Source organism: Nelusetta ayraudi, unplaced genomic scaffold (assembly GCF_046127955.1).
Source record: "Nelusetta ayraudi isolate G7.1 ecotype Tasmania unplaced genomic scaffold, CSIRO-AGI_Nayr_v1 ptg000120l, whole genome shotgun sequence".
Lineage (NCBI taxonomy): Eukaryota > Metazoa > Chordata > Actinopteri > Tetraodontiformes > Monacanthidae > Nelusetta > Nelusetta ayraudi.
The window spans coordinates 354,241-493,539 of NW_027466170.1; the positions used below are offsets into that span (position 1 = coordinate 354,241).

Here is a 139,299-nt window from a genome sequence, read left to right on the forward strand (position 1 = left end):
TACAAATTGGACCTTTATCTGAAAGCAAACAAATGTAACCTTTTTTTCCCCCAACACGCTGAATCCTCAATGTGACACTTCTGGCAGTTAAGAACAAGATAAGTGATATGTAAACGCAATGCAGTTCTCATTCAGATCAGCTGATAAGACATATCACAAGAAGACCACGTGACTATTCAGAGGAATAAGATTCTAACTTCTTCTAATTTGTTAGTAAGACACAGGTTTTGCTTGCTGCTGCTAAAAAAAAAAAAAAAAAAAAAAAAAAGGCGTCTTTTGCCATTAAAAAATAATTAAAGTCAGTGTGTAAGTTGAATATTTGAGCGCCGGTTCAACTTTAAGGCCGTGTCAAAGGTCAACACTTGCTGCATTCTGTATCTGTGACAAACACAAGCACAGTCTCACTTTCATTGCATGTGGCTTTTTTTTCTGTGGGTGTACGAGGGAGGGGTGGGGTGGGGGGGAGTGGGGGGTGCAGCAATGCGCTGATACATCTGCAGACCGCACGGCGAAAGGGTCGCTGTTTGCCAAGGCTTTGGTGCCCAGCGTGATGTTGCTTCCTGCAGGAAGAGGGAGAGCGGAGGAAAAAGCAAAACAGGACATCTTCAGAAGTGTCAGGGGAGCAGCCCCGATCCTCCTCCCTGCCCTCGGCAGAGGAAGCGGCCCGTCTCCCTCTGCTTTTATCCCCCCTGCGTCCGCCGCGCTGCCTTGAAGATGTTCTCCCTCCTCATACTCCTCGCTGTCCGAATCGCAGGGGGATCGATGTCACCTCGCTCCGTCTCCTTTGCCGACTGCCACCTGTGCCGAGCACAGAAAGAAGTTGTGCACACGCTGGTTGGCCTGTGCGCCTCTGGAGTCATTCTCTCAGAGTTTGAATTGATAAACAGTACGAATGCAAAAGTGTTTGCCTGAGACAATATGCAGCATCCTAACACAAATACTCTTACTTTTGAATTTATGTGTCAGACAAATACAAAAAAAAATCTCTATTTGCAGCATTTACAATGTATGATTTTTTTATATATATATATATTTTAATTAAAATATAACTACAATGATAATAACTTATAAAAGCTTTACTTAAAATAATTTAGTTGCGACCGACTGATTTTTTTTTTACATTCTTTATACTTTAAATTATTTGATTTAATCCTCACACATTGCACTCCATCATATTCTTTGCCGCTAGCCTTGGACCGTGAGGGAGAAAAACAATACCTGAAGTATATCAACCTCTATGTGAGTGTTTCCAGTGCACACATTTTTAATAAAACCCTGCTTTCCAAAATAAAAGGCAGCAGAGGAGTGCATGAGCACAGCCTTCCCTTCCCAGCGGAGTCAATACGGTGGAGTTCAGCGCTTGGATGAGTGAATAACTCTGTTCTGCATATCTGCAATTTCCAGCAGTAATTAGTTGTTTAGAATGGATCCAAGTGCAGCCAGAGGGGGATTCTGCTCTGTTCCAGTTGGAAGCAGCAACTGTAAATTCTCATCTCATCCCTTCACTCCTGGTCATCCCTCCCTGAAACCACAGTCAAGGTCACAACTGCCACCCAAATGTGCATGTGTGTGTGTGTGTGTGTGTGTGTGCGGCTGGCTTTCCTGTCTCTCGCTGCGGTCATGACTCGGCCAACACAGAGCCGGTCTGGTGGCTGAGGCCTTTTTTTGTGTGTGGCGCTCTGCAGAGTGAAGCGGATCCAGCCCAGAGCCGGCGACATGGTGCTGGACGAGCACGCCGTGTTGCCGCGGCGCATGTGGTCACAAGATGACATCCTCCAGTTAGGTTCGCTCTGGAGTTTGGTTTTGACGTCTGTAATCCCCCTGGCCATATACAACACACATATATGCTACACACACACACACACACACACACACACACACACACACACACACACACACACTCACCCTCAAAAGCCACTTCTCCGGTCTCCACTTCCTGCTGATTTTCCTTCAAACAGAAATCAAGCATTCAAAAATCAGCCCATATAGATTTAATGCATGGGAGAGCATCGGCTGCAGCAGCCAGTGCATGTGTGTGCGTGTGCGTGAGCGAGCGTGTGTGTGTGTGCGCTGGTGAATAATAAAGAGATGGGGAGATATAGCAACAGCAGGAGAACAATGCAGAGTCGGGGGAAACGAGGCCGTAGCGGACAGCTGGCGTTCGGCGGAGGTCCGGCCGCTTCCCGTCCCCTCTCTTTCCACGCCGCCGCCATCAGATAACATCTCTTACCTTATTCACAGCAGCCCACATGCACTCCGCCATTGTACATGAGTAGGCCTGCCATGTCAGGGGAAGGAGAGAACGACCTCGTCCGGTTGCCCTAACGATGCTTCATCAAGAAAGGAGGCTGCAGGAGGGGGAGGGGGCCCTAACCCTAACCCTAACCCTTTTTAAAGAACAACTTGGGTATGTTTTTTTTTTTATATATGTATAGATTTTTTTTTTAAATCCAGTGGATCTCTCCGAAAGCGGCGTATTTGGCCGCGTGTTTGAAACCTCTCACCAAAACTAGCTCACTTTTAGCATCCAGCTAAAAGTGATGCTTCCTCTTCCTCTTCCTCTTCCTATTCCTGTTGGAAGGGAACAAAAGCCAAAACTAACTATGTGGTTGTTGTGACTACCCCGGGGAAGTGAGGTATCACTGTGCTATTGTGCCCTTTGTGACATCACAAAAGGCTGACTTTGTTTTTGCTTTAGTCCTTAGTTTTTGCACAGTTGAACATGCAAAAGGAATAAAGGATTTTCTCATTTCTGTGACGTTCTGAGTCCAGTCCAGGGGCCCTTGCATGCTCTCCCTGTGTCTGTGTGGGATGCCTCCAGGTTCTCTGGCTTCTTCCTGCGGTCCTAAAACATGCATGCGCGGCCAACTGGGAACTCTAAATTGTCCATCGGAGTGTGTCTGTGAGTGTGAAAGGCTGGATGGGCTCCTGCAGGCCCACGCAACCCTGAGTACAGAAGATGGATGAATGATTTTGCATAACATGGTGCTTTAAAAAAAAGCTCAAAAAAGGTGATATACACTTTTAGTGAGACGGAGAGGGAGCGTTTTAATAGACATGACACATGACGTGCACGTTCGCCATCGTCCCACCTGGAGGACCACCGGCGCCGGAGCGCCACTGCACCTCTGCTGTTCTGCACCATTAACGCGCAGCATTCTCACACGCAGACTCGACTGTCAAGGTCACCTAACCGGCACCTCTGATTCCTCTCCATCTTTCAACTGCACTCGTAGCACTCGACCGAGGGGGGGGAAACCGGCGAGGAACACGACGCGCGCGCTCACGCCAGCGTGTAAACAAGCGGGCCACAGTGGGACAAACCAAAGGAGGGGCGTCTCCGACAGGCCGCTGGTTTGCGTGTTCCCCTGTCAGTCGCAGGCTTTGATCTGTCCGCCGGGTGTCAACTGGCAGCCTTGTTTGTTTGCCCGGCGAGGTAGCCTACCTGTGTAATTACCTCTAACGAAGTGACTTGTTTTGATTGGGCCTGAAATCCGATCCCCTGCCGGGATCAAGATGTGGAAATGGGTTTCAGGTCTCCTACGGATTTTTCTTTTGAGGCGCGAGTCCAGCAAGTATAGTGGCTGCAAGTCTGGCGTGAAAAGGGGGGAATTCACCAGTGAGCTCACACAGTCAGGAGGAGGATAGGGACAACCTTTTCTATTGGATTGAACTCTCTCTTTCTCTGACATCCACCCATTCTCCACTTTCCTATTCTGCTAGCAAATACACAACACGCACACAAACAGCTATCATATACATACCCTATGAATTTAATGTCAAACGTAAAATAACTCAAACACGTATTTAAATTCTTCAGAATAGCCACCTTTCATAAAAAGCATATGCAGAGTTATTGAACGTGTTGTTCTTTGCTGCCAAATTACATATATCTTGCTCATATATTTGATGCCTTCAGTATCTATCTGCAGTGTAGAAAGTTGTAATGGTAAAAAAAAAAGCAATTGCATGAGGTGTGTCCAAACTTTTGACGAGTAGTATATGTATATACGTGTGTATATATGTGTACATATATATGTATTTATTTATATATACATATATACAGTATGTGCATATATATGTATATATATGTATATATATGCACAAAATATCTCCTTGTCCTCCATCAGCTTGAGCTAATGTAGACACACACACACACACACACACACACACACACACACACACACACACACACACTCCTGCTTCTGTGAAACATTTAGGCCCTGGCAGCGGTTCAAGAAAACCTCAAAGAGAGTCTTGTTGGCAGGAGGCTGCAGCACTTCACCTCTTCCGTAAAGGTTAGCGAGAACACAATGTGTCTCTCGGCTGCTGCGTCCTCTCTGCTCACCTCTGTCCTTCATCTGACTTATCTCCGCGCTGGTCTTCCGCTCCTTGGCTCGCACTTATTGCTCGCCGCCGTGCTTTTTTTTCTGTTCTTCAACCTTTGGTAACGTGAAGAATCAGCCACTCCACGCATGATTTCCGGCCAGTGGAGGTACAGGAGTTATTTTGGAGGTCCGCACGAGTCTCCTCCATATGATAACAAATGTAAACAAAGCCACTCGACAAAACAACTGAAAACAATAAATTGTCACTCCCCGGGGCAGCATCCTACGAGTGTCGATGGTACACATGATGAGGAAGTGTCCCTCCGTCTAATACTGCTTTTGCTTCCACACATGTATGAGGCAAAAGACCTAATAAATGAGACCACGTGTGTTCCCCCATTTGTGTTGACACACTTCGCATCCCCCCTCCAGCCTTTAATCCATGTGGGCAAGGATGTGAAGGAGATGCTCGGAATCCGGCGGCCAGTGTTTATTTGCTCTGCCTCTCTCTTCTTTCTGAGAGGAACAAGAGCCGTGTAGGAGACACTGCATGAGGGCCGAGGGTACATCCTTGGTCTTTTCCTCCTCCTTCCCTTTATACCAACCCCCACTGCTCACCCACCACCACCACGTAAATCCTCATTCTTCCGTCCCTTTCCTGCACCCGGCACCTTTCAGAAGAGTTAAAGATTAGCTGATGTCGTATCACACAACCAAGGCAGATTCATCAGCACAAGGAGCAAACCAGGCAAATTAAAACCCAATCAACCAGTTGGAAACATATCCTTCAATTTCCACTGTGCGTGGAACCATCACAACAAAAATTGATTAGTGGAGATATTGTCATTTTTTAAATTTTTTTTATTAATTTTGAGGGGGAAGCAGGTCAATAATGCTGTCTAATAAAAAAACTGCAGGCTTCATTATTACAAACATCTTCAAGCATTACTGATGTATTATGTTTAGCAGGGCTTTCAATGGAATTGATACATATTTCTGTAAAGTAAAAACAGTGGGTGGATTAGCAAATTAGCAAAATAATGGCATCCAAAATGAGATTTTATTTAGTTGCTGTTGCTTAACTTGAAAAAATTATGATTGATGGCCTAAACATTCTCATAGGTTTTTTAGACAAAAACTAAAGGTAGATAAAATCAAAATTAAGGGGAAAGAAAGTAATTTGGTTCGGTTTTTTTTGCTAGTTATTGTAATAAAAATGCTGCTTTATTCATGATAAAATAATAAAATATAAAAAAAATATTATCTAAAATGATAGTAACCCTGATTATTATTATTATTATTATTATTATTATTATTATTATTATTATTATTACATGCACAGTATCACTACAATTTAATTAATTACATTGCAATTAATTACAATTAATAAAAATATCAAGCTTATAATAATAATAATAATAATAATAATAATAATAATAATAATAATAATAATAATAATAACTGAACCTTTTTGACCAGTCTGTGTCTACTTTTCGTTGGGCTGACTGCAGCCTCGGAACCGAGCTGACCCAGCAGCGGATCCGTCCGCTGCATTCCACCCGCACGCGCTATCATAAACATCCTAAAGCCCGACCTGCGAGGGCAGGAAGCGCGCGAGGACAGGAATTCCACTCTTTCAAATGACATTAGGGCCTGTTACAATGACGGCCCTGCGCATTATTGACTGCGCCCGTTGACGACGCAGAGTGTGCGCCACCGTGCAGGCAGTGTTCCTGCTGGAACACAGCGGGCCCTGATCGCCAGAGGTTCCTGCTCCACTACGAACTCATTTCACTCTTAAAACATAAACAAACACAGAATACGGCGGAGCTCTATTTCCGCGCATAGTTTGTTTTTCAGTGGAGATCTGTTGATCTCTCGGTCCTTTTAATCATGATGCTGCTACTGCCACCGTGTCTACAGGCCTGCAGGCGAACTGGATTCTCTTTGTGAACCGTTTGGGAGCATGAAGCCTGAAATTTAAGCGCATACGACAAGAATTAAAAATATAAATACAAAGGTTCTCTTTCTCTCTCAGCGTGGTCAGTTCCTTCGGTGTAACTTTAAATACGACAAATTCATAAAGAGAATGTGCTAGATTACAGCGAGTTATTAAAACATTTTTGATTTTTTTTTTTTTTTTTTTTTTTTGTGTTGGGTATTTCGTTTTAAAGTTTACGAAATTGTTGCGTTTGACTATTGTTTTGTCCTTCCAACGTCCCATTATGACTAAGTTGTCAATAACAATTAAATTGTGGTGGATATAAATGCGACGCTGCCAACATTTTTGAGGAATATTCTGTCAGAAACAATTTGTATGAAGAGCACATTTCTATCCGACGACGATCCTCGTGTTAAATGACAGCTGGAGAGCCATAATCTGCTTTGCTATTGCTGTTGTTTTACTTGTTTGTTTATCACTAAAGTCCCCGCCCACAAAAAGCAGAGTAAATTAACATTCCAGGGTTCCTTCACGGACCTATGTAGCCAGTTCAAGTTTCCTGATCCTGATTTGTTATGCGGATTGTTGACGGGCTGTAGTTCTGGTGAGACGCGACTCCTCACACCATGCTGGTTACAGGTGCAGAGCTAAATGGGAGATTCGAATTTTAGTTAAATATAATATATAGATATATTTGAATAGCCAGTGAGTTTAACCTGGGCAACTTCACCACAGAAATTCTGAAATCAGTTTTGAATGTCCTGAATTTACATTACATCTCAGCATTGCGAGACCAACAGCAGATTCTCTTTTTTATGCGTGTGCTTTTAGAGGAACTAATTGCAAAAGACATAACTGAGGTTCCATTTTAAAATGCCGCAGCACAGACATCAAAGTGGTGGTGTGCATTCACAAAAATAAACAAACTCACCAAGATGTCTTCATGATGTTTTTTTTTGTTTTTGTTTTTTGCTTTTAAGTTTTCATTTTTACTTTTATATTTTTTGCCTCAAACTTCAACATAAAAAGTGGGATATCACAAATGGTTTATTGAACACCAATAAAAACATACATTTTTTTTATTGTTGTTATCTGATGCTTGCTTCAGCGGCTACGATGAATGATCCAATATTTTTAATTCAGCCACATTACATGCTATTAAAGCAGGGGTTGTTGAGATAGCAGGGGAGGCTCTCCGACATAAACACGCGGTGGTGGAGGAGGTGGCGAGGGGAGGAAAACAAGGCGGAACATGGCGCTGCGACGCTGCAACTGCAAGTCTGCGGTAATTGCACGTTGAGAGATGGTTGGCTCTCACCGCGTCTCAGCTGCTGCCGCTGCTGCTGCCGCTGCTGCTGCTGCTGCTGCTGCTGCGTCCAAGGCTGCAGACAGGCTGCAGGGTGATGACACACATGCCAATGCTGTTCCACCTGCGCACGGAAATATACACAGAGGAAGAGAGAGAGACAGAGAGAGAGAGAGACAGAGAGAGAGAGAGAGAGAGAGAGAGAGAGAGCCGAGGGGACCCTCATGGGTGGCCAGAGAAATGAATATCTCTTGGCGAGCTAATTAAGCAGTATACCGTGTCCATGTTTTCTTCATGTGCTCTCAGGTGGACGTGTGTCTCTATTTTCACATGTTGACCAGAGGACATGACTGGACACTGTTTGGAATTAATTTTGCCAAAACGCACGTTCATACATCAAAGGTGTTAAATCTAATATAAATATATTATCGTTACATCATGGATCTTGACATGAGAAAAACTCTGTGTTCTTTAAACATCCCCCCAAGATGATTTGAATCACACGCATCCCGTGCTGTTTTTATTTATTTCTAATTATGAAACACCATGTGACTTGTTTGTCTTGACTTGATCAAAAATCAATTAGAACCTACTTGGGTGGAAGGGGGGGGGGGGGGGGGCTTCGCACTATACCATTCAACTGCCAGAGGCGGATCTCAAACCCACGCCACTAATCAGGACGCACGAAGAGCGCGCACAGAGCAGAGGCAGCCTGTCAGAGGGCCTGAAAAAAAAAGAGAGGAAAGGGCCGGGCTTATGCCGAGTCGGACACCACAACTTGGGTTGCGCCTTCACGAGAAAGCAGTGCAGAAAACTCCCAGCCGAAGGCAGAGAGAGGAAGGTAGGAAGGTGCGGCGCCTTTTTTCCATGCTCGGCCGAGCAACTTTTAAAGTTTTATCCGTGCAACGATTCCAGGCAAGCTCGCAGCTCGCCGTGCATCAACCAGCACTCTGCAGCGCGGCAGCGAGGGAGCAGAGCGCCACCTAAAAACTCTCGGCGCATTGGATTCGGACTTGTTTTTGGAGTGCGCAATGATGGCCACTTACCAAAACGCGGAGGATGATGCAATGGGTTTGATGATCCACGACACCAACGCGGCCAAGGAGAAAGAACGACCGAAAGAGGAGCCGGCGCAGGACAAGGTCCCGGAGAAGCCGGATCCGTCCCAGAAGCCGCCCTACTCGTACGTGGCTCTCATCGCCATGGCCATCCGGGAGAGCTCGGAGAAGCGCCTCACCCTGTCCGGCATCTACCAGTACATCATCAGCAAGTTCCCCTTCTACGAGAAGAACAAGAAGGGCTGGCAGAACAGCATCAGGCACAACCTGAGCCTCAACGAGTGCTTCATCAAGGTTCCGCGGGAGGGCGGCGGGGAGAGGAAGGGGAACTACTGGACGCTCGACCCGGCCTGCGAGGACATGTTCGAGAAAGGCAACTACCGGAGGCGCCGGCGGATGAAGCGGCCGTTCAGACCCCCGCCGACGCACTTCCAGCCGGGCAAGTCGCTGTTCGGCGGGGACGGCTACGGCTACCTGTCGCCGCCCAAGTACCTCCAGTCCAGCTTCATGAACAACTCGTGGTCACTGGGCCAGCCGCCGGCCCCCATGTCCTACACGTCTTGTCAGATGGCCAGCGGCAACGTCAGTCCGGTCAACGTCAAGGGGCTGACGGCCCCTTCGTCCTACAACCCTTACTCCCGGGTGCAGAGCATGGCCCTGCCCAGCATGGTGAACTCTTACAACGGCATGAGTCACCACCACCACCACCCGGCGCATCCGCACCATCCCCAGCAGCTGAGCCCGGCCACCGCGGCGCCGCCGCCGGTCTCGTCCAGCAACGGAGCCGGCCTGCAGTTCGCCTGCTCCCGCCAGCCCGCGGAGCTCTCGATGATGCACTGCTCGTACTGGGAACATGAGACCAAACACTCGGCGTTACACACGAGGATTGATATTTAAAGTTTTACCACCCCCACAACAACCCCAAAAAAGAAAAAAAAACGAGACTCTTAAGTGAGAAAAATATATATTTTTGTGATTTCAAGGCAGAACCGAGAGTATTCCTGAAGAGGCTTGCACCCTGACGCGCTGTTTTTTAGGGGACTTGAGGGGGGGGTCCAGCTGCAAAATTTTACAAAATGGAATCGCGAGGTGAAAAGAAAATCTGACACATCAGGTATCACAACCTCTGGGAGCCATTTCGTGTGCCTTTTGTGATCCCCCCCCCCCTTTTTTTTTTTTTTTGACTGGTGGCCATAACGTGGTGTGTGTAGTCGTCGTTGTGCCTAATTTTTGTGGCGATGTACATGTTGGTAGTGCTTCAGCTGTGTGTTACTGGCGTGCGTAATGATTCCCCCAGCTATACGCACGGCTCATCATCGCTGTGGCCAAATTCAACATAAACAGAAGGTGCCCTGACTAAGTTTAAGCGTGTCATGTAAAAGCAGGGGACAGTTTGAGCTCCAGTGAAGCCTGAATTTTCAAATTCCACCATCGTGCCATCACACGTAGACCTATTTGGGGGAAAAAGATGAAATTGTTGTGTCAAGACTGCCGAAAAATTCAGGGTTTTACTGTTTCCTCATCCCTTATGCCTGTATATTAATTTCAATATAACACCAGCGAGCCAGGGTTTGTTAATCTTTGTGTTTTTTATTGCATAATTAGCTTTATTTTTTTTTCCTTCATGTTGGGGCCATGTTCACATTATAATTAGCACTTTTCCCTCTTTTCTAGGTTTTGTGAAATTCTTAATAAACATGTTTTTTTCTGTAAGTAACACAGCAGTCGTTCAGTAATGTGTTGGGTGCGTAAAGCTTTTCTTGGAGTGAAACACAAGGTTGAGATCGCACATTTATGGGCACATTCTTTTATCTAATGTCCGAGGATATTTTGTTGTTTCCAAGTCTAAACGTATGTCGAGCAAAAAAGTTTTTCCTCTGCCATTTAAATAATAATAATAATAATAATAATAATAATAATAATAATAATAATAATAATAATAATAATAATAATAAGACCAAATATATTGTCACTTGCTTTGGAGATAAATGAATCTTTTTTTTTCTTCTTTTTTTTTTTTTTACAATTGTGAATGATTTAGAATTAATTTATTAAAATAGTTTGGGTAGATATTTGATGAAAATTTAGAATTAATCTCAAGTCTATTAAAAGGTCATGCTATATTTAAAAAAAAAAATGTTGTGGCCATTCCGTACAGAAAAACAAAAACATTAAAAATACAGAAATAAAATAAAATGCAAAGTTTTCTATTGTAGCTGTCGTGACAAACACTTAACGTTTGATGTGTTGTCATTAAAAACGATGTTTTTTTTTAATTGTCTTAATTGTTGAAGTTGAAGAAAGCAGGAGGCTGAACAATGTCTGTGCAGATTACAAATTGAAATCTGAGCCGTTAGCACGCACTTGGCTAACTTTGTTTGCCCGGCTCTGTGGATGTTTGGGGCGACTGACAAAAACCCAATACATACAGAAAATACATATGTAATAATTATATAAAAATATTTTACATATCAGGAGAAGTTTTGAGAAAATGCTTTTTCATTTATTCTTCCTTAGTGTGACGAGCCCATCGTAAACAGCAAAACGGTGATTAAAGTTTGATAAATACATATTATGTGTAAAATTGTAATTGTCATTTAACTATTTTCCTGTGTTGTTAAATTGCGTAAACAATTTCCCATCAGCCTCAGCGGAACGTCCCGTCACTTCGACACCGGCCAACCTATATCCACATCATTTTTAGGCCTCGCAGCGCGCCGGCAAATTATCAAGGCCGTCTGGTTCTGACCATTACATTAAAGGGATGTTACATCAAAGTAAGTTCACTGTTTTGACAGCGCGTCACAGCTATCTCGCACATTAAAAACATTGGGTTTTTTTTAAAGGTGACCAAGTGCAGGATTTTTTGCGCTTTGACTTCCAGATCGTGAGGTCAGCCATCAAAGAGCATGACGTGTTTTGGCGCCAGCGCTTCAGGCTCGGGTCCAGAAGCAGGCAGAGACGGGGAGCATGACTTCAGAGGTGAATTCACACATTCATCGTGATTCACCCAGCGTGCTCTGCGACCGTTAAACATCACATCAGCTCCAAAGGAATATGCGTGTCAGTGACCTGATTAATTAACCAACAGCGCAGAGCATTTGCTGCAAGGAAGTATTTAAGGTGGATATTGCTGTCTTGTGTGGTTTAAAAGGAAAATATACAGCGGTAAAATGTTCTGTATGCAGTTATGGAACTTTTTAGAAAACCATATTCCCCAAATAGGACTCGGAGCCTGTTTATTCTCAGCTTTATATGGAAAACATTTATTTTACCAATGGGAATTATTTTTTTTAAAGGCAAGTTAATTCCACAATAACATTTATGCCAGTCTTTGCATTATTACAAAAAAAAAAAAAAGAATTAACTACATTCTTCAAACAAATGAATTTCGAGCACCAGTGCAGGGCAAGATGACTCGATTCTCCGTCCACCATAACGCACAGCCAAACAGCTGCATGTGACTGTGTGAGATGGCTAAATCTATTTTCAGCATCTCCCCCCAGTTTAGGTGGCAGAAGGCACTGCGGGCTCTCTCTCTCTCTCTCTCTCTCTCTCTCTCTCTCTATACACCCGTCGCCCGATGAGCCCGAGTGCGTGAAACTGCAGCAGTAAACGAGCCAAACGCAACCACAGCGTCACCAAACTCTGCTTTTCTTCCCCGTTTTGTCACTTCCAGAGAGCGCGCGCTGGGACTCGCGGAGGCGAGTCTGAAATGTAGCCTCGGAGCTACTTCCTCTGCTTCCTCACATTAATGTTTTGTAAACAGCAAAGCGATAAGGGTGCTTTTGAAAGCACGTGTATTCCAAACATTCTCCCCCCAAAATAATAAATACCAGTGTTTTACATGAAATGATGTTTTCGGCGCGTGTAACGAACCTTTACATAAATACTCTGCGGCGGAGTTCAGGCTCCTCTCAGCAGAAATCGCACTGAGTCATCTTTTAATGGGCTTTCTTTGAAGATATATTTTTTCTCCAATGGTCAAAGATCAAAACAAGCCACGATAAGTTTATTGACGTTGTGTGAGGAATACGCTTGTTATTATTAGCACAGGCCCCGCTTATTTAAGCAGAGGCGTTGGCAACACAATAGTTGGTGCATACAGGTTTTTTGGGGTTTTTGTTTTTTTTTAAGATTGTTTTGCTTTTGCGGTCCTCGTTGTCGGGCTCAAATTAAAACAGAAAGAAGGGCGAGCCCATAATGTTTAAACACGACGCTCACACCAAATCCACATCCAAAATGTGAACAAATAGTGCACACACAGACGGACACACTTTTTGACATCATCAAGTGAATATGACTTTGTCTCTGTGCGCCCGGGCGCGGCAGGTGCGTATTTGCGTAGTGAGGTTGACAGTTCAGTGGCAATGAACAATGGGCCTACATACAGGATGTCTCGTAGATAAGGCCAGCCCACGTTCATGACTTGAGTACAGTTTTTTTTTTTTTTTTTTTGTTAAAGAGAAAATGTTGTCAGCCACGGCCGCGTCAGTATTTATGCGCCTGCGTCGCCATATTCGCTATGTCTGAAGCGCAAACGTTTGTTATAATAACCAGAATTTCTCTCCACAACATCGAAACGGCTGACTAACGTCATACATAAAGAGTGGGACATTATGTGTTATGGGAGTGATGTTTAAACATGCATTCACCTCGCAAGTCGTCCGTATATTACTGCGTTAATAATAATGAACTGTTACTATTGTGAAATAGTATGCATGCAAAAGTCACATTTGTCTCAGAAGCACGAAGCAAAATATCTGCGACTACACGCCTCTTGGTAATTTTCTGCCGGGAGGTGAGAAAGGTTGAGCCCAAAACTAACTTTTTGCTCTCTCTTTTTGCTTTCATGCGTCCTTCCCGCCTGGCGCGCTCTGAATAACCATGATTGTGTCCTTTGTTGTGCTCTCACAGATGACAGATTATGATCAACAAGACAAATGAGGTCGGCCGGTAGAGGCAACGCATTTGACCTCCAAGCACGCACGCACGCACGCACGCACTCGCAGTCACAGGAGCGTGTATACCTGGACGCGTTCCGGCTGTGACGGCCTGCATGCTCGACGGGGCACCGGCGATGCGACCCGGCCGGTCAAGTCACACGCAGGTTGCAGGCTTCCCAAATGCCGGCACACAATTGAATTCTTGGCATTCTCTGGTGTTTGAGAGTGAAGAGCAACAGTTTCCACTCAGAAGCGGCGCACATCACCCCAAACCCATTGAAAGTCAGAGTTGGGGGTCACCACTGTTTGGTATACATCTGCTCCAAACAGGAAAATATGCAAAGATTTGATTCGCAGAAAATCCGGCCATTGTTCAAATCAGCGTGAGTGTTGTTGGTTCTCTCTCTCTCTCTCTCTCTCTCTCTCTCTCTCTCTCTCTCTCTCTCTCTCTCTCTCTCTCTCTCTCTCCCTCACTGCAAGAAAACACTCGAAGTTTCATTCTGCTCGCCTCTCGCCGGCGCTATTTCTATGACTCGGCGCTCAGTGTGGAGCTGTTTATTTTGGGAACGCGTCCTCTGGGTGAATCTCCAATGTAATCAACGTGTCACGGTGATCTACGTGATGTTTTCAGTGACTCCTGATTTCTATCTTAATGGCCAACCCCGCGAGACAATAGATTACATGTAGTAATTCCTTAATAAGCCAAAATAATCACAATGGAGTGTGTTGATTATAGGCCATGATTTATAAATCGGACCGACGCACACTGACCTGTGGTCATCCGGGGTCCATCGAAATGTCCTGCAATATTGTGACTAAAAATAGAGAGCAGTGCCATCTACTCAAAACAATTTACTGTCTATTCACAAAGAGTGGGGGGCGGGGAGATCATAACTCATTGAACTTTGTGTGCCCTGCAACCAGAGGGGCCACTCAAAAGTCACTTGAGCGCCAAACATCCTTGCAGAAATGAGAGGACAGGGAGGAGCCAGGGGCTCCTGGGAGGTTTATATTCTGATACTTAAAATGACTGAGACTATTTGAAGAAAAGAAGATCGTAAATTGTTTTTTTTTTTTCACCACAGGCTTTAGGCGGGAAATGGTTTCACGGACCACTTAAAAGCCAAGGGCCTGGAAACCATCACAAAGCAAAATGAGACACAATTAGTGACGTACAGCGGCCAGCATCATGCGTCATCGTCGGGGCCCCGATGCTCATTTGTGCCTCGGCGATGTGGCGGAAGTGTCCGTGCTTATACTGTAAAGGGAAATGCGATAAAATGTTTCCGCTCTCTTGATTATGAGCTGCAAATTGCTTTGTCGGGGTTTTAAATGGCAGCTCTTTTCCCATCGTGGCGCTGACGGGCTCTATTTTTAAACACCCTCCCCTCCACACTCTTCCTTTCGCCCCCCCCACCACCACCACTCGCCACCCCCCAGAAAACTTCCGCATGCTTGGCAGCAGCGAGGAGCTATTAGGCTGTTAGCATTCCAATTAATCAAAGATGGAACTGAATTCCCACAGGGATCATTAAGGGGCCCACACCTGTTCTCCTGATAACGTCTAATAAAGCGGTACAAGTCATTGGCTGGGCTCTGGGGACACTGGCAGGGGATAATAAATCACTGCACACAGTATCTGTAAGGGAACCTCACTCGGATGTGCTTGCCAAACACTGAGCTGACGGCCCCACCAAAACATTTCCATCATGCCCTCTCATGATGTGAGGGTTTCCCTGTATTTCAAAATAGGGTGTCCCTAATTGGGGACACATAACATTGGGTGATATTTTATCCATGGCCCATTCTGGAAGCGATAAGGCCAATTGTGGAATATTTCTGGGAATTAAAAATGTGCATAGAATGGAATAGACGTGTTCCGTATATATGTTCTACTGTTCTACTGTTTAATGAAAATGGTTGTGTTGTGTTCTGCTACTGCAAGTCTGCTAACATGAAAAACGAGTCTGCTTGTAAGCAGATTGACATACCTGACGTTCGGCATAGATGTACTCAGGACTTTCTCATTTGACCTTATGGATGATGTAAGAAAGATGTGGGACATCAGCGTTGACCTTTGCTAGTTGGAATTTGCTGATGACAGAAAAAATGTCTTCACAGTGACGCTGAGGTTTTTTCAATGGGGCAGGTCATCCGGTCTACCAGTCTGATTATTGTTTGAGCTTAAGCTAAACTGACAAGATAATGGTTTACATGACAATGTGGGTATTTGTTTGTGGAATTATTTGATTTTACAAGCTGTTTTATCTTATGCATCAGGCCTTCGAGTTGTTAGAAGCTTTAGAAAATAATACCCATCCTGCAAAACAGGAAGTTGGCTTCAGGCCTTCGTGGTTGTCCCGCCCCCAACACACTGTCCCAGGGTCAGATCACCAAACCCTGCCATGCTCCTTCCGAGCAATTACATCCCTCTTTCGACTGCTTCGCCAATACACAAATGGCGATATTTTGATATCCGTAATTATACGCACTCTCATGAGGTGCCCTTTCATGTCCGGTATGCTTTTTATTACACGCCTATCGGCTGTGATGAGATTATGCACAGTGAGGGTTTGGACTGAGTTAGAGTACATTTAATTGAATAACGGGGTGCGGTAATAAGAGCATGCTGGACTAGCCTGCTCCTTCCCAGTCCAGCAAGTATCAGACAAGGAGTGTGTTAAGAGGGGAAGTATGAGGCTGTAATCTCTGGATGAGGACATGATTTATGGCACAATTTATGGGGCACTAATGAGGTGAACTGATGTTTGCTTAATTGGATCCCTTTAAATAACAAAAATAAAATAAGTTTGAGTTCGAAAGGAGTAGTTACAGTTGTTGGTATGTTTTGGAACGTGGAGTGATCATGTGACCACGGGAGACACACACACACACACACACACACACACACACACACACACACACACACACACACACACACACACACACACAATATCCTCATTCACCTTCTGACAGTGAGATCCTCCTAACCCTCAAGTCAGAAAAAAAGTTACATTCTGTGTACCTTTGCTGCCCCCTTGTGACAGTAAAGTGATTTACTGTCACTATAACATTTATATTTGTGTGATATTACTTCAATTACTGTTTGAATAATTGCTTAAAGCAGTTAAGAAGTTTTAAAGTATTTTAAAGCATAAATAGAGAAAAGCTTTTGTATGACAGTTTAAAAAATAGCGATTTCTACACACGAAGAAATAATATGAATAGGTAATCCAATTATACAGCACCATTATTACTTGTTCTTGACTAATTAATTGATCGGGACTAAGAATGTGTAAAGGAAAAAAATAGATGACAAAGGTCTCACCCATCTTCTTAACGTGTTCTTGCCAGTAATTAAGGACAGCAGTTATCCAACGGGACCAGCAGAGGGAAGCAAAGTCGTATTCGTGTTTTCTGTTGCTAACGTGTTGGCACCCACACACAGGACCTGAGTACAACAATGACAGCTTTTATAACATGTGGATTTACAGCCGAAATTGCTGACTTGGTAATCCGTGTGATTTCTGGGTGGTAGGACACGCTAACTACTGCCCCTGCTCTAGCCAGCGAACTGCAACAATCACTTTTCCATCTTACGTTAGTGCGAAACCCGAAACCGGAATAGACATTCTGTCCTTCGAAATAAAAGCTACAGCGTCACTTTTCAAAGCACATAAAAAAACAAGAGGGTTTTCTTTTATACAAACAACTCATGTTATGTTGAATAGTACGAAATTACACTGAATCTAGTGCAGCTTTGCTGTATTTTAGGGCAAGACAAAATATAATTTTATTTTGGGGATGCTCGAAAATAAGTGCTGTTGTGTTCATGGTACAGTTATTCTTGACAAACCTTCAATAAAATCCCAGCTGTTGTTCTAAATATAGCCTACATGGTTGTAAACGCAATAATTAAAAGCGGAATTTAGTATCAAAGTTTTACTTAGTTGACATAAGTTTTAATGGAATTAAAGCTTGTCAAATGGTTTCGCTAAATGATCGTAACAACCCAAAAAAAAAAAAAAAAATCAAATGTAAAATTCTAACAATTTTCCAGGTACTACAAAATATATTTCACGTCCAGCGGCCTGTGTGGGTTCGTTCTCGAAAACTCGTGACATCCGGGTGGGCGTGAAGGGATTTTTATTTTTTTTGAGCGGAGGTACTATTTTCCCTCTACTCCTTCGCACTTTACAGACGGAGGAGGCGGGAGAAGGGGGTGGAAGAAGAAGAAGAAGAAGAAGAAGAAGAAGAAGAAAAAAAAAAAACTCGCTGCGGTGGTGGTTCAACCTCCCGAAACAAACAGGAAGCGACGCGGCTCTCCGGTCCACCTGCGGCGGCTGACTGTCACGTAGCGAGCGAAGACAAGCGAGGCAGCCGGAGTGTCGTGTCGCCCTCCTCCTCGACCACCACACAGACACTTTTTCTCCATGACAACGGGCTACTTAACGGAGCTAGCGGCGGCGGCGGCGGCGGCGGCACCGTCAACTTTGAGCCGTGTGTTCGCCCTGTCCCTCCTCTAACAGCCCGACACCGGAGAGTGAGTCAAGGTAAGCCAGCGCCCGCTTCGCTCCGCTTTCCCCCTCCCGGGGTGGCTGAACGCCAGACCCCGTTGGCAAATCTGACCGTTTTGTCGTGGGGTCGCTTTTCGTAACCTCTCCGCGGTGAGGTTCGACCGGTGGGTCAGAAAGCCCTGCCAAAGAGACCGTGTGCGACATTTCGGGCCAGCTGTCCAAGTTATCAGTTATGTCCAAGTCTGTCTAAGTTCATTTTTATTTTTTCATCATTATTATTATTATTACACTCTTCTGTCAATTCTTATCAGTAGTTGTTTTTTTGTTTTTTGTTTTTTACCAGCGTCCACCTCGAGGGGCAGGCAAGTTGGCATGTTTTGTTTGTTTGTGTGGGGGTTTTGTGTCTGTTTTTTTTTTTTCTTTCTTTCTTTCTTACACACATGTAAAGCGTTTCAAGAGTACACTGGTGCTGTGTTAATGATTAAAATCATTCTCACAGCTTGTTGGGTTTTTTTTTTTTTAGGTGCCTGCCGAGCGAGCGTGAAACTAATTAGGTTTTTGACGAACGCAGGTTCGTGCAGTGCCCCCTTAACCACGCGAGGACAGCGCGGTGCCATTCCAGGTTGATTAAACCAGGTGCTTCTGCTGGCTGTTTGTCTCGACCAATTAACAACAAAAGAGATAGGAGACTAAAAGTGAGAGCTACTGTAGTCACCTTTATTCTTCTGCCCGATATTGAAATTCGTGTTGTTTAATGTCCACCAGCCAAGTTTATTTTTATGCAGGAGTTCCAGACAGGTGTGTTTACTCTTTCTCTACTGTAAACAGCATCTCATTTCTCTTTCATTCCCGTTATTTTTGACACTCAACCGCGTCATCCATGACATTTGTATCAGTTTTTCTTAAAGAGGATGCGAAACCCTGGGGAGTTGTTATTACTGTCAGCTTTTCTGTCATCCGCATCTCATCCCGCCCCTCCTCCACCATCAACACCCCTTTTGTTTGTTTCCTGCAGGGACAGAAGTCAGCAAAATGTTCATAACTTCAAAGTTTCAACTTCAGGCCTTATGATCTCTTTGATGTTGGGATGTTTCACTAAAAACCCAGATGAATGAGCCGTTGCACAATCATTGTGTTTAATTCGGTGGCTTGCCATCGGTCTCCAAAAGCTTAGGTTGCGCATTCCAGGTGTAGTGCCACTTCTTCCTCGGAAAAACATCCCCATCTCCTTTCTTCGACTCAGCTGCTTATATAATACACTGCAACAGTAATGGATGTGAAATGGTTGTGGCTTCCCTCTGAGAAAGGAGGCTGTCAGCAGGTGTGTTTTCTTTGCGTGCACATCCTCCTGCCGCCTCTGTACATTACGGCTTGTGAATGCAGCCTGAGGGTCGATGCGTTGCATCCTCCTTTTGTTATGTTCCTGACGCCCAGCTCGTCAACCAGAGCGGCAGCTGCAGCCGCTGCGGGATTTCACAGAGTAACTCAAGTCTCCTGTGATTTAATAATTTCACAGTCTGTGCGAAATGCGCAAATCTCTTGGGATTATTTGACAATTGAAACCACTGGCACGATCTTCCAGTAATGGAAGCACCCACTTTGCCTTCACTCCCACACAATTGATTCCTAAAAGTTGGATGAATGATTTCCCAGAGAAAATTCTTCTCAAAGCTGCAAGCTGTGTTGAAATAAGGGCAGATGTTTCCCAACAAGGTTTGTCAACGATTGCTGCTAATTCACTTTTTCGACGTCACCCTCTGAAGGATTCTCACCCGGATGGTGATTTTTAGGGAAATGATTCTGGCTGCCCTTTCATCTCCCCCCTCCCTTCCTCTCCCCCATCCCCATCTCTCACTGAGGTAAACTTGTACACCACTGATAAGGACTAACTGACGTCACTCCAGAGACATCGGCCAACAATGCAGCTATTTACTCCAACCCAGATTGTGTCCTCTCCTGAGGCCTCTACTGAAACTGGGCACAAATGGAGGCAGAATCCTTAACGAGTCTGTTGCAAAAAGTTTTGTAACTGCAGTGATGTCTCTGCTCTACATAACTGGACTTTTTTATTATTCGACTTGGTGCCTAATACTGTGTCTGAAACATGGAGCTTTAAAGGTCCAGTATAACGATATCTTTTCACACAAACCTCTGTGGGCCTCTAGAAAACAGTATATTTAACCCTGTGTTTCCTGTCTGAAACCAACGATTTGTTAGACCTTCCATACTGTATGTTTAGAAGAAGACAAAAATAACGAGCAGTTTCGACAGCGATGTCATCAAGGCTTCATTGTCCAGCACCTGGCTGTGGGTGTGTCACTAAACTGAGAGAGGCAACACTGCTCTTTATGATATCACAAAGGTCTGATGTTGAGAACCTTGTGCTTTAGCACGTTTTGTGAAAAGCGAAGTATGCAAAATAAATAATTAGTGGAATTTTCCGATTCCTGAGCCGCTCATGGACGCATGTATAGCGCTGTTCTATTGATCGACAGATTGGCAAAGTAAATGTTGCAAAGTATGGGACCTTTTTAATGATCGAAATGTTTTCAGGGAATTGTAAAGAGATGCTTTTATCATGTTGAGCAAAGGCTGCGGCTTTGACAGCTCGAGATCCTGAGCCGTGTTCTTAGTGTCCCACTGAAACACCAGTGTTTGAATTAGCCTGTTAACCAAAGAGTCTCATTCACCATCGGCACAGACACCAGAGACGGGGAATGTACAGGCCGTACCTCACAGCTTGTTAAAAAAAAAAAAGTTTAGGGTACAAAAGGAAATTGCCGCAGTGAGAAAAATAAATGACAGCAAGATGAGAGTGCCTGCTGGAATTCTTCACTTTGCTGCACAGCAGGCTGGGACCTGCCAAGGAATGTGGGGAAGACAGTGGGAGAGGGATGCATGAACACGTAACGAGCAGAGAGAGAGAGAGAGAAATTGTCTAAAGGTTTTGCAGAGGAAAGGAATCGTGGGTTTTTTCACTTTTATGATTTATAATGTTCCAGTTCACAAATTAAATGGTTTAATAACAGTACCGCAACAAAATTATTTTGCGCTAGAGCGGTGCATTACGTTATCAAACAAGCAAACAGTCTTTTTGAGTCTCTCTCATTGCAGATTCTGCTGTAGCCGCCTGGACTTGGAAATGTATAATGATAATTTGAGCTGCACCCTGAAAGATATTCAGATTCCAAAAAGGATTTCAGCATTAATGTGCACTGTATGGCTCTCAGCCCGCAATTATCAGCCATTTAACTCTCCGTGCACATCACTGGCTGGAAAAATGAGAAGTCATAAAGTGAATCGCCGTTGACAAAAAGTGAAATTGCTCAAGCAAGTGTGCCACTTGCGGCAGACCGTTAAAATTAATAGAATATGAAATAATAAAGGCCACGTTCAGTTTTCAACGGACGCGTGTGTAGGAAGCAGAGGAGACGGGTCACATGATTGCATGTAGTGTGGTTGATGATAAACGGAGGCAACAGTTGACGCTCACGAAACAGGCTGCGCCTTCATTATGATATGATATACTTTATTGTTGTAGGAAAACATGCCTTGCATTCAATTCCTACACTGTACGTCTCCCCAGCAGGCTGCAGGCGACGAGATGGCAGCAGTTAAAACACAAATCACAAGAAAAACGCAGAACATTAAAAAAAACAACAACAACCACACATCATTTCAGTCTTGATGGCAGTACATGCAGGCCAACTTTGCACATTGCTGCAGCCGAGGGCTTCACTAGTTCAGGGAATTATCAAGTCAGTCTGCGGTGAACTGTGAATTTTCTGCCAGAGGGCGAGACACTCTGTCCGACATGTGATGGGAGGGCCACTGTCCTTTGTGCCGACCTCAGGACAAAGTGGTCATAAGTGGCGTGGAGAGGTTGTTGTTCATTCCTCCACATCACCTTCATCTGCCGCGAGCGAGCCTCGGGTCTGTTTGTGTTCCCTGAGCTTGTGGTGTTCAGACACTCCAGATCTTGTCAAACTCTCAAGCGCAGCATGGGCAAAAGAAATCATCAGCTTCTGGTCTACCAAATAACTTGGTGTTTCCCAAGATTTCTCTTTCTGAAACATACACGTAGATATCTTATTTTTCTACAAATCTAATGGTAGATGTATTAACATCATGTACTCCGATGTCATTGTTCACATTTCTGGTTCTGTGTTTTGGAATGGCATTAATATGTCTTTTTCAAAAAAGGCCTTTCTCCTACCTTTTTAAAGATGAGCAGATTAATTTTGTCGCACACCTCGAAGTAGAAGTCACTTGAAGTCACGACAGCGGACGGGAGAAGAGACCTTCAGGCCTCGAGCCGTTACTCTTTGTTTGACTGTTTTCCACGCACCAGCTCACCTGCCTCGCCTCTGAGTCAAACGCCGTCAGCCCAGCGGTTGCTCATCTGAAAATGTCAGAGTCAGCTGAGGTCAAAGTTAAAACAGGTCCAGCTCTGTGTGATCGCTAGGTGGCAATTTCAAGCAGTGCATGACTGCGTGGTTTTTGCAGCAGTGCTCGTTCAGTCAGTCCCCCCCACACTGACGAGCCTGTTTGCGATCGACGGTGGATCCATCACCAATCACACTTCTTTTGTAGCTTATCCTGGAATTATTATCTCTTCAGAGCCATTGATTTTCCTCGTCGTTGTCATGTTGATGCAGTCAGTAGCTCTGAAATGAACTCAGTCCCCATCCCACCTCCCAGGGTGGACTTTTAGAAGGACCATTGAATTGCTTATTCTTTCTAATGGGCAAATCAGCCTCGTGTGGCCGCTCTTGTCTCCTGACAGCTACATTAGCTGGATGCGGTTACCTCAGTTGTCCTCGGGTTGTGATGCCGGGCCGAGGGGAGCTGAGCTGCGGAAACGTAACCACTTGGAGGGCCGGCATCAGCGATCGTGACGCAGTCGGCCGAGACTTGAGCGGAGGGCTCGGCAGTGACGCACCGCTCTCTTCCTGTTTCTGTCTGGCCGTGCTCAGAGAAGCTTTTGAGGAAGAGGCGATCACGTGTCGTTTTGCAACTTCACGCCGGTCCGATAGCTGATCTACAAATCTGGACAGTACTGGGACGTGGTGATTGTCTCAGCCTCCTCCTTTTGTCTCCCCCTCTGATCTGCCTGACGGTCCAACTGCACAATCACTTCCCCTGTCTGCTGTGGTTAAAAACAGCATGATCCCCCCCGTCCCCCCCGTCTCCCCATCCTGCTCCACCCGCCCCTCTGTCCCAGAGTAGTGTTGTGCTTGTCTTTTGACCAGTCAGCAGTGCCATCCCACGAGCCCGGGCGGACCTTTGCACCGCCGGGCGGCCGGAAGGTAACTGATTTACAGCGCCTGCCTGCAGGGCAACTTTTACAGAATAGACGCCTGCACTCCTCCTCAGGGCGACCTCACAATAGTGGTTATAAATAGGGAAAGAAGCAAGTTGCTAAATAAAGGGACTGAGAGGAAAGGGGTGCGTAGAAGGCAGCGGTGAGATTCTCCGATTGATGGATTCATGAAAATCCCGCTTCAACTGGCTGTTGCAAATCACTCCCCAACTTCACCTTTCATTGGCATTTTTTTTTAATGACTTGTGTGTGCACAATTCATACCACAACCATTGTCACAGGGTCAAAGAGCAGGATTCGTGCACTTATTTTGTATTCTGTACTCTGTATTGTATAGTCACGAAATCTCTTCCTCCAACATCCATGGATGGATGATGGATGGATGATCACCCAATCCAAACACAATGTACAAACTTTGTCAAGAGGACAAAACAAAAGGCAACATTTTTTAGACGTATCTGATATTATTGGTTATTTTAAAAAAAAATCCAAATATATGTTGGAAAATAATTGCTCTCTGAAAACAATAAATTGGTGATGACTTGGAGCGCCGGCGGATGTTTTTGGTCATATCTTTGAAACAGATGTTGCAAACATGATCAAACCATTCGTTGCTAAACAGTTGCTTTTAAGCAAGCCTTCAGCCCTGATTTGGAACTGGTTCACTGCCTGAGAACTGTTTTCTTTAACAGACAAACCACAATAAACACTTCCCACTGGTCGTAGGGTTTTACGTCTCCGCTGGGGCCCACTAAATTCTAATTGTCAAACGCTTTGTTTTGTTTTTTTCTCTCATTCTTTTACCTTTTTCAAGTGAGCACCAGCATCTCTTTCCTGGCCACGTTTGACAGCGTCCTTTTTTAATTCTTTTTTTTTTTTTTTTTTTAATTTGAGTGACGGTAAAACCAGCGCATTTGTTTGCGCACGTGAACGCGCCATAAACATCGCACTGTGCAAATGAGCGGGTGTGTATTGTTTTTTTGTTTTTTAAGAAGTGCCTGGACAGTGGCCCCTTTTTGTTTACTGCGGAGCAGCGATGACGCATGCGAGCGTCGCAGCCCTTCAAAAGGCAATTTCTCGGTGAGGGTGTGCGTGAAATGTGCGGACCGGCGCATTCCTCCAGCATTCCTTAGCCGTGTTTTGCTCTCATTAGATGAAAAAAAAGTATTTACTCGGTCATTAAGAGGGACTCACCATGGCAGTAAACATCTTAGTCACTCTCACAGAAGCACTTATCCAGGGCGGGGGTTGGTTTATTATTTTTTTTGCGACCCTCTCAGGCCAGAAGCACTTGCACACAATAGGAACGTGACCTTTTCAGGGCGGAAGGCTGAAAGAAAGTAAAAGTGTGCTTTCCCGGCGAGTGACTCTCACATAACGCGGTGAGAAATGCGGAGGAATATCGACTTAGGAACAACAAGGTGAGGGACTTTTTGCCTGCTGATAAAAACCCCAAATTATTGTGCATTTGCATCATTGCATTCCTCGCATTCCTGTACAAGAGGAGGTCGGGGTGGGGGGGGATGGGTTAGGATGGGGCAGGGGGGCATTGTGAGAAATCATTAGCAACCTTTTGTCTTGAAGCAAGGATTTCACTGTGGGGTTGTTGGGGTTTTTTTGCACAATTTGACCAACTTTGAGACTTTCTCTCTGAAAAGACTTGTTTTGTTTTGAGTGTCCTGCAGTAAAAGAACAGCACAGAGCAGTGTTGACTGCCCCCCAGGGGCCTTTCGTACCAATAAAAGTCAAATATGCCCGGGAAATGTTCTGGTGATCCTGAAATAGTTCTTCATGAAAACTCGATCATCAAGAGTACGACCAAAAAGAAAAAAAACAGGCTTAAACAGAAGTTCCCTTGCAAATCCAGTGATGCATCTGTTTTCTGTCGCCGCTGCTCCTGCACTCGAGGTCCTGGAGGCTCTGGAGTCAAGATTGTAGAGTCCGGCCCACCTGCCTTGGGGCGAGTTTGCCTTTTTTTTATTTTTTTATTCCCATTTCCTACAGGAAATTTGAGATGTTCTGAATTTCTGAGCCTGACCAGCAGTCACTAGCTGTTTCCATTACCCCTAGAATTGCGTTAAACCTAAATATCGCAATGGAAAAACGGTAATGGAAACGCCTATACTTCAGATAACCTCTCAAATATAAGGTTTTGACGATCTCATGAGGTGGTTTTTCCAGATGTATCTATCGAGGTACATCGCAGAAGTGTCATGGAAACACGCATTCACACGTCACTGGACATGTGAATGCGAGGAGACAGAATATTTTTTTTTACAAGTAATCAAATGAAAAGTACAACAACCATTCTTGGCAGCCAACAACATCGAAATGCTGATTTATCGCAAAATGTTTTGTACCTCCATCCTCTTCAAAGTGGGTTCTCACGGGACGGGACTTTACGACCTTTGCACCATTCAATGGAACCACCTGCAAATCGCAATTTTTTTGAAATATCGCTTTTATTTTGCAAAAACCTCTAATGGAAACGCAGCTACTGTGAGACCCCCCCGCTGCCCCCCCATTCCTCCACCCATCTCCAATTATAACCAAACTCTGTTCTGCCACTGAAATAGCATCAGTGTATTTTTTTACATAACCAGCCTGCATAACCTTTACCGGAGGAGGAGGAGGAGGAGGAGGAGGAGCAAAAGATCAGCAATTTTATTACTTTATTTCTTTATCTCTTTATTTGGGTGGATTAGCCGCACGAGGAAACCTGACGTGGGCACACGTTTCCTCTTGCGTCAGGAGCGGCCGCCCGGTGCTCATCACGCCACTGTCTGACGTCACCGCCCCTCTACCGTGTCCACTCTGCTGTAAATTGTTTTTTAACGGCTCAGTTGAAGCGATGGATCTTGGTTTCACTACAACGTGTGCAGCAGTCACCCGTGACTGGCCAGATGTTAAGCTCAACTTTGACGCTAATAACGGTGCTAACAGACGCGGCCTCGCTGGAAATATCAATGGAAAAAAAACAATTGCGAGATTTGACTTGCTATTCGTCTCGCCTGGTCGGTTGTGCTTGTTCCGAAGTAAGTGATAAAGAATAATTGTTGTTGCTGTGCTGAGTGTCTTACATGGAGATGAATGAATGTTAAGCCTTGGCTCGCTTGCAAAGAGACAACTAAAAACAGTACAAAAATATTCAATACCATGGTTTTTCTTCTTTTAATGTGTATATAGAGAAAGGGGAAAAAAAGACAGACAATCATTTACTGAGAGAAGTGCCACGGCAGCAGGCTGCAGCATCCCAGCTGATCTCTGTAGCGTGAGCCAGGCTTGCAATGCTTTTCTCTTATTTCTTCATCACCTTCTGGGGCTTTTTTCAGGACAGCTTGCAGCAAGAGTTAGTTGGTTTTTTTGTCTGTCACAACTAAAAGGAAACTGATTTCTTATGAAATCCAGTGAAATTCTAAGGCCAATGAAACGCGCTTTCATTGGAGGTTGACGAGGGTGGTTAATGGACATAATTGGGTGAGCAGATCTCAGCGATCCCATCTGGCTGCGCAAAGTTTTGGCTTCAGCTTTCCGTTAGAATCTTCTGTGACATTTCAGATGCTAAATGTCACGAGCCATGAAATGAAAAACAAACTGACAGTCGGTGCTAACTTTGTGTTTGCCCTGCAGCACAACCTTTATCACTCAACTCTTCTGTGCTGTCTCTCTCTCTTGCTCTCTCTCTCTCTCTCTCTCTCTCTCTCTCTCTCTCTCTCTCTCTCTCTCTCTCTCTCTCTGTTTTAACACCGCTGCGGCGTGCTGGCGAATGCTCTCGGAAGATGTCGCGTGATGATCTCAGCCACCACCAGTCAAAGAGCTAAGCGCAACTCTCAGTCCTCTGCCTGAGATCTTATCGACATTTCCAATGGCTAACTCCCTGGAGCCGCTGGACTCACATGTGCGTGTGTTTTTCTTTCTAACCGTGGCGGCGCAATATCCCGGAGAGTTTCTGGAGAAACCCGGCGGCTGACCTTTCTATGAATTCTTCCCCATTCTTGTTGTAAGCTTGAAACTACTGCTGGTAGAGAAACGCCCACCCTTGCTCTCAAACACGCGCACAAGCCGCTGTGTGTGTGTGTGTGTGTGTGTGTGTGTGTGTGTGTGTGTGTGTGTGTGTGTGTGTGTGTGTGTGTGTGTGTGTGTGTGTGTGTGTGTGTGTGTGTGTGTGTGTGTGTGTGTGTGTGTGTGTGTGTGTGTGTGAGATACACGGGTAAACAAGATAGGAAATCTGCACCACTGGGGGGGAAAACAGGAAGTTTACTGACCTCAATCAGAAAGTTTGCATCATGGGTCACCAGTGTGTGTGTGTGTGTGCGCGCGCGCGCATCTGTGTGTGAATGTGGCCCAGCCACAATGTGTTGAGCGTATCGCATGTTTTGCAACTTGTCTTGTTTGCGCATCTTTTGAAGTGGAGGTGGGACGGACTGATGCTAAGGCCTATCAACAAGTTGAGCTGTGGAGTCTCTGTTCACTCGACGGGCGAGTTTTCCATCTCAATGCCTGGAGGCAGAACGCTGCACATTCCCCAGCTGACGGCGGCACATTTTCATGTGCCAAGAATCATTCAAACGGGTATTTTTACGTTACATTTATACAATACAACAGCGCTTCACTGACTACATGAAATGAAAATAATTTCTGTGCTTTGAAATGCAATTCTGGGAGGAATGTTGTATATCCTGATCTTCCGATATTTTTTTTTTCCATCAAATTGGTAATTGATGCGTAAAATACGGAAAAATATTCCCTTCCGTTGGTCATAGTGACTCATTCAGAAGTTGCTCTGACGCCATCGGTTTGCTGTTTTGGTTTGTTTTTTTGTTTTCAGTAATTTGCCTGATCAGAAATGTCCTCCAGGTATTGTTGCAGAAGGACAAATATTTCCGTCGTTACCGGAACAGCCTTCAGAGTAGCTGTGGGTAAAGGGAAGCGGATTGGGTGTCATAGCGAAGGGAAGGCCGTATGTAAGAAGAGAGGCCTCCTGAAGAAGTTCCCGCAGAGGCGCTTGGCTTTGATTTCCCGCTCGTCCCCGTCCCCGCTGATCTGATCGCTGGCTCAGTTTATCCCAGGTCGAGTCAGGTGGTGCGGCCTCACTCCGCTGCTCGCACTGCGTTCCAACACCCGAGGAACCAACTTCTGTTTGCCAGCTCCTTCTAACAGTCAGTATGGATGTGGACGCTTTTTTTGTGGTTTTCTTCCTCCTCTAAGAGCAACGTTGTTCTCTCTCCGTCAGATGCCGTCTCCCTGCCGCCATCCAGAAACCGCCAGCGAGCAACAGAGGCCACGGAAATAAGACACTTGGGGGACGCAGGTAAAGTGTGTGTGTGTGTGTGTCTCTACTGTATAGAGGGTGTGTGTGTGGGAATGAAGCACTGTCATGGCTGGAATCTGGGAGGGTAGGTCTCGTCCTGACAGGCGCAGAATGTGTGCACGTCAGCCAGCACGCTTTAACTGCGTGTCAGGCATCAGCGCTCCATAAAACTTCTCCCTGCTCTCTGATATATCAGAATTGCTGAGGTGTGTCAAAATGAGCAATGATAATATTCTGCTTTTGTTGTAGCTTTAAACAAAAATTGGAGGAAAACTGGGAGTTTGTAGGGTTTTTTGGGGGGGCGGGGGGGGCTTTATGGTTCAAGCGAAACTCTAGACGGGAGAGTTGCTCCATCCCCAACTGTTTTCCCTTTATGGTCTTGGCTGTTATTTCAGCAGCCCCTTCTTAGTTCCAGCAGTTTCTCCTGTGGACTTCTCTTTAAATTCCAATAGTTTCTTTTAATGTGGCGCATCGTTGCACCCAGACTTGGAACCTCTTATTCAACGGCGTCATCACGAAAAAAAAAAAGTGCGCTGATACAGAGCACAGGTGCAGAACTGATTGTTCATGACTTTTTTCCCCCCATTACTGTTGTTTGCGCAGATGAGCCTCGAGTTTGTTAAGAAATCTGGCGACCCGTGTTTTACGGCTGCTTCAGCCGCAGCCCCACTGACCCAGTTTGTGTCTCGGACCTCGTGGCCATTGGAACTGTGTCACTTTGCTGCAAGTGTAGAGCCTTCAGTTTGTTTCTTCAGCCGCCAGTTGTCACATGAATTGTCTGCCTGTTGGGCTTAACTTAGTGCATGCACATGAGTGTGTTTCGTGTCATTGGGTGCATCCTTTTTCCTCTCTTTTTTTATCTTTCACTTGAATACTATAATCGTGTATTGTGTCACAAAGTGAAAATAGACACAACGAAAGCGATTTGCAAAGCTGCTGTTTTACTTTTTGTTTATTTTCTTCTGGGTCGGCGCAGCAGAAGTTCAACTCTGTCGTTTATCCACTCCGTCCTCTCACCAGCGATCTTTCTTTCTGCTATCTGCGGCGCTCATGTTGTTAGCGAGGCGAGCTCCTGCTTCATTAAACACGGCGTGCTTCAGGTGATCTTCTTCCACATCCAGGGAGTAAACTTGCGGCGCCACACCAGGCCTGGCATAGGTACTACATCGTTTTCAGTCATTTCCAGCGTCTCTGTGTAAACGTAAATACGACTTTAGTGTAAACACGTTTTTTTTTTGTTTTTTTTTTTGGAGTGTCCGTCTCCATGTAAACAGCCCCTAAAAGAGGAGGAGGAAGAGAGCGGTGGTAATAAAAAGATATGGCGTGGCGATGCAAGTGGGGCCTTGCAGCTTTATAACCCTCTGCAATTAAGGCGAGCTATAGAAGAGCATGTTTGTTTTCAAAGTGTCGCTCTGTTTGCCTGCTCATTTTCTGCATCCTCTCTGGCCAGATAACCCATCAGGTTGGTTTCATGGAAGGGAAATGATTGCAGCACGTTGTGGTCACATGATTTCTCAGTCACCGTGCAGAGCAGGTGCAGAGGACACTGCTGTTACATAGAAGCTGAAGTGTTGCTCCCCATCAACGGCCACTCCCCGCTACCTGCATATAAGCACACTTGTCTCTTCGTTTTATTATTTAAATTGTGTATTTTTTTTCAACAGTGATCCGTTTAGTCTTTTAAAATCATGTACATCGGATAAAAATCTTTTCACTTCCTGCTTGTGCCGCGATGCTTTATAAAGGTTGGTTGCACAGATGTAGCTTTGGCAGCATCAAACCTCCATTTCCTGCTGTCTGCCGCTCGCGCTGCTAGCCAATAAACGGCAATAATCAGCACAGATGCCTCCCACCTGTGCACCCCTGCCCCTACCCCTCCTTTCCCATCACTCCTACACACATGTGGAAAAATAGCTTGATCCCATTTCACCAGCATCACGCCGTCTCCGGTGTGTTCTTTCCCCCGGCACCTCCGCATTATCGCCGCGGAGCAGACGGAGTTTGAAATGGCACCTCCGTCTCGTCGGGCAGCTCCGCAGAAGACAAATGAAGAATAGTTGTGCCCACTTGCTTCTAAAAATAGCCCCGTGGTGGTTTTTTCTCCCGGTTTACTGTTGGCATTGCACCGTGGTGAAACCCGTTGACTCACAATCTGAGGAAACTCTGCCCTTGAGCTCAGTCTCAGGGGTGTGTCTGGGTCCCTTTACTTGTTTTATTTTTATTTTTTTGGGAATGTGAAGGCTGAGTGACACAGATAATGAATAAGTCAAATAACTTGCTTCTAGGCAAACAACTACTGAATTGAAATTATTTACTGCTACAACAGATTGCATTTCTTAACGCCGGCTTTCAGATGTTGTCATATTTAACGTTGCACTGCAATCCATAACCTTTCAATTATGACAAAATTTGAAAGTAATTGTTCCCAGCTGCCCTTGAAAGACCTAGAAGAGCATAACGCAAAAAATGAAGGAAGTCGCCGCATACGCAGCTAGTGCTGAAGGGATTCGCACCAATGGCACCACAAGAAGGGAGAAAAACACCGGACGTGCCCTTTTTTTGTGCACCACGTGGTTTTGGTTTCACTATTCACCAGTTTTGGGAAGAATTTATCTTTACTCCTCAGTACACTGCGGCTCACTGTGGCAGGACTGGCCGGGTTGACATGGGAAAATGAATTTTAATACTCGTAATGTTTGCCGAGTCTTGCAGACCAGACAGATGGCTATCAGCTACCGGACTGTCACTTACGACCGTTCCAGGCAACCCGGCCATCTCCGCAGCGAGCTGAAGAAATGTCTCCGTTTCCAGGCCTGTGTGCGTGTGTGTTCGTTCCTGTGTGTGTGTGTGTGTGTGTGAGTGTGCCATCCAGTGCCAATGTGTGGCCCTTTGTTCAGCGGGGAGATAAATGGCGGCTTGGCAAGATGCTGGAGGACAGCAGCTGAGAAATCAGCAGTGTGTGGGAGCCGTCTCTGGCTGCTACGTCCACAGCGGCGCTCTGTTGCTCCGGCCCGCTGCTGCTCTCCAGCCTTTTTCCGCTTCGCGCTCGGCAGCTGCGGCTCGAGGAGGCCGTTTGTGAGTGACGAGCTGGGATTTTCGTTAGTCGTCTATTTTCAAATCGCTCGCTGCCGTGACCTCAGACAACCTCTCAATCGGCTCCTCTGTTCTTTTGCCGAACTTGTTTTTCACCAGCCGCTGGAGACGCCCCGTCTCCGTTCTAGCTGGCCGCTCGGCGCTGACAGACGCTGCATTCTGGATAATGTGAGCTGTAACGATTGGACCCAGTGGCTTTCAGACTGTGCCAGCGCTGTATAAATAACAGGAAGTCGGTGATTCTTTATCGTCCCATTTATCACCACGGCCCAAGAACTCACAAGGGTTCGCCCACTGGCGGCTAACGTTTCCATTTTTGCGTCTGCCTAAAAATATATTTCCAAAAAAAATCATTGATGGTAAATTGAATTGAATATTTGATCATATCGATCAAGATACTGATCAATAAAAGTTAAGGAAGGTTTTTATCTTTGACTCTTTCTTGTAATTACTGCACAGTTTGTTGTTTGTATTGTTTTCAGTAGTTTCCCAATTTGGGATCAGTGAATTTCATAAATCTATCCATCCATCCTTCTGCAATGGAAATTTGGCCCATTTCTTAATCACTATAATGTTGTAGGACTTCTTTTGTTGACATTTCCCAGTCCACCACCATCCCATAAAAATAATCGAGGCCCAGAATAGCCGTTCATTCAGTCATTTTTAAAACTCTGATAATCTGAATTAACTTAATATACTTGCCAGAGCTAATGAACCCCACAGCTCCTCAACAGGAGGCTGCAGTGAACGATTTGGCCTAAAACATGGTGTTGATGAGTCAGATGGGACTAACTGGTCTCCCAGATCCTTGGACGACACCGTGAGCAGCAGGGGACACAGACATGTCACACTTTTCCGCAGTGCACAGCTGCCACATGGCTTCCACTGAACAGGCATTGCGTATAAATAATTTTCCCTCCGTCAAACGGTCATGTGGATTCGATGTTGGTGCCACCGTGAACGCAGTGGCCAGCTGTGAACGGGTGGAATTCCAACCTGGGGTGAACGAACCCATTAACCTTGATGGCGAAAGTCCATGAAACGCGAACGCACGGCGGTATGTGATGGTCGAGTGCGTTTGTGTGGTTTATAAGTTAATAAGCTACCTTTCACACTGTACCTTCTTTTGTTTGGAGCCTACGCTATTTTCCATTTTCTTTTCTTTTCTTTTATTTCATGTCTCACTTCTAATTCTACCTTTTGTTCCATGTTCAGTAAACCACCATCACAGCACCTTTTTAAAGAATAAGAATAAAAATGAAGAAATGGATACTTGATGCATCACCAATAGCAAATGACAATCAGAGAGACAAGGATCGCCATACCTTTCTTTCCTTACATGTCCACACTAGAAGTCGCCCACCCAGACAAAAAGAAGCAGCTTGTTTTCCGTGTGCTGGGGATTCTTCCCTCCGTGGACGGGCGTGCACGTTCACACTGTACAAAAGCCAAGGTAGCTGCATGAGATTGCACATCCCCCAAAAAAACACAAAATACTGTATATCACATGAGTTTGGTTGTTTATTGTTCTGCTTGGGGGGGTGGGGGGGGGGGGGGGGGCACTGCGTGACCGGCAGCCATGTGACCCCGTTGCCCCCTCCGGACACAGTGTTTTTACTGCAGCTCAGTGTGTGTATTGTCTGTGAGGCCGAGCCAGTGGGGGGGGGGGGGGGGGGGGTGTGTGTGTGTGTGTGTGTGTGTGTGTGTGTGTGTGTGTGTGTGTGTGTGTGTGTGTGTGTGTGTGTGTGTTGTTTTGAGTGGTGGATGGGGGCAAGGCACTAACAAGGCCAGTGTTTGTGCAGTGCACGGACCCGTGCATGCACACACGCAAACATACGCGCACACGTGCACACGCGCTTGGCACAAACAGAGCTTGATTGTGGACACACAGCCGCCCCATCCTCCACAGCCTCACATTGTATCGGCTCAACCCGGTCACTTATCTTTCCTTCTCTTTATCCATCACAGATGACTCACTTTCTCTTTCCCTCTTTGCGCTACGATTCACTTTTTGTTGTCGCCCACCCCATCCCATCCCCCCACCCACGTCACGAGTGTTCAAGTGCTCCGAGTTCACCTGCCGTTCAGCTCAGTGCAGCTGGGTCGTGCGCCTTTTCTCGCTGACGTTCAAAGGCCAACTTCCTGTTTCGCTCCCTCGATTCGGCATCCTCAAGTCCTTCAGGTCCTCTTCCTGAATTTGTCCTCTTCTCTTTTGTTCGTCTCGGAGGGAGATGGGGGGGGCCTCGGATAGAAGTTGCCGCTAGTGACGCTGCTGCCTTGTCCAGTCTGTGGTAGGACATGGAGCTTCAGTGCAGAAGTTCTCCCCCGCCCACTCCTCCCCCACTTCACACAATCGGTGAGAGAGGGAGAAGTGTTTCTGGCTTTCATCAGAACACGTGAAGTTTTTGTTGTCCCAGTCATTTTCATGCGCTGGCGGGCAGTTTAATCATAAAATATATTGGTGATATGCATATGAATTATGACCGTGGTGAGAAAAATGGCTCATCATTTATTCATGGACTCGCAGACACATTATTGCACATTCAGCTCACATGCATGCGCAACTCATTTGGTAAACACTGCCGGCACCACAGGCCGGTGTTCTCCTGGTGGTCGGTCTTGATTTTGCGCTGGAAATTTACATAACGAAAGCGACGCAAAGAATGCACGACTCGGATGAAATGAGAGAGGGTTTTTTTTGGGAAAGAAGAAAATATGGGCACACTGAATATGGAGACTGCTTCTTTATTCTTTTTTGCAACAATAAATATCTCTGACCCGGATTTCTGCCAGCGTTTACATGGCTGGAGATCCTCTATGTCAGTGGCTCTCAACATTTTTTATTGTTTTCCTTATCGTGAAGTCGCAAGCCAAAATCTATTTCGTCATAATCATTGTATGAATGAATTGAATTGTGTTTCTTGCAAAATAAATGTCCAACATTTTCTCTGTAAATCTCAAATATCCATATGTTAAAGTCCCATTTTTTGATATATCTTGGGGCGGGGGTGCCGGGGGGGGGGGCGTCTGCCCACAAAGCCGACGGCTCCGCAGCCAACATTTTTTGGGTTGCGACCCACCAGAACACTGCTCTGCTGTATGTGCTAGATATTAGACATTATTTGGGGCATCAGTCACAGTGGTTTATTTAAAGTAAACCGCTGTGACTGAAGGGACACATGGCAATTTTCCTGCGACAGATGTCCTGAAGGTATACAAATGGTCACTAACGTGACAGTCACTCACACGCTGATATTTGCATTTATGCCTTGACATCGTAATCGTACGCTTCCCTCGCCTCAGCGTTTGTTTTCCGCTGCCGCCCGCCCACCTGCCTGCCTGCCTGCCTGCCTGCCTGCCTGCCTGCCTGCCTGCCTGCCTGCGCAGCCATGTAGCTTTTATTGCCTGTTGAAACTTGGCACGCGACATGTTTACATTATTGTGTGCGCATCTCATGCGGAGCACAACAGCAGAGCACAGCGCACCCGGTGCCAAGACTCTGCACAGCACAAGTTCATGACGTTTAATGTTCACCATTTGAGCATTTGCTTACCTGAGAGTGGTGTGCGTGCCCTTTGTGAGCTCTCAAAGGCCTGAACTTGTGAACTGTGCACTTTTTTTTTTAACGTTAACTTTCTGAAAGATAAACAAACGATGGTTGTTTCTCATTCCTGGGGAGTCTACAGATGCATTATTGCAGGAAAAACGGATTCAAATGGATTTTGCACACCACTGTTTGCACAGTTTGAATGCTTTTTTTTTTTTTTTTTTTTTTGCACCTGAGGAGTTTGTTGGGTTCTGCCAGGAAACAAAAGGAGAAAATCCAGTAAAGGAATCGCAGGTCAGGCTGACAACATCTGTCGCATCAACTTCTACGCTGGCAAACAGCAAGACAGGCTAAATATGCTCTCGGCCACGGTGCCCACAGACCTGAGGGGAATTAGTCTCCGATATACATCGTAAACGTTACCACGCACAGCTGCTGAGGGTATGTACCTAGGGAGTGTGCGTGTGATCGCCGCCGTTGTTTCAGTCTGACGGAAAGTAATCGCAACCTTCGGACTCTTAAACGGCGTAAATAATTTCAACTCGGAGGCCAAAAAAAAAAAAAAAAAAAAATCCCACCTTTTCTCTAACGACCCGGCCAGTGTGAGAGTGACTCGCCCACTGTTGCCACACATTTGCACCCATGGGTGACGGGACTGAGCGCCAACATGTTTCAACGGTTTGCCGCTGCTGTTTGAGGTGAACGTGTGAGATCTTGTTTTCCTCCAGGCAGGTTGCTCCACCTGACAGGACGGTGCTGCTGCTGCTGCACAATAACCAGGGCTTCACATTTTCTTTCTCAATGACTGCAGTTCTCTCTCTCACTCTCTCTCTCTCTCTCTCTCTCTCCTTCTCTCTCTCTCTCTCATACTGAGTGACGTAGAAGCAGCGGATGGCTGCGTCTGTTGTCTTTCACCCACTGCTGTTGCGTAAGCGGGTCGCGCAGGTGTTTTCTCTCTGGTTAGAAGGGGCACTGACTACGACTACTAGTACCACACAGTGCTGGAGACGATCTCAAGCCGCAGCGGTTTGCTTCGAGCATGTGGAACCGACAGTGATTCGTCAAGTTTATGCAAAATTCCCTTGTTGTTGTTTTTTTTTGTGTCAGTCTTTAGCTCGTCAGCGGCTCCTCCTGATGAGAGAAAAGTCCTTCCTTTGCTTCTTTTGCTCGTGTGTTTGTGTGTGTGTTTGAAACACACTCGCACCAATGCCAAAATTTGTGGAATGTACTGTATACACGACATAATTATAAGTGTGATGCAAGTTGGATTCACCGGTATAAGCCTCATCGATGAAGACTCCTGGAATTAAAGCGGTTTCATGTCTAGGGCAAAATTGTCAGCTTAAGTGACGAAGCATAATGGTTTTTGTCAATTTTAATAAACATTGGCGAGTTTTATCGTTCTCATGTTACTCATTTCTGATGCGAAGATGGAGGATTTGTAGGGGGTTGGAAATCAATCCTTGGCTTCCAGTTCAAACCTCTGTCTAGTCTAACAACATCTGTTCAATGTCCAATGTGTCCCCATTCTCAGAAGTGCGTTTCGTTGTCAAGTCTATAGAGAGTCGTGGATTCATTTGGAAGGAATCCGTGTTGTGCCATAAAGAAACCCAGCTGACCCGGTGCACCTGATGCAGCTGCAGTGACACTATTTATAGCCCGGAGCGCCTGTTAGGACTCTTAATGCCCTTTAAACTGGATTTAGTCATGGTGCAGATTTCTACTGTCACTGTCTATATTCCTGAGTGATTCATCATGCTGTCACTGATGAAAATGCAGTCTTGTTGTCTCAAGAGATTAATGATGATGCGTGTCGCTCCTCTTTGACTCGCTCAGCACATAAAAAGGAATCGTTTGTTATTATTATTATTATTATCATCATTATTATTATTATGTTGTTGAAGCTATTTGCAGTCCTCCTGTTTGCAGATATCACTCTGCGTGCAGTCGGGACACATTTGTTGATTAGTAAAGTAGGAAACAAATGCTTTCAGCTGCGGTTGTTTTATATTTTCTACAACATCCTGCTTCCAGTAAGAGCCGACTGAAAAACTGAACTGAAAGCTGATTTGTCAATCAAACTCTGAAAATATCCAGCAGCTAAAGTATTTTGCTTAAAAAAATTATAGGCTTTTTTTGTTTTAAAGGAAAGTCCATTCCAACTTTTCTGCGCTCCTTCTGCATTCAAACTTTGTTTTAATTCATTTTGATCTTTCTTTGGTGTGAATACTGTAAACAAAATTTTAAAAAATAGCTCCTCAGGAGGTGCAAGACGAGCAGCTTACGCTATGACTGAGCATTCCTCATCTTCTTTTTTCTTTTTTCTGAATGACCGACAGGGACTTTTTGCACGGCTCGTTGTTTGCCACTCATTTCCCATCAGCGCGTCACTCCTTCCTGTCTGCGAAGCGGCGACCATGTGCCACTGTGTCACTGGAAGTGGCTAACACTACAGCGCGCAGTTCACACTCCCACAATCACACACGTACTCGCACTTCCACGCCGCCGTTTCATTCATGTTTTCCTCCGAGATGCGTCATTTGTTCCCCATTAGATCTGAGGATTGGGCTTTGTGCTACTTCCCTGTTTCTTTCACCTTTAGGGAAACGACAGCACAGTGATGATGTTGTTGTTGTTGTTGTGGATCGGTCGACTCTGATCCGCATTGAGAAGCATAAGGTGCTTCTGGGATGTGCTGAAGTCCTACATTTGAGTTAGTCTGCTCAAGTTGGCTGCAGACCACTGTGAGTTTCACTGCTATTCACACACTCACATCCAGCTGACCGCTGGTCCACACGTCAACCACACAAACATGTACTGTGGAACTTAAACTGCTATTTCTGTTTAACTGCACACACACACACACACTCAGACATTAATATTCAGCCTGATTTGGACATAGTGGGCGTATTGTACAGAAGCAAAAAGAAAAAGCCTACGAGCTCTGTTCCTCCTTCTGCGCAGCTGTCCGGTTTCCCTGCGGCAGTCGGAGCGTTCATTCAATGTCCACTCTATCTTTGTGTGTTCACAATGTGAGAGTAAAATTAAACCCATGCCCTTTTTAAAGGATACTTTATCTACAGCATTGGGGCTATTCATCATTTTATTGGAATTCCATCCTCCCATTTAGCCATTGGATTGAAAACTAGAAGCTGTCCATCTTTTGTTGTATTTTCACTTTTCTGACTCATTTGTGCACTCAGTTTATGAGCTGCTCTCTAAAATCCAAACACGGGAAGATAGAAGTGCTCTTAGTCTTCTAATAACCTCAATTATTTCTTAACTTTTTACTGCAAGTAAACAGTGAAGCGCTATCATATTTTATGGGATAATTTTTCAAGCCAGCGGAACATATCGGACCAAAGAGTCGGATAACTTTTATCCATTCACAGAGAACTTCTTCTACTTCTCGTTTTCTTGATTTATTGTCTTTATTTGATCGGATTGGACCGAAACATTTGGACAGCGCTACACGGCAACTTGACACAGGAGTCGTTTCTTTTACACCTCTTCATTCACACAAGCCCACTTCCACTGTCCAGTCCCCACCCAACTCCTCCACAAAACACACACACACTCACGCACACTCACACACTTACTCACCCGCTCATCCCCAAAGCGGAAACGCTGACTCAAGTCGGCCTCAGTATTTCTCTCCAGCTCCACAGTCAATAACATAAGTGCAGTGTTTGTAATGTTGAGCTCTTAGATCCTCTTTGTGAACTTTAATTTTAGCCCGGTGGAAGAAAATGTGTCACAGGACCTTTAATCAGCAGACATTGACACGCACTCCCGGCACGTACACGCACACATACACACACACACACAGTTTCATTATGTCTGTATTACAGTAGAGTGGAAACCCTTCAGGATTCTTAGAAGGGATGTACAAACATGAAAATCTCGCAGCACAAGTAATTAGGTCACAACATGATATTTATATAAGGCGGTGGCTTATTAAGAGATTGATGCAAACTGTAGCATGCTGAGTGTCTTTGGTGTTTAGCAGTGTGTAGTCGCTCCTTTGACAAGAGGAAACTGTTCTTCTTGAACGTGGAAAATGCTTCCGTGCATCAGATTTACAACTCAGTGGATCAGTGTTTCACACTTCATCCCACAGTTCTCCTTTTTGCGAAATGGCAGTTAAATATACTGTATAATATCGTTGTATGCTTAAAGTCTTGTGCGAGACTGTCAGCAGTTTTCTACCGTGAAGGTAAAAGCTTCACTCTTCCTCCTTCTCGGTCTCTAAGTCTTAGTCTCCCCTGTCCTTTGCCGCTGCTGGACGGACAGAAGTTATTCGAGGAGCTTTCGCAGTCAGGGCGCAGAGTTGGCCTTAATGTTTGCTCAACAGAAAACCTGAAGTTGCAGAGATGGGCCCGGGAGCTGCGGACCTGCGGCGTTGCGGCTGTTTATTTACTCCTCCAGATGATGGATGGCCGAACAGCAGGCTGCTCTGTCCTCCCGGGGAGCTCTCGCTTTCTCGCTCATCTTGCACCGCTGCTTGTTCTCCTCTTATCGCGGCGCTGAAACCCGACCTGGCAGCAGACCTCTGGCTGTCTGCCACCATACCCTCAGTAACCCCGCTCACCTGTATGCATGCTGCCCCTGTTTGTGTGTGTATGTTTGTGTCTAAGAGTGAAGGGCGCTAAATGGGACTCGCGACACTTTTCAAGGCCTCTGTTCCACAAACACCAGCCTACAGTTAATGAGTCATTGTTTCTCTATGGACGAGCCGTTGCCCTTGTTCATTCTCCTTTGAGCCTCAGATGTGCAGAAGATCGTATTGCCTCTCCACTGTGTAACTGTGCACCTTTTGTAACTGCACAGACACGTCATTGTCGAGCACCTGACTGAAAATCTAAAAAGGGGGGGGTTTCCCTGTGCCACACCTGAAGCTTTGTCTCGTGAGAGTGGAAAAAGACTAATTTGTCTGACTCTAGTCCGTCGAGCCTCTCCAGAGGCAGCGGCGGCGACGCTAAAGCCCCTTCAAGATGCTCTCAGAAGGATCTGCAGCCCGCAGAGCGCGCGCACAAAGAGCCCCGCTAGATTGTTCCCACCCACTTGTCCGATAATGTTAAGTGGTCGAAACGGTGGCTCCAAATGCACAGCAGATAGCGGGCCGTCCCCCGGCCGCGCGGCCATCAGCTGGGAGCCCGAGCACTTAACTTGGGCGGCAGGAGAGCGGGGAGGGGCCATTAGCGGCAATCAGCGCCGTCGGTTTTAATGGCCGATGGATGGAGATGGAACAGCGGCCGGCCGGCCGGCAGGGCGGAAGAGTTATTGTCCCAGGCCGCTTGATGGCGAGGTAATGGGAGGGAGACAGGTGCGTGTGGTGGGGAGGTACCAGCACCACTGGGGGAAAACTATGCTGTTTTCACACCCAGCAGCTGAGGAAAAAGCACTTTGATGAGCAGATCTCACTTGTCTGCATCTAATCTGTGACCGCCACAAGCTGCGTTTCCATGACCCCTAGAATTGTGCAAAATCTAAATATCGCAGTAAAAAAAACAGGTAATGGAAACACCTAAACTTCGGGGTGGGGGGGAAATAAAACATAACAACCCCCCCTTCAAGCAAAGCGATTCTGTTTCTCTCTCATGTGGCGCTGCAGTCATAAATATATAAGTGTGCGGCTCCAGATTGTGAGATGGGGGGCGGGGCGGGGGGGTGGGGGGGCAAGCTGACCTTTTGTTCTGTTTGCTTAGTGGGCATTCCTCTGAGCACTGGCCCTCACCCAAGTTGGAGCCAGCAGCTACTCACTGGACATGGCTGCAGGCTCTGCTGCTGCTGCTGCCGCCATCAAGCCACAACCACATCAATCCTCAGTCTGTCCACCTATTGTCAACAAAAGAGCACGCTTGTCAAATTCGACCGGTTGTGAGTTGCAGGCTGAGGCCGGAGCCATGTAATTGCAAAACTTTAAAAAAAAAAACATCCAGAAAGGACATCGAGAATTTTTTTAGAAAGTTTTAACCAGCTGTGGAAGAAAAATAAGTTATTGACATTATCAAACTGCAGGTTTGCTCTCAGGGTCGCGGTGATGCTGGAAGAGAAGAAATTCAAGGCCTAAATTAGAACGTATTAATGAGGAAAAGTAGATATTGAATAGATATTAAATCAACCACACAGAAAAGCCCCAGACCCAGAAATCGGACGTGACCTTGCTACGCCGCTAACCACTGCAACACCGGGTCGGCCCTTCGCAGCTAATGTGGTCAAAGTATAGTTTTCCAGACGGACGTAAATGTTTTTTCGAGGCTGTTTTTTTTATTATCTCTGAGGTCATTTTATTGACGTTTGTGTCCCAGTTCTTCCAGTGTTGCGCACGAAGCCCTCAGCCGCCGTCATGGGGAATACCCCAAGCTCAGTCTGAATGCCTCCCCTTTGTTCTGTCGCTTGCCCTCAGGTCCCTATGGTTGAGGTAGCGTGCAGTGTCCCCAGCCATGCCTCCTGCCATGACCGACCACCTGGATATGTGGGCGGCCCACTCGCCCCTGGCTGGCCACGCTCTGGACCAGGTCACCGTGGATTTCCTGCTGCCCACCGGCATCTACATCCAGATGGACGTCCCGCGCGAGGCGACCATCCAGCACATCAAGCTAGTGAGTTCCGGAGGGTTGAGTGTTGTCGTGCCGTCGTGTTGTCGGTTGGGAAAAAAAGCCCAGACTGCATCATCCACACACAATCACGCAGCCTGTCAGACGTTATCTAATGCCTGTTTTGACAGGGGGTGGCTGCTGTGGCCGGGTGGGAGTATTTTGTTTGGGTCCACCTCCCGCTTTGGGCTCACAAATCGCTGGTGACGTCATCTGTGGCTGCAGCGAATGTGGTCCCGAAAACACGTATTTAATGCGGCGGCTTAAGGAAATATCCAGCGGCTTGAATTTCGCAATAAATCCGCCATGTAGTCCCACACTACCGCAGACGCTCATTGACTGCACTTAATTTTATGTATTAAACAAACAAAAACACTCTCACTGCTTGCAGAGGTTCCATCAGCAAAGACTGGATGACGCCAGTGAATTAATGACATACTTGCACAACTATGTAGGAGGATGAAAAGGCTCGTATTTCCAAAACATGACGCCCATATACATCAAAAGCTGTTTCATAAAACGTGTGAAAACAAATCCGTGCTTTACAGTATGTGTTAATGTGAGTTGTGTTGATCAAAGCTCCATTTGTTTCCCAAACAGTTGAATGAATCAGACAAAAATAATAACGAAACGCCGCGCTGAGCTGTGTATGCTCAGTCAAACAGGTTGTCATCCACTTTTTTTTTTTTTTTTTTTCTTTTCCTTTGTTTGGTTGGATGTTTACGGTCAGTGCAAGTGGGACAAAAACATTATGCCACTTCTATTTTTAGTGCCGTTGTAATGTCAGGTGCCTCAGTGAATGTACTGTTGGCTTGTCCCCTCTTCTCTTGCTCTACAACTTGCCATGACTCATGAAAGTATATTGTTGTTTTTAAACTAGGGATGTTAACAATTAATCGATAATTGTTAACATAAATTTAGAATTGAATCGATTAAATTATATTTGTCACAATTAGTTGAAGATTTTTTTTACATGGGTGGTTAATTTCATTATAATAGTGTTGTGGTAGGAAAGGGCAATTCAATACTGTGATGGTCATGATATACCCAGAACAAGTTACTTTTAATCAATGAATAAAATAAACAAACAATAAAAAAAAGTCGAAATGTGACCCATTAGAAGTCAACTTAAAGTCAGGATAAATGTTTTTAGGTCAATCAACTCACGATTAATTAGTTAATCGATAGTTTGCATCCCTATGTTAAACTGAAACTTGAATGGTCAGCATATGGCACCTGGGCAGGAAGTGAATACAAAGCATTGGAAGATTCAGAATAAGGAAGTGAAGTGGTTCTGTTGTGAGCGTCTGTTTAATACAATAACCATTGTCTTCGCACCACCAGTAATTGCAAAAGGCAACGATTGAAAGAAATGAATGAACTCCCGAACCCTAGAAGAGATATCGGCGCCTTTTTATTTCAGAACTGCAAATGTAAGGACCCACTTTCTGAAAAGTGCAGCAGGTAAAAAAAAAAGAAGTAAAGAATGTGCTTTTATTTATAAGGAGTGTTTTGATGGAGAAAGTTATTTTTAATGCCGAAGGAATTTTATTTGTTTTGGAATGTCTTGTCATATTTGGAACTAGGCTGCTGTCTTGTGAAACAGATCACGTCTAATTTCTCTCCAGGAGTGTCCTCCTGCAATGGTGGACTCAATACATGTAGACCACAGGTGTCAGCAGAGAAGTTAAGAGAAGATTGATTTTGTTTGTTATTAATTTAGTTCAAATTGTGTAGTGCATTCCAGTCCAGTGGGTTAGAGCTCAGCTGCACGACCTCAGAATAACACACAGATGGACTGACACGAAACTGCAGTGACGCTGTTTGGTCAGCAGGGACGTGATTCACGTCAGGGACACATGATTCACATCCTGAACGGCTCAACCAGGAGTTGTCACTGTGTTGTGAGTCGTTCTTGATCCAGATCTTTAAGATATACATTTCTTTTAATACAAGACCTCATCGTACGCATGTCTTCAGTGTATAATTTATAGGCTCTTGTTTGTTCTGGACGCCCATCTGACCAATGGAAATCTGTTTGACTGAGTCTAATGCAGCCAGTGATTCTCCCCGTGTATTTTTTGTTTGTTTTGTGCGTTTGCGCTGCGCAAAAGGCACCAGTTGTGTGAAACTTCGCTCTCCCCCTGCAGCTCTTATGGAAGCAGGCTCAGTCGTTCCCGTTGTTCCCCGCCCTGGGCGAGATGGAGAGCCACATGTTCCAGTGCATCAACCAGGCGGCCGTGCACGAGGAGCTGGAGGACGAGACTCGCCGGCTGTGCGACGTGCGGCCCTTCCTGCCGATGCTCAAGCTGGTGACGCGCAACTGCGGCCGGGCCGACCGCCTCCTGGACTCCAAAATCGGCGTGCTCATCGGCAAGGGTGAGGCTTCTTTTATAGCCAATTATTATGCAAGCGCTTGCACGCCCTTCGCAAACTGATTTCTTCTCTGTCCCAATTTGGCGTGGCCAACAAAGAGAAGCACTTTGAGTCAGTAAGTGGCACAGTTAAACTTTTCTCATGCGTAGAGAGAATGATCCCACCCCACTAAGTGATCTTCTTTGGCCTTTTTTGGGGGGGGGAGGGTTGGAACACTGGACATCCATCAACGGTCGGCTCCTAAGAGCAGCCCTGCCAGCTGATAGAGTCGCTGTACACGTTCCTCACATGTCTTCCATCAGCCGTCACCTTGTATCATCCCCCCCCGGTGAAGATAAGCCCTTTGAGGGGAGCAGACGAGATCAATCCCGACTGTCAAAAAAGCACAATGTGAATCAATGTCTGGAGCAGAGCAGACTTGATCTGTTTAGAGCTGCATGTACAAATTGATTTGTCCGTCGTTGCAGCCTGGATGGGAAAGCATTTCCGCCAGTGCGCCATCCTTCAAGAAAGTTCACCGTCAAACAGGCAGAACTGTTTCTGGATCCGTCGTTATTTTTAAAGATTTGGTTCTCTTCTCCACATTAAACAACAGCGGAGTAAATGGCTCTGCTTGTGGTTATTGTTTGAAGCGGAGCAAACGTCCCCTCAGGCTGTGGGGAATCACACTTTGATCTTTATTAGAGAAGACAAAATGGAAAATTGGCCGGTAAAGTAAATAACTTGCAGAACAATCGTCAATGAAAAGCTTTAGTTGCAGCCATGGTGGCGGCGGCGGCGCGTGGACGTCGCAGTAGGATTGTATTGAAAGGATGTCATGTAGGGAGACGGGAACTCGCAGAGAGATACAAAAAGACTGAATATTTCTCTGAATGCGAGGTCACAGATGAAAGCAGATCCTCCGCCCTCGTTCTGACCAAGAGTATCGGAGGTCTTGGGGTCGCAGCGGAGGAGCGCAGAGAAAAGACTCTGGGTCTAATTAAAGGAGACCTGGGCGATGTTGATATTTCCCCTCCTCCTGCCTCCACTTTGGTCTGACAAAAGCCTTTTAAAGATCATGTCAGGCTAAAGTGGTCTCTTCAAACGGAAGAGACCACTTGCATACTCACAAACCCCTTACACAAACTGTTTATTCTTTTTGTTTTGTTGTCTGTCCTCACACGGACCTGCTCAGAACCAGAGCCTCTTTCAGAACGCAAAGAGTCATGTGACACTAATTTCTGAGGTTTGTATGGCTTTATAAAGCCCATAATAACATAGCATCCCCACTTGAGATAAGATGGTATCACAAGTCAGTAGTCCAGACTTTTTGCAATTTGTACGAGGTACTCCTCTCACAGGAGATGGTGTCTGTTACCAGTTTGTATAAATGCAACACTGCTGCCACTGCCTGTTTGTCTGGCTGGAAGTGTTGCACAGGTGTTTGTGCATTTTAATGAGGATTGACGAGGGTTAGCCAAGTATATGCAGATCCCTACTCCATTTTTATTATCTTTATTGCCCACCGCCACCAATAGGTCTGCATGAACTCGACGGCATTAACGACCAGGAGGTGAAAGACTTCCGGAGCAAGATGATCCGCATCACCGAGGACAGGATGCAAAAATTCCAGACGATGACGTGCACGGAGTGGCTGCAGGCGTGCTTCTCGCCGCAGCTGGAGCCTTCAGCCGGGCCGGCCGTCAACGGCGGGCCCAACGACCGGCCGGCTGACCTGAAAGTCATCATCCACTTCGACCAGTCCCAGGTGAGCCTGCAGCCCCGGTGCTGCCGATACCAAACAGCCGTCGTCTTTACCGCGAGCGTGCGGTCGTCCTCAGACGAGCTTCCACCGGAGTCTCCAATCCTTCCGGTTCTCCATGCACCCGGCCAGCTCGGAAGAGCTTTCAGCTCCCGCGTCCTTCTTCAGGACGTCCACATACGTTAGCGCGCAACGTCCTCACGATCGATGCCCGCGCGTTGGTTCCCACAGGACCGGCCTGCTGGCCGGGAGCTCCCGATGTCTGTGGCAGTGGCCGGCCAGCTTCATCCTCCCAGCTGCTACCTTCTTGCCGAGCCTCGGCAGTTGCCCGTACAGGTCCCGGTTGGTAATGTGGATGTTCTGGTCCACTTTCAGAACAGTTCGTAGCATTCTGGTGTAGCACCCATCCAGGGAGTGTCATGTGCATGGGCTGTTGATGAGACTAAATTACATGTGAACCTTTTTGTGATGGAAAAAGACAGAAATTCACATTGTAACCTTATTAGTTCATCATATGATGCAGATGAGAATTTAACGAATGTCTTTCATTTGTGAACATTTGCAACAATCATTCGCAATAACTTTTATTCTGTTCACTGGGGCGTGAAGACAAACGCTCCAGAGCAGTGTACTTTAAGATAGAATGCCCCACTGCGCATTGTAATGGTGAATTCCCACTCAGCAGACTGCATTACGGGAAGAGATACTTGAAAGCATACACAAAGAGAAATGTATAATTTACCTTGCTAGTTCACGCAGGCTCGATTGAATAGAGAAGCAAACACATTGTTAAGCCCATCAGCAAAACACAAAGTGTGCACAACACGGCACACACAAAGCGCTCGGAATAGCGGTGTGACTCACTGCGGCACACAAAACCGCCCTGTTTGTGTAGGAAAAGTAGCCATGTGACACCAGCGGCAGGCGCCTGCATCAGAGCTCGGGAGCGGCGCTGGGCTCACGCGACCGGGGCCCAACCGGCTCGTCATGTGACGCAAACTAAGTGGGTCGCAAAAAAATGATGCCATCCTCATGGACACGTGTGCACATACGCAGCTCAGGGGAGCGGCACCCTGATTAAACTGGTCCTCGATGCCCTTCTCCCTCTCCAAACTCTCCTCCTCCTGCCTCTTCCTTCCTCTCCACCACCCCCACTCCAGTCTTCCTAATTGCCCGTGCGTTAAAAATAATTTGTTGTGATATCAAAGCAGATGGCTGGTCTCCTCCAGACCTGCAAGTTTTCAGCTCTGATCAACATCAGAGTCGCTTGTACGCAGCAAAAAAAAAAAAAAAATGACTGACCATCTGTGCCAAGCTGCTCAGGTGGATGCTTGCAGGAAGTCTAATTTGGGAGGCCAGACACAATAAGCCATATAGTAGCCAGGAAGTGTGAGGGGGTGTGGTTTAATTTTCTGAAAGGGAACGAGGCCGACGTGGCCACGGCATCCAAATCTCATCCTGCTTTAACCTCCAAACCCTCTCAAGCACACGGCGACCTTTTTCGCTTTCCAATTCCACGCTGGCTGTCGTTGGTAATTAATTGGTGATATTTTTATCAAAACTTCCAGGAAATGACGGTAATCCCACCTTGGGCATCAGGTCAGCGGCGGCTATAAATAGTAGGACTCGGTGGGGTAAAAGCCAGAGCTGTTGTTTCAATTGTGTGGAGGATTTTCACATTTTAGTGGTTAATCTGCACTTCATCCACGTCCAGTCGAGTCTGAGATGGCTTTTGTTTGAACTGTTGTGTGTGTGTGTGTGAACACGTGTATGTCTGTGTGAGACTCCAGTGCTCAAACATGTGAGAATTCAACCGTAGGCCTGTTTGAGCTGCACGAGAGGCCGGTGGGTGCGTGGGTTTTTCCCCTCTCTCTCTCTCTCTTTCATTTATTTTTCTTCTGATGCATGTGTAAACGTTCTCGTTCCGTGCAGCGTGCATCGAGACGGTCCGAGGTCACGGCTCGCTATCTCATCTTTGCTTCCTCAGTATCTCGCAGCCGCTATCTGCCGAGCCGTGGGTTGAACGCACAAATCAATCACCTCACAGCCTCCGCTCGCTCTGTCTCTGATCTCGTCCTTACCGCCAGGACTCGGCCAGTCTGAAGGTGTCCTTGTCCTGCACCCCCACCGACCTGATGGAGCTGGCCGTCAGGAAGTGGCTGACCACCCACGGGCCCGAGGAGGAGACCCTGCAGGGTCAGTATGTGCTGAGGGTCAGCCACTGTCTGGAGTTCCTCCATGGAGACCACCCGCTGAGTCAGTACAAGGTCAGTGTCTCGACATCGAGCTGCAGCAAGAATCCTGACTGAAGTTTGGGTCCATATTGTGTTTTTTGGTGGGGGGGGATGAGGCCTTCAAATTATACATTGTCACTGGGAATAAGCAAAAAAAAAACAGATGCCTGAACAGCAAATGACTCTGATTCCATACAAACAGTAGCTACAATCTCATTCCTGACGGTGTGGGTCCGCCCCGCTCTTCTTGCCTGCAGTACATCCGCACGTGCATGCAGGCCAAGGAGCCGCCGCACCTCACGCTGGTCCACCACAGCGCCATCCAGACCTTGTTTGAGCGGGAAATCTCCGCCATCGGAGCGGTGGTGAGCCGCAAGTCGTCCAACCCTCCCTTACCGCTACCCCCGAAGAGACGGGCGCCCACGGTTAGTCTGCCCACTCCTGTGGCTGTGAATGAATGCACTTCCTGTTTCTGCGGCGTGTTTCTTTTTTAAAATAAAACGGCACAATCCACTCTTCCTCTTACACCAACTTTAAAATGTTTGTTTCGTTTCAGTATCGCATAGGCAACGCGAACCTCTTCTTTCCTAGAGAACGACCTCCTCATTTTATCTTAACATCCGCCCCGTGCATCCTGGGCCGTGCGCTCGCCTCCACACCTCAGTAATCTGAGTGAGTCACCTGCACTGAATGGAGCAGGTGTGGAGGTTTACCGAGTAAACACGGCGGTCGCCGCCACCTGTCGTTTACGAGGCGAAGATCCAACTGTGTCAGAACGGGTCTGCAGCGCCCCGCTAGCATTCGCCACGCTGTCACACCGCTGGCGTTGTCGCTGCTCCTCTGCTGCTGCCAGGTGCAGAGTGACATCATCACGCGGCTGTGCGCGCAGATTAAATGTCAGGTGGTTGGTTGAATCGACCTTCACGATTTTTTTTTTTTTACCCCTTGAGGGGTTTATTGCAGTGACATTGCAAGTGTACTTGTCTTGGCCGTACGCACCTTGGATGCGCCGCAAGTGAGTCACGGTGCCAAAGTGCACGGCGAGGTTCTTATTCCAGTTAATCATAAGAGCACCAGAACCGTTCTTACGCAAGTTTCCCTACCCCAAGTTGTTCCCACGTTATGGTTGAACAGTCGCGTTACTAGTTGCTTCACTTCCACATTTCCCTATGAGTATGTGGGAAATATGAGTAGCCTTATTGTACGGCAAGGCACAATAATTTAGACAGAATTCTGGCACGTTTTGCAAAACTGCAAAGTAGACGTCCGACGGCTAATGACACCATGAACACTTTGATATATGGAAATATTGTTAAATGGATGTTGCAAGGTGTCAAGACTTGGAATAAGGCTCCAGTTTAAGACTTTGGTTTGAGTGAGGAATGAGGAAGAATCGCATAAAGTTTCATTTATCGAAATGAGTAATTTCCTGCTCGGTGAGTACAAAGCCGGGAACGGGCAACCTTTCACTCCTGCATGTTAATCTGTTGTGTATTTACCAGTCCTCTGATTTTGGCAAGCGGGGTGTAAGTGTTGGAGGCTATATACTGGTAAACTGCACAAACAGCAGTAGGTGGTGCTTGGAGAGGAAATCAGAGGACCAAAACAGGACCGAGACTAAGACGCTTTCCTTAGATCAAGTTGTTTTTACCGTAACAGCACAGCTGTCTGTCAGGAAGTGAGATGTAATTTCTTATTGGTTGTTTTGGTCATACTTTGTAGCCTTATCGGCTTTCTATGTCGTGTCTAATAGATATATCCAAAACAGAGAAATCCAAAATGAAGTTAGTTTATTGGAAGGTTTTCATGATGGCACTTATTGCTGTTGCTGTTGTTTTTGTGTTAACAGCAGTCTTATTCATTCTATAACCAATTTGCTTGTGTTTTTAAATCCAAGATGTGGGCCCGTTACACAGTTACACAGGAGGTGACATGCGCACTGCAACAATACAACCGCCCAGAGACACAGGAAGCAAACAACAGGAGGACTATTAGTCACGTTCATAAACTCCCGGTGTCTTGTGATGTTGTTTTTCCTGCTGACCCTTGCAAATCCACTCGGCTTGACATCTGAGTGACCCAGCTGACCTCCCACATTGTTCTGTGTGTGTGTGTGTGTGTGTGTGTGTGTGTGTGTGTGTGTGCAGCGAGCGAGCAGGCGGGTGTGAAGACGTGGTGCGTGGGAGGGTGTATTTTTACAGTATATTACTCTAACGCTCTGCTCTGCTCTCACTTTTCTCCCTCTGCAGCAAGTACAGACGTGTGTGTGGGAAGTGTCGAGCCCCTTTAAGATAGTCCTGTTGAAAGGCAGCAAGGTGAACGCGGAGGAGACTGCCAAGGTAAACACTTGATTAGCACACAGCCAGAGAACATTAATTTAGCTTCCTGTTAATGAGTCACTGTGTGCACGCTAAAAAAAAATAATCCTGCGTGCACCTTCAAGGTTCGTCTCCCACACAGTGTCGCATGTCTGCTCTGGCAAAATAAATGCTTTCAGTCTGACAATAGGAAGAAAAAAAAACAACAACAACTCATTAAAATCCAACTGCCAAGTTCCAAAAAACCACAGACCATATTTTGGAATGAAACTTCTGTGGCTGTTTTCTTTTTTGTATTTTTGGTTTTCGTGTAACTTACTGAAACATCAATGAGTCTCGTTGTCAAACAGGCTCGCTACCTTACTTGCCGCGAATGCACTAGTTAATTTTAATTGGGTCTCACCAATGCTGCTCTACTGCCATAAGTACTTGCCAGACGTTCAGAGGAGGCAATACTTGCCCTGATTCTTTTTCTTGGTTATTATTGGGGTTTTTTAACGCAACAGTACATCTGTGACCTGTTTTCACCCAGCTGTGTGTATGTGATGCACTCGTACCATAAGCTGAAATCACTAACAGGAATATAAATGGACAATGCTGCAACTTCACTTCCTTTTTTTTGGACAAAACCGAAGTCAATGCAGATGTGCGAGCTGATAATTCAATCTCTCTTTAAAGCATTGAATTAAATAAGCACACTAGCAGTCAAAAGTTCTGACACACCCTGTGAATTTAATGTCATTTCTTTGAATCTCACGACTATTTGTTTTTATTTATATATTTTATTTTATTTTTTGTTTTGAACGTGTCCATACAGAAATCACATAGAAACTAACCCCTCCATCCGCCTGCAGATCCAGGTGAGGGCGGGGCTCTTCCACGGCACCGAGCTGCTCTGCAAGACGGCGGTGAGCAGCGAGAGCAGCGGCCGCTCCGAACACGCCTGGAGGGACACCACGCTGGAGTTCGACATATCGGTCTGCGACCTGCCGCGCATGACCCGCCTCTGCTTTGCCATTTACGCCGTCATGGATAAGGTCAAGAAGCAGAAGTCCACCAAAAACCCCTACATCAACAAGTACCAGACCATCCGCAAAGCGGGGAAAGTGGTGAGAAGCTGCTGGCCTTTTTTCTTTTAGGCAGAAAAAACAGACAATCGCCTCCATGCGTCCTCCTAATACAATATTGTGTTCCTCTGTGTGATCCAGCACTACCCCATCGCGTGGGTCAACACCATGGTGTTTGACTACAAAGGCCAGCTGAAGACCGGAGACATCACCCTGCACTGCTGGTCGTCCTTTCCTGGTAGAACACAAACACATTTATGCTGCTTACATTAGCCGCTAATGCAATCAGAGCGCCGGCGGTAGCGGGGAGCGGGGCCGGCCTGTAACGAGCTCCTCCAAGTACACAGCCACGTTTGCCTCACGTGTGTGTCCACGCGTGTCCTTCCCACCAGACGAACTTGAAGAGATGCTGAACCCCATCGGAACCATTCAGACCAACCCGTACTCGGAGAACGCCACAGAACTGCACATCAGCTTCCCCGAGTACTTGTCGCACCCCATCGTCTTCCCTGCCTTCGATAAGGTTAGATGGCCACGCACGCACGCACACACGCACGCACACACACACACACACACCTTTGCATTATATAAAAACATAAACAGTTTGAACCAGGGGTGTCAAACTCAAATACACAGTGGGGCCAAAATGTGAAACTTGAGACAAGGTCCCAGGCTGACATTGATATTTGTTGAAAAATCAGATATCAGTGAACCTTTTCACATGGACCCAAACAAGTTTGTCTTCAACCCGATTCTGGAACAAGCAAGTCTTAATACTATACAATAAATTACTTCATATTGAACACTTGCAAAATCAAATTACAAACAAAAAAAGTCAAAAGAAATAAAAATGTAGATAGAAATCGTATGCCTCTTCTTTTTTTTCAGCCTTTTGATTTAAATTTCAACAGTAACCTTTTTCCACAGGCTGATAATACATTTAATTTGATCTTAAAAATAACAACAATACACTAATTAAGAAATAATAATATCCTTTAATGAACATCCTGTCCTGATTAATGCGCCCAAAATACCAGTAAAGCAGTCTGGGACTTTTAGCGGTGCATGTGCTGTATAATAGCGGCAGGCCAACTCTAGCAGTGATTTTGTATCGCATCACGGGCCAAATATAATGACACTGCAGGCAGAATTTGGTCCGCGGGCCAGAGTTTGACACCTATGCTCCAAACTGACCTCAAAGAGCGCCACCAGACTCTGCAGCCGTTGGCACAAGAGGACGTGCCTTGTCGCCTCGTGCCGTCTCGTGCGCCGTATCGGAATGTCTGCATCCACTCATGCATGCATGCTTCCTTCTTTTTTTCTTTTCTTTTCTTTTCTTTCAGATCCTGGAAAAAGCTGCAGAGATCGCCGGAGCCAGTGACTGCATGGCCATGGTGAGTGCGTGCACGGTGAATTGATTTGCACACCAGTTGCCATTAATTCAGAAATACTCTTTGGCAAGGAACCATGATATACATGAACTAAAGCTTTTTCTCCTGAGTTCGGTCCTCCATCCACCCACAGTTGGGGTCACTGAAGACTTTTGACGATAGTATTTCCAGTCTGGAGATTTTTTTAGAATATTCTGCTTTGTATGCAACTTCAGCTAATTGAGCATCAGCTAATAAATAAGTAGGTACATTATATTTAAGTGTAAGAGTCCACACAGACGACTCCTCCCACCGCTGCTTCACTGCTGCTGAAGCCATTTCTGGTCACATGCCGTTTCTGTTCTTCTGCAGGACTCTGATTGACCCCAGGGTGTTGTTACTCCAAGAGGTCATATCCTCACCTCTTGCACCTAATAGCCTGCGTTACGCAGTTTTCTGCAGTCCATTCTACAATTTTTAAAATTTCTTGTGTGTTGAACTTGCAAGTTGTGGCTTGGAGACCCCACTGTCCAGTGCGGCTGGGCGTAGCAGTGAAAACATTTCAATCCCCTTTAAAGCGAGAGGTTTTAATCAGATTACTTGTACGTTTTCCTGTCTCACCGCCCCTCACTCTTGGGCGTGTTGCAGCCAGTTATGTAACCGTGTTATGTCGCGGCCGGGCCTGAAAGCACCCCTTTAATGTCAGGTATGCACAGATCAGGCCGAACTAAACAGAACCGCTTTTGATACGCTGCATTTCAGACAATCGGGTTATTGACCCCCCCCCTGCTGCTTCTGTGACATTTTTCCTTTATGAGCAAAACTGAGGTTGAGCATTTTCTCCCCTTTGTGTTTGTTCTTTGTGGCTGCAGAAGAAAGTCTTCCCTCTCTATGATCAGACAATCAACTGTAGGCAAACATGTTTCAAGCAGATCTCTTGTTTTACTCAATATGTTCAAAAAGTGATTTCAAGGAAGTTATTCAGAATCCATCGCGCAGCTTTGATACACTAGTGCCATCTTGTGGTCCTTCTTTGTAACTACTGCTGGTCGTCGTCTTCTTTTTTTCCTTTCTTTCCACTTAATTACCTATTAAAATTCCTGCTCCTCTCCTTGTTGAAATGCTTGTCTCTCCTAGTCCTCTCCCAGTTTAACCGACCGTTCTCTCCTTCTCTCAATCAGGGTCGCGGGGGCAAGAAATTCCACATCGAGCTGAAGGAGATCATGGAGCGGGACGGCCTCTCTCAGCTGTGCGAAAACGAGAAGGACCTGATCTGGAAACTGCGCCACGACTGTTACGAGATCTTCCCGCAGTCGCTGCCCAAGCTGCTGCTCTCCGTCAAGTGGAGCAAACACGAGGACATGGCCCAGGTCTGTTGAGCCGGGAATCACGGTTGCTAGGCTTTCACAGTGAATTTGGCCGTGCCGTCTGATTCACCGTGTTACGCAAGTGGGTGTGTTTTTTTTTTGGTGACTTTATAGCAGTAGTTCTCAATCTTTCTCTGTCACGCCCCACCTTGGAGGAAGAAAATCTTTCATGAATTAGGGTTAGGGTTACTGCGGGAATTAGGGTTAGGGTTTCGGGGTTCCTCATGGGCTAGAAGCCCCAAATTTGACGTGGCTGTGTCTTGAGGGATCCCGATGAACCTGCAAGTGGCCCCATGTCTCGAGGACAAAGTTGACTTTTGACCCCATAGACTTGCACGGCATTATAGTGAATAATCTTGCTGCGTGTGTCATTTAGCTGCAGGCACTGCTTCAGATTTGGCCTAAACTGTGTCCAAGAGACGCCCTGGAGCTCCTGGACTTCAACTACCCCGACCAGTATGTCCGAGAGTACGCTGTGCACTGCCTGAGGGAAATGAGGTAAAAAAGAAGAACCTTTCTACCTCCCACACCTCCGCTGCTTCTCTCTTTTCCGCTAATGTCTGCCAAGTGTATTAATCAGATCATCGAGGGTTCAGCCGCAAGTTTAGAAATGATGGATGCGTCTCCGCTCTTCCCTCTCGTCTTCCCCCCCTCCCCCACCACCACCACCAGCACGGAGGAGCTGTTGCAGTACTTGCTACAGTTGGTGCAGGTGTTGCGCTATGAGCCGTACTACGACTGCGCCCTCACCCACTTCCTGCTGGAGCGTGCCCAGGCCAACCGCAAGATAGGACACTTCCTCTTCTGGCATCTGCGGTGAGAAAACAACACACACACACACACACACACACACACACACACACACGCACGCAGCCATCGACTGCGTGGAGCGGAAAAACGGTGGAAGCCTTGAGATGTTCTGTCTTGTGGCTTGTGTCTGCAGGTCAGAGATCCACATGCCGGCTGTTTCGGTCCAGTTTGCCCTCATTCTGGAAGCCTACTGCCGAGGCAGCATCCCTCATATTGAGGTTTTAAAAAAACAGGTAGCTGCTCACACACATGCACGAGCATTTGTCATTTGCAGTTGACCCTCTGTCACTTTGCCTCTCATTTTCACTCTTTTGCTGTCACTCTGTCTGGCGGCTGTTCAGCCTGGCAGGACTAGATTTGTTATTTTTAGCCCGTCAGCAGGGTTAGCTTCCTGCCCTTTGACCTTTGCCCTCTGCACTGTTGATTGTGGCCACTCCTTTAGAAACTTCCCCCCACTTCCTCATCCGCACAATCATTCATCTGGATGCTTTTCCTGTCTGGAGGGGCAGCATGTGCACTGGTCAGAGCTGCATGGCAGTCGGTAGAACGGGGATATGATGATAACAGGGGGTGATTGCTGTGTGATGCCAACTTTTTTTTGTCTTCTCTCTCTCTCTCTCTCTCTCCCTCTCTCTCTCTCTCCTCCGTCGTCCCAGGTGGACGCCCTGAGTAAGCTAAAATCCGTAAACGAGCTCATCAAGCTCGGAACCATCAAGAACGCCCGGAGCAAAACCAAGGAGGCCATGTTGACCAAGGAGGCCATGATGACCTGTCTGAGGCAGAGCGGCTACTCAGACACGCTGTCCGACCTGCACTCGCCCCTCAACCCCAACGTCCAGCTGTCTGGCATCAAGTGAGAAAGAGACGCTTGGCTCCATTTTTCTCAGATGACTTCAAACTTCTTTGTGCGCCTTCTTATCTCGTCCCTTTGCCCCGCCCCCCGCCCCCCACCCCCCACCAGCGTGGACAAGTGTCGCTACATGGACTCCAAGATGAAGCCTCTTTGGCTTGTTTACAACAACAAGCTGCTGCTCGGAGACACCTTAGGAATCATCTTCAAGAATGGAGACGGTGAGAGGGATTTAGAAGCAGCCTGGTTGGGATCAAAAGAAAGAAAAACGGATGGTGGCTAAAGCTAATGTGTCATTCAATTAATCTATTTATTTTTTCCAATGTGTTTCTCAGACCTACGACAAGACATGTTGACACTGCAGATTCTGAGGTTAATGGATCGGCTATGGAAGGAGGCCAATCTGGACCTCAGGTGAGGGTTTTTGTGCTCACACATCCACACTCGCACTAGGGTTGTTAAGAGGCTTCAATGCAGGACATCTTCATAATTTTATCAACAATTAGTCTGTGTACATATATTTGTATTTTGGTAGGTATGTTTTTTTTTCCTTTTAAAATGTCATCTATTTTGTACGAAAGAGGATTGGGGCCACAAGAAGAGAAAAAATATTACAGGAAGGAGATTTAAATTTTCATTTCGAGTTTTAAGTTGACATTTCGCGAATGAAGTCAATATTTCGTGAAAAAGACTACATTTCGTGAATAAAGTCTACGTAATAAAATAAAATAAAATAAAAGTTGACAATAAAAAAGGCTAAATTTCATGGATAAAGTTGACGCAAATGAAGTGGATGTTGTCGAGTAGACTGGATGGTGGATTAACCCAGAAGAACTCCACTGGACTTGCACGCAGAGCCTTTCGACGCTGCTCTCGACAGTCTAGTTGACGGCCTGTTTGTTCCTGCTCTCGGCAGGGAAGGGGAAGCTCTGGCGAGGTGCAGCAGAAGAGGGGACGCAGTAAATTACCCCATGCTAGTTTTGACCTCGGAGACTCTTTCACCTCGGACAACAAGCCTCACACACATACAAAGACGCACGCGCACACACACACACTCCACATTACATGATAATTAAATCCACACTTTTTGCACTTTTATGAATTCCTTCTCTCCCTCCGTCATTCTCCGACACATCTGGAGCTGAGCAGCGGTGGAGGTTGTTTTGACAGTTGAGCTCGAGGACGGTGCTTCACATTACAGGCACAGAGGTTCCAGAGTTCGCTGACAGTCATGGAACATTGTGAATGAAACGCTGCAGCATGCAAAGAGACCTTGTTATGTTTTAGGTGCCTTCATATTTTTTTTTTTTTATTTTTTTATTCCTTCAGTGACTCAACAACCAGACATGTTGTGCCGGAGCTGGATAATTTCCATCATCCTGTGAATAATTTAGGAAATGTCATCAGGTTGCAGTTGTCCAATGTGCATGACTTAAGGACTTTGAGAGGGAAACTGCGGGGATGCCAAGCCAGTAATCCTGCTTCCTTATCAAAAGAAACCTGCCGCCCCCTTGTGGTTAAATGAAAAGTGGACGAGACATGGTGCAATCAACACATGTTCCAAGTCATGTTCCAGTCAGCATGGTGTGAACAGTATGGTGCAATGCACTGCCTGACAGATTGGCTCATATCGGGGTGGGGCAGAGATGAATGAAGTTGCCGATTTTCCCACTGCTTCATATTTCAGTCTGGTTTAAAGTCAATGAGGGAAGTGGACTAACTGCAGCCCGGCCACTGGAGCAAAACCAGACCTCTGGTGTGTCTCAATTTAGTGGACATATTACATCTTAAGAACTGAGGTAGATTTAAGGGAAATAAACACGAAAAAGCCACGGTTGAGACAGGATGAATAGATGTATGTGTATATTTAACTGTTCAGTTGAATTTATTGTTGTTGGCTTGCTGTCACTGGAGTTGATCATCTCTGAATTTCCTTGGGATTAATGTTTGAGTGGCAAAATAAGAACTTTTCAAAGTTCTGTAAACAATTACACCTTTTTTTTCTTTTTTCTTTTTTTACAAACTTGTAGATAGTCAGCACCTTCCCCATAACAGGAACGTTCTTCGTGCCTCATGTCCTGCTCTTCCCCTTCGTGTTGTGCAGGATCGTTCCCTACGGTTGCCTGGCGACGGGCGACCGGGCCGGGCTGATCGAGGTGGTGTCGTCGGCCGACACCATCGCCAACATTCAGCTGACCAGCAGCAACATGGCAGCCGCGGCTGCCTTCAACAAGGACGCTTTGCTCAACTGGCTAAAGGAGAGAAACTCTGGGTAAGCCGCCGACATTAGTTATTGCATTAGTTACATTAGTCACATTAGTTATTGTTATTAAAAGTATAAACATAATGGCTGACTGACAATTCTGTTATCCTTTTTTTAAGTACATTTCAGAACCTGTACTTTCTTACTTTTACTCAAGTAAAGGAGTTGAATCAGTACTTTAACTTTTACCAGAGTATTCTTTTACCGAAGTGTCCGTACTTTTACTTGAGTACAGAATGTGAATACCTTTGACACGTCCCTACTCAAGGGCTTGTAGCCGGCAATATAGATGAGCTTGTGAAATTTTGCACCGATAGCGACGCTCTGGACCGAGCCATCGAGGAGTTCACGCTGTCGTGCGCAGGCTACTGCGTGGCCACCTACGTCCTGGGCATCGGAGACCGCCACAGCGACAACATCATGGTCCGCAGCACGGGACAGGTAGGCCCGGCCCGTCGGCCGACTCGGCCCACCGTCAGTATCCATCCGTACCATCACGTCCGCTCGTTAACTCGACTTCCCGTCCCCGTCAGCTCTTTCACATCGACTTTGGCCACATCCTGGGCAACTTCAAATCCAAGTTTGGCATTAAGAGGGAACGCGTCCCGTTCATCCTCACGCACGACTTCATCCACGTCATACAGCAGGGCAAGACGGGATACCCTGAGAAGTTTGACAGGTTTGTCACAAACACTCTTTTCACCATGCAACAAATTCAAGGTTGAAGAATGATCAGCGTGGGATTTTAGGAAATAATTCCAAGTTTTGCTGAGACAGAGTTTGATCAGACTTTTAAGTTGAGTTCAGTTTATTTCATTTCAAAGTTCCAAAAAAGGTTGTTTGTCTTACCCTGCCAACGCAATGCTGCTGTCACCATCCTTAACAACAGTAAAATCATGCTTAGCTCCTCATTACAATACTCCATTTCACAAGATCACACCACAAATCGAAATGCCCGTACTTAGTGCGGACCTTATTTGAGTCATTTTTGTCCATGCACTATCCTCTCTTACCAGTAGATGGCAGCAGAGGCTGGAGAATCTGTAAGCGTCTCATTCGCTTGAGAAGAAATGTCTGCGGCGTCTTCCTCACAGATTCTCTCCATAAATTGTAAACAGCGGATTCCTCAGTGGGCGCTACATTCAGTCAGAGTTAGTCACGCCTGCAAATGAAGTCGCTCCGTCTAGTTTCTTTGCAAGAGTGGGGGAGGAGTGGGTTGGATGGAAACGTCACTTTTGATCCCGAAGTTCCTGAATTAGAGCTTCCTGGTTTGGGAAGCACACGTCTCCTCACAATGTTTGGCCAATTATTAACATGGGTAATGCAGCTATAGTCACGTTTGTGTCTTTTGTTTGGTCATTTATTTATTTATTTATTTATTTATTTATTTCGCGCTGTCATCGTCGAAAACCCCTTCTGCCCACCATGTTTCCAGTACTGAGCGAGCTGCACGAGGCCGCAGTGCCAAGGCGTGCGTTGTGTGCCCGGCAGGTACCGGCGGCGATAAAAACAAGTAGGCGAGTGATTGTGAGAAGGCCAGGGTGATGTCGTGACCTACTTCCGTTCCACAGAAACATGTGGAAACAAGTTTTGTTCGCCACGACCTGTTGTCACAGTCAATGCTAACAGTGCATGTCGGAAAGAATCCAACAGCAGACTGGGTTTTTTTTGTTGTTTTTTTTACCCTAAAGGAGACTTTACGTGGCACTCAACATTTCCTGCCACTGCCAATGTTGTTGCTTTTTTTTGTCTGTTTTTTTTTTTTAAAGCAGTCATGTACATCTCAGAGAAGCTCAGTGTGCCCATGTTGGTTTTTAAACGAACCCAGCCTTGCACCATGACTGCGATGGTACATCTCACGTACTGTATATCCTGTTTACATGTAGAAGTGGTGTCATGGGGAATGGTTGCATCAGCAAAAGTGTTAGTTTGGGGTTTTAGAAAGCAGATTGTGTGTCATATCGGGACAAGTATGTGTGCAAGTAACTCCCACACCCAAAGACAAAACCTCAGAGGTGACGCTGGGTATTGGGAACATACTTCCTCTCTGTGGCGGCTTTGCCCTACATAGAATTTGCCACCATTTGCATTGGTGAATGTAGGTCTTTTTCAGGTTCGTTGTTGTTGTTAAAACAGCCAATCGTGACTTTGTAATTTAACAGGAGAAATGAAGTCACCAAAGTAACGAAAATGTTAATTACCAAACAGCAAACACTCACAGCTTGTTTTGCGCAAAATGTCAGGAACATGAACGTTAATTTATTAAGAATTTATTTGTGAATTACCAACCAATATGGATTTGGAGGATGTTTCTGTCCATTAAGTCTACGAATGGAAGAGGTGGCAGTGTGCCCCCAAAGTGACATGAACTCCAGTCATGTTGCATCGCTGTGTTTATACTTAGCCAAACACTGGCCGGCCGAGTTTAAAGTCTGAGCGAAGGAAAGGACGTGGTGGGCTCCCCTTCACTTCCCTTCCTCCACCAGCTGCTCTACCCTTCAAAATTAGGGGTCTTACAATCGATCCCAAAATTGCTCTGGCCTGCCTCTTGTTTTTGTTTTTTTAACATGTCACGAAGACATTTTAACATGTGCTTTGGTGTGTCTGTTGCGTCACTAGTTTCCGGCAGTACTGTGAGAAGGCCTATCTGATCCTGAGGAAGAATGGGAACCTCTTCATAACTCTGTTTGCCCTCATGCTGACTGCAGGACTGCCTGAGCTCACGTCAGTCAAAGACATCCAGTACTTAAAGGTATCTCTCTCTCTCTCTCTCCCCTTCCCTCTCTCTCTCTTCCTCTCTCTTATGCACACACACACACACACACACACACTGTGGACAGCTAGTTACTGTTTTGTGGCTTCTCTCTTTGCCAGGTAAGCCTATAAAAGCATCAAAAATGTACATAGTTTGTGGAGTGTTCAAAATTTGAATAGTTGTAGGTACATTTTTTTTTCTTTTCTTTTTGCATTAGTCATCTGTGTCTGCAGCCTGTCAGAGCGCTCGTCAGGAATTAGAAAAAACTGTTTGCTAAATCAAGAGAAATCTGACAATCAGGTTTTTTTGTGACGTCACAAAAGGCACTCACGTTAGTGGCAACACTGCCAACATGCAGTTATCTGGAACATGTGGAATTAAAGCAAAAGCATCATTTGGAGCGAGGAGCTGCTCCACTATAAAACAAACTTAATAAAACCTGGATGGGACTTGAAGTCGAGGAGAAATCTCACTCTGATCAATCTTATGACAGTCAGGAGTTACGTAAGTCATTCTTAATTTGCACCGTCGCCACTTTTTCCCCTTTTTGCCGCTGCAACTCATCTTCCTCCTCCTCCTCCTCCTCCTCTCGGCCGCAGGACTCTCTGGCTCTGGGCAAAACGGACGATGAGGCTCTCAAGCAGTTTCGCCAGAAGTTCGACGAGGCCCTGCGGGAAAGCTGGACGACCAAAGTGAACTGGATGGCCCACAACGTGGCCAAAGACAATCGCTCCTAGCGTCGCCGCCACGAGGGGCCGGACGTTATCGGTTGGGGGCCCGACAGGACGCTGGGAGGGAGGGAGGGAGGGGTCGGAGTGCACGGGAAGGGAAACAGTTGCCAGGGAGACGGAGCGACGCCCACCCCGGTTTGCAGAAGGGAATCTCCTTCGGACGACGCATACTGAACATTGCGACCGACCTGGGCAACCTGCGACCTCACTTCCTGTTCGGCTCCTCGCCCTGCACCTCCATAACACCTCTAATTTTGAGGGGTTGGGACGTTCCCGTGGACTCGTGGTGGGTTAAATCATCAAGTTTTGCACAGGCACAGCAGCTGGTGGAGGAAGGGAAGTGAAGGGGAGCCCACCACGTCCTTTCCTTCGCTCAGACTTTAAACTCGGCCGGCACAGACTCTGAAGGGGTGTCGGGTGTGGTTCAACCACAGGCCTGCACCCAGCGGAGATAGCGGGCGGGTGTGGAAAGGGCCGACTGGACAGCACAGGACTTGAACTGACCCTCTCCTGCTGCTTCAAAGTGTGCCTCACAACTGTGGGAAGATTGTATTTTTTAATAGTTTTACCGTTTCTGCATCGGAATTTATCTTGAGGAGACCTCCGTGTTAATTAGGGAAACAATGACCAGAGTGAGAGAGAGAGTGGAGGGCCGAGCTGCTCGCCCCGCCGTTTGAACCTGAAGACGTCGGACTGCTGACCTCTGGAACGACGGCGCCGCCAGAGGAGTCCTCTTAATGATCGAAACACTTTATTTTTTAGTTTCTTTTTACTTGGGAATGATAGCGTGCATTGTTCCTTTTTTGTGGGGGAGAGGCAGAAAAAGAATATGTTCAAATCAAGGGCATAACTGGACAAAGTGTTATCACATGTAAATTATCACGAGACGACTGTTTCGCGAGGTCGTCGGCGTCCCAGCGCGCTGCAGCGGCCGCGGCGCATCAACTGCTCTTTATCATGTCGGGACCAAAACCAACGTCAGCGGTTCATAATTTCATTGTGGATATTTTAATTTTTTTTTTAAACTTGTTTCTGGATTGAATGTGAAATGAAAACGTGACGCTTTCTTTTTAAGTGTTTTTTCCTTTATAAAAGCAGGTTTTGTGGCTTTCAGGATCTTTATGTGCATTATGTGCAGAGGTTCGTCAGTAGAGACAAGACACTGCGATTGCAAAGCTATTTCTTTTTTCTTTTTCTTTTTTTGTTTGGACGAGGTGCTCAAAAGCATCCGCCTCTGTGTTTGATTTTTGTGCAATATCCAAGTATATGAACCATATCTTGTTGTATAAAACCGGAGGCACTGCCTGAAGCCTTTAATCGTCCTTCTCTGTGGGGTTTTTACGTGTTTTGCAGCTTTATTTTTTTTTTTTTGCACCACTGGCCTTTAAGAGTCTCAGACACTGGATTATTGTTAAATGCTTTTAATGTTTTGCTGGCTCTTGTTTTCAGGAGTTTTATTAAAGTTATTTTGCACCGTGGCCCTTTTTTCGGTTTCCTCTTTCTCTGGGTGGACTGTGTGAGTACACCCACTCATAGCAGCATCAAGGAAGTATTTGAATCTATTTAAAAACTGAAAAATGTCTTGCTGCCAAACATGTCCTAAAATGTAATTTACATAAATACGAAAGCTACACTATACTCCTTTCATTCTACATTCATTTTAAACTTTGTATTTCTTACTGATTTCTTTCACCTCATCTGCTCATTTGTAGTCATGGCCAATGACAAATTCAAGAAATATTAGACCTTATTTAGAGCGGTCTGTACAAAGTCATTAATTTCAGCCAAAGACAAGGAGCCACCTGTAGCCATGAAAAGACTCGGCATGCAAGTTTAAAGAAGGTGATCTGTCTCACCGCTCAGATATTACTTGGATTTTAAATGCTGTCCCCCACAGAGTGAAAACTCTGCTGCTGCTCCTGCTGCAGTAGTAGGTCAGTAAAACCAAATTCACCCACACTTATTGTGAAAAGAAACTGCCTTTGAAGAGGTATGGGTTTGTATTGATTTGCCTTTTGTCCTGTTTTCATTTCAAGGTTGCGTTTCTTCTGTCTATTTTACAGGTGGGAACTGTTTCCGCATTGCCTCAAATGGCCTCCAATCTGGAATTAAAGGATATGAAGCTGATCTTTGCAAATGCTACCGACCACATCACCACCTCATCCTTTGTGTCCAAGCTGTTCTTCCAACAATGTCACATTATTGTTTTCTATTTTTTCTTCTTCTTCTTCTTCTTCTTCTACCGCTTCATCCGTGGGTCGGGTCGCGGGGGCAGCAGCCTTAGCAGAGATGCCCAGACCTCCCTGGCCCCAGTCACCTCCTCCAGCTCGTCCGGTGGGACCCCAAGGCGTTCCCAGGCCAGCCGGGAGACATAGTCCCTCCAGCGTGTCCTGGGTCTTCCCCGAGGCCTCCTCCCGGTGGGACATGCCCGGAACACCTGCCCAGGGAGGCGTCCAGGAGGCATCCGGAACAGATGCCCGAGCCACCTCAGCTGGCCCCTCTCAATGCGGAGGAGCAGCGGCTCTACTCCGAGCTCCTCCCGGGTGGCCGAGCTTCTCACCCTATCCCTCAGGGTACGCCCGGCCACCCTGCGGAGGAAACTCATTTCGGCCGCTTGTATTCGCGATCTTGTTCTTTCGGTCACTACCCAAAGCTCGTGACCATAGGTGAGGGTGGGAACGTAGATCGACCGGTAAATCGAGAGCTTCGCCTTTCGGCTTAGCTCCTTCTTCACTACGACGGACCGGTACAGCGACCGCATCACTGCAGCCGCTGCACCGATCCGCCTGTCGATCTCACGCTCCATCCTCCCCTCACTCGTGAACAAGACCCCGAGATACTTGAACTCCTCCACCTGAGGCAGGATCCCCCCACCGACCCGGAGAGGACAAACCACCTTTTTCCGGTCGAGAACCATGGCCTCGGACTTGGAGGTGCTGATTCTCATCCCAGCCGCTTCGCACTCGGCTGCAAACCGCCCCAGCGCACATTGGAGGTCCTGGCTCGATGAAGCCAACATGACCACATCATCTGCAAACAGCAGAGACGCGATCATGTGGTTCCCGAACCAGACTCCCTCCGGCCCCTGGCTGCGCCTAGAAATTCTGTCCATAAAAACAATGAACAGAACCGGTGACAAAGGGCAGCCCTGCCGGAGCCCAACACGCACTGGGAACAAGTCTGACTTACTGCCGGCAATGCGAACCAGACTCCTGCTCCGATCATACAGGGACCGCACGGCCCTTAACAGAGGGCCCCGGACCCCATACTCCTGGAGCACCCCCCACAGGATGCGTCGAGGGACACAGTCGAACGCCTTCTCCAGATCCACAAAGCACATGTAGACCGGTTGGGCGAACTCCCATGAACCCTCGAGCACCCGGCGGAGAGTATGGAGCTGATCCAGTGTTCCACGACCCGGACGGAACCCGCACTGTTCCTCCTGGATCCGAGGTTCGACTATCGGCCGTATCCTCCTCTCCAGCACCCTGGAATAGACTTTACCGGGGAGGCTGAGGAGTGTGATCCCTCTGTAATTAGAGCACACCCTCCGGTCCCCCTTTTTAAAAAGAGGAACCACCACCCCGGTCTGCCAGTCCACAGGCACTGTCCCCGACCACCACGCGATGTTACAGAGACGTGTCAGCCACGACAGTCCCTGCACATCCAGAGCCTTGAGGTACTCGGGGCGGATCTCATCCACCCCCGGAGCTTTGCCACCAAGGAGTTTCCTGACTGCCTCGGTGACTTCGGCTCGGGTAATGGACAAGTCCTCCCCCGGGTCCCCCGCCTCTGCTTCCTCCGCGGAAGACGTGATGGCAGGATTAAGGAGATCCTCGAAGTATTCCTTCCACCGCCGGACAACATCCCCAGTCGAAGTCAACAGCTCCCCGCCTGCACCATAAACAGTGTCGGTGGCGAACTGCTTCCCCCTCCTGAGGCGCCGAACGGTTTGCCAGAACTTCTTCGAGGCCGACCGAAAGTCCTCCTCCATGGCCTCCCCGAACTCCTCCCAAGCCCGAGTTTTTGCCTCCACTACCGCCCGAGCTGCAGCACGCTTGGCCTGCCGGTACGTGTCAGCTGCTTCCGGGGTCCCACGAGCCAACATGGCTCGATAGGACTCCTTCTTCAGCTTGACGGCATCCCTTACTTCCGGTGTCCACCACCGGGTTCGGGGGTTACCGCCACGACAGGCACCGGAGACCTTACGACCACAACTACGAGCAGCCGCGTTAACAATAGAGGTGGAGAACATGGTCCATTCGGACTCAATGTCTCCGACCTCCCCCGGGATCTGGGAGAAGCTCTCCCGGAGGTGGGAGTTGAAGACCGTCCTGACAGAGGGCTCAACCAGACGTTCCCAGCAGACCCTCACAATACGTTTGGGCCTGCCAGGTCTTTCCGGTCTCCTCCCCCGCCAGCGGATCCTGCTCACCACCAGGTAGTGATCAGTTGACAGCTCAGCCCCTCTCTTCACCCGAGTGTCCAAAACACAGGGACGGAGGTCAGACGACACGACCACAAAGTCGATCATCGACCTCCGCCCCAGGGCATCCTGATGCCAAGTGCACCGGTGGACACCCCTGTGTTCGAACATGGTGTTCGTCACGGACAAACTGTGACTAGCACAGAAGTCCAGCAACAAAACACCGTTCGGGTTCAGATCGGGGAGGCCGTTCCTCCCAATCACGCCTCTCCAGGTCACACTGTCGCTGCCCACATGTGCGTTGAAGTCCCCCAGCAGAACAACGGAGTCCCCAGTCGGAGCACCATCCAGCACCCCTCCCAAGGACTCCAAGAAGGCCGGGTACTCAACACTGCCATTCGGGCCATAGGCCGAAATGACAGTGAGAGACCTGTCCCCAACCCGAAGGCGCAGGGACGCGACCCTCTCGTTCACCGGGGTAAACTCCAACACGTGACGGCTAAGCTGTGGGGCAATAAGCACGCCCACCCCAGCCCGCCGCCGCTCACCGCGGGCAACGCCAGAAAAATGGAGAGTCCAGCCCCTCTCGAGGAGCTGGGTTCCAGAGCCCATGCTGTGCGTGGAGGTGAGCCCGACTATATCTAGCCGGTACCTCTCGACCTCCTGCACCAGCTCGAGCTCCTTCCCCCCCAGCGAGGTGACATTCCATGTCCCTACAGCCAGGGGCTGTTTCCGAGGCCCGGGCTGTCGAGGCCCTCCGCCTCGACCGCCGCCCGAACCACACTGCACCCGACCCCTACGGTTTCCTCTGTTGGTGGTGAGCCCACAGGAGGTGGGACCCGCGTCGCTCCTTCGGGCTGGGCCCGGCCGGGCCCCGCGGGCGAAGGCCCGGCCGCCAGGCGCTCGCATACGAGCCCCAACCCCGGGCCTGGCTCCAGGGTGGGGCCCCGGTTGCGCCATACCGGGCGACGTCACGGTCCTCTTTTTGATTTGCTTCATAGGGGTTTCTGAGCTGCTCTTAGTCTGTCCCGTCACCCAGGACCTGTTTGCCTTGGGAGACCCTACCAGGGGCATAAAGCCCCAGGCAACATAGCTCCTGGGATCATTCGGGCACTCAAACTCCCCCACCACGATAAGGTGGCAGCCCAGGGGGGAGTTCTATTTTTTCTTCAACTCAAAATGCACTCTTTTCACCCCCTTTTTTTTGTCCATTGGTCAACTGCAATCAAAAAAATTAAGTCATTTTCTATTTCTGCACGCACTTCTGTTGTGGAGAGTGTATCTCTGAGGCTGTTTGTGTGTTATTGCGCTCTGCAGTTATGTAACTCTGTGACCTGCAGAAGCCACAGGAGGCAGGCAGGCAGGCATGGAGGGAGATGTATACAACTGGTGTAAAGGTGAACCGTAGCAAAGAAAAGGAAATGAGCTGTACTTTCAAGCCTTTGATGTCTATGTTGAAGAAAAGCCCTGATCATGACTAAATCTGAACCTATTTTTCTCAGGTCAACCGGATGCATCCTTCACACTCGCTTATGCCCACTGCCATCCCTGACATCGCTGCAAGGAAGCTGCTGGCGGATGGTTCCTGATTACATTTATACATATAAATGAAGGCTGCACACGGGTGTTCAGTAGCAGCCAATTAGCTGTGCACTGACAGGGCTCCATTTTTCACATCCTGAAACTCTATTCAATCATGGTTTCTGCCAGAAGGCTTTAAACTTTAAAGACTCTTAGTAATTATGGAGAAGAACTGCAGTACTTTGCTTGTTGCGTCAAGTGAAATGACCAGGTTTATAATTTGCAATGGATGTAATCGCAGGTAATTGTTCTGCTAATGTGTTCCACACACTGCAAGTTAAGTTACAGGGATAAGGGGACTGGTGTGTTAAAGAGCATGCATGGGCTGCAGTGATAGAGTTCAGCTCAAATAGAATCAGAATCAGCTTCATTGGCCATGTTTGTGCATGCCAAACAGGGAATCTGACTCCGGCTTTTCTCTATCTCACTACTTGGGTTAAAAAACAAAACAACAGGATAAGTAAAACGTAAAGGGTAAACACTGTGCAACTGAAGTCTACAATAAACAATGTGCAGCTCGGTGGAGGAGTAAAATAAGAATATATATACAAGTATACATAATATATATGAATTATATATAGATATATAGATATATAGAGAGAGATATACAAGTACTCATTAAATGTACCTGAATAAAAAAATACATACAAGTCTACATATGTATACACTGTGACAGTAAACAGAAAGAAACGGGTGCAGCAGTCGAGGTAGAAATGTTCAGAGTAGTGCAAATATACATCCAACCAGTGACAAACACTGACTTCCTCTTAGAGCACCAGCAAAACAATGTCACTGTTTTATTCTACTGCTGCTCATCTTTTAATTTAGATCCTGCCCAAACTCTTTTGGATGAAATTTGTCATTTGTTTGCATAAGCTGTCAGAAGAAAGTGTAGTTTGCCAATTTGGAATCAATACTGTCCACCTATTCTATCTATTGTATTATCTATGGATTGTTTACGGTCTTTGTGCTCCCTTTAACACCCACTTAGAGGATATCTGGTTAGGTAACCATCATCGCAAATGCTGCTCAAAGTGCCATGGGGGTTTAAGACCACCCACACTCATGAGTCACTGTCGTCCAGGTACCGCTCACTCGAACGAGGTGAATGAAATGTGTGTGTGTCCATGGAAGGGTTTTAATAAGAGTGTGTGTGTGTGTGGGGGGGGGGGGGGGGGTACCCATTTGTGTTACTGTCAGTGCTTCAGACTGAAGACCTAAAAAAAAAAAAAAACCTAAGGAGGAGGGGTTCCTAAAGGGATTCCCAATTCACTAATCAGACAAAGCCAGCCTCAGAGACCCATAAAAGAAAGAGGGCTGGACGTGACAGACGTGGTTGCCACTTCAGCGCAATGGGAACTGGACGTGCTGGAGATGGAGCAGGCTGGCAGACGGACGAAGTGTTGCTAATTAGAGTGCCACCTCAGTGTGGGGGACGTGTAGCTGACACTTGGGGTAAAAATAAATAAATAAATAAAACTGGCACCGAAGTTGCCCGTCGGAGTCCAGATTTCTGCTCTAAACGCCTCGGAGGAGGCTGATGGCGTGTAAACAGAAACATGGTGTTGTGGCTACCGGCCCATCTGTGTGTGTGCGCGCGAGCGCGCGTGCCTCCAGAACTCATGACGAAATGCGATGATGAGCAAACTTGGCACGGAGCGCAGCTTCATTCATTCCAGGCACGATGGGCTGTTACAAAAATGTTTCGAGTGTGACTCATGAGGGGCTCGCCTTGCGAGCCTTTGTCGCGTATTTAAGCCCATGATGCAACCTAAATGCCCTTTTTTTTTTCTTTTTTAACATGTGCGAATAAGCACTCTACCGTTGTATGACTTTAAAAGAGCCATGACTCATTCTTAACAACTGTTGTAACTCAGATTTTGCCTGCGAGGTGACATAATAGAGCCGTGCCAAGTCAGCACACAGTCCTCCCCCCCCCCCCCCCCGCGTATAGAAGCAGTTTCACTGCAGCGCTGGTCGGCGTTAGCTATACGCTACATCGAAAGCAGTGCAGTGCAATGCAGTGCAATGCGGTGACCCGACAACGTCAGGAGACCGACGTTTTAGCCACAGGTGCCGAACTATCCGGCCGTCACATGACTCGCTAACTTCGATATTGGGTCTTTAGGCAGCAACGTTGTATGTCCCAGGCTACATCGGCTAACGATTGAACGCGCTCTTTGTAAAGAGCTACATGTGTGAACCATCGCTTCCGGTGATATTTCCGTCTCCATCTTTTTTCCATTTATGTAATTTCAACACTCGACACCTTGTTTTGGCCCGAGACGTGGAGTCGGCGTCGCTCTGGCAGCCCGGTCTCACGCCGCTTTCTACACACAACATGGGATTCCACGTGCGGCGGAAGGCTTGTTTATGTAAAACGACGGACAGGTCCCTGGGCCAATGAGCGCCCGTTATATAAATTTCGTCATATTCGCCATGGAAACCCGTACTTTTCAGCGAATCGAAAAGGGCCGGAGGCGGAGTCTGAATTGAGGTCGCGAGCCGAAATCGCTGATAGGCCGGCTGGCCAGAGCCGGAGAGAGCCGGGGTGGAACCTACTGACTACTGTGTCAGGCAGTCCGAGGCACAGCTCCATTGAGGAATACCGGACCATTTAACTGAATGTTTTACTCGATTTTCGACTTCACTTTTGCTCGACACGCAGGACTGTCGGACAGACTATTTTTCTTGCTCGACGTAAAGGTAGGTTTTTTCCTTTTATTCGCACTCGTAGTTGTAACTAAAAGGAAAACCCGGTCGAAAAAAATAAATTGCATAACGAATCCGATGTGCGCATGCGCGGATCTTCTGCTTGCTCTACTTTTTGTACTTTCATAACATAAAACGGCCGTTTCGGGGGTTTCTAATCACTCACATCGAAAGAAACGTGTTGTCTTTAATGATGTGGCCCCTCGGCACTGAAGTAGCTGCCGTCGTTTGGTAGTTTTTTGAGCGATATACCGACTTTTACATAACTGTGTCAGTGTACCGTGCAGTGGATTGCAGGTCAACGTGTGTGTGGATTCTCAATAGCAGGTCAATGGGAGCCGGATGGGGGAAGGGGAATTTGTTCCCGTTTCTTAAACATTTACAGCGAAAATCTTCAAACCAATTTTGAATTTCACTCACTGTAGCTCACGTGTGTGTCGAACAAGGCGTCATTTAAAACTCAATTCACGATTATTAAAACGAGATGTTTGCCAGTTTTCCATGACAATTGTTCCTCCTTAGCGTTTGGTAACATTTCGTTTTATGTTCAGATTATGTTCAAAATGGTAGGTTTATTACAATCTGTCTTCTATATATCTGCCGAAATTTAACTAATTAGACATGACTGTAAAATAAATTAGATTTTGTGAAATATATTTTCAGGTTTTTACACACATGTACATGGTGTACTGTACATCTACCAACCACAATGTACTGTAAATGTAAGGGCCATTGGTTAATCTGTCAAATGTAACGTTAACTATACATGGATACTACAGCCTTAATTTGAATCTTTCTCTGCTGATCTGCCCCTCCCCTCTCTCCCCCCCTCCCTTTTGATTATTATTGGAAATGTCTCTTGGTAAATGTGGCTTACATTTCTATTTGAGGACCCCTACCCAGGTCACAAAGTAGCAGAGGTGTTTCTCTGGTACAATAGACTGATTAACTCCTGCTCACACGTTTCAGCAGCACAGCTGACATCACTTTACGTAACAACACTTGTATGATACAAATTCCACTTTCCTGGTGTCAGCTTATTTCAAGTTTGGCGACCGGACCTGTTGTTGTTTGGCGAGACTTTCAGAAAATCATGTTGTCCTCAAAAATGTTAAGTGGAATGCATTGACGTAACCATTTCCCTCCATTTTACTGAGTACTGTTTAGCCTCAGAATAAAACACTCCCTTGTTGTCTTCTATTCAAGCGAGGCTCTCATGTTTTGCCCTATGATGGCTTAAATTAGGCAGGTGATCACTCAAACTGATTCCTCGCCTGTCTGCAAACGCTCGCTCACACTATGCGTTTTGTATAAATGTGTGCCATTAGTGCCTTTGATTTCCATTTAATATTTCCCTGTGGTAGAATTACAAGTCCAGGCATGTGGTTTCATAAGACAAGGCGATGGCCGCTTGCTCTCTGCTGCGCTGCAGCCACATCCATGTGACTGGAGCAGCATTGTATAATGCATGGGATCTGTGCTAGTGTGCTGGGTGTATCTGGGCTCTTGCTCAAACGAGACTCAGCTGGCGGCACTGAGAGTGTTCATTTCCATGACGAGTCTCTTCAGCTCCGTTCACAGGCATGCTTCTGCCCTTCACTTGTAGCCCCTGCAGTTTGGAAGACAGACGGAGGGAGTTGTATGGGTTTTGTTTTTGTTTTTTGTTCGCCGAGGGTTCCTAAAGTGTTGCTCCTGTAGACGGTGACCTCTGGTAAGATTGTATTGTATCTCAAGTACATGGCATGAGGAGTCTGCTCGCACAATGGCGCTTTAAAGGGATTTCTTCAAATGCTTGAAAGCTGTTATTTTGCTGTTTGTATTAACCTCATATTGTTATTCAACACTGTTGTGAGAATTGTGCTGATGGACTTTTAATTTTGCTGTAGTACATGGGATTTAACTGGGGGAGGGCGGGAGAAACATTGTTTTAATGAGACAAATTTTGATATTTTCTGTTTAGCAATGATTTAATTGTGGTTACCTGGCTTTAAAATCATCATGCAGCAGGTTCTTTATGAGATTTTGTTCATGAATATGCTTACTTGTGATGAAATGCTGGTTATGATAAGAACAGTTGTGTATATATAATGTTCACTGAGCAGTAAGGTGCTTCTCCTCAGTATTTATTTTCTATTTGTGAAAGCCAGCAAGTCCCAGTGACATGGTTATGAATCTTACCCTCTCCCGATTGGCTGGAGTCACTCTAACCTCTTGTCACTGCCGCTCCTTCCTGATTGGCCGTCCAGGGCAGCCAATAGTGTGGCCTTTGTGTCTCGGCCAGCGCTCCGCTGCACTTTGGGAGTGGGTCATATCCGAAGGTAGCCCTGGTTGGGTGGGTGGCTGGAAAGTCTGCGCAGATTCTTTTTTTTTCTTCTTTTTTAGGAGACATTCATAAAGTATGAGAACTATTCGCTCATTCAGGAGTTATGTACAAACAAAACGGCTTATGTAAAGAGTGAGGAATGGACAAGCTGCTGATTTTGCAGTCTTACATAAATAGCAGCCACTTGATCGTGAGAAGAAGAAAAGTGGCGCTTAAATATTTTGCATTTTGCCTCCGAAACCAAAGGCAGAAGTTCCCATTATGGCCATAATCGATTTAAATGGCCCTAAATACTGAGTGGCGCTCTGTCTCGCGTGGAGGGTGAATGAGGAAGTGGGGCCAACATAAAGTCTGTTATTTTTTCGAATGTATTGCAAAATAGAACACAGACTGTTTTAGTCTTCATATTCATTTGGGAAGTCTGTAATTGTGGTTTACCACACACGGGCACAGTGCAACCCGTGTTTACATTTTGAATACTCATGACTGTACTGAGCAGATGTTGTCAAGGCACTTCCTGTATGACAATATGACAAAACAATATTTTGATGCAAGGTAAATGCTGTTGGGTTTTTTTCGGGGTCCACATTTTTGTTTTGTTATGTTTGCTGATTGAGGGGCACAATGCACTTATGTAAGGATGGTCTTCATTTGATTTAGATTGAATTGAATATACAGCCCATGAATTGACACAACTGTTTAACCTCACTAACAAACTAAAAATCCCACCTGGGCCGTAGGCTTTTTTTTCAGATCGGTCCTGATGATTTGTGAAGGGTGATGGTGCCTGTGATGTGCCTGCAGAGCAGTGCTTTCATCTACACACACACACACACACACACGCGCACGCACGGGCGCGCACGCCTTTCACGTGTAAGAAGCTCTTTTGAAATCGAACTGGATCGCGCCGACCAAGGGCTTAAGTCCATCCCAGAAAGGGCGCAAAGCGGCCTATTTACTTCACAGGCCATTTGAGTTGTGGACCTTCTCTGCGCTGGCCCGAACAAGATCATTTCTCTCTGCCACGATGCCCTTTGCTTTCATCATTGACTTTTGCGAGATCCAAGGCTCCACCGGAGTGAGCCGATCAAAATGCAGCACCGTGCTTAAAATGGATGGTTGCACTTCATTCCTATTGATTGCTTCTTATTTTAGGACCGTCTCTCTTTACCATTGATGTCCTGTCCATTGAAGTGAACTGTACTGTAAAGGTTTTGGATTTATTTTTTATCTTATTTTTTGTTTGTTTTTTTTTCTTTTAGATCGCATCCCTCATTCCCAAGGCATCCGTTGAATTTGAACTCCAGCGCTTTGTGCCTCGCTGCTTTGCCATGTGGAAAGTGGCCTAAAATTCTGCCTCTCGCGTTTCCAACCATCCCATGACTGAGGACAGCGACCCAAAGCGCTACCTGTTCCCGGCCCTGGACAGACGCAAGCGGAACCGAGAGAGAGTCGGCTTCCGGGTAGAGGAGGAGCAGCACTCCCACTGCAGCACCATCAGACAACTACGCCGCATGGCCAGCAGCTACAGCCAAGACTGCCGAGGGCAGGACGGGGCGGAGCTGGAGACGGAGTTGGGGCTGGCCTCCGAGGGCAGCGACATCAGCCAGGAGCATCCCGTCTCCCCGCACCAAGACATGCAGCGGCCGCGCTCGCCCCTGCACGAGGACGTAGAGATGGGCGGCAGCGGGACCGAGTCGCCCGGCAATGAGTCGCACGGCAACGACTCGCACGGCAACGAGTCTGTGGGCAGCTCCAACGGCAACGAGAAGGACTCTGCTCTGATGGAGTCGTCGGGCAGCAACAAAAGGTGAGGGGACGCACGCCTCAACGCCACTGGGCCGCGGCTAAAGCAATAAAGTTTGTCGCCTCGCCGCGGGCGGGGGAGGGGGAGGGGTCTGGGAATGAATGGGGACCATCTAGGTCACGGAAGTCGGCTCCATTAAACGTAAAGGATGGGACATTTTCTGCCATATGAGTCATTGTCGGCGGTCTGACTCACCCTTCAAGAGTCCCCTCAATAATCTTATTCCCAATTATTCAACTCACCGTGAAAGGCCAGCAACTGGCAGCCACTTGAAAGTGTCAATTTTGAAAAAGTTTCTCCATTAAGCAGTTCAGGTTGGGAATAATTTGTCTTGTCTTCAGAAGTAGTAATTGCCAAATTTTCAACAACAATACAAATCATGTATGGATTTATATTGTTATTGATATATGATCGTCCGTTACCGTTCTAACGTAACAGAGCTGCAACTGTGATGCCTTTGCCACTAAGGTAACCGTGTTACAGTACGCCGGCTAGTTGGCAAACAACAGATGCAGGTAGTTATCGGACTCTTCCAAGGATTTGATTTGAGAAAAATAAAAGTCGGAAAATAATCTTGAAAGTCAGCGGTGACCATTGAAGGACATCGGCTGTTCAGATAATCGACGCCTGTTTCCACGGGGCGACGCAAAACAGTCTGTACACCGAGTCTTTTGTCGCTTGTGCCACGTGCCACATAGCCGAGACAAATTTAGCCATCGGTTCCCGTAGCTGCGGGAATGAACGGCGTATCGGCACACCACTTGTCTCATGACATAACGGTCAAGAGAAAAGGCCCGAGGACAAATCCTGGAGGAGCTCCCTGATGCAGGAGCGTGCTCTCACAGCGGTAGCCGCTCTTTATAGCCATCTGTAGTGTAGGAGCTGAATCTAATAACCCAATAGGTCCTCTGGGGCTGAAGAGGACCCACAACACGGGGCTTTTTTTGCTGCCAACTCAATTCCTGATGGTGCTGCTTGCAGGAATGTTCCGACAGAATGAGCTTGGCAGCTTAGCGCACACACTTGAGGCACGCGAAACGCGCGCTTGGACAGTCTGCAAAGGAAGGCACCGGGCGCAGACTCCAGTTTACAAGCACCGAGATTGTGGCCCACTTGAGAGGATCTTCAAACATTTTCGTGACCGTTTCATCTCGTTCCCAGTGTTGGATAAAAGATTGCCAGGCTGTTCTTGGAAAACAAAAACAAGAAGATAGAAAAGGGCATCTGACTGATAAGGATAAGCAGCCAATAAAATGGGGGCATCTCTAATCAGAGGTTGAGGCTGAGCTCCTAGTCTTAATCAACAATGACGGGACGCATTTCTCATTGCAGTTGGGTTGCATTTTATGTTTAAATAAAATGCAACCCAAGGGAAAAAAAAAAACTCAATTGTTATCCAGCAACACAAAAATCATATTACACTGATATTGGAACCGTTATTGTAGTTAAATTGTTTTGTTTTTTTATATTTATATATATCTTTTGTTTGTAGTTTGAGCCAGAAGAAAAGATAAAGTTGAAGGGTGACTGCTGGCTTGTCTTATTGCCTGCAGACCTTGTGTTTGTGTCCTTGACTCACTTAGCTGTGTTGTGTCTGAACATTTGTAGTGGAGCTCTAACTGTTCTGTCAAAAGCACGCACTTAAGGGTCTCCCTGACCGTCGTCATTGACCTGGCATGTTGTGTTTTTTTTTATCTCTCCTTCTCTCTCACAGCTCCAACTCTCACAGCTCCTCGCCGCCGAGCAGCTCCAACGCTTTCAGCCTGGTGAGCTCCGAGCAGGACAACCCGTCCACCAGCGGCTGCAGGTTAGTGTGTGACCAACACCCTCCAGTCCAGCCCTCGGTCTTCTGCACAGATGGAGTTTCACAACAAACTGGCTTAAAAAGGCCCTCTGATCAAAATGTTTTGGGCGTTTTGTCGGTTATATAATGTAAAAATAGGTCACAATGGACCCTCAGCATTATTTAAGGGTTAAGTCATGTCTTACACATTTTTTGTGTAAGACATGGGTTCTCAGTAAAAATCGCTGCTCATCAATTAATCGTCACGCCGTGAAGTCGTCCTCCAAGTCTTACTTCCCATTTGTGAACGCTCTCTGTGGGCCCACGTGCATGTGTGAGAACGCTTCAGTTTCAGCACTGCTGGACCCTGGCGCACTAGCTTGGCCGTCTCCTCGCATGCAAAGCACCAAATCCTGCCGTAAACCGTCAGCATTTGGACTCTTGCGTGCCGTTAGCGACGCCACCTGCTGCTCTGCGTACTTGGAGAGCAGCGCTTCCCAGAATGTCACAGCAACGCTGGTGAGACCGAGTCACCCCCTCTCATGCACGTGTATCCGTCTCATGTACGCCCTGCAGCAGCGAGCAGTCCGCCAAGGCGAAGACACGGAAGGAGCTTTTCAAGACCCTGAAGGAGCTCAAGATGAACCTGCCGCCGGAGAAGAGGAGCAAGGGCAAGTCCAGCACCATCAACACGCTCAAGTATGCACTGCGGTGCGTCAAGCAGGTGAAAGGTAAGCGCCGACCGGCCAAACTTCCTCTGGCGTTGGCCTTTAACAAGGGCGAAGGCCAGAGCGGGAAAACTTGACGCCGTCTTCAACTCGCTATTGATGACCAGTGACGCAACTTGTCTTTTGCCCGCCAGCCAACGAGGAATACTACCAGATGCTGATGGTCAACGACAGCCAGCCGCCAGGCTTCGACGTGTCCTCCTACACCATCGAAGAAATCAACAGCATCACCTCCGAGTACACGCTGAAGAATACTGTAAGTACCGCTCGTCTAACTGGAGATGCATTTTCATCACCGACTGCTCCTGAAAAAATTGCAAGATGTTGCACCCCAGTGTTTATTCTTATGCTAATTTTCTTTATTATATGGACAATAATGACAATAAGGAATGTACACGAAAGAGGATTAGGGCCACAAAAAGAGAAAAAAAATATATTACAGGAAGGAGATTTTTATGTAAGTTTTCATTTCGAGTTTTAAGTTGAGATGGTGGATTAACCCCGTTACCCACAGTTAAAAGTAAACATGCCGAAAACGGGTCTTTCCCACAAGGTTCACCCACAGTAATCAGGAAACTGGCCAAAACGGAAGTACTCTACTAGACTTGCGCGCAGAGCCTTGCGACTCATCTTTTTTACGTCAACTTTGTTCTCGAAAATTCGACTTTAATCTGGAAACTTGGGAGAAAAAAAAACGTTTTATCACATCCACTTTGTTATGTAGTTTTTGTCCAAGTTTGTTTAGAATCCTCAGCACCGGATACTTTATCTTTTTTCAAACCTGTTTTCTTTTTTTTTTTCTTCCTTTTTCCTTTTTGGACCAGCAGGACATATTTGCGGTGGCCGTCTCCCTCATCACCGGCAAGATTGTTTACATCTCGGACCAGGCCGCGTCCATCCTGAACTGCAAGCGCGAGGTCTTCACCAACAGCAAGTTTGTGGAGTTCCTGACACCCCAGGACGTCAGCGTGTTCTACAGCTTCACCACGCCCTACCGCCTGCCGTCATGGAGCATGTGCACGGGAGCAGGTACCTGCCAATTCACTTCTCCAACCCGCAATTAGAATTGCATTCGTCGCACCAGCGTTCGCTCACTCGGCGGCCGGGACAGGAAACGTGAGGCTGGGCACCTGCGCATCCACCCCTCACACGTTCGCCCGCGCAAACGCATGCCGATGCACACATGGCACATTTTCTCATTAGCGCGCTCGGCGTCACGCAATATGGTTCGCGAGACGCTCGCCTGCCAAACGTATGTTTGAACACGTTTGTCGCACCTCTCAGGCCGAGGGCCTCCTGTTGTCCCTTCCGATCTCTTTAAATCATCATTTCCAACGTTGGCGCCGAATTTTTTATTTTTTTTTTCCCCGTGACGATTCGATGTCTGGATAACTGTCTGTCTTCGACTGCATGTATTTAAGGCCTCCCAGAAGCACCTTGTGGTCGTTTTCTTTTCATAACAACGGTAGTTTGGACAGCGTTATACAATATTTATATAACCGTTGCGGTGTGACACGTGGAGAAGAAGCAGTCTTCCATATTTTCACGCAAATGCACCAGGCCGCACCCTGAGCACCTCCCAGATTCCTTGGAAGCCGCCGGGGATTAGAGCGAGTGGCGCCACGGGCAGAGTGGATCTCTTAGAAAATGGAACGAACAGTAACGGCAGCAACACTTGGGCTTTCAAAGGGCCAGTTAGTGAGCATGAAGCCATGACAATGCTGCTTCTAACGCTAATGTTCTCCCATTCATCTCCCCTGCTGCATCTTTTCTTCCCCTCAATCGCTTCTCCCTCTTAGCTCTCCTATGATGCCGATTTTTGCATCATCTGCTAAATCACTTTAAGGCCCTCAAACATTAGGCGAGTGGTAATTGATCAAATTGAACATCCTGTTGCAGGAATTCTCTCCGACTATCGCGCCCTCAATTTCCCTCTGTTGACTTGTTGTCTGCTGGAGGGCCACCGATCTTCATATCCATATTAGTCATAGTTTTATGTAAACTTCCTGTGGGCTATTGTGAGTTCAGCTGCTTTTAGGCAATGCTACTCTCACAGGGATTAGATCTTTATTTCATAATCAATGAGTCACCACTTGCAGTCTGGTTTTTTTTTTTGTTTGTTTTTTCAAACGGCATCTTCTTCGTGCTGTGGCTGCAAAATGGAAATCCTCAAACATCAGTTGCATAAATTTACTCAACTATAATTACACCTCCCTCGCTCCTCCTGTGCATGAGAGGAAGACTCGTCCGTGAATATCGGTGACTAACAGTCGGTTTGGAGGTAATCAGCCGTCTGTGCTTGGTCTTAAACTCATTCCGCCCTCTTCCCGTCTCCCCCACAGAGTCGTCTCCCACGGAGTGCATCCAGGAGAAATCCTTCTTCTGCCGCATCAGGTGAGCCACGGGCCTGGCCAGCCCCTTAGCCGCTTAGGTTGGCGGGAGAGCTCTGAACTCTACTTACACCTAGTGGCCAGATGGGGTGCTGCACCTCCGGCCTGTTGCTTATGTAAAATAATGTGATCACGTTGCAGCATTTGCAGTCAATTACTTGCATTCCTTTTTATCGTGGTGTTTTGTTTTTTACCTGCAGCCATGTTTATATTGAGATTTCAAATTAAAAGCTCATTTTAGATCTGCTATGACAATTTTGAGCTTTTTTTTAAAAAAAATATATAATTTTGTAATGAAGCTATTAAACCCAGTTGGAGAGGTTGTTGATTGTAGATCTTTAAAACTCAATCATTTTCACCAATGAAAATTAGAACCTTTGCTTCCTCTTGTGTGTGTTCCAGTGGCGGGAAGGAGCGGGAGGGAGATATCCAGTACTATCCTTTCCGCATGACGCCCTACCTGATGAAAGTCCAGGACGCTGAGCTGTCTGAGGAGCAGTTCTGCTGCCTCCTGCTGGCCGAGAGGGTGCACTCTGGATATGAAGGTGAGGCTGGAGACCTCACTGACTGTGTGCGTGTCAGAATCTAAATTCCTGAAAGTTCTGTTGTGTAGCATAAAACAGTATGTACACCTATTGTAATGCGTTCACTTGTAAAGGTTCAGCACTTCATTACGACACTGTTAGTAAGTTATAGTTCAAGGATTACTGTGAGAACCTGAGGATTTCAGATTGGGGTGATAAATTGATGATTTGTCAAAGCATGATGATTTTTATTGTGTGTATTTTTTTTTTCATATATATATATTTTTTTTTTCTTTTCTGTGTTTCACAGCACCAAGAATCCCTTCTGACAAGCGCATCTTCACCACCACACACACTCCCAACTGTGTGTTCCAGGACGTAGATGAGAGGTGAGGAAACGGGGACTCCAGTGTGTTTTCAGCTCATTAGGCTTCCTTGAATGTCGCGAATGATCCCTGGTTAGATTGAGTAGGAAACCCGAGTTGTATTGTCGTGCCTTTAACATTACCTTAAACCACCTCTAGGGCCGTTCCTCTGCTGGGCTACCTCCCCCAAGACCTGATCGGCACCCCCGTGCTACTTAACCTGCACCCGAGTGACCGACCCCTGATGCTGGCTGTGCATCGGAAGAGTAAGAACTCCTTCTCTTTTACCTCCATCACCCTGGTGCCTTGTGTTCAACGCCCTGTTTGACTGACACGCGCCGCTCCGCCAACAGTTCTGCAGTACGCCGGCCAGCCGTTCGACCACTCCTCCATTCGATTCTGCGCCAGGAACGGCGAGTACGTCATGGTGGACAGCAGCTGGTCCAGCTTTGTCAACCCCTGGAGCCGCAAGGTCTCCTTCGTCATCGGCAGGCACAAAGTCAGGATGTGAGTGCGCCAATCGCATCAGTTTTGCAAGCAGATGTCAGGATGTCAGGCAGGCTCGGTGACACGTCTGCCTGTTGTCTCAGGGGTCCCGTGAACGAAGATGTCTTTGCCGCGGCACCGTACCACGGCGGGAAGATCGTGGACTCGGACATACAGGAAATCAGCGAGCAGATTCACAGGCTGCTGCTTCAGGTATGGACACACACTTGACTGTGGCAAAAAAAGGTGTGAATCCTTGCACCGTTTGTGTATTGATCGTCTGCTACTTTTTTTTTTCCCCCCCCCGCAGCCGATCCACAACATGGGCTCCAGCGGTTACGGCAGCAACGGTTCCCACGAGCAGCAGGTCAGCATCAGCTCGTCCAGCGAGAGCAACGGCAACCCGGGGAAGACGGCCGAGGAGACGGCCAAGGCCAAACCCCCCAGGACCTTCCAAGAGATCTGTAAAGGCGTCCACATGTTGAAGAACCAAGACTCCCTGCGCTCGCCGCCTCCTTCGCCCTCGCCGTCACCGTCCAAGCCGGAGGTGAAGAAGAGCTCTGACGGTGAGTCCAGTTTGGCTGTTTGAACCCTACAGAAGCTGCAGACTAGAAAGTGAGAAAGAAAGTGAGACAAAATGATTATTTTTAAAAAAAAAATAAAAGGTAAAGTATTTGTAAAGTTTTTTTGTTGTTTTTGTTTTGTTTTATTCATGTCTTTTCCTCCTCTTAACTCCACCAGCCGGTCAAGCTCAGAAGAGCCCGGCGGTGCGCCTGAAGGACTCAGCAGCCTCTCTGCAGGCCAGAGACGGAAATGCAGCCAGCAATGACGACTTCCCCTGCAAAGACCACACGGTTCCCTCCTATCAGCAGATCAGCTGCCTCGACAGCGTCATCAGGTAACACCTGGGGTCCGAGTTTACCGCCTGGGAAAGATTCAGTCGTGTCGGGTGCCAAGTGATGCTCAGTTGTCGGGGTTTTTTTTTTTTAATCTTCAGGTATCTAGAAAGTTGCAACATCCCCATCACGGTGAAGAGGAAGTACCAGGTCTCCTCCAACACCACCTCCTCCAACTCTGATGATGATAAGAAGGGCTCCGACGACGGCATGCAAGTCACTCAAGTCACTAACACAGGTGAAGCATCTTTATTTTTTACCTTTTATCCTAAGGATATATCACAAATACTGCCGCGTGCAGAGGTCTTCATTGTACTGTTTGGCTGATCTGTATCAAGGTTGGCGCCACCCGCTGGTTTGCAGCAGCTAACGGTCAGGTTTTCTCTTTTCCTCTCCTGCTCAGGCGCTCTGATGCTCGATGCCCAGCCGGGTCTTTCAAACACAAAAGGCCCAAAGAAGACGCCACCCAGAACGGCTGCCGTGGCCGGGGGACCCCTGGCGCCCCTCACCCTGCCCAGCAAGGCCGAGAGTGTGGTGTCCATCACCTCGCAGTGCAGCTACAGCAGCACCATCGTGCACGTCGGAGACAAGAAGCCTCAGCCGGATTCTGGTGAGGGAAAGGTCTCCTTTAGTCTAACCTTTCTTTACAACCGTGGCCTTTCTAACCTCTGGCTTTTCCTCAACAGAAATAATCGAGGATGTGGCGGAGAGCCCCGCCCCTCCCGCCCAGCCCGTCAGCGTGGTGTCGCCGCCCAGCCAGGAGAAGGAGGCCTACAAGCGCCTTGGGCTGACCAAGCAGGTGCTGGCGGCGCACACCCAGAAGGAGGAGCAGGCCTTCCTGACACGCTGCCGGGAGCTGCTCAGCACCAGGACCCTGCAGAAGGACAGCTCCACACAGGGCCACAAGCAGAAGGGCTCGGCCGCCGCTGAAGGTAACCCATGTCCTGAAGCATGTGTATATAGACGCTACCATTTAACGATGCAAGTTTGAGTTTAAGTTCTTTCTAGTTTGTTTCTTTGCGTGACCTGGTTTTCTCGGCCCCTCCCAGAATCCGCCGGGCAGCTGCGTGGCGCCGCCAAGCTGGGCACCCCCAGGCCCGAGACGACCGCCAAGAAGGGCCTGCGCAGCAGGAAGTCCAAGAAGCCGCGCATGAAGCACCCGGACTCGTCAGACAGCACCGTGTCCAACCGCAAGCCCCGCCCCCCCCTGCAGGGCCTCAACCAGACCTCGTGGTCGCCGTCGGAGGCGTCGCAGTCGGCGTTCAACGTCTCCTACCCGGCCATGGTGCCCGCCTACCCGCTCTACCCGTCGCCCGCGGCCGCCCCGGCCCATGCGCCCTTGTCGGACCCCTCCCTGGCTGCCACGGGATACGTGGACGGCCAGAGCGTCCAGGCCCCGCCTCCCGCCGCTGCCGCCGCTCCCTTCCCGGCGCCCATCGTGACACCCGTGTGGGCGCTGGTGCTGCCCAACTACGTCTTACCGCCGGTGGGACAGGTGGGCCACCTGGGCCAGCTGCCGGCCGCCCCCAGACTGCCGGCCTTCTTCGGCGAGCAAGCGCAGGTGCAGCCGGCGTTTGCCGCCCAGCAGCCCTTCCTGCCGGCGCAGACGGCGTTCACCATGCAGACGCAGCCGGCCTTCGCCAGCACACCGCCCTTCAACGTGCAGACGCCGTTCCAGGCCGCCCAGACGCCGTTTGTGCCGCAGCAGCCGTTCCAGGCCGCCCAGACGCCATTCCAGGCCGCCCAGACGCCGTTTGTGCCGCAGCAGCCATTCCAGGCCGCCCAGACGCCGTTTGTGCCGCAGCAGCCATTCCAGGCCGCCCAGCCGGCCTTCACCGCCCAGCCGTCCTTCCCGGTGCAGACTCAGTTCGTGGCCCAGGCGCCCTACCCGGCGCAGCCCTTCCCCTACAGCCTCGCCGCCTCGCCGGACAAATCTGGAGCCGTGGAGGGCGCCGCCTCGCGCTCCTCCACGCCGGCCTCCGCCGCCAGGGAGCCCACCACGTCGCCGCCCCTCTTCGAGTCGCGCTGCAGCTCGCCACTGCAGCTCAACCTGCTGAGCATGGAGGAAGGCCACCGCTCGGTGGAGCGGCAGGACAGCGCGGTGCTCTCCGCTGGAGGCCAGGGCAACGGCGGCATGCCGGCTGGGCCAGCGGGAGCAGCCGGGGAGAAGAGCCGAGGATCAGCAGAGAACCACCAACAGGTCAGAGAGACTATCACTGTCTAATGTTTCTAGATTTTGATCATTTAAGCTTTATTTAGCCAGGAGGAGATTTGACTTTAAGAGCCTCGACAGACCTTGGCAGCAGCAAAATATAAAACACAAGTTACAATTTACACAGATAAAATGCAAACAAATAAAGTAGAAAATATATTTATTTATTTTTTTTTTTATAAAAAGTAAGCAAGCAGGTTACAAAAACAAGCTCATGTAGTGGAGTCAGCCTCAAGTAGTTTCATTTTAGACTTTTAGTCCACATAGAAATTAAGTTTCCAGTCATTATTCAGCATTGAGTTCACAGCAGCACTCTGACTGAGCATTACTGAGCAGTGGGTTTCTGTCTTGCGCCGCAGGTGGAGTCTCCAGGAGAGGGCACTCACAGCGACAGTAACTCCTCGTCCTGCGACCTGCTGGACCTGCTGCGGGAGCAGGAGGACTCTCACTCATGCACCGGCTCCGCCACCTTTTGCTCCATGGGCTCTGGCTCCGGCTCCGGCTCCGGCTCCGGCTCGGGTTCGGGCTCCGGCTCCGGCAGCGGGATGTCGGCCAGTCGAGCCTCTGGCAGCAGAGCAGGTCGGCACCACGCCAGGGAATTAACACATTTACAATCGGTTTATAATGAAAATGTACTTATTTCCCTTTTGTGCAATTTTGGAATGCGTGCAGGGAGCAGCAACACCAGCAAATACTTTGGCAGCGTGGACTCCCTGGAGCACGACCTCAAGGCAGAGGCCAAAATCAAGACGAGAGGCGAGGGAAGCTCCAGCGGCAGCCAGTCCTCGCAGAGGGAGGGCGACCACTTCATCAAGTACGCCCTCCAGGAGCCCCTCTGGCTGCTGATGGCCAACACCGACGACAAAGTCATGATGACCTATGAGATGCCACCCAGGTGAGACGGCGACAAGAGTTTAGGATTTCATCTCAGACTAATAGGAAATGACCGACTCGGCCTAATGCAGCTCCACTTCCTGTTTCCTGCCCCTTCAGGGACATTCAGAAGGTTCTGAGGGAGGACAAGGAGCGACTGAGACAGATGCAGAAGAGCCAGCCTCACTTCACCTCGGACCAGCGGCGAGAGCTGGTGGAGCAACACCCGTGGATGAGGAGGGGGGGTCTCCCCGCCGCCATCAACGTCAAGGTCAGAGACGCAGACGCAGCTGAAGCATCAGTTTATCCCCCCCCCCCAAAAAAAAAACCTGTTAAACTCCTGCACCGTTGTAGTTTCACAGATGCCATGTTGTGCAAAAGTCACTTCGATGTTTCATAAGAAATAATGTCTCCTGCTTCTTCCTGCAATACAAGCGTCATTCAGCAGAAAGATAGAGAATTCGGAAGCAAAGATCTAAAGAAAGATTATATTATAATGTTGTAGGACTTTTAATCATTTGTCATCTGCACCCAAACTGGCCTCATCTGTGGATGTTTGACATTGCCTTTGTGTGTCCGTCCAGGAGTGTTTGTACTGCCAAGATGCAGTGGCGGCTCCCCCGGAGGAGGACATGCCGGACATGGACATGGGTGACATGGGGGAGGAGCTCAGTCAAGAAAGCCAAAACACCCAGAGCCAATCAGCGGAGCCTCAACTGGACAGCAGCTCCTGAAACAAACCAAGCACACGCACACGCACGCACACACACACTCACTACCACAACCCACCAGCAGGGGGGGACACTCACCCAGCTACAGACCCCTTGACAAGTCGCACAACATGAACTCAAAGCAGGACGATCTGTCGCCATGTTGCTGTTGTGTTACAAAGGACGTGTGCTGCTTGTGTGCGTGTGTGTGTGTGTGTGTGTTCGACTCGTTGGCAGTGGCCAGTACCACCACCTGAAGGTCTTGTTGTGGCGCGTCCCTCTCCTCCCAGCGTGTGGACCACTCCCTGTCTTGCTTCAGACATACACCCAACACTTGTGGACATACACACACTTTGCCTCGTTAATGTTTTGAATTCAATGTGCGGATGGTGAACTCCTAGATCTATTTTTACTTTTTTTTATTTCAGAGCTTTATAGCGAAATGCACAGAGAAAATTTTAAAAGGAAAAAAATATATACCTGCCGAAATACAACTATATACATACACAGTCTGATTGTTGATGAAACAATTGGAATATTTTATTTATGAAGATGTCCTGCATTCTTGTTCATACTAGTTTCTCCTTTTTTTGTTTTTCAGTATGGGTCCCGTTGAATCCTCTTAACATCCCATAATTGTGCTTTGGTTTCTTGTTTGTTGTTGTTTTGTTTTTGTTTTTTCTCATTTGAAACAATGTAGAAACGTTGTGGTGCTCCTCAGATGATGAATTCCAGGCTTAAGACAAAACAAAAACAACTGCGGCGTCCACCTCTTCTATCGCAGGCGATCTGATTCTATCTTATGCGTTTCTGCCCGAGTTCTCTCAATCCAGGCACTCGGAACGCCAACCAGAATAACAGAAGATTGAGATATCGTATGAACTATAGTGACAATCCCTAACTTAACGTAAGAGACTCGTTTCTTTGAGTCAATCTTTTATTTTTTTAAAGACAGTTTATCTAAAGTAGGGTTTTGTTTTTTTTTTAAAGCTCAAGCCAAATCTATTCTATGAAAAGACTTAACAGGCATTGACAATTAACTGAACAGGATACTTTATTCACTTTGTTGCAGCATAGACATTAACTCTGGAGTGTTCTGGGTGACTATCCACCTTAAACCAGCACAGGTGCTATCAATCGGGGTTGGCAAAACATCATGGATGCATTTAAAGTCCCATCGTACACGGTGGATTCCCACAGAGCAGCTTTGCACAACAACTGGTTATCAAAAAGAAACTCCATGGGTCTCCAGAAAACTCCAAAGTTACTCTTTTTAAAGAGTTATGAATACAAAAGCAGAAGTTTGGGATTTTCTTGATCAAACGTTTATAATGATGCGTCCCCAGAAGGCGATGCCATCATGTCCACATATACATATATGTATAACAGAAGGGTGATTTTTAAAGAATGTCTCATTGTTTTTCAGTCAATATGCAGCAAGTCTACCAAGCAATGTAACTCAGACTAAATCCCTTCTGTCGAATTCTATTGTTAGTCTATTTATGCAAAAAAAAAAAACAACGTGTTTCCACATCACAAAGTTTTTGTGCTTTGCGTCCTTTCTCCCTCATGTACAGCAACCATCCCTGACCCGAATCTTTTTTGTAATTTCTTTTATTTCATTTTATTTTGTAACGCTTTTGGTCGAGCGCCATCCTCTCAACAGGAGCGTCAACGGTAGAAAAACGCATCACGGTTGTGAAACCAATTTTACATTTTGTAGCAACGAAGGGGACCACATCACCTCAGTGACCTTCTGGATGACGCCACACAAGCGCACACAAGTGTGTGTGTGTGTGTGTGTTTGTGTGTCAGTCTCCCATCCCGTCACTCAACCAACCCTCAAGTATTACGCAAACTGTGGCGCACGTCGTGGTCTCGGTGAACTTTGCTCGACGCGTGCCAGGTACAAACTCTGGTGCTACAGCAGAGAAACTGTCGGGCTTGTGAATAGAGCAGCGTGGACCAAGAGCATCTCTCTGGCTTTGATTGTGTTCATGCATTTTACTTTTTTGCTTTGTATCTTTTTTTCTTTTTTTTTTTTTCCATTTCGTTTTTCTGCATCTCGTTGAATTTTTTTAATGTTTGTTTTTTTTTTTGTGACGGACTATACCTCTCCTGACATACCAGGTCGTGTTGCTGTTAGCCGAACAGAGCTGGTGCACACAAGGGCAAATCGCAATGGCTGTAGGGTCGAATAACTCCCGAGTTTGCGGTGAGCGCCTCTTCTTTTTTTCTTTTTTTTTCTTTCCAATCATTGTCTTTGTCTGTTTGCGCCGATGAATGAATGAATACACAGAAACTCCTGCCGCGGTGACGGTTCCTCTCACGTCTTTAGCTGTGCAAAATATCTCAAGCTGCTCTGGCGAAGCTCACCGGTGCGTATTTAAGATACTAGAATGTGGTTCGTTTGAGGGAAGAAAAAAAATGTAACCGTGGATTCTAAAGTGGGAAAAAAAAAAAAAAAAAAACTTGTCTGAATGGTTAAAGTAGGACGACGCTCCGCTTTCTGTTTCTCAGCCTTTCTGTTTTGGTGAAGGAAGGAATTCCACTGTGGAGGGCTTTGTAACACCGCCGGTCTGTAAATGCATACACGTGGTTACAGCACATGATGATGTGTACAGACATGTAAATTTTGTTCAATGCCACTGTATGAGTCTGGTATATGATTTTTTTTTTTTTTTGTAGGTGAAAAGTGTTTGGAAAGAAAATGTTGTAATAAAATTACAGAAATATGACTTGAGTGGCTCAAGCTGTTGCTTTTTTTAAATAAATGAAAAAAAGAACTAATATAGCAGATCTTATTTGCATCAATATTTGAAGTTTTAGTTGCAAAATTGCACCTCACTGTACCTCCGAAACGCTAAATGGACCGTAGGTGTGAGTGCAAATGGTGACTTGTCCAGGATGTCACCTTGCATTCACCCTATGACAGTAGGGAGAGGCTCCAGCAGCAAGCCTGAGGTCAGGAAGAAGCAGGTCTTGAAAATGGATGGGTGGCTGGATGGACCTTTGAAAACTGAATGGCAAAAAACAAAAAAAAAAAACAACCTCAAAGTACTTCAACCACTCGGTCAATCAATCCTGATAACATTTGTTCAATTAGAAATGCAAGACAGCTGTGAACCAAATGCAATATTGCCTGCACAGACGACTCAAAGGTGAACATTTTCATCTCGACGTCCTTTATTACATTAGTGGAGGCCCACTTTAGAGCGAAGGCGAGAACGCCTCCTGCACATGGAAGCGGTGAAACGCTTCCCTCATCCTGCACTCTGGCTCTTCGGTGGGCGGGGCTTATATCCCAGCTGTCCTCGTGTGTGAAGGCGGGACTTTCCTCGAGCGAGATGCGCGCTCTCGTCCACCGAGATGTGTTAATTTATTGGGCCTCTGCTGTCTGTGTCGTGCGTCCCAGACGGCTCCTCCTGGCCGCTGCCGTCCGGCAGGAAGCGACGGTTCAAAGGCGCTTTGAGATGTTTGAGATGAGCTCACAGTGGCAGCAGGCGGTGGTGGTGGTGGGGGGGGGGGGATCCGTTTCAGCGCCATATGCTCGATCCGCCGTTGACGGCCTCCGCCGGCAACTGTTGCCCTGCACCGACCTTTGACCTTAAATTTCATATGCGCGGCCACATCTAAAGCGAGGACCCCGTCGGATTAGTTTTTCCCTTTGTCTTCTTTCTTCCACTAAGACTAAATCCCCTAAAGTGTCCGGCCTGAGTGTCATCTGTCGCTTTCAGCTGGCACGTCGCCGTGACGGGCTGCTGCTGCATGATGCTGGGGAGGATTCCCACCAGCTCTGATTGGCATTCTTATTGCAGGTAAAAAGAGAGAAAGAGAGAAAGAGAAAGTGCTGAGCATATTCTTTGTTCCCCCCCCAAAAAAAATCCCTTTTATTGTTTAGTCACTGTTGCTTTCGCCCAATGAAGACTGGCTGAGACATAACTGGTGTGGAAGCTTGGACATATTGCACGCATCATTTTTTTGTAATTCTTTTTTTTTTGCAGCAGCAGCAGCAGGCTAAAGCCCCCAGTGTCTTTGCAGGAGGCTGCAAACACAGGGCTAAATCAGATGTTTTCTGCAGTCTGTAATTAGTTTTCAGGACACTTGCCTTGTGTTCAGGATAAAAAAAAGTACATATTTGAAAATGAAAAAAAACCCAGTTGGAGTGAAGGCCTGTCTGTCCCTTCCAGCAGGGTTAGCGTGCCGCAGTGTGTGGCTGATCCAAAGTTGCCTCAGTCCCCTTTGAAGCATCTGAGCCGGCTTGTCTCCTCTTTATGTGAGAACATTTGACGCTGTTCTGTCGAGGGGCCGGCAGCTTTGATCAGCGTCTCGGCCCGCTCCCGTTTCAATCCCTTCCCCTTCACCTTCACACCCAGCCTGCAAACCCCCCCCCCCCAGCAACCCACTGCCTCTGTCCTGGGTTCTTTGGTTGTTCTCTTAAAAAAGAAAAAAGAAAAAAAACAACAAGCAGGTACAACCTCTGACAGCAGGCAACTAACGACACAAAATGCTATTAGACAGGAATTGAATGTTTACCATGGGGCTCACGCCTCCGCTGATTTGGAAGCCAGATCTGAAAATCTTCTCCTGCTGCTGCTGCCGCTGCCGCTTGATTGTCCTCCCTGGCGCTCCAGACAGGATCTCACAGTTCTTTATTGACCCCGTCGTTGTGTAAGAAGTGAGAGTGCAGACACCTGTGGAGGTGTCTCCACTCACACATAACACACGTCCTGCTGGGACACAAACTAGAGGCTTTCATCCAAGGCACTGGTCCTCGTTCACAACTCCCCATTTGTATAATGAAATAAAGTAGACTTGATTGCTGTTGAACCACAGCAGGTTTTGTTCCGTCGTTCTTCAGCCTTCACTGACTGTGTGCGTGGAGCGTTCAGTCTTTTAAAAGGACCAGTGTGGAAGTTTTCTACCCTTTAATGGTAAATTAAGATTATTTGGGGACACACTAATCCATATTTCCCAATTTCCCACTTGATATCACATACTGTACATTTCTTACAGTTTCGATGTCGAGATCAAACAAGATAAAAAAAAAAAAACACTATTTTTTTTGGCTGACTTAAATGAACAGAAAATCTGGATTTTTCTTTTTGATTCCAGGAAAATTTGTTTTCAGGGAAACAAATCCCTTTAAAATCTTACCCCATATCAGAATGCAATAAATCACTTTATTAAAGCGGAAAAAAAGGAACCTGGTGTTTGCTGTGATGAAGGCAACACTGTCGAGCTGAGTGTTAGACTACAATGTTTGAAACTTAATTTTAACATATGTATATGTATGATGCTACACATCTCTGTTTTATTTATCGAAAGACATATATATCAAGACATATTTATTGACATCTCTCATCAACATTACAACATAGAGTGGTCACTCAGCAGGAGGCTACTGGTCCATTAAACTATGACCTTTCTGAAATACAATAGGAATATTTATATTAATCAAAATGGTTTGGCCAGTCTGAAAAGAGCTTTTAGCTACATCCAAAATCCTTTCTACACAAAAGTTGCTGACATTTAAAGAGAAAAAGAAGTGTGAACGGTCCCTTGACTGTTCTTTGTTAAGTGTTAAATGGAAAGGCTCGCTCCGGCTCCAGGTGTGAAAAAAAGAGTTGCACTAACGACTCAAAGCCAGGGGAGTCACACTCACCACTAATAAAGGGACTGGGGGGGCGGGGGGGGCTTCAAGGGGGGCCCACAAGCTGCTGAGGCCCTTGTGGAAGACGAAGCAGTTATTTGATGTCCTTCTGCGTTGCCAAGGTAGATTTTTCTCAACAGCAATTTGTGTTTCTGCCGAGCAACGTCCTACTTTTACTGGAAGACGATTACAAAGAATACACCTTGTTCCTTCTGCTGGGATGTAAAGCCGCTCTGCTGCCCATCATAAAGCACGAGATATTCCGTTTTGGTTGAACTGAGTGGACTGATCCGACAGATCTTCCCACAGCTTTCATACGTTTGAAACCTCACAGGATTGTGGGAGTGGATCAGCCCGGCGATGCAAAAACACAGCCGGACGCTGATTTATTTCGTGTGTCGGGTAGTCATTTTCCTTCCTAGCAAGAGGCACATTGTCACATCCTTGCAACAAAAAAAAAGAAGTAAAATCCCATGAGTCCATGCTGCAGCACAGCTCAGACGCCTGCCCAGTCCGCGGCTGTGGGGCCTACCAGGGCCTCCACATGGACCGGGGGTAGGTGAGGGTGGACACGCTCAGGGCTTCCCTGTTCTCGGGAGCCTCCGGGCCGGAGCTCTGGTTGTGCTCGCTGTCGGTCTCGTCCAGGTCGGAGCAGAGGTCCTCGCCGGACACGGAGGACGGCGCCGGGGAGAGGACGGAGGACGAGGCGCTGCTGGACACGCTGCGTCCTCCGGGGGACACCAGGCTGCCGCAGAGCGAGTCGCCGCCGAGGGCGTCGCCCATCAGGTCCGTCAGCACGTCCTGGAGGTGGTCCTCGTTCAGGGGCATGCACTCCAGCAGGTGGTTGAGCAGCTCCGCCGCCACCGTGGCGTCGATGCCCGGACAGCTGGACACGAACATGTGGACCTCGTGCATGCACTGGATGTAGCCGGCGGCGAACCTCTCGCTGGCTTCCTGGTTCAGCGTGTCGGTTTCTGCAAGAAGGAGCAGAGGCGTGAGGTGCTGAGACAGAGTGAAGAAGCACCGCCAGGAGACCCTGCTCAATGGTTGAGTGCTGCACTTTTGTGCACATGTGACATGTGAAAAATCCAGCAGGAAAGGGACTATTGCAGCCTGCAGCTTGTAGGTACACTGGGTGTTATCTATTTTGTCTTTTGTACAAAAAGTGTACATTTTAAAACCCCGCGAAAAGAAAGCAGAAATTGGTTGTTCTTGTTGTTCCTCGACTGCTAAATGCTAAACACACCCTTGCAGGGGTCCTGCAGCCCTGTGAGATTACATCTTTCTTGTCGTCCTGCTCTTTATTTTGCAACAAACAACATCAAGCCAAAGCTTGGCGAAGATAACAACGGCGTTAATGATAACGCGTCAAAACGTGAAGCTGTTTTTGATCATGTTGCATTCCTTTGCTTTTAGCTCTTAATTTCAACAGACTTTGTGGTTGTATTTCACTTTTTGAAATTTGCTTTTGGACTACCTCAGACAGCTTACCTTATATGAATCCGAAAAGGAAGCTTTAAATCGCAGAGTAACCCTGAAATGTTGTTTTTTTTTTTTTTTCAATGACACCTGAATAGCTCTAAAAAATCTAAAGTGCATCTGTCTTATCAGCCATTTGGTGACCTTTCATGCCACAAACACAGCTCAATGATAATATTCATCATGTCCACCATGTTGTCCCAGGATGTGATGAAGTATCACCTTGGCTCCGATTCTTCAGGATGTCCTCCACCTTCTTCACCGTCATCTCCAGCACCTCTGCGTTCTCCATCTTGGAGTGAAACTGTGGAAACAAACCAGCGGAGGAGCTCCATCAGAACCAACAGGTAACACTGGTGTGTGTGTGTGTGTGTGTGAGAGAGAGAGAGAGAGAGAGAGAGAGAGAGAGAGAGAGAGATACCTCTGTATCCGCCAGCAGGGACCGCAGCTCCTGCAGGCTCTCGTTGATGCGCGCTCGCCTCTTCTTCTCCACCAGCGGCTTCCTGGTCTGCAAAACATACACACAAACAACACACTTTCAGGAACACAAATTCATAGCTGGAGTTGCTATCACGCCGTCTGTCCTCCACATTATACACATCATTGTAAGCGCAAAGTGCTGTCCGCAGCGTCCCCACTCTACCTTTCTGTCCCCTTTCTGTCCCCCGCAGTCACTGTCGTCTCCTTCCATGTCGAACCCGGGGGCCATGGTGGTGGTGGTGGGATGCAGCTGGCGGATGGAACCGGTTTCCGGGGAGAGTGGCTGAGGAGAAGCCGGCCCACTCGCCTCGCAGGCGTCCCGTGTGTGGTGGAGGGAAGGACGGGCTGGACTGCTGGGGCCGCCGGGGCGGCTGTTGTCACTATTTATAGGGGCTCATTAACATGTGAATGGGGGCCGAGCCGCTCTCGCCGGGGGACAACGGGAGCGCACACGGCCCGAGCCAATGAGCGCGCGCCGCCTTTGTCTCCGGCCAGCGCCGCTGTGCGTGCGCCCCGCGAGGAGCTGGATGGGCTTTAACCCAGACAGTTGGTACAGAGGCTCTGTTTTGACCCCCACCCCCCCAACACCGCCTCCCTCTATCATTGTGGCTGCTGTGTCTCGAGCGCCATTCAGCTGCACACAAGCCCGCCGTCTGACAGAGGCGCGGTGGGGCTGCAGCAGCGCTGTTTTTTTTTTGTTTTTTTAAATCACAAGGGCGCGTTTAACGTAGGAATTCGTGAATTATAACGTAATAATGACGCACATCTGCACGCCCGTTGTGATTTACACGTGGAACTTTTCAGGCAAGATTGCCGGGAAAAGTCTTGCACTCATGTTCAAGCTGGCGCCGCTTAAAATGCGCACTTTCGGTGGAAGCCTGCGCCTCCAGCTCCTGTTTTCTGTGCTGCCCATTCACCCTTGGCTGTTGTTGGCTTTTGTGCCGGCCTCGGCAGAATCCAGGCGGCTGTTTGGCGGATGTAACGCGATGCCTCCACTTGGCAGCTGCTGCTGCCGCCGGCGGCCCCTCAGCCCCGGAGTGAATCAGCCGGGGGAATTAAGGGCCCTTCTCCAAAGAAAGCGACAGGTGTTGGCCTGCGCCTCGTTTGTTCTCTTCCCCCCGTTGTTTGGAGACTGCCAGTGTGTGTGTGTGTGTGTGTGTGTGTGTGTGTGTGTGTGTGTGTGTGTGTGTGTGTGTGTGTGTGTGCCTGCCTGCCTGCGTGCGTGCGTGCGTGCTTGCTCGCATGCAACTCCTAACTATGCACTCTCACGTTGCATGTGCCGCTACAAGACAATCTACACTCAGGGATCTCTTTAGCAGGTTAGTAATAGGAATGTTGGGTAAGTAGCTTGTAGTGGGGTCTGTGTTGCATTGCACACACACATTTTTATTTATTTTTTTTTAGACACACTGGCGATGAAATGATAAGGACGTTTTGTTTTTATTATCAGTGAATTGAAAACTATGACTGTTGATAGTGAACTAACGCAGGTTCTTGCTGCGCACAATGTCTATTTGTTTATGTCCAATAAGGGCCTCGGGCCTCTGCCCTCGTTATTTTTCTGCACGGGCATTATCATGCAAATCACCTGCACAATGGAGCGGCCGTGTCTGCTCGGGAAAGGGGCGGGAGTGGGGGGGGCATGTATGTGCACCACCTGCCAGGTATAAGCAAGGTCGAGGTGCTTTTCAAACGTCCCCTTTTCCGCCGAAATAAAAATAGCGCCGCTATAAACTTTATGTGTCCCCCCCCCCCCCCCCAATAAAAGGAAACCGTCTCAGAGCTCTGTGGTGGGGAGGTTTTGGCACCTCGCCGTCGTTAGATACCCTGCACGTTCCGGATCTGTGATGGTGTGACTGTGAGGAGAGCAGCTGTCCCGACTCGCTTTTGTTGGAGGAGAGCTGCGCCCAAGCAGGCCCCCCCTCTTCCCCCCCCCCCCCCCCCCCCTCTCTCTCTCTCTCTTTGGCGGCCCGTCATAACGGTTCTAACAGCGAGGGAGCGGACCGTGCGCGCTTTCAGCCAAGCCAAGTGGTTATTATATCGTTATTAACACGTCTGCTCCCCTTGATTATATGAAATAACGCGTTTGTGCTTACACGTAATTTCATAAATGGCTCATGTAGCCTCTTTAAACATATTCTTAAAATCTATTTTGTGTTTTATTTTGTCCCTACGACACATGACTCAGTTATATTCCATGAATCTAATTGGCCTTGTAACAACATGGATGTGCTATTCTCTGCATTTAACATTGTTTCATGAAATCTGCTCCCAATTATCTGTCCTGACTCAACGTAAATGACACGAACAACAATGTTTCGCTAGGGGGCAGGCTCACATACAGTAGAAGCTATTTAAACATACTGTACATGAGAGGGACATTGATACGAGCAGGCATGGTGGTGTTGTCTGCGTTGGTATACTTATTCTAGAAAGTTATCCAAGTTATTTTTTTTTGCACTTGTATGCTGTTGCTGTGTAAAGAAAATGAAGTACAACAAGGAATTTAAGATTATTTAGCAACATTTTCTCATACAAAAGTATGTAATAGAGCTAATCTGATTACTCTTCAAGAGTATTCTGTTAATTGAGTGCTACTGATTATAATAACATAACTGATTAAAATTGGGTGAACATTAATTTAATAACAAAGATTGTGTGGCTTGAAAAGACATTTTATTAATATTATGTTGGTTAATAAAACAGCAAAGGGGATAAAAAAAAACCAACAACAATGATTCTAACCAAAAGAATGGTCTAAGAAGCAAAGTCTTATTTAATAATATGAAATAAATAAAGCTGTTAATGCAATAAATACACAAAAAAAGGTTAATAAGAGCCTTCTATAATGCAGGCTACGAAAAGTCAACTTCTGAAGGGAAGTACCGAGAAGGTCTGTATATAGAATCATTATAACACACCTACAATAACATTCAGTGGAACACAAGCGTCCCATGTGTTTGTTTGTCTTCTGAGCAGCATATCTATAAGATACATAACAGAGGAGGGTCTAACAGGGATGAGATGAGAAGTCTTCACCAGGGCCTCCACATCTCCAGCATCCCCAGGGGACAGCTCTGGAAGGGTCCGGGTCTGGCACCCTGCCTCCCGGGGCTGGGCTCTTCTCTGTGGGCAGTAGCCGGAGGCCTCCTCGCTGAACCCGCAGGAGGCGGGCTGTCCTGCCTTTGCGTGGCCTGAAGGGGGCGCTCGTCAGTGGACCGCGGCAGGGATTTGAGCAGGTGGTTGAGGAGGCGCGAGCCCAGGGTCTTATCCATCCACTCGCACGTGAGGAGCATGTTGTGCACCTCGTGCATGCACTGGATGTAGCCTGTGCTGTATTTCTGCTGGGCTTCCAAACTTGTCTTGGAGTCTGCGTGAGGAAGGTGGGAACAAACACGGTGCATATGTAGGATTAGAGCACCTCCTGGTGGTGGTTTTTGATATGTTGAATCATTCACTTTTATAGCACATTACACGTCATGTTGCCCTCCATTAAAAATACTTCATCGATGACGGTTTCCAAATAATAAACAAATAAAATAAAAAATAAAACCAAACTTGTATATAAACTAACTTAAATATTGGCAGCTCAGCTTGTGGTAGACAGACATCCTGCAACAAGTGGCGACTCACCGTTGAGTTTGGTGGTCTGGATGTTCTGGAGATGTTTCACCGTCATCTCCAGAATGTCAGCCTTCTCCAACTTGGATTGCTGTCACAAAACACCGTCGCAGCACAGAGTCATCAGCAAGACGTTGTCGCTCACCCGCTTCTCACACACACACACACACACACACACACACACACTCACGTCCAGCCTGAAGGCTCCGATGACGGTTTCCTTGAGCTGATCCAAGCAGTTGTTTATCCTCTCCCGACGTTTCCTCTCGATGAGCGGTTTCCGCAGCTGTAGAAGACGGAGCAGGGGGTGAAATGAAATGGACCGTCGACGTGAGGGCCACGCGGTCCTCCTGAACAGGAGGATTCGGTCTAAAGGATGTAAAACAGTGGAACATACCTTTCGTTCCTCTTTGGCGGCGGTATGTTTCCCCACGTTGTGCGCCACGGGTGAAGCAGTCATGTTTCTCCGGGGGTCGTTTTCCCTGTGCGCGAGTGTGTGTAGATATATATGGTTGTTTTTTTTTTGCGCACCCTCTGCCTCCTCCACGCCGGTTCTCTGCGCGCCTCTAGGGCCCTCGGCGCGGCGTGGCACTCTTATTTATCGGCCCCCAAATTAGCATGTGAATGCTGCTGCTCTTTGGCTGAGGGATTTTCCCACACACGGGCTCCTATCATTCAAGACTGACAGGTCACTGCCTCCATTCAATGCTGAAGAGTCCTGGCCTAGAAAAAAAAAAAGGAGGCACGTCACAAGCGACAGATGTCCAGCCTGGAACTGTGCTGCGCTCCGCCCTGCTTTATCTGCGTGCATGGCCAACAGCGAAACTCGGCGTTTCCTCTCCTCCCAGATATGCACGAGAGCGTGCGAGTTGCGCTTTTACCCCGGGAAGCCCCCAACACCCAACCCTATTGCACCCCACCCCACCCCACCCACCCCAGGAGCAACATTACACCTGCAGAGGCAGACAAACCGGTTCCCTCAAAGCTCGCGACAAATGAAAAGAGACACAGCAACAGGAATGTACCTTGATGTTTGGGTATGTGAGTTACATATTTGTCCACATGATGTCCAGATCTACAGAAATACATATTTAATTTATGTATTAATTCATTCATTTAGTCAGATGGGGATGAAGGCAGTTTCCAAACAAGCCTGCAGCAAAAGGAGACCACACCTCAGTATTGTAGTCGGAGTGTGTTGACGGTGCGGTTCGGAGGAGTCCTGAGTTCTTTCTTTTTTTTCTTCTTTTTTTTGTGCGGGTGCGTTTAACCTGCTTTGATCACAGCCCCGCGTTTTCAGTGTCCGACATCTGCTGTTGACTGTTAACTGAGCAGATGTCAGCTTGACCAGATGCCCCCCCCCCCCCCCAAACCCAACCCTCCCGCCATCCACCACCGATTCCGAGTTCAGTTCCTCCACAGCGCCCCCCCCCCCCCCCCCCCCCCCCCCTGTTTCAGAGCCACGCGACTGCCAGGCGAATGCTGGGTCGTGGGAACTGGGGCCGAACAAAAGCCCCCCATTCACTCAAGCGTAATCAGCATGAAAGGCGTCATAACCCCAGGAAGGAGGACGGAGGAGAAGCCTCCGTGGCCTGGAGGAGAGGAAGCCTGCAGCAGGTGACCGCAGGATGGCCAGAGCTGGAGGTATAAACCTACACGTCGTGGTAATAAGCGCATGCATGTGAGTATTTTCACTGAAAAATGAAATGTTCATCTCGCTCATCTTCGTGGTTTATAGATCACATTTACATTCAGTGAAAGTATTCCAGACATTAATGATCCACCAACACTCTCAGGTTGCAGGTGTGTGGAGCCTTTCTGTTGCGGACTCTGTTTGCTCCCCCTTGCTGCCGCAAGGCTTCGGTCCAGATCTCACAAATTCACTCACATCACCCGGGTCCTAGCATCCTTGCACTGGCTTCCTGTTCATTTCAGGATACAGTACGAGATTTTAACCATCTCCTACAGAGCCCTCCATGGTCAGGCACCAGCATCCTTGCACCGGATCTTGTGTTCTTTATCAGGTCACTGCAATCGGCTGAAGGCCTTTTTCTCACTGTCCCACACACAAGGTTGAAGACAAAAGGGTGATAGAGCCTTGATGGCTGTCATGCCTAAATGGTGGAACACTCTGCCTTCATGAGCTGAGACCTGCCTCTTCCAAAGATATGTTTAAGAAGCAATTGTAAAAAAAAAAAAAAATCACCTGTTTAGGCTTGCGTTCCTTCCTATTGTGCGTGTTGCTGTATCCTTTTTATTGTCCCAGTGTATTGACAATATGTTTCTGTATGTTTCTTTTGCTCTAATCTGTATTTGCAATGATTCTGTATTTTTTTGTTGTTGTATTTTTTACTCGTAAAACACTTTTTTCAGCTCTCTCTGTGAGAAGTTCCATATAAATAAAATATACTTAGGATTATGCGATCGATAGATCACATACTAAGCCAACACGCCAAATGTATTATTTTCATATACATTTTCCAAATCTGTTCACAACAGTTCAGGTCATGTTACATCACGTTCACAAAACTTCCCCGCCATTCTAGAATATTGTTGGAAAAAAAAGTGTGCTTTGACCAATGAAACAAGCTCATGATGAAATATATCAAAGGAAGAGTTGACTTTGACACTCTGCAGTGTTCTTTGGTGACCCATAACTTGTTAAAAAAAAACAACAACAACAAAAAACAAAACAAAACCAAGGGTCAAATAACCAGAAGACAAGTCAACGGCTTTAGTTTTTGTTATGACGGCATAAGCGCGCCCTCCTACGGCCAAATAGCGTAGTGTCTATCCAGCGGAGTGCGACCACCATTGGTTCAGTGACCACGGCCAACCAGAGGGGGCGACAAACACCAATGTAGCGACAACCCCTCCGAATGAGCCATAGCGGACAGAGAAAGAAGTAGGGAACACAGGGGCCGCACAATTAAGTAAGTTCAGAACGAGGGGAGGCGACGTATAAGGAAAACAAAGCGATTTTTTTTCTCTCCCGAGGAGCCCTTGAGTTGCCCGCTACTGCCTTGACACATCAGAGGGACCGAGTGAAAACACCCTTTAAAGGTACGACGTCGCGTAATACTGAGATGTTATGACTGCATCGTTACAAGCATTGTCTATAGAAGCTAATTTATTTTAGCCAACGCAGATTGCGACGAAGTTAGGAGCCCGGCTTCCCCAGATAGACTGCGCGTGTTCGTGTTTGCCTGGAGGGCCGCTGTTTGCAGCATGTATCAACGTCGTAGCTGCGCTTCGACGGTCCGTTCAACCCGAGGCATGGAGCTGATATCTCCGACGCTGGGGAGCCTCTGCCAGGCCTAGGGACCGTTATGCTAACTGAGCTAGCCAGCTAGCTAACATTACGCGACTCAGTGCTGTAAATACGGCTACCCGATTGAATATTTTGTCTTATTTGGGGGTATTCCTGAGATTGGAAATACCGACGATGACCCTAGAGGATTCACTTTAACTGGAAACGTACGCATTGAGTCTTTTATTGGGGGAGGGGGGGGGACGAAAGCAGAGCTCGCAGCGCTGCTGTTTGGTGGGCTGTGATTGAAATGTTAAAGGCCACGTTAGCACACAAAGTTAGCCCTCTGGTGCAGTTTTCAAAAGACTGCGACGGCGGCGAAACGTTTGCGTTGTATTGCACTTGCTCGATGTACAGTAAATCGGCGGACGTGGGTCCATTTTGTTGAGCCCCGCGTACAGATGACATGCTCCGCACCATCACAACCCCAGGCATGGCGAGCAGAGGGGCGGTGCTCGGTGTCAGCTTCACGTTGGCCAGCTTCGGAGGGCCACGGGGTTCGCAACTCGGTTGAGTCACTGTATGCAGGTCCTGCTGTTAGTTGGCTATCACAGTAGAAACCCTTCTTGTGGATGGCTGTTGTTGGGGACCAAAGGGGGGGGGGGGGGGGGGCGCTAGCTGCTAGCTGCTAGCTGCTCATTGCTAGCTTGTTCGTGACAGATAATAGCGGAGCATCTGCCGCTGTCTGGACCCGAGGGCTGGGTGGGTGTGTGGAGGGTGACGTCCTCCGTTTATATCGGTGGTGACGCTGCCTAATACTGTGCTGTCTGCGATGCTTGAGATTTGTGACGAAAGCGCGATCGGTGTTAAAGCAAATAAGCAATAATAATAATAATAATAATAAAAAAAGATTCCAATTTCACGTTTGGATCGTGCTGTAGGTCACGTCAGGTGTGCGGGCCGCCACGCATCCCGACATTCATTGGCTTATAATGACTCCATGCCTGATTAGTAACAGCCATTGTGGCTGAGCGGGTGAGCGGGTGACCATGTGAGTTCGGAACCTGCCATATGCGTCTCCTCGTCATTTACGTCACGGACACCGGGGCGGTGCTGGTGCCCTGCTGCCGCTTCTGCAGGGCTACTTTAACCAGCATTAAGCCTGGGAGACTGAAAAGACGGATTTGGCCACCTGGCGAAGTTTCGCTCTGTTGACAATTGCTGAGGGCTGTTGCGTCTTCAAAACGGCTGCAAGACGTTTTGTTTTTCTGCCTTGCCTTGCCGCCCCTGCCCCTGCCCCTGCTTGCTGCTTGCTGCACCGACACTGACACATCTATACAACTGGTGGGCAGCACCTCCCTCTCTGGATTAGATTCCTGGACACGGTTTCTAAATGTGGACTCCTTGCCAAGACATAAGAGGAAGTGTGCGAAGGCCCGGCTGGTTTGCATTTAAAGTTTAGAGGATTTTAAGCAAGACAACAGGTTGGTTGGTGTCTGTCTGGCTGCTGTTTGCTGGCCTTTGATTTGTGCCAAAGCGTATTTCATGACTGCCTAACTGTTCTCGGAAGAGTTTGTCCCGTCATTTTGCACGTCTGCACTTATTGAGTGCAGATTTAGTTGCTAGTGAATGTTTTTTTTTAAAAAAAAAACATCAGGCTTATTGCACTGATAAAGGTCCTTGTTAAGTAACCCAGTTGAAGAGCAGCAGCGAAAGACGTGTTTCACTTGCGTCAGCCATGACTTTTCACACTTGCATCAGCCATGAGAAAAGAAAACACAGCCATGACTCTGTTTATCTTTTCTCTTCGTGCGTGGTGGTTTAACATGCTTGTCATCCTCAAGCCAGTATTAATTATTATATTTGAATGTCCTTGCTGTGCCGAGGCGCGCTTGTTTTGAATTTATGGCCACTTGCCTTGTCGGCAGGCCTTGTTATTCAGAGTTGAGGGAGTGGGTCACACAAAGGTCTGAGGCCACTCTGAGGTGGAAGTGGGCCTGTGTCATAGTAAACACAGAGGGGGTTAATCATTGACTGAAAACACTTGGACGAGCTTGAGCAACTTTTTTATCAAAGCACCAACAGTTGTTAAAAAAAGGTTTTATCACTTGTACTTTATTTGTATAGTATGTTTCAAAACTATAGGGATGGGCCGTTACCACATTCTGATGTTATATATTATATACCACCTCTTACAGTGTTGCAACTAGTTTTAAATCTTTTTTTTTTTTTTTACATGTCAGGTTAATAAACAACCGTTTCCATCAAACTTAAACCACTTTATTTGTGAACAACATTTAGAGTATTATTTGGAAGATTGAATAATCTTGTATCCTGAGGTCAGCTGTTAAAATAGAGGACTTCCCCCCCATCACAATTACCAGGAATTGTTCCAGCTCCTCATGGCGGCGCGTGTCCCCACCGCAGCCTGAGTTCCAGGTAGCTCGTACAGATCAGGGTGATGACGTACTGGGACAGTACCGGGAGTCAGCTACCCAGAAACAGACAACGTAGGCCGAGAGGGCAAATCAAGTTCAGATCAAGTTTCATATAGATCTATATATAAATAACATATCAGTCTATAAATCAGTGATCAGTCAAAGAATGCCATGATGTAATACACACACATTCACCGCTGAAAACAGATGGGAGTTTATTTATGACTGCGGGCTGACTGGAACCGCGTCTCCTTCCTGCAGAGTCCACTTCCTCCAGCTGAAGACGAGTCTAAAGTTAAATAATGCAACCGAAACAAACCACCACGCGTACAAAAGACAAGGTTCAGCTCACTCCTCCAGCGTGAACGCTTTACACGGTCTGTTGTGCCACAGTACCGCAGTAGCATCGGCAACTACTACCGCTTGTCATTACGCTCTTCATTAGGTCAAACAAACATGCCAAGCACGTCTTGCACTGCGTCACTGCTCCATTAACTTACCTCAGCGTGACTACTGGAGCAGTTTAGTATAAATCGCGACAGTTGACAGGAGTTTTATTTTGTTGTTCCTGGACTGTCCCCATTAAACTGGGATTTAACTATATTGCCTTGAGCTCACTTATTTTGTTTTTTGTTTTACAAGGAACTTTTTATTGATACAGAAGGAGTTTTTTTTTTTTATATTGTGTTGGCAGGAATTCCCCCTTTTCTGCTGGTTCAGTTTTGTCTGTGACACTCCTTGGTGATCAGCAAACAGGCGATCTAAAAACTTGACTTATCAGCCAGCAGCATCTGCAGTTGTTGGGCAAACTTGATGGCAATCGACCGTTCGCAAGAAAAGCAGTTGCACGATCCCACTTATCTTTCCTCACTCCTGTCAGCCTTTGTCCAGACCTGCAAGATGTGTTTTTTTTGCACAAGACGTTTGACTTCTGAGTCATTTGCAAGTTGCTGGTTTCACATAAGCTCTTATTGTTCCCTGCTTTGCTCTCCCTAAGCTCTTTGATTATTTGCTAGCTTTGGAAGATGTTTACCCAAGTCTCTGTTTGCTGGGTATTAACGTCTGTCTCTGACTCCTGCTGGTGTTTTTTTGTTTTTTGTTTTTTCCCCATGTTCTTTGTTACTCTCCGACTTTTGTTTGCGGACTCTAATCTCATTTTACACACTTTGTTCCTCCCAGGTGGACAGTCCGCTCGCTGGTTGCTCGTGGTAACCCTCCGCCATGCCTTTCCCCTTTGGCAAATCCCACAAGTCGCCAGCGGACATCGTCAAGAACCTCAAGGACAGCATGTCCGTGCTGGAGAAGCACGTCCTGTCGGACAAAAAGGCAGAGAAGGTCGCTAGCCGTCACCCCTGCAGTTACTCTGCTTTCTCTGTGTTCCTGTGCTTATTAACCTGCTCCCTTCTGATCCAGGCCACAGAGGAGGTGTCCAAAAGCCTGGTGGCCATGAAGGAGATCCTGTACGGCACCAATGAGAAGGAGCCCCAGACGGAAGCCGTGGCCCAACTGGCCCAGGAGCTTTACAACAGCGGGCTGCTCGGCATCCTCATCGCCGACCTGCAACTCATCGACTTTGAGGTGAGACTCCAAAACCCCTTTTACGGAAATGAGGCCAAGTCCATGAGAATATTATTAGATTGTTCAACTCGGCCGTGAGGAGCGTTTGAATTTCTGCATTGTCACGTACGTTTGGTCTCCGACCACCAGGGTAAGAAAGACGTGGCTCAGATCTTCAACAACATCCTCAGGCGTCAGATCGGTACCCGGACACCCACAGTGGAGTACCTCTGCACTCAGCAGAACATCCTCTTCATGCTGCTGAGAGGGTGAGGACACACACCGCACACACACACACACACACACACACACACGCACGCAGCATTGTTGAATATTTGACAGGTGCAATGTCGTATTGAACACTTCTGAAGGTCACCAATGTCTGTATTGGTGAAGTCAAACAACACTACCTTAACTTTACCCTGTCGGTCGCTGAGTGCAAAGTCCCGACATTGACACTGTTGTAATCAGTTTTTACACAAACACGAAGTGGGACACAGGAATGCCACTGAAACTGGAACATGTCAAATTTCGGCAAAGCATCTGCAGAACATCAAGCTGTGTCTCCTCTAACCGTGCTGCACACATCAAATATCCTGGTGGCTGATGCACGTAAACATAATGAGAAGCATAGCTGTGGTATTTGTGGAGAGTTTCATTTCCCAGACTGTTCAGTTTCACTTGTATTTGTCAATTTTTACCCCCCTTTTAAAATAGAGTGGAGTCAGAAACTCTCGCCTCCTTCTTGACTCACGATAGGGAGCGACAGCTTTGAACAATTAACAGCCTCACCCCCCCCCCCCTCATCCCAGCACCCTCCCTCAAAAATAAATACATCTATATATAACTGCACCGTGAAATAAATTCATTTCGTAACGTTTATTTAACTTAGCGTTTGACCTCATGAATGTCTGGAGTGTTTGGAGAGTGTCTGTCTCCTGCTCGGCCTCCAAATATGGCAAACGGTGGGGATAAAATAAACATGAGCTGAGCGTAGATGACTGAATCACGTCAACCTGGTGGCACAAAACACTCGGGACCGGTATTTACAACGCTCATTCTGATTTATTATACATAACGCGGCATTCTTCCGCACCTATTTTTTCCACCTAACCATGCTGATATACGACGGCTCACCCTCCTCTTCTTTTTTTCTGAGGTTTCACCTTCATTTTCTGCGACTGTATGATGACAAACGCCGTCGCGTGTGGCGTGATTGTCTGCAGGTACGAGTCTCCAGAGATCGCCCTGAATTGTGGCATCATGCTGAGGGAGTGCATCCGACATGAACCCCTGGCCAAGATCACACTGTACTCGCAGCAGTTCTACGACTTCTTCACATACGTCGAGATGTCCACGTTTGACATCGCCTCGGACGCATTTGCCACTTTCAAGGTTTGCGCAGCGCCGCCCTCTGCCCTCGTTCTCGCCGCCGGTTCGGGGTGATCGTATCTGAACACACCACACTGTCTCCTTTCAGGACCTCCTCACAAGACACAAGCTACTGAGCGCCGAGTTCCTGGAGCAGCATTATGACAGAGTAAGTCCAGCCCAGTTTATGTAAGATGCTTAACAAAAAAAAGGCTGAAAGTCAGATTTCACTCTTGCACTGATTTCACAGTAGCATGATGGTTTCGGAGAATCCACCCAGACCAATCATTCAGTCAGAAATATCATTTCATGGCATATTATTTCCCAATAAATTTGTAAGATTCCGGATGGTTTCCTCTTTAAATGAGCGGATTTGTATTATAAATGGAACCTCTCTGACAACAGAGTTTTTTCAGTGTTTTTTTCTTTGTCTTGAATTAAATCAGCAGGAAAGAGAAAGAATGACTCTTCTGCAATGGTTCACTGTAGAAAGTTTCTGTGTCAGGTTTTGCCTTTGCTCCTGTTTGGGCTTATTCGACAGACGGCTCTCCTTTGAAACAGACAGTCTGGAAGTCAGGCTGCAGCGTCAGGCTGCTGATCCGGGAGATCATTTGTCGGCCTTGAACACCAATTAGCTTTCAGCCTGCGAGGAGGAAATCTCTCTAATTTTCGTGACACTGTGTTGTGACACGAGGCAGACGCAGTCATGAAAACAACCACTCGAAGTGTTCAGATGACTTTGTTGTTTCCCCACAGCTTCTGTTTTTCTCCCTCCGTCTCTGGCACTTCTCTGTCTCACTGCCTCTTTCTTTGTGTGTGCGCCCAGTTTTTTAGTGAATATGAGAAGTTGCTCCTGTCGGAAAACTACGTGACTAAGCGGCAGTCCCTCAAGGTAAGAACCGCCCGGGTCCTGTCAGTAAACAGGCCTCATGGAGCGACGCAGCTCTATTAGGAAATCTATTTTAGGTTGAGGGTTTTGTCAGTGTTGGGTTTCCTCAAACCATCCATCTCCTATCGTTTCGCTGTGACTGCCATCTAGTGGTGGAATCGCTGTACAAGCATTTCAAGTATCAAAGTGCAAGTGTTTTCATTTTTTTTATTTTTTTTATTTTTTTTTTACATATTGTTGAAATGTAAACTGATAGGGTTTGTTTTTTTTGCCTTTTGATTTGAAATATCATTCAACTTAAGTCAAATTGTAAGCTTTAATATTCACTTGTTTTCACATCATATGAGCCTGCATACTTTAAAACAAGAGCATTGATCTGTTGATGTAGTTACTGGGAGAGTTGCTTCTTGACCGTCACAACTTCACCATCATGACGAAATACATCAGCAAGCCAGAGAATCTCAAGCTAATGATGAACCTGCTACGGGACAAGAGCCGCAACATCCAGTTCGAGGCGTTCCATGTTTTTAAGGTAAAAGAAAAAATATCTTTGTGAAATTAGCTTTAAAACGCCTCCGTCTTGATCAGACCAAGAGTCATCTCGCTCGCTCTGTCCTCAGGTGTTTGTGGCCAACCCCAACAAGACGCAGCCCATCCTGGACATCCTGCTGAAGAACCAGACCAAGCTCATCGAGTTTCTCAGTAAGTTCCAGAACGACAGGACGGAGGACGAACAGTTCAACGATGAAAAGACTTACCTGGTCAAACAGATCAGGGATCTCAAGAGGCCTGCCCCCCAGGAGGCCTGAGGAACGGTGCCCAGGTGTGCGTGCTAGTGTGTGAGTGTGTGCGTGTGTGGGTGTGTGTGTGCGTGCGTGCGTGCGCGCAAGCGTGGGGGAGCTTCAGGAACCGCGTCTGGACACTACCCAGATGTTACAAGCCTGACGGACCCATCAGCAGCTGCTGTTCTGGTTTCTGAACAAAATAAATTGAGGAAACAAACAAACAAACAAAAAAAAAAGCAACCTACCCATATCAACCCATCAGGAAGCTGCCAGCTCCACAGCTCCCCCTAGTGAACATTTGAGTATTGTTTCTCCCCCCCCCCCATTCTTTTTCCTTCAACAGATAAAGAGAAAAACAAAACGAAACAATAGATGCTGCTGCTTTCTTGCACACCGAGACGTGTTAAGGTAGACTTAAAACGACAACACAAGCCCATCAGACGCAGTGACAGAAAATATCCCATCGCCAGAGATAGAGAGATAGAGAGACACTCACATGTACTACACGAGAAAGAAAACAGAAACGACATCGACAACGCGCATACACCCGTACTGCAATATCAGCTTTTCCCGGTGGAGATGGTACGAGCGAGTCGAACCTTTGGCGCGTGTGCTGCATGCCTTTGAAATGTGACAGACCCACGGCTGTACCCAGCACCGGCCCCACTCAGCCACAGCCTGCACCCCCTCCCCCCCAACCCACCTCAAGTTTAGTGCCACAGACTCGGAGAATCCCGGCTCATCACGGCGACCACCAGAGAATTTGACGCCTTCATCCAGTCAAGAGCGAGGGGGCGGGGACGCCGAGGGGGCGGGGACGCCGAGAGGCAGGGCGGCGTGAGTGGCGTGGAGTGGAGCAATGAGTTTTTGGGTGGTTTCAATGAGTTGGGTTTCTGATGTTTTCTGGGACAGGGTGAACATGTACATATGCCTTTTTTTTTTTTTTTTTTGCTTTGTAGATTATTTTTGGTTTAACCTTGACATATGAATATATATTATATATATATTACCTTAAACATCATGTTTTTGGTTAATTGTAATCAAATTGCTTTTTAAGAACCATCAAAAAGAATCAAGTGACATTGATTTTGTTTTTGTTTTTTGTTTTTGTTTTATTCAATTTCATTTTACTGCTGAAGTGTTTGCTGGTGGGTTTCTCTGTACATAACTTTAAAAAACAAAATAAGCGCCAGCTCACGTTTAGCTAACCTATAGGATATTAACAATTTGTACAGCAGAGGAATGTCATGCTATTAGCTCTGGCTCTGTTAATCCTCTTTTCTTTTCAAGTTTTCCATCCACATTTTGAGTTACTCCGACTGCTGAAAACATGCCGGGGGAGTGGGGGGTGGGGTTTGGGAAGACCTTTAACATCTTGTGCACTGAGTTGCTGTGTCGACAGCATCACCTGGCTGACAGGATCTCAAGGGTTTCCTCCTCCTCCTCCTCCTCCTCTTCCTTGCTTTCTTTACTTTGTTCCTCCTTCAGTAACAGTAGAACTTCTTTCTAGCTTCACTTCTGTCGTTAGGCCACACACTCTTTCTTCCCTCATCCTGTCAGGACGGATATGAGTGGAAACGATCATTTCTAGCAGAGCACTTTGCCAGATGACGTTTCACTCATGGTGCTGAGATAAACTGGTCGCACATTTACGGTAAAAATAAAGAAAGAAATCACAGTCCTTGCTGTGAAACTCTTAATAAGTCCACACCTTCCCTCCATATGCATTAAATGTGCATGTTCCTCCTCTGGCTGTGCATGACGCTGTTCTGAGAAAGTCTGGGATCGTTTCATTTAACAGCGCTGAAACGTCAAACGTGAACTCTTGGCTGTGTGGCTGTATGCTGACTTCAGACTGCAGTTCCAGCACAGAGCGTTGGCTGCTTTATTAAGTGTCAAAGGCTGGGGCCCTACAATTGAGATAAAACAAAACAATAAAAAAGAGAAACGAAAGCAAAAATATTTGGAATAAAATAAAGCTGTGGTCGTTTTTAACAACTCATCTGTGTTTACATTTCTCTTTGTTCATAGGGTTGGTTTGCTGGTATGGGACAAATAAAATATACATTTCCCTTAAAGAAATCACATAAATTGGACAAATTTAATTTGCACTATAAAATAATTTTATATTCTGTAACTGACTATTGAAAATAAGTTTTTCTCCAGATACTCATATTTTTTTTTTTTTTTAACTTAAGCTTGCTCAACCTTTAAATGTACTATGTAAATGTAACACAAATATTTGCTTCCAAGTATTAACACACTGAAGTGGACCGGGAAAAGTAAGACGCGTTGTGTCTTATTTGTCCAGGGTGTAAACGACGAAAACCACACATTTGCTCCACGAGACCCATGACGTTCAAACCACTGGAGAAAAAGAAAAAGAAAAAACAAATACTTGCCGGGCAGACTGTAACATTCAAGGTCATGTATTTATTTAAACAGTTCACTGCAGACTGCTTCTTTAAGCGGAGCACGAGAAAAAACAAAACAAAAAAAAAACCACTTCCGGCAGATCAAGACAAAAACAGTGGGGAGAAGCAGCCCAGCTGTGAGAAGAGGATTCGACGAGACGGAGCAGCAGCAGCAGCAGCAGCAGCAGCAGCAGCATTTCTCCTCTCACGAACACACGGGCGTGCAGCTCCTGTAGACCGCAGGCGGCGAACGGCGAAGGCACCTTGCGGACCCTGCGAGGAGGACGGAACCGTGACGCCGAGCCATGGTGAAGATCAGCTTCCAGTCTGTCGCGGGACAGAAAGTGGACAAGGAGACCGATGGCGACAAGACCGAGATCCTCATTCCTCATCCGATGGTGGGTTTGCGTTTCCGGCTCACTTCCCGAGTCCCGCCCCGGCCGTCCGGGGCTTTGTTGTAGGATTGTTGTCCTTCTTGTTGTTGTTGTTGTTGTTGTTTGTGTCCTCCTCTCGCACACACTCTTCCTACATGGCTGGCCTGCTGCAGGCAGGGCGACCTCCACCTGCACAGCCATGAACAGCAGGAGGGGGCGGCGCTTCGCTGTTACGCCATTTGGTTGCTCGGAAAGAACAAACCACCGCCACCATCGCGCGCGCGCGCGCGCGTGTGTGTGTGTGTGTGTGTGTGTGTGTGTGTGTCCCACCGCTTCAACGCAGTCTCTCGGTCCAAGTTTAGAAAGCGTTGCAGCGGACGCGCATTGTTGTCGGTGGTGTGCACGCACGAGCAGAGACAAAGACCTGCGTATCAACTTAACAGCGCGCCCCCCCCCCACCCTCCTTTGCATAAGTGGTTTGACCTATATGCTTGCTGGTTAGAGCAGATCATACAGCGTGCAGACTCCTCCTCCTGCTCTCAAACCAGCTGCACCGCCACACCGGTGCATCCTGCCAGGTGGAATGCGAGAAAACCACGAGAGAATTTAGGGCCCACAAAATGGCAGATGCGCTGCTGGAAGGGCGGGGGGGGGGGGGGGGGTTTGTGTTTGCAGCATGTGCAGGATTTGCAGGATGCACAGATAGTGGCACCTCAACTTTGCTGTAGCAGCAGCAGCAGCAGCATCCCAGCGTCTCAACAACCCCGACCGAAGATCAGTGCAGCTGCATGCAGAGTCGATGTTGACAGGCATTGCCACTTTAAAAGACCCTCGCTCTGCAAAAATCCCTTGACCGCTAATATGCGTCGTTAGGTCGGCTCCTCGGAGTGGAGAAGAGGTCTACCCCTTGCTTCTTGCTAGCGTGGCAGCGGGCACTGCTACCCCGCAACGCCACCTCCACCATTGTGACATCACAAAGGGCACCTACAACTCACCCGTGTTGGTGACAACAACCCCCCCTCCCCCAACTCGGCGTTTGTTGCATTTTTGCCCCGTTGTTCAAAAATGTGCAATGACGAATCAGGAAGCCAATCTGATCCGTTTTTTTTTGTTTTTTTCGGCTGCAGGCTGTAAACAGAAGGCTACATGCATCTTCTTTATCCGGGTGATATGGAACCGTGTGGTTTTTTTCCCTGGCTAAACACTGGTGCCAGAAGTTACCAAATTCTGTTCTGATAAATGCACCTGCAATGTTGCAGAAGTATGTGGCTGTGATCTTTTCACCCGGTTGTATCGACCAGGGGGTGGAGGGACGGACGGACAGACAGGCCTCAGTGTGTCACGCTCTCCGCTGGTGTGAAGGAGCCTCTGTGCCTCCCGGCGGTGGCGGCACAACACAGCGTCTCACACACAAATGTGTGTGTTCATACACACACACACACACACACACACACACACACATACACACAGTTGACGCCTTGTCCTGGAGTACCCTGTCCCCCCCCCCCGGCCCCGCCACCCTCACACGCTTCCACCAGAGCCCAGAGGACTGTCACAACGTCACGCCCGCCGCTTTTCAAGCACTTTTTGCGTCGTGTCTATTTTTGGACGCTGGCTGTGCTGCTTCTCGAAAGACTCGTGCGAGCGCTGTGCTGCTTCTTGAAAGGAGACTCGTGCGAGCGCACGGCAGTCCGGTGCGTCTTGTTTCCTCGGAGCCATGCACCACCACCACCACCACCACAGCCGCTGCCGCCGGTCCGTTGTTTTGTTTTCACAAGTGCACATGGGCACCAACTGTCTGGTGTGTGTGTAGTGCCACCCAGCACACACACACACACACACACACACACACACGAGCTGGACGCGTGGTCACGGCAGATGGGCTGCGAGACTGGAGGCGTCTGGGAAGATTAGTCACCGCCCGCCTCCGTCAGGGTTTTCATTACCAAGCGCTTCCTTTGGCTGACTGCCGCTGCCGCCGCCACCGCTTCACCGGCCTGCCAGGGCTGACTTGCAGCGTCGGCACTAATGTACGTGCTGCTATTTTCGGTTAATTCGGGTCATTTTCTGCAGCCCGTCACCGGGGCGGAGGAGGATGAGGATGAGTAAGTGGCAGCGAAGCTGCTTGTTTTATGCTTCTGATTTGCAAGAATTAATGTGTGTGCATGTGCTTGTTTGTGTGTGTGTGTGTGTGTGTGTGTGTGTGTTCCAGGATGAAGACGAGCTGGTTCTACCACACAGGCCCCAGAAGTCTCCCCTGAACGGCCTGTGCTGCCTGACCTTTGGCCTGGTGGTCTTCATGGCCGGTTTGGTGCTAGCTTCCATCTACGTCTACCGCTACTACTTCATACCTCACGTGAGAGCTCAAGCGATGCCACTGCTGTTGATTCTCATTTTGTTACTCCTGGATCTGCACTCAAACGTGAGTTTCCTGTGTGCATGTGTGTGCAGATCCCGGAGGAGAACATGTTCCACTGCAGGGTTCTCTACGAGGACTCCATGTACGCTCCTCTGCGCGGTCGCCAGGAGCTGGAGGAGAACGTGGGCATCTACCTGGCTGACAACTACGAGAAGATCAGCGTGCCCGTGCCTCACTTTGGAGGCAGCGACCCCGCCGACATCATCCACGACTTCCACAGAGTGAGGACCGGAACACACACACACACACGCAGGCTCTGAATCACTCTGATTCAGGCTCTTGATGTTTCGCTCTGTTACTGACCCGGCTTTGTTTTCCAGGGCCTGACCGCCTACCACGACATCGCTCTGGACAAGTGCTACGTGATCGAGCTCAACACCACCATCGTGATGCCGCCGCGCAACCTGTGGGAGCTTCTCATCAACGTGAAGGTAGCGCGTCTCAAATGTTACCGCAGCGCCAAACTGAGGTGTTTGCAGTGTGAGTGAGACAGGCAGACCGAGCCAGTTGAGCCCCATCTGACCCTCAATAGGTAAAACATTAAATACGCCTTGTTCAAAGTCTATTTTCAAGCCTATTTTTATATCCTTATTTTAACATCCTGGAGCAGGCGAGTGTGATCAATCACTGAAAATAAAGAAAAATCAATAGAATTCTAAAAACAGGACCCTGCTGTTTTAAAGCCTCCAGTAAAAAAAATGCTTGATTTTGGTGTCTGGCTGAAATGGATGCCTTGTCGGACCTCACACTGATACGATTTGGAAAATGTTGAAGCGATGAGGAAACATTTCTTCTTCTTCATTTTCATTCCAACAAAAAAAACAAAACAAAACGACAACAATCGGCACGTTTTATCAGCTAATGTGGGTGATGTGTGAAGAGCATCTTTATTTCAAACCATCGTGGTTTCATCCGCTGGAACGCAATACCTCGTGAGCTTGTTGCTGTTTTTCGTCCCCACCCCCCTCCCCTGCAGAAGGGAACGTACTTGCCTCAGACCTACATCATCCACGAGGAGATGGTGGTGACTGGAAAAGTGCACAACATGCGTCAGCTGGGACCCTTCATCTACCGCCTGTGCAACGGAAAGGACACGTACCGCCTGAGCCGTCGCGTCACCCACAGACGTAAGTCGGGGAGCGATTTGGTGGGGTAGCGGGTGAGAGTTGAACCTCGATCGGCGTCCTTTTAGTAAGGGCAAAAGCTGGAGGCTTGATTTAAAACCACAGAAGAAGATGACAGGGAAGAGGCAGAATGATGGATGTGTTATAACTGGAAACCTCACTTCCAATTTGGCATTGCAAAAATATTTATTTTTTTGAACAGGTGGCCCATCGAGGTATGTATATTTTAAAGTCATGGACTTTCTAAAAAAAAAAAAAATTAAAGGCCATAAAAGACGAGCTGAGCAACTTTGGAATCTAAGTGTAGCGCTGGGCAAAAAAAATTAGCATGGTTTCTCACTTTACTCTCAGCCAACATAATATCCAATATAATGTCTGCTGCCTAATATCACAGAAGCCTCTGTGTCTCCTCGCATTTGCAGCCACTGTCTATGTATTGTTATTGTGCTTGTGCAATCTGGGCAGTGGTGGCGGAGGCGGGGTTGTTTGCGGCGATGAGTTCAGTTTTTTCACACAGTGTCCTCTGTCTCCTCGACCCTGTCTCCCTGTCTCCCCTCTCAGGCATCAACAAGCGCGAGGCGGACGGCTGCCACTCCATCCAACACATGGCCAACAGCTTCGTGGTGGAGACGGTGATCTGCGACCAATGAGCGCCGCCGCCGCAGACACCCACCATCGAAAAGGCCCGTCGTCTCCAGTCACCGCTGCGCTCCTCTGTAGCATCCTACTGTAGTCCCGACTTCCCAGTTGCAAATTTCTTTTCTCCCACGTCCAGCTCCGAACCTCCTCCCCCGGTCAAACTGCGCCTCTGATATTTCCATGCAATACGAAGCTCTCCAGGTTCTTTGGCAGGATTAGTTTGTTTTCCTTGTAGCAAAGCCCTGTAGCTGATAACAGATGAGCGATGCATCTGTTATCCCCCTCTGGGGGAACTGCGTGTCGGTTACTGTCCTTCGGGGGAGTTGGTTGTCTCATTGTGTTGTGTTGTCGAGATTTTTTATTTTGTGTCCATTCTTCCCGTTATTCTGGAGGTTATAGGCTTTGTGTCTCCAAGTCAACTCATCAAAGTCTTTCTGAGCACGTTCATATACATTTCTTTCTCCCATTCTCTGCACATGTAACTGCTGATAATTAGTGGCTTGGTTGATTCATTGAGCTTCTGCCTGCGTCGTGTTGATCCGCTGCTTTTCCATTGCGTTCCTTTTCTTTTTTTCTTTTTCTTTTGAACGCAGCATTCATACTCCCCACGATGGCTTTTTTTTTGTCCGCAGATTCTTTTGCACACTGTTCGACAATGCCTTTGTGAAAGCCTTTGAAATCATGTCTCTTCTGCCCCCTCCTCCTTGCATGTTTTATCTATAAAGGAACAGCAGCACTGTCGGAATGTTTTGTAAAAAACAATGCTTAAAGCCTTAGTCCAAAAAAAAACCCCCCGGAGACTGGACTAAAGTCAATGCTACTGAAAAGGGAGCATTATTATATTACACTGTATGTTAGTTACGCAAAACTCTGTTTGATCTGTATATTTTGTCTGCTGTTAAACTTTGTCTGTGAATAAAACTAGCGGGAACAACTCTGCCGGGTGTTTTATTCAACGTCTCGTCATCCGTCGGGTTGTTTTTCGGGAGCGTGTTTTGCGAAGTCAATCAATGTTTAACAAAATCCGATACTCTAAGTGGTGCTCTCCCCATTTCAAATGACATTCAAGAGATGTTCTACAGTGTCATGTCAAAGGTTGAAGAGAATAAAGGGGTTTATTGTTCCTTTCTAATTGTCTTCAACTTAGCCTTAAAAGCAGAGCTGAATTTTCACAGCTCGTATTCATGGATGTCCCCCCCCCCCCCCCCCCCCCCCCGTCCTCTTAATTTGGCCGTCGACAACAATGCAGACAATGGACCCGGGCACAGTCGTGGTCCCAACGGAAGCCTTTTTTTTTTTTTTTGTCAAGGTGCACACGGTTTCCACCATGTGCATTTTCACCAGTGTCATCACCCTCATGAGCTGTTGCATCACAACCATCTGCTGCATCACAGCAAGCCGGAATGTAACGTGTGTTGTCAGCCAGAAAAACGGAGGTTTTGCCGGCGTTGATGATTCTTAAATTAACCTTTGTAAATGAAAGGTGCTATCAAAGGTAGTGCCTATAGGTGGCAGTGTAACCAATGTGAAGAATGCACATGCGGAAGCAAACGATGAAACAACTAGCTAAAGCTTGCCAAAGCACGGCCTGTCGTTTTATTCGTAGTAGATAAGAACACTACTTGGTATTAAGAGTGGGGTTCGAACCCACGCGTGGACTCTTTTCTATTGGATTACGAAATTAAGTCGACAAAAATCACAAATTAGTTCGAGTCTCGCGGGGGAAGAGAAAGTTACAGCGCACAACACACATTTAAAAGACTGAATAAGTCTTTAAAAAAAAAAAAAAAAAAAAAAAAAGACTGATCAAAATATGAGTTAAAACAACAACGACGACGACGTCAGGAGTTGAAAGTGAGATCCCCCTCGGCGGAGAACCAACATGGTGTGACCCAATCAGCCCTGGACCTTATTTAAACAGGCCTGAAGGTGGATGAACTTGTTGGGAAAACACCTGCCCGACACTTCATCTGCCGCGGCCCCTTCAGGCTCTGGTAACGCAACTGCGCGGCTGTGAAAATGCTTGGAAACTGTGACAAGTTAAAGTGAACCATTCATTGATTAGCATGTTCCCACAATCCCGCGTCAGGCGGCTAACTACGGTGGCCGTCACACACAGGTATACACAGACGCTGGTCTCGGCGCGAGGCACGAGTCCACGTTCTATTCCTTCTCGGTCTAATCTCTGGATAACATGACGTTTGCGGTAAGGTATATACCGGCTGAAGGTCATTAAAGAGACTAAATTCGGCCTAATCTAATGCAGTTTGCTAATTCCATTTGCAATGCATCGTGTGCTTGGATGCTCTCGGGTGTGCTGATGAGGTCACATGGATCCTTCCGTTCTGCTGCGGGCTCGCACACACAGACACTCTTCCATCTGGTGATGCTGAGACTGTCTGTGTGCTGCTGCTGAGACTCTGGCTGAGGACAGACAGCCGCTGACTCACACCAGAGATTCCCAGACCAAAGCTGTGCAATAAGAAATATTGGATTTTTTTTTGGGGGGGGAGGTAAATGACAAAAAAAAACAAATATGTTCCCCTTATTGCCTAATAATCCCAATATTGGTGCACTTTCAGGTTTATCCCTATCTATGAAGCATTTTGTTCCTTTTACTTTTGGCTGAGCGTTTCATGTACCAGCAGCGTCTGCACGGCTGCTGCTGCTGCTGCTTCGTACTGAGATGCTGCCTCTGTCGTTGAAACGCGTACGCACGCGCGCAAAAAAAAAGCTTTTTACTAAAGCGGAAAGATCTCCTTACATCAACCAAGCTGATATTCTAAACCCGTGCTGACACGAGTAGTTCAGGTAGCATATAAGTGAAATCTCTCAATTCATGCACAGTGGATTTGCACCGCCTCCACCCCCTCTGTGTTTTAGGGTTCCTGCATCAGTGATGAAGATGACCCTCTCACCAGCTCGCTGCTTCATCGTGCTGCTCATCCTCAGCTTCGTTGATGCAGGTGAGCCTTTGGTGCAATTCGAACACGTTTGTCTCTTATTTCCTGTCTTTTTTTTTCTTCCTCTCAAATTGGGATTCGAGAGGAAATCGGTGAGCACGATGACTGAGAAGGAAGACTTTTTTAAAATTTTTTTATTCCGGTGTTTGTCAAATGTGAGCGAGAGGAGATCGAAGAAGGAAGAAAAAAAAAAAAAACGGATTGTACCTATGCCAACAAATCCCCAGCGACGCTGCTGATGCTGGATGATGCTCAGAAAATACCTCCGGTGTTGCTGTCACACTGCTGCCTCGGGTAGAATATATGCAGACTTTCACGAACACGATGGCAGAGTTCCTGGAAGTGGTCTTAGCGTCTCAATATTGTGTGGAGGCTAGCGGATGAGTCACATCCACCTGTTTGGCATCCCTGATTAGTAACAAATGTCTGAGCACAGACTGGGTTTTATTGCCTTTCTCCCCGCTCACACCTTTTTCACTTTATTAAAATTCAGGGCGGATTTTCTGGGAGATGAAGGAGCGCGTCCGTGAGGTCCAGCTGCAGAGGGCCGAGCGGCTGCTCCTGGCCAAAGTTCCCAGAGGTCGGCAGCATTTCCACGTGAAGTTGGGCTTTTTGGAGCAGCAGCTGGATCACTTTAACCGGCAAGGCTCCAAAACGTTCCGTCAGGTAGGGAAGCCCAACGATGCAGAAAATGCAGACGATGTTTCATGTTTAAATAAACATGTGGACGGAATTGAAGAAATCTTGGCTCTCTTTTCCACCACCCAGACGTATCTTGTGAATGACAAGTACTGGAAGAAACCCGACGGTCCTGTGTTCCTCTTCATTGGTGGAGAAGGACCCCTCTCTTGGGCTGATGTCGTATTTGGTACAGTAGGACGCCGTACTTGGCGTATAAGAGGGAAAACTGTCTGACAGGCCTTTGTGTGTTTCGAAAGTAAAAACAGACTCAAACGGGGGGGGGGAGCTTTTTGTCTGCTCCAATATCAAATAGCTAAACAAGGACAAAACTGCCTGCTTACCTGTTCACTGCTGTATCTTCAAACCCTCCCCCCGCCCCCCACAGGCCACCATGTTGAAATGGCAAAGAAACACGATGCCCTGCTGGTGGCGCTAGAGCACCGTTTCTATGGCGACAGCATCAACCCTGACGGCCTGAAAATGGAGAACCTGGCCAGCCTGAGCTCTCAGCAAGCGTGAGTGTTGGCTGGCAAACGATGGTCAAACACGTGCAGATAAATTGATGATTGATTGTCTGCATTTTGTTCAGACTCATGGACCTGGCTGTGTTCCATGAGCACATCAGCCAAAGCTTCAACCTGACCAGCAACAACACCTGGATCAGCTTTGGAGGCTCGTACGCTGGAGCTCTGTCCGCCTGGTTCAAAAGAGGGGTGAGTCATTTAAAAATGACTTCAGGGATATTTTGGAAATGACCCATTTGGTGGATAAAGTGCTTTTCATAAACTTGTGAATAACTTGTGCCACAATTCAGCCTGCGTCTCTGCTCCCACTGTGTCTTGCTGCAGTTTCCTCATCTGGCGTTTGCAGCCGTCGCCTCCTCGGCTCCGATCAGGGCCAAGTTGGACTTCTCTGCCTACAGCAAAGTAAACCGGGACAGTGATGCTCTAACACTCATGTTTATTGAACATAGCAAGTCCTAATCATGCCTAACGCAACCCACTCCACCCCAGCAAAACTATGATCTCGATCTTCTGTCACTCTGACCCAAGATCGTCCTCATCCAAGTCATTATTAATCCTTCAAATGTGCCTTAATTGGATTATTTCAATTTTTTTCGGATAAGCTGGCTCTGAAAGGGGGTAATTTGATGTTGGTATAATTTTCTCAGAGGCCCACTAGAGGGCAGTAGGGCGTCTAGGTTGCTCTGACCAAACCTGCAGCCTTGGATCACATCGACGAACATTAATGAACTAATCAGAAGTTACACATCCTGCTTCACATGTGCACTTCCTTTGCTTTCAGATGGTTGGCTTGGCCCTTCAGAACGAAAGAGTCCGCGGCTCCCTTAAGGTAAGAAGCACCTGCTGGGCCTTGAGATCCCACCTGCTGTCAGAGTGTTCCTCACTTGTGGTGGCTTCTTCCTCCTGCAGTGCTTCTCTGAGGTGCAGAAAGCCTTCGCTGCTTTGGAGGCGGCGCTCATGGCCGGCGACGTGTGCCACCAAGTGGCCACGGACTTTAACTGCTGTCAAGAGCCCAAAGACCTTGACGATCAGGTGACGCACAAGAATTTGGAATGATGTTGTCATTTCTTTTATTTTATTATTTTATTATTATTTTTTAGATATTTCTCTGTGTAACATATCGAACATTTTGCTTTCACTTATTATTTATGATATGCATTTATATTTATTTGACAATGCCTGAATAAATAACGATTCTGTTAAACAACCGGGAACACAGTGCCCCCTGCAGTGTGTTACTGGATCTTTAATGCAAAGTCAACTTGTGCATTTTTTTGTTAACTGCTTTTCACGACACTCAACGGAGTTACGACATTCTGCTTGTTTTGCTTTAGATTTGTTTAATGCAGAATTTGGCGGACATCTTCATGGGAACAGTGCAGTACAATGATGAGTTCATGAATATAGGCATGATCTGTGACGTCATGACCAACAAGACCCGAGACGACGAGAGGGTGGGGTACGGAGGACTCGTCAGACTTTCAAAGGTACGAGGAACAAGCAGCTCGAGGTGCATCAGGAAAATGTGCTCGTCGTGCACACAGAAACCACAAGATGTCACCAGTGAGCCATTCCTAGTACAGAAAGAGTGGTTGGACCGCGGGCTTGTAGTGCCCCCTAGAGGTTCAAATGTTTGTGAACTGCATATTACTGTACTGCCACTATAACTTCGTATATGTGAGTGTGTGTGTGTGTGTGTGCCGTTGACGTCAGTAATTGAATTAAATGTGTTTCTACAGATGTTTTTTGGAGCACGATGTCTGGACGCCTCGTTCAAGAACGAGCTGAACCAGCTGATGAATACGACTGTGGGCAGAGGGTCATACAGACAGTGGATCTACCAGACCTGCACCGAGTTTGGCTTCTGTAAAGGACGCCTATACACACACACACACACACACACACACACACACACGTGCTGCGACAAATACTAATGTTATACCATGTTTTTTTGTGTGTGCGTGTGTATGCACAGACCAATCATGCGAGGACGCCATGTGTCCATTCTCAAGGATGATTTCCCTAAAGTCCCAGGAGGAAATCTGTCAGTTAGTGTTTGGAATTTCCCTGCCTTCCCTGAAGAGGAACGTTGCCTTCTCAAACACCTACTACGGAGGAGACAGTCCTACCACTCACCGGGTGCTCTACGTCAATGGTGAGACGGGGCCAGCGGCAGACACGGAGGCCAAAACCGAGGGTTAAGATCTTTTTTTTTTTTTTTTTGTCGTCTCCTCTTCAATTTGACACCATGTCTTCGCGTCACCACAGGTGAGATTGACCCCTGGAGGGAGCTGTCGGTGGTGGGGGCCTGCACTGCGGACGGAGAGAAGGCGCGTGACGTTCTCATTGAGGGCGCGGCTCACTGCGCCGATATGATGACCGGCCAAGTCGATGACCGCGCCTCGCTCAAGTCAGGCCGAAAGGTAACGCAGCACAATGTGTTGTTCCGCACTGAGCACAAGAGTAACATTGAGTTTCTAAAAAAAAAAAAAAAAAAAAAAAGGTTTGAGGAAGATTTGCTCAACTCTTTCTGCCGGTCCATGTTTTGTTCTGTCTTTCCGTCCGTCCTTTTGCCAGGAGATTGAAAACTATGTGACGGACATTTTGAGGACGGCTGAGGTGGAGAAGATGGAGAGGAGATGTGATTGAATGATGGTTCAGCCGCTACATTTCAAAGGTCTTTTAAGGGATTATTCCTAATTTGCTCAGAGCGGAGTTTACATGGGGTTGTCTCTGTGAAGGTCATGTAATAAAATGACTGTTACAAAGGGAGCCTTCTGTGTGGTTTGTAAAGCCAGTGGTTTTCCAGACGATTGGAGAGAAGATGAGAAGGAAAATGCAAATAAATGAACGGTAGAATCAAATGAAATTGCCGTTAACAGATTGTGTGATTATTGTTAAATCATTGCTATTACATAAAATCTAGGATCTATCATGCGTGAGAGAGAGAGAGAGAGAGGCAAGCTGGTTTGCGCCAGCTTTGAAGGTGATTTGCTCCACAAGCTGGCCGAGGTAGTTCAAAATGCACAGGTTTGTGACAGACCGAAAGAACGGACGGCCCAGCTGTGGAAGACGCTGCTGGGGGAAAAAAAACTTTGCCAACTGGAGTGAGAAAATGAGGCAGCATACCTGAAGTTGTAGAGAAAATGTCCATGTTATTGATGGTACTTTTATTCTAAACAAATGCTACAACTATGTTGTTTCTTTACACATTTTGCAACATTGTCAGTCGGTTTGCTAAAGGGGTCCCTGGCCAGAGTCTAACGCTGTCGGGGAGCCATGGCATGGAAAATCTGGGAACCCCTGAACTGGAATATTATTTAATTAAAATGTTTTGGGCAGTTTTTGGCACCAGGGTGAATTAGTGCTAACTTTTGTCTGTTCTATTTTTTATTAGGGGTTGGTCGGGTGTTGTCTCCGTGCAGTGTGTCATGAATTTGTCGGACACAAGTGTGTGTCGGCGGCTGTGACGCTGTTGTCTGTAAAGATGGAAAGCGTGGTGTGAGGAAGGTGTGGATGCGCCAGTTGTCCCGAAGCCATCTGTTTCTGTGTGTGTGTGTGTGTGCCTTGTGAGAGACACTAGGGGGTCAAAAAAGAGAGGTCGTGACCCTGGTGACCCCGTGGGAGAAGAGATCATCAATCAACTAGGGGCAGGACAGAACTGCAGGGGGGCGGACACACACACACACACACACACACACACACTGTAACGTCTCCTGCTAGCTCACCTCGGCTCAATCGAACCTGAAAAAACAGAGAAAATCAGCACTTTTCCCACTGTGGTGCTTCATTCTCACTCTGCTTCTCATCTCATTGCTGTTGCAAACAAGCTCACACACACACACACACACACACACACACACACACACACACACTGCAAGGGCTGCTATCAAGGCTATCAGCCAGCACTTGCAGAGTGACGGGGCATGCGTTTCCTCTCTCCTCCTCCTCCTCCCTCTGCTCCTCCACCTCCTCCTCCTCTAGCTTGTCCCGTTGATCAATGAGGAAGTTCTTGGGCCTCAACTATTAATCAGCGCCTATCGGCTATCTGTCCGCACAGCCAACCAATCACGTCTCTCCGACAGCTGGTTCGTGAAAAATGTGGCCTGGGTGGATGGAGGGGAGGAGGAGGTGGAGGAGCTGGTGCTTTATCTGATCTCAGTCAGGTCACAGCTGCACCACAGCACTTTTGTGCACTTACAGTTGGTATGTTGACGTAACGTTGACGTTACGTTGAGTGGCACACACAAACAAACGAATGTAAAAATCCCCACGTTTCTCCCTTGATCCAACGGCAAGGTGAGTCTTGCTGCGCTATCGCTGCTTTCACTCCGTGGCAATTAGCCAATGAGAATCGTGCTTAATGAACGCATTCCTTTTTAAAAGCTCTGCGGCAGAAAGCCCTGCTGATCTGTTGTCCAATAAGGTGGCCTGGCCCTGCGCCCCGCAGCTTCATCAACACACTTCCAAGCCCAACTTTGCATAATCAAACATGCTCACACTCATCCATTCACATCTTATTGCCGTGATTAGATTGCATCTGATGCTATTACGCCGCTGCCATCTCTCCTCCTCCCCCCTCCCCCTCTGCCTCCCCGCGCCCTCATCATAGATTTCCTGGAGATCTTATTAGTGCCTGATGCAGACCAGGTCTCCCACTTTGGATTTATGAAATCACAGACTTCTCTCCTTTAATCTTCCCCTCTCCTCCCTCTCCACTCCCTTCCTGCATCTGTCCATCTATCATTCCCAGGGTTGGCCTGGGCGGAAGAGTATTAATCCCTCCGTGCCATCTCTCACTTCTCCGGACAGATGAGGAGGTGAAGGGGGCGGGGGGGTGGGGGTGGAGGGGCGAGGGTTGGAGACCTCAGATTACTTTTCATAATATTTCTGCAGCATTGTGCGGGGGGGATGCAGGGCTTTAGAGGTAATGTATGCAGATTCACTGGGATATATATCACAGTTCCGAGACCTTCAACAGGTATGAAGATGAGGATGCAGCTGTGTGTGTGTGTGTGTGTGTGTGTGTGTGTGTGTGTGTGCGTGTGAGTGGGTGGAGTGCAGAAGCAATAACTGCAGAGCACAGGCAGCCCTGTGAAAGAGGCGTCTGCGTGTTTGCATGTTTGTGGAACGCTAAATGCACACTTGCGCCGTCTGGATTTTCACCAAAGCGTCGGCATGGCTGTGAACCTACGCGCTGGCGCAGAGCCAGGATTGTATTTTTTAGCAAAAGGGACTTTCAGACGCGCTCCTTGCAGTTGTTCCTTTGTGAGTGATCGGTGATGAAGGTCTGTGTTGTTGGCCACATGCAGGTTGAAACTGGATAAATGGCATGTTGACATTCAGTGTCAGCAAACTAGGAAATTCTGCACTACAGCAGCTCTGCATGGAGCAATATTGATGACGCTATTGATTGTAATTCATCACAGAACGGAAATTTTCATTGTTCGTATTGAATATATTTAAATCAAAGGGCTTTGCAGTCTTGAGCATTTTTCAGCACTGAAGGGTTTATTTTTTCAAGTGAAGAGGAGCAGCCGTGCCTGTGTGTTTTTTTTCTTTTACATTTATTTTATTCATGCAAAATTCATTTCACCAATGTTCTCTATGCACCCTTAGCCCGTCAATGTATTTTGCTTACTGGATGCTTAAAAACACTGTCCTGGTCTTCGGTGATGCCACAAAGGGCACTGATAAGGTCACTGACAACACCCCCAGCTGTCCCTGTCTCCTCTCCACACCAGGAAGCACGAACAAAACGTCACTTGAAGGGACGCTCGAAGCCAGGCTGCAAACGCAGGGCTGAATATGCTGCTTTCTCCACAGTCGTCACATGATGTTTCTCTCCATGGACTCGGGGATGAAAAACACATACAAGCATAGAAAAAAAAAAAAAGCCCTGACCTCAGTCAGGACCTGCATCACACTGAGAGTTCTCTTCAGACTGCGGTTTCGTGCAAATGCATTTCAAGCGCACGCACGGGACGCACTAGCTCAGGGAGATCAGCGGCGGCGCTAGCGACACTCAATGAGTCTGCGAACAAATTCCAGGTCCAGAGGGGGACGGAATAAACCTTTGACCAGCAGCCTGAGCGAGGCCGATGCTCCTCCCCTCCTCCTCCTCCCCTCCAGACCGACCCCCCGCCCCCCTCCTTCCTTCATCAGGGCCCTTGCAGTGACAGGTAGATTAAGGGGCGTGATAGATGCCCCGCTCTGAGACTCCCTCCCCTGCCCTCCCCACCTCTCCCCCCCTTTTCCCTCCCGTCCATCCATCATGGCGGCTGGTGTAATTGCGGCTGCGTGAGGCTGGCAGAGGGAGCCTCCATCCATCTCCTTAACAACAAACAGTCAGGAGGACGGATGGTGCTGTGCTCCCAAGTTAATCTCCATCTATAAGGTCTTGTGTGTGTGTGTGTGTGTGTGTGTGTGTGTGTGTGTGTGTGTGTGTGTGTGTGTGTGTAGGTTTGAGTGCGTGTGGTAAAGGGGTAAATGGAGGAAGAGGAGAAAGAGGGGAGGGAGGAGATAACAGAAGGCAGAAGGCTCGCGTTGGCTTACTATAAACAAAAAAAAGACGGAAGGCAGCAGGATGGAGGGAAGAGACGGCGAGAGAGAGAGAGAGAGAGAGAGAGAGAGAAGGGCCGTATCGGGACAGGTAGAAGAAACCGCTAAATAAAAGAAGAGAAATGACCCCGGCGGGGGGACAACGGAAGAAACTGCATGGAAAGTTTGCAAACAGGCTGCGGGAGGAGATAAGGGGGGTTGGGGGGGCTTTGCTCGGGAAGGCAGCCAGGAGAAAAGCGGGAGGGAGGGAAGCAGGCAGCGAGGGAGGGAGGGAGGGAGCGAGGGGTGAAAATTTATGTCCATGTGACCAGACGACCCAGAAACTGGAGAGGCACAAGCTCATAAAAATGCACTCTGCGTCCCCCCGGCAACCCCTCACTTTTAGCCCTCTCTGTTTCATTCCTTCGTTCTCTCTTTCTCAGTTTACCTCCCTCCATCACCTCGCTGCCTCTTTCTCATGCAGGCAGGCGGGAAGCAGCGGCGGCCCGGCTGCGGCTCTCTGATGTTTTTGGGTGGCTGTGTGCACTGCTGCCAGAGGTCACGGCTGCCACGTTTCCTTTATGGCGGAGTCACCGATGTCAACGAGGCTGGGTGGCCGCTGGTCGGGCCCTCGCCCCTCGCCCCTCGCCTCGCCCGGCCGCATGGGGTGAGCACCGGCAGTGTTGTAGGAAAGGTTCTTCTCCAGCATCGGTGCGGAGAGACGAACCTCTCTCATTTTCACGAGGCGCCGCCGGTAAACCGCTCACGGCAGCTGGATCGCTTCGACGTCGGCCTCTGAGGTCTCGCTCCTCCTCCAACTTCGCCGGCCGCGACAGAGATCGGCTGAATCAGCTAACATTTCAGTGGACTCCACGGCCAGTCTGCTCTGTTTGCGTGTGGAGAGGGGGCGTGAGGGTGGCTGATAGGACACTGCCATGGGAAACCACAGAAGAAGAACCAAAAAGAAAAAGAGAAACACTGGTTATCGACAACAGCTGCTGCTAAGGAGGAAAGATCCACACAGTTTCAACAAGAACCGGGTGACACTGACACATTAGAATGAGAAGATGAAAAGGGAATTCTTTTTGTTGCATGGGCGCCATGTACTTTGCTCTCATCCTGACTGGCAAGAGTTAAACTAATCAACACCAAGCGCTTTTTCCTCGCCACAGGTTGAGCACGTCCCGCTAATGTCGCCCTCTGCACCAAGAGGAGGCCTTGAGCCGGCTGTATCAGTAATAAATCTGATTGGTGTTTTGGAGTTTGAGGGACAGAGAGCTGCCCCCCCCCCACCCCCTCTCCAAACCTTCTGGAGGCACTTCCCAGGGGCTCTTCATCAAACGGACACGTGAGATAAATCCAGTGTATTGAGGAAACACTCCATCTGGCGTGCCAGGTTATGAGACTGCGGGTCAACTCTACCTATTTCCACCAGGCAGGCGCAAGGACGGCCATGCATCATTCAGACTCACACTCCCGCGAACACGTTTTCCCTCTCTGCGTGCGTCCTGTTTTCTCGGGGGCTCGGGAGCACCGTCTGCACGGGGGAGGCCCGGGCCCTGCGAAGAGGAGCACCTTGACACTGACCTTCCGGCACGCAAGATTACACAAAGCCGCAGACATCCACACCGCCGCGCCGCAGACACACTCGCATGCCACAGGCTTTGGCGCGGTGCACCGGCTCGACGGGCCTCGGTGGGCTGCAAGGGGGGCGGCGCTTGAGTCACTGGCAGGGAGTGACAAATAACTGCAGCAGCACTGACATGCTGAATGGTCCCATGGCCAACCTGCCTGACGGATGTGTTGTGCTGCGGCAAAGGGGGGGTGGGGGGGCTGTTTCTCCCGCAGGAGTCAGCGGGAGGAAATGTGGAGAAACCAAAACAAACAAACAAACAAAATTTAATGTTATTTGGCCATTGCACAAACTGTCACAAATTGACTTATTATTCCCATTCACTTTTGTCTTTTAGTTTCTTTCAGTTTTTGCGTGAGAACAAATAACAAGGGCAACGCGATGAAACACATCTTTTCTTGCGTTAACTCAAAACTTTGTCAAAACAACAAGGGGAAAATGATTAAAGTGTCTTGATATTTGACGGTGGTGACATAATAACTGCATTATTTATTATAATGCCAGGCTCAAAGTCATTGAAACGAATCTGCACTTAAGAAACATGACATCGGAAACAGATTTTACGTCACTAATATTATCAGTCATGTCGCCTCAGAACAGAGCTAATGTTTAAAAGGTTGTTTTTAAAATTCTCTTTTCAAAAAGTGTGCATTTAAAAGGGCAGACGCCCGTTTGCAAAGTTCATTGGAGACAAAATATTCGAATGTTTTCCTAGAAATAATTAAAGGCGTTAATGTTGTTTTAATTATACTTTTAACCGATTGACACGCACTCCATAGTCCTTCACTTCGCCTTATGCTACCCGTCCATTGATTTAGGATCTGCGTGTTTTGTGACAGCGGTGTTGTTTTGTTACCTTTTCGCGCAGCTCTAACAACATACGCCGCGCTGAATATCTGCACCATGTGCTGCAGGAGGTGTTTCCCAGCTGTAGACAAAAGGAGAAGTTGAAAAAGGGGGAGGGAGGAGGGGGAAATGACAGAGCCGTTAAGTGTTTGTAATGCAAATAAGTGCCATTCACGTGTTTGGATAATCTGTTAGATAAATGTTGCTAAGAATCAAGATTTATGGTCGGCGGATAAAAGTGTGTGCGTCAGGGGCAAAGCGCGACTGAAGAGGACAAAGAGGCAAAATCAACTGCACATCTTTGCATTTTCTCCGTCAGCTGGAGATGCAAAGTTATTCCCTCACAAAGGGGCCAAAGTCCCTTTAGAAGATACACATTTTGGTGCTAATCCCTTTTCATTCAGCCTGTTAACAAAGTGAAAACAAGCCTCTTCAGGCTCTGATTCACGGCCCCGGGGTGAGGAGGGCCCCCGCGGAACGCTGTGATCCCCCCCCGCAGGAAGCCGAAGCGCCGCGGAGTTAAAAGGCCACCGCAAAAGGAGCAGGGCGCGCGGGCCGGGACCGCCCCGCGGAGGCGCCCGGCTCGGCCCGGCACGGCCCCGCTGTTCCCCGCCAGGCCGCTGCTGATTGAAGTGCAGGAGCCTGTTGCCCCCTCGCAGCGGGACCGGGGGAAGAGGAGCGTCTCCAATAATTATTATGTTACTTAGGTGCCATTTACAACACAAGGCCTGTAGGTGGGGTGGGGGGTGGCGACGAGGGTGAAAACGTCCCGTCAACGACATGTGAAAGGTTCTTTTTTTTGTTGTTGTTGTTCAAGCCCGAGTTAAAATGAAACTTTCTCACAATAACGGTGTTGTTTTGTCACTTTCACCCAAACGGGGCATTCGGCCTCTTCTGTGCCTTTGTAAATGTGAAAGCCAGCCGGGCTACAATGGAGGTGGCAGCTAGAGGCGCCATAAAATACTTTGCAGACCATTAACAAGCCACTGGCTTTACTGTCAACCAGCACGCTTCCGAGCTTATTTATGACGACTCGCTTGTGTTCACAGCCTCACAATGAACTTTCCATCGGGGGGGGGGGGAACAAAACATTCCATCCCTCGTGCGGTGCGCACTGAAAAAGTGATTATTTCCAATTTGCCGAATTAGTTATACTTTGTCTCACAAACAGCGACAGGGATCAGATTTACAACCTCGTTGCAAGTTGACTTTGTAAACTTGCAACGAGGTCCAACATCAAACATTTTAAAGATGTACTTAAAAAAAATGACACTAAAACATGGATTTTCCAGCGATACCTCAATTATCACTCACCCAATGATTCGATACTCTGTTCTTCTATTTATGATGCGTGGTTTGTCTGCGTCTCCATCACTCTTTACTACCACCACCGTCGCCAAGTGCTGCTCGCACTGGGAAACTTTGGCGAGCCTTAATTAATCCTCGTTTAATAATTAATGAGTCATCATAAACGGTATCATCTGCATCCTAACAGGCTTTCTCTCCAGACCGCTATTTGACTCGCCTTCGCGCCCAAACTGCACACAGAACACCATAAAATGCATGCCTGCACATTTTAATTGAAGTACAGCCACTTATTATTTGTCGCATATTGTTGATTAGTTCAATTCGATCGAAGTGGAAATAAACGAACTGACAAGGAGAAGCAGCATTCCAGCTGAGTCTGTTTAAAAAAAAAAAAAGACAAGTGAGAAAGAAGAAGGTAAAAAACAACACGGAGAGGAATGATCAGCTGTTCAGGATTTCCTGATATGATGGTGACCATCGCTGGCTGCAGGGGGGGGGGGGGGGAGAGAGAGAGAGAGAGAGAAAGGAACTGATTGGGGAGTCAGATTGGAAGAACTAAGTGGTAGTTGGAAGGGGGGGCGTACTGATTTTCTGCATGCGATAAGGAGAAAAGGATAGGGGGAGGAAGAGAGGAGGTGGGGGCGGGGGGGATGGGTGGGGAGTTGGGTGGGGGGGCAAGAGACCCCGTCGCGTTTTGACCCTAGTGAACCACCCCTGCACACCGCCACCATCACCATCACCACTGCCCCTCCTCCTCCCCCTCCTCCCCTCCTCCTCCTCCTCCTCCTCCGGTCCGGAGGGCTGAAAACACCGTCGCTCCCTCTCCGGCCGTGACATTTTCTCCCAGCCTGTCGCTGTGTACGTTTGCACGGACAGCGAGCGCAAGGAGCCAAGCACAAGGAGAAATACAAGGCTGGGAAAAGGAGCCCACCACAACCAGCACCAGCACCAGCACCACTGCTACCTCCACTCTCCCCGCCTCCCGGAGCATCCTGACGGCGGAAGCCGGAGCGAGAGGCGCACCAGGCGGCGGCGAGGCGCTGCAGGAAGCCGCTGCTCCCTCCTCACCCAGCTCCTCAGCTCCTGGGCTTCTCTGCACCGGACTGCACCGGACACGGCCCCGGATAGCGGCGCGCGGCAGACACAGACACGCACGCACGTCTCGGTGGGACAATTTTACGACTCTATCGGAGCCTATTAACGTCCTCATCCGACAGCACTTGAATAGGCTGCGAGCTTTATTAGCGCTAAGTGTATTAGGGGGAAGCGTGGAGCGTCCATCAGACCTCGAGTCCCGTCATAATGTTGTGATACCGAATCGCTCGGAGTAAACACACAGCAGGAACGGGGGGGTGCTTTATATAATAGATTTGTCTTCTTAAAAGAAAATATTATTATTTTTTATTATTATTATTATTATTTTTCCGTTTCCCACTCGCGGCTTAATTGTTTTTGTTCATCCCTCGTGCTCACACCTTCAAAAAAAAATATCCACTTTTTTATTTGCAGGAGCTGCAGGGACGGACAGAGGGACCGGAGCAAGGTTTGCTGGACTAACCGAGCAGTGCATCACCGTCTCGGGTGTAGGACTGCCTGCCCGGGCGCATGGAGAAAAGGGTAGGTCCGCTGTTGGTTTATTTATCATTTGACTTATATTTAGGGTTTGAAGCCAAAGCTCGGGGGTGGTGGGGGGGGGGTGGGATATCAACACTGTTTTACCACAACGCTGCTGGACAGCATGCTGGTAATGGGTGAACAACATGCACAACACAGGGCCCCGTACTGGACAGGACTAGTGCAGTGTGCTGTGTGCAGGCATGGACTTCCACAGGAAAACAACAGAGAAACAGGCCAAGAGATGAATGGCAGCCACTTGGAGATTATTTATTTAGCTACACAAAAAATGAGACGCTTCAAATGTTTCATTCCAGAAGCATCCTGCAACTTTTTTTTTTATTTTTTTTTAAATTGTAATAATTACATTAATAATCGAAATGATGTGCGGTGCACCCCTAACTTGCAGTGCCAGTAACCCCACTAATGGACGGGGAACTCCTTTATTTTAGATGTGATATTTAGGCCCTACCGTGCGAAACAGTCAGCGAGGCGTTATGGCACATAAGGATTGAGAGTAGTGGAGGTAATTAAGAGGCAAGAGGAGAGGAGATGCAGCTCTTCAACTCGGTAAGTAGGTCAGTCTTTTTGCTACAATGATTCAGAGGCATGGTGGTGGTGGTGGTGGTGGTGGTGGTGGAGGAGGAGGAGGGGAGGGACTCGCAGTGGCTGACGGGCAGCGGGGCTCAGACCTCGGAGTGAAAGGGGGCAATTAGAGAGAAGCCGCGTGCGAGATCAGTGCTGTATGGAAACACACATAGACACATACACACACTGAGCCGAGAGCACATAACAAACCCAAATGTTGCTTCTTGCAAGTGAACTGACAAAGCGAAACAAATGTCTGCAAAGAGGATGATAAAATCAGGAGCACAGCCTGTTTTAGGATTCCGTTTAATTTATTTTAAATGTATTTTTTTTTTTACTATTGTTATTGTTGTTGTTATTATTATTATTATTATTATTATGTTACAATAGTCCAGTTGTTTTTATATTCCACTTTAGTGGCAATTCTGGAAAGCCACACGTGCTCTGGAAAGTGTCTCTTTAGGATAACAGTTTAGCTTGCTCTCGTGTGCCAGTGTTCAATCTCCAATCGTTATCAGCTCTGCTATGACCCGTTTGATACTATCGTCTCTGCATCACTGCTCTGTGTTCAGTCACAGCGTATTGAAAAAGGCATTTTGGTTTTTGAAGGAAGTCATGATTCCGCTGCTAAACTTTGCTCCGACATCCTCGCCCTGAAGTGGCAGTTTAAACGGAGGACAGGCTGGAGAAGTTTGTTCTACTGAATAAAGTGCTTATACTTATCCACATATTTTTTTATATATTGAATTTGTGATGAAATAAAATTTGCTTTTGGCTGGAAAGAAAAAAAGTTCAGTTAAGTATTCAACAACCATGAGCGCACGAGCATGTGAATATAAAAGCAATGGTCCAGAGGGTAAAATTGAACTCATGACAGAAGCCTATTCACTCAGTCTCTTCCCTCGTGTTTTTATTTGTACGCCTTGGCAAAATGCAGTGTGCGACTCAAGTGTTGTGATTTGTTGTTTGTGGTCGTGTCCTCCAGCCGAGGCGGCCCAAACGCTCCTGCTAGGCCTCATGTTAAAATAACACAATTACAGCTCGCGAAACCAAAATGTTGTGCTGCCATGTGAACCCTGTTTACCAGCTCCGTGACTTCTTGAAAAAAGGGGGAAATTTGCGGAATTTGTCATCTCGACTTGTGCGCTTTGATCCGCCGGTACGCACAGAAACCCGAGAGGGGTCGTGCGTAAAGAGAGACGCGCAATCCGATAGCGGTGATTGTGTTAATAGCCGGGCCTCCATAAAAACTAGAAGGTGTCCCCGGCCGGGGCCTCCGAGCAGGTGCTTTCTGTGATCCCGGTGGCCATATGGGACTCTGAAATACAACAATTTGATAAGCCATTTAGGACAGTGGTTCCCAAAGTGGGGGTCCGGAGACCTCCAGGGGTCTTGCTGTGGGGGTCTGCTGGAGGGCAGAGCAGGCACGCCGACGGCGGATAATTCAATTTTTCTCCTTTCGCTGGTTTTCCCAGAGGCCGAGGCGGACGGAGCGTGTGAGAAGAATTGCTTTTGCGCTTCACTTCTGCCGCGCGCACAGCACAAACAAACAAAGTAGTCTTTAGCGGGCCGTAACTCACATTGCCCGCGAGAGATTGTTGTCAGCATTTGGAAATGGCAGTGGGGTTGCACGGGACTGCTGTTCTACCCTTTGGTGGTTGCTTGTCTGAAAAGGATTTATGAAATCACAGCTGATGCAGCTTTTCCTCCAGTAAATATTCTGGTGTTGTTGCCTGCCACAGAAATATGCTTCCTCCCCGTAGAGCAAAATGGGGTGGCGGAGATCCTACCTCTTTTTTTTTTTATTTTTATCAGCGTGGTTGAAATAACACAGAAAGGTGTCGGGCCAGGCCACGCCAGCAGGTGCTCCTGACACCAGCGAGGGTCTGTTTCAGGCCCGCTGATACAGAAACGGATCTGCTGACCGCAGAGACAGAAGCTGCCGTAAACAAAAACGATCCCGGCTGCGGTGGCAGTGAGAGCGATAGAGGCAGCGGGAGCCCGGCGAGGAGTGAGAGGCGTGTGTTCATGTGAACTCCCCGGCGCTGCTCCTGTGATTGTGTGTCTCGGTGTGTCAGCGTTGGGTTGTGAGCGAGCGAGCGAGGGAGCGAGCGAGGGAGCGAGCGAGGGAGGGAGCAGAGGGCCGCGGCGACAGGATGACATCACCGCCGTCTTCACTCGGCCTTTTTCTATCAGGGAAAACAGGAAATAAAAGAAAATAGATCAGCTTTGACAAACGTCGAGGCTGCTTTGAGGTTTTAGGGCTGTGATGTGTTCACGCTCACAAACGGACAGGCAGGTAAACAAGATGGTGCCGGAGCTCCTCACTGCTACTGGTGCTGCTGGTGGTGTTTTTTTCCCACTTTCCTGGTATTACTTGCATTCATTTGCAGGAAAGCAACACCTACTGTACATTAATGCGGCAGCTTCGGCATGCATGTGAACGCTGATGCCAAAAAAAAAAAAAACCCTTCACGCTCGACCAGTTTGCAAGGGAACATTGCTTCTTTTTTCAGTCAAGTGAATGTATTTGGTTTTGGGGCTGAAATGTGATAAGACGAAGGCCAATTTTAGATGCAGACCGGAACTTTTTGAGGACAAATTTTAAAAACATATGTTTAGAGCACTGAAATCATCCGAATAAACGCACTTTGTGTGCCCCCCCCCTAAAAGATACAGCAGGCTCTGCCTTTTTCTTTTCTTTTTTCCCCCGCTGTCAAACGGTGGCAGATGTCGTCGGCGGGGCGTCCGAAAGCCTCGGCCACGTAATAAAATCACATTTGATGTCCGGCAGACGCAGATGTCCCGACGTGTCTCATGTTTTCTGTCTTTCCGCCTAATTGCGTTTCAGTATGAAGAGCTGGTGCACTACTCGGGGTCGGAGGGCATGTCGGTGGGGGGGTACGGGGACGACGTGAGGCCGTTCCCGCCCTCGCAGTACGGAGGCGCCATCCCCGACTCCCTCAAACACCACAAAGACCAGATCTACGGGTGAGTGCCCCCCCCCCCACTCACTACCAGGGCTCGGAAACGGTTAAATTGTTTAAACCCTGCAGTTACGTTTTTAGCACTTTGGCATGTATATATTTATATGGAGAGCAAGAAAATACATGTCAAGTGTTTACAGCTGTCTGCTTTATAAATACTGAGCGATAAAATTTCACCGTCTGTGAATGTATCATGTGTGCGCTATGTAAACTGTTAGTGTGTTTATGAGTAGTATGTTAACCGTTTTTGCCTCTGTGTGTGTGTGTGTGTGTGTGTGTGTGTGTGTGTGTGTGTGCGTGCGTAGTCACCCACTGTTTCCACTGCTGGCCTTAGTATTTGAAAAGTGCGAGCTGGCCACCTGCTCGCCCCGAGACCCCGCCTCCTTCTCTGCCAACTCCCACCTCCCCGGCATGACCAATCACAGCGACGTGTGCTCCTCCGAGTCCTTCAACGATGACATCGCCGCGTTTGCCAAGCAGGTGAGAAGGGAACTGCGAGAGACAAAACAGAGGAGGTGATTTTTTTTTATTTTTTTTTTTAAAGTTTCAATCTGCAACAACTGATTTCTTATTCCAGATCCGATCAGAAAAACCCATATTTTCATCCAACCCGGAGCTGGATAATTTGGTACGATGCTCTCTGAAAACACAGGCAATGTGAACTCACTTCCTGAATGCAGTGTGTGCTGAAGAATGATCTCCTTCTTGCAGATGATCCAGGCCATACAGGTTCTTCGCTTTCATCTGCTGGAGCTCGAGAAGGTCGGTGAAAAAGCTTGAAGTCAAATTCAAATTTCAAGGGAAACGCAAGGTTTTTCATGCAGAAGCGGCCGCTGACTCCCCCGAATCTGCCTCCCCCGAAGGTGCACGACCTGTGCGACAACTTCTGCCATCGCTACATCACCTGCCTGAAGGGCAAAATGCCCACGGACCTCATCCTGGACGAGCGGGAGGGCGGCTCCAAGTCGGACATGGAGGACTTCACCGGTTCCTGCTCCAGTCTGTCGGAGCAGGTGAGACCACAGCTTTCCAAACAAACAATGCGATCCCGGCTTTTCCCCTTCCCAGCTGCCTGCTGCCTCCAGGGGGTCTGAATAGTCAGCACATACCTCCAGGAGCAAAGCAAGAAGCTTGGTTCCACCTCCAACATGCTCTCTTTGTGTCTTTGTGTGTGTGTGTGTGTGTGTGTGTGTGTGTTTGACTGCAGAATCCGTCGTGGTTACGGGAGCCGGAGGAATGCGCCACCACTCCTCTGGGGACGCCCGGCGCTTGTGGCCTGCCTTCACTTAGCACAGCAGACAACTGCAGCGACACAGGTGAGTCCGCGCATAAATAGAGAAGCTGCTGCGTACGTGCGGATGTTCAGCGCCGAGATGCAGAATGTGTCGCGTTTGTGCAACTGCCGCATACGCATTATTGGTGATGATGATGAGGATTCTGGTTCCTTTTAGTGAGTCGGATCAGTTTCAGCTCTTTCAACTCTTTTATCCTCTATAAGTCAGCTGCATTCAGCGCTGTTCTCACTCACCATTTGTACGTGTACCAGTATATCACATATTATTCAGTACATATTCTTTGCACAGAGTATTCAAAAGTAAATCATATAGTCATTTTCTAATACAGATAAATTGCAGCATTCATTGCATTTGCAGACCACTGTGACTCTGTGAAGTTACCCAGTGACTGCTGTACACAAAGCAGATAGAAATGCAATTTTTTTTTTATTCCATTAAGAATGAAACAGCAGCAGCTGTAACTGAATCGAGGATTTCATTGTGGCACCGCAGGCACAAGAAGCAAGAAATAATTTTAAAAAACTGATCAAATATTTACTGCAAGAAATCAATTGTTTTTTAAATGAGCTGAGGTTTTAATTATTTGATAATCAGTCGGTACATTTTCTTTCACTTTCAATGAATCAATGAAGGATTTATTTGTTTAATAATGTAGTGTGTGTGTTTTTTTTTAGCAGTAAAAACACTGAAAATGTGATCCGACCTGTTGGGAGTAAAAGTGAAAATAAAAGCATCAGAAATTATTAAATACATAATTAGTTCAATAATTGTGTATTTAAATCGTGACATTGCATATGAATTTTTTATTTTAATTCTTCATTATTCTCTGCTGAGAAAGAGGATGGAATCTGATGTGTGTTGGTTTCCACTTGGTCGCTTCCTACAATGCCTCCTTGGTCAAATGGCCGCTTCTCCTAAACATTTTGGAAGGGTTTTTAAAAATGTTCCACCCGGTGTGAAGCACGGATTCAACACACTCATGTAAATTTGATACAAAGTGTATCAGCATTTACAGTACATGTGACTACTTGTAATACTCCCTAACATATTCAATTATTCAGACAATAATAATTTTCTCCTGGTAAACAAGCTTTTATGAAAGAGAATTTACATGTGTGTGTGTGTGTGTGTGTGTAAGCCGTGCTTCACACCAGGTGGAAGGAGAGTTGAACCACCAACCTCCTGCACCACAGCCAGCCTCCCACCACCCTGAGCGGTACATGTTCTGCTGAAGCTGCTTCCTTTCAGAATGAATAAAAACGCATTCAGAGTGACACTATGCATTAAACAAAATCCCAAAGCTGAGTTCTTCAATTTTGTATCGCTGCCCTTCCGACAAAGTGTACACATGTAAGTGAATTGCAAGTACACTGTGTGAGTTGAGAGTTGTACGGAAATGGTACTTTATGTGTTTTCTTTTCCTTCAGGGGACGGCCTGGACGGTGCCATGGCTTCCCCCAGCACAGGCGAGGAGGACGAGTCCGACAGAGACCGCAGGAACAACAAGAAGAGAGGCATCTTCCCCAAAGTGGCCACAAACATCATGAGAGCGTGGCTCTTCCAGCACCTGGCGGTACGACACGCCTCCCCCGCTGGGCCTCCAAAGAATCACGCATGGAAAATAGTCAAATGATTGCACAATCACAAAAAAAACCTTTAAAGGGTTTATCATAGAGGCCAAAGAAATTAGATGGAAAAATCATGGGATTAACGACTAGGAGAATCAGCCAAACACAGTGAGTGAGACGCCAATGGAGTGAGTAATTGTTGGTGAGGTAATTAGCTTCTAAATGAGGCGGGGCAAATGCTATCTCACTTGAATGTGTGTGTGTGTGTGTGTGTGTGTGTGTGTGTGTGTGTGTGTGAGAGAGACAGAGAGAGAGAGAGTTACAGAAATACTAAAAGGGTGATTCCTGTTTCTGAGATTTCCTCTGACATTAAAATAGTCACTTCAGCGATAACTGACGATTGTGTTTTGTTGGGTGGTGTTCATGGTCGAGTTTTTAAGCATTTGCTTGAGATGCCAACGAAGCTTCACCTTTGGGACCGGTGCGTCTTGATACAATACTTCAAATGAATAGATGAATGAAAATAAAATGCAACCACTGGTTATAGAAGTAGGGTATTGAAAATGGATGGGTGGACAAACAGGCAAACGAGAATCTCAAAAACCTTTTGATTCAGAACTGATGTAACTGATGTAACAATCCCAGATGCATAAACCTTAATAAATCTTTAGAATCCCAATTGTCAATGAGAATTTCCTGCTAAAATATTTTTTTTTTTTATGTGTGTCCTCTCTCAGCACCCGTACCCGTCTGAGGAACAGAAGAAGCAGCTGTCTCAGGACACGGGACTGACCATCCTACAGGTCAACAACTGGTCAGTGCACTCTCTGATCAATACTCTAATTCCAGCTCCGCTGCCTTATCAATAATCAGTTAAACCGTCGTGTTTTTTAAAAAATGCCTCGCGTCAACATTCAATTTAAGTGCGAGGCGGCGGCCTCGTCGATAAGCGCCTTCGCTCTTTCCTCCTGGTGGAAGAAGTGAGCAATATCTGGATTTTACACCCCATTAAACGTTGCACTTTTTTTTTTTTGCTTAGTATGTCATTCTCGTGGCCGTTTTGTGCGGATAAGTGTCCGTTAAAAATAAAAGGTTGCACTTTTACGAGACTTTCAGAGGTGAGTGTAATCCGCTTTATTGGAGGAAAGCTTGTAACGCAGCAGAAAAATGTCCCGCTAAGCATTTTTTTTCTGTCCGAAGCTGCAGCGGGGGGGTGAAAAAAAATCTATCTGGGACATGTTCATAAAACAGAATAGCAAATCAATACCCAATAATCCCATGGTTTACAGGGAAACGGCTCCGATTCGCTATGCGGTGACGTGTGGATAAAAAACCCCACGACAACACAGGCATACACACACATGGACACACACAAAAAAATGCTGTTGTCAAGGTTTTTTTCAATGGTAGAAAATCCAAACATGGAAAGATGAAGTGTGTGTGTGTGTGTGTGTGTGTGTGTGTGTGTGTGTGTGTGTGTGTGTGAAGGCTATGTGTAAAAAAACAATAGATTTTACAAGCTGAGAATTTCCTACTTCTAATTTTGCAGCCCTTGCCATAACAGCCTCACACACACACACACACACACACGCGGTGTCCCAATCAATGCGGATCAATCAATTATCACAGGGCCGATCGATGGCTGCCTTGGCCTGATGTTGATTTAGTGCGCCCTCTGAAAGGGTTAAGTGGTTGTAAAATGGAAAAGGTTAATAGTCTCCTGCTCAGCCTTTTTCTCCATTAACGGGCGGCCTCGTCCGTCTCTCCCTCACCCTCTGAACACTCTCCGCCCTGCGTCTCTCTCTCTGCCCCGCCAGGTTCATCAACGCCCGGAGGAGAATAGTTCAACCGATGATTGACCAGTCCAATCGCTCAGGTCGGTGTTTAGAAGTCGGTCAGTCAGCTGGCCGGTCGCTCTGTAAACAGCTGCGTTGTATCTGCTAGCGTGCGTGAGTGTTGTTTATATGTCTTCTGAGTGTGTGTGTGTGTGTTGTCTCACAGGTCAGGGTGGTCCCTACAGCCCAGAGGGAGCAGCTCTCGGGGGTTACGGCCTCGACGGACAGGCCCACCTCGGCCTGCGGACGGCAGGTAAGGCCGCCTGAAAACAGCACAGTGGAGCTGCTGATCAGTCTGATGATCATAATTACTGACAAAAAAATAACCATGCACACAACTGTGCCTAGCAATCAAACCACATCGCATCAAAACAATGAATTTGATTCAAGATTGACATTTCAATAAAGAGAGAAAAGAACATTTCATTAAGATATTTTAATGAAATATTTTCAGCACGGCCTGTAAAGCTTCCCAGAAGTCAAAAGTTAAACATTTATCCCAAAAATAGCAACAAAAAAAAAACAACAACTCACTTTTAGCGTCTAAGTTGGAAGTTCACCGCCAGGCTAAAGTCACAATCTGTTGTATGAACATCGGTAAAGGGATTCATCATTCAACATCCAATAAATGTAGATTTGAAACATTCTCTGGAGTTCTGGAGACCAAACCTCGCCTCTCTTCCTGCTCACCAGGTCTCCAGGGCATGTCGTCTCTGCAGGGTGACTACCCCGGCGCCCTGCTCTCCCAACCGGGCT

At 47.5% G+C, this 139,299-nt stretch overlaps 9 protein-coding genes across 11 annotated transcripts in view; 7 read left to right on the forward strand and 2 right to left on the reverse strand.

Annotated features, from left to right (window-relative positions):
• Window positions 1-8,273: 8,273 nt before the first annotated feature.
• foxl2a (forkhead box L2a) lies at window positions 8,274-10,353 on the forward strand. The gene has a single exon (XM_076049861.1). The coding sequence runs from the start codon at window positions 8,608-8,610 to the stop codon at window positions 9,529-9,531; it is 924 nt and encodes a 307-aa protein (XP_075905976.1). The 5' UTR covers window positions 8,274-8,607; the 3' UTR covers window positions 9,532-10,353.
• Window positions 10,354-17,821: 7,468 nt separating this feature from the next.
• Window positions 17,822-63,330, forward strand: pik3cb (phosphatidylinositol-4,5-bisphosphate 3-kinase, catalytic subunit beta). Its single transcript, XM_076049895.1, has 24 exons — window positions 17,822-18,133; window positions 28,654-28,731; window positions 41,781-41,976; window positions 44,121-44,349; window positions 45,864-46,093; window positions 48,175-48,354; window positions 48,579-48,746; window positions 50,571-50,660; window positions 51,494-51,748; window positions 51,848-51,944; window positions 52,099-52,229; window positions 53,050-53,100; window positions 54,258-54,446; window positions 54,820-54,941; window positions 55,116-55,259; window positions 55,387-55,486; window positions 55,910-56,106; window positions 56,215-56,324; window positions 56,439-56,517; window positions 58,208-58,375; window positions 58,684-58,807; window positions 58,900-59,045; window positions 60,986-61,118; window positions 61,721-63,330. Exons 3-24 carry the CDS (start codon window positions 41,818-41,820, stop codon window positions 61,856-61,858), a joined length of 3,240 nt encoding a protein of 1,079 aa, XP_075906010.1. The 5' UTR covers window positions 17,822-18,133; window positions 28,654-28,731; window positions 41,781-41,817; the 3' UTR covers window positions 61,859-63,330.
• A 7,071-nt stretch (window positions 63,331-70,401) lies between these two features.
• On the forward strand, window positions 70,402-88,406 carry LOC142904049 (period circadian protein homolog 2-like). 2 transcript variants are annotated; one of them, XM_076050010.1, is made up of 22 exons: window positions 70,402-70,565; window positions 74,157-74,704; window positions 76,416-76,508; window positions 77,061-77,215; window positions 77,347-77,468; window positions 78,037-78,241; window positions 79,555-79,606; window positions 80,005-80,147; window positions 80,437-80,515; window positions 80,651-80,757; window positions 80,845-80,998; window positions 81,082-81,190; window positions 81,288-81,543; window positions 81,719-81,875; window positions 81,975-82,111; window positions 82,277-82,483; window positions 82,560-82,805; window positions 82,923-84,073; window positions 84,445-84,664; window positions 84,758-84,980; window positions 85,079-85,229; window positions 85,543-88,406. In XM_076050010.1, exons 2-22 carry the CDS (start codon window positions 74,274-74,276, stop codon window positions 85,690-85,692), a joined length of 4,548 nt encoding a protein of 1,515 aa, XP_075906125.1. In that variant the 5' UTR covers window positions 70,402-70,565; window positions 74,157-74,273; the 3' UTR covers window positions 85,693-88,406. The 2 variants fall into 2 exon arrangements, with proteins under 2 accessions (XP_075906125.1, XP_075906126.1); XM_076050011.1 differs by having other exon boundaries at window positions 70,403-70,565; window positions 78,040-78,241.
• Window positions 88,407-91,003: 2,597 nt separating this feature from the next.
• her13 (hairy-related 13) lies at window positions 91,004-93,631 on the reverse strand. Its single transcript, XM_076050012.1, has 4 exons — window positions 93,444-93,631; window positions 93,222-93,308; window positions 93,023-93,104; window positions 91,004-92,295 (listed from the first exon to the last, which is right to left on the reverse strand). Exons 1-4 carry the CDS (start codon window positions 93,507-93,509, stop codon window positions 91,850-91,852), a joined length of 681 nt encoding a protein of 226 aa, XP_075906127.1. The 5' UTR covers window positions 93,510-93,631; the 3' UTR covers window positions 91,004-91,849.
• A 2,312-nt stretch (window positions 93,632-95,943) lies between these two features.
• Window positions 95,944-97,714, reverse strand: her8.2 (hairy-related 8.2). Its single transcript, XM_076049750.1, has 4 exons — window positions 97,299-97,714; window positions 97,092-97,187; window positions 96,914-96,992; window positions 95,944-96,650 (listed from the first exon to the last, which is right to left on the reverse strand). Exons 1-4 carry the CDS (start codon window positions 97,359-97,361, stop codon window positions 96,316-96,318), a joined length of 573 nt encoding a protein of 190 aa, XP_075905865.1. The 5' UTR covers window positions 97,362-97,714; the 3' UTR covers window positions 95,944-96,315.
• Window positions 97,715-99,627: 1,913 nt separating this feature from the next.
• On the forward strand, window positions 99,628-109,193 carry cab39 (calcium binding protein 39). 2 transcript variants are annotated; one of them, XM_076049652.1, is made up of 9 exons: window positions 99,628-99,964; window positions 103,769-103,924; window positions 104,003-104,167; window positions 104,297-104,415; window positions 105,373-105,541; window positions 105,627-105,686; window positions 106,344-106,409; window positions 106,795-106,938; window positions 107,027-109,193. In XM_076049652.1, the coding sequence occupies exons 2-9, from the start codon at window positions 103,811-103,813 to the stop codon at window positions 107,213-107,215; spliced, it is 1,026 nt and encodes a 341-aa protein (XP_075905767.1). In that variant the 5' UTR covers window positions 99,628-99,964; window positions 103,769-103,810; the 3' UTR covers window positions 107,216-109,193. The 2 variants fall into 2 exon arrangements, with proteins under 2 accessions (XP_075905767.1, XP_075905768.1); XM_076049653.1 differs by having other exon boundaries at window positions 99,628-99,834.
• Window positions 109,194-109,769: 576 nt separating this feature from the next.
• itm2ca (integral membrane protein 2Ca) lies at window positions 109,770-114,608 on the forward strand. Its single transcript, XM_076049654.1, has 6 exons — window positions 109,770-110,003; window positions 112,192-112,335; window positions 112,431-112,619; window positions 112,719-112,829; window positions 113,375-113,525; window positions 114,084-114,608. Exons 1-6 carry the CDS (start codon window positions 109,911-109,913, stop codon window positions 114,170-114,172), a joined length of 777 nt encoding a protein of 258 aa, XP_075905769.1. The 5' UTR covers window positions 109,770-109,910; the 3' UTR covers window positions 114,173-114,608.
• A 2,441-nt stretch (window positions 114,609-117,049) lies between these two features.
• Window positions 117,050-121,001, forward strand: prss16 (serine protease 16). Its single transcript, XM_076049811.1, has 13 exons — window positions 117,050-117,127; window positions 117,618-117,790; window positions 117,893-117,992; window positions 118,191-118,320; window positions 118,395-118,518; window positions 118,654-118,731; window positions 119,111-119,158; window positions 119,239-119,361; window positions 119,664-119,816; window positions 120,069-120,195; window positions 120,305-120,484; window positions 120,598-120,752; window positions 120,907-121,001. Exons 1-13 carry the CDS (start codon window positions 117,061-117,063, stop codon window positions 120,976-120,978), a joined length of 1,530 nt encoding a protein of 509 aa, XP_075905926.1. The 5' UTR covers window positions 117,050-117,060; the 3' UTR covers window positions 120,979-121,001.
• Window positions 121,002-129,455: 8,454 nt separating this feature from the next.
• The window catches only part of meis3 (myeloid ecotropic viral integration site 3), an 11,163-nt gene continuing 1,319 nt past the window's right edge, over window positions 129,456-139,299 (forward strand). Inside the window, exons 1-13 of the mRNA XM_076049862.1 lie at window positions 129,456-129,821; window positions 130,166-130,273; window positions 133,710-133,849; window positions 134,151-134,325; window positions 134,423-134,473; window positions 134,557-134,607; window positions 134,709-134,858; window positions 135,053-135,161; window positions 136,568-136,713; window positions 137,446-137,522; window positions 138,526-138,584; window positions 138,710-138,796; window positions 139,237-139,299. The exon at window positions 139,237-139,299 is cut by the window's right edge and continues 1,319 nt beyond it. Of these exons, the coding sequence (XP_075905977.1) occupies window positions 130,262-130,273; window positions 133,710-133,849; window positions 134,151-134,325; window positions 134,423-134,473; window positions 134,557-134,607; window positions 134,709-134,858; window positions 135,053-135,161; window positions 136,568-136,713; window positions 137,446-137,522; window positions 138,526-138,584; window positions 138,710-138,796; window positions 139,237-139,299 (1,120 nt within the window). The 5' untranslated portion in view covers window positions 129,456-129,821; window positions 130,166-130,261. The remainder of the gene's footprint in view (window positions 129,822-130,165; window positions 130,274-133,709; window positions 133,850-134,150; window positions 134,326-134,422; window positions 134,474-134,556; window positions 134,608-134,708; window positions 134,859-135,052; window positions 135,162-136,567; window positions 136,714-137,445; window positions 137,523-138,525; window positions 138,585-138,709; window positions 138,797-139,236) is intronic.

Excerpts from the sequence above, each read along its gene's own strand:
- foxl2a (XM_076049861.1), top strand. The coding sequence starts at position 8,608 with ATGATGGCCACTTACCAAAACGCGGAGGATGATGCAATGGGTTTGATG.
- pik3cb (XM_076049895.1), top strand. The coding sequence starts at position 41,818 with ATGCCTCCTGCCATGACCGACCACCTGGATATGTGGGCGGCCCACTCG. Across the intron at positions 56,325-56,438 it reads CATCTTCAAGAATGGAGACG|ACCTACGACAAGACATGTTG; the intron begins GTGAGAGGGATT and ends TGTGTTTCTCAG. Across the intron at positions 58,808-58,899 it reads TGGTCCGCAGCACGGGACAG|CTCTTTCACATCGACTTTGG; the intron begins GTAGGCCCGGCC and ends CGTCCCCGTCAG.
- LOC142904049 (XM_076050010.1), top strand. The coding sequence starts at position 74,274 with ATGACTGAGGACAGCGACCCAAAGCGCTACCTGTTCCCGGCCCTGGAC. Across the intron at positions 78,242-79,554 it reads GAGCATGTGCACGGGAGCAG|AGTCGTCTCCCACGGAGTGC; the intron begins GTACCTGCCAAT and ends TCTCCCCCACAG. Across the intron at positions 84,074-84,444 it reads CAGCAGAGAACCACCAACAG|GTGGAGTCTCCAGGAGAGGG; the intron begins GTCAGAGAGACT and ends CTTGCGCCGCAG.
- her13 (XM_076050012.1), bottom strand. The coding sequence starts at position 93,509 with ATGGCCCCCGGGTTCGACATGGAAGGAGACGACAGTGACTGCGGGGGA. Across the intron at positions 93,309-93,443 it reads GACAGAAAGGGGACAGAAAG|ACCAGGAAGCCGCTGGTGGA; the intron begins GTAGAGTGGGGA and ends TATGTTTTGCAG. Across the intron at positions 92,296-93,022 it reads CCTGAAGAATCGGAGCCAAG|AAACCGACACGCTGAACCAG; the intron begins GTGATACTTCAT and ends TCCTTCTTGCAG.
- her8.2 (XM_076049750.1), bottom strand. The coding sequence starts at position 97,361 with ATGACTGCTTCACCCGTGGCGCACAACGTGGGGAAACATACCGCCGCC. Across the intron at positions 97,188-97,298 it reads CCGCCAAAGAGGAACGAAAG|CTGCGGAAACCGCTCATCGA; the intron begins GTATGTTCCACT and ends CGTCTTCTACAG. Across the intron at positions 96,993-97,091 it reads TCGGAGCCTTCAGGCTGGAC|CAATCCAAGTTGGAGAAGGC; the intron begins GTGAGTGTGTGT and ends GTTTTGTGACAG.
- cab39 (XM_076049652.1), top strand. The coding sequence starts at position 103,811 with ATGCCTTTCCCCTTTGGCAAATCCCACAAGTCGCCAGCGGACATCGTC. Across the intron at positions 104,168-104,296 it reads TGCAACTCATCGACTTTGAG|GGTAAGAAAGACGTGGCTCA; the intron begins GTGAGACTCCAA and ends TCCGACCACCAG. Across the intron at positions 104,416-105,372 it reads CTCTTCATGCTGCTGAGAGG|GTACGAGTCTCCAGAGATCG; the intron begins GTGAGGACACAC and ends GATTGTCTGCAG.
- itm2ca (XM_076049654.1), top strand. The coding sequence starts at position 109,911 with ATGGTGAAGATCAGCTTCCAGTCTGTCGCGGGACAGAAAGTGGACAAG. Across the intron at positions 110,004-112,191 it reads TCCTCATTCCTCATCCGATG|GATGAAGACGAGCTGGTTCT; the intron begins GTGGGTTTGCGT and ends TGTGTGTTCCAG. Across the intron at positions 112,830-113,374 it reads AGCTTCTCATCAACGTGAAG|AAGGGAACGTACTTGCCTCA; the intron begins GTAGCGCGTCTC and ends CCTCCCCTGCAG.
- prss16 (XM_076049811.1), top strand. The coding sequence starts at position 117,061 with ATGAAGATGACCCTCTCACCAGCTCGCTGCTTCATCGTGCTGCTCATC. Across the intron at positions 117,993-118,190 it reads TTGGGCTGATGTCGTATTTG|GCCACCATGTTGAAATGGCA; the intron begins GTACAGTAGGAC and ends CGCCCCCCACAG. Across the intron at positions 120,753-120,906 it reads CGCTCAAGTCAGGCCGAAAG|GAGATTGAAAACTATGTGAC; the intron begins GTAACGCAGCAC and ends TCCTTTTGCCAG.